This window comes from Palaemon carinicauda, chromosome 1 (genome assembly GCF_036898095.1).
Source record: "Palaemon carinicauda isolate YSFRI2023 chromosome 1, ASM3689809v2, whole genome shotgun sequence".
NCBI classification, from domain to species: Eukaryota; Metazoa; Arthropoda; class Malacostraca; order Decapoda; family Palaemonidae; genus Palaemon; species Palaemon carinicauda.
Genome location: NC_090725.1, coordinates 172892513 through 173036691, shown reverse-complemented (window position 1 = coordinate 173036691; position 144179 = coordinate 172892513). Strand labels below are relative to the sequence as shown.

Genomic DNA, 144179 nt, shown 5'->3' with positions numbered 1-144179 from the left:
GCTGAGAAATAATTACTAAGGATTATACATCTCTGTTCCAGGTAATTATTATGGTTAATAGAACTTCCTACCTAATCATACAAACATCATATTTTGGCGACGAGGATGGGATCAGCTGAGAAATAATTACTAATGATTATACATCTCTGTTCCAGGTAATTATTATGGTTAATAGAACTTCCTACCTAATCATACAAACATCATATTTTGGCGACCGACGTTTGAGGACGACGGACAAGCAGGGAGAAGCAAGCAGGGAGAAGCATTGGAGCATATGTACAAAGACGGCCAGCACAAGAGAAGTTCCGTTCTTACATTGGAAATCAAGAGTAAAATCGCCCAATGAAGATTTTACCAGCAGCAGAATAGGAATTTCATCAAATACACAAAAGGGTGAAATTTTAAGTTGGGTAGGTAGGAAGTATACTTGTGACTGCAACTTAACCTACCACAAGGTAAGCAAACAAAATGCCTTTTAACATCGAAGCACCTCAAGCTTTTAGCGTCACTACTGAGCCTAATTCTGTTGCAACACGATGGCAACAGTGGTGTGAGGAATTTAAGATTTATTTAGAAGCATTAGGGAACATGAAGGATGCACAAAAGAAGGCATTATTACTTCATACAGCAGGTAGGGAAGTTCGGGAAGTGTTTAAGACTTTGCAGCCTACAGATGACACAAGTGAAGCTGCAATTAAGGCTCTTACCACATATTTTGCTCCTCAAGTCAATAAATTTTTTGAAAGATACCAGTTTTCAGCGCAAGCTTATCAGAAAGAAAATGAAAGTTTAGATGCATTTGTGACTAGACTAAAGAATTTAGCTGTTTCATGTGAATTTCTAGAGTTAGAGAATGTTATCATAGATCAAGTAATTGCACATTGCACATCAGAAGAGCTAAGAAAGAAATTATTGCAAGATAAAGATTTAACATTAGAAAAGGTATTGATAACAGGCAGAGCTTTAGAAACATCAAATAGGCAAAGTCACATAATAGGTAGTTCTACAAGCAATAGAATGGAAAATTCTAAAATTAATACAGTAGGTTCTAAGTGGAAAACCAATGAGAATCAGAGAAGGAATATGACAAAGCCTAGTCATAGAAAAATGCCTAACACTAATGTTCATAAATATCAGAATCAGGGTTATACACAGAAACAACAGGAAAAACCCAAGTGTTTTAGGTGTGGTAAAACTGATCATCTTGCATACGAAGCAAAGAAATGCCCTGCTACTGGACAGACATGCCAGAATTGCAGAAAGCTAGGTCATTTTGCAACTGCTTGTAGATTTCCTAAACAGTACGCAAAGAAAATAAATGCTACAGTTGATACTATGGGTCAAGAGAATAATGAGGAAAATGTTCATGATAATCAGGTTAGTTCAGAAACTGATTTTGCGTTTCACATAAATTCAGTCAATAAAGGTGCAAAGAAACATATCATGGTAGAAGTAATCATAAATGGTAAACCAATTTTGATGCAAGTTGACACAGCAGCCGATGTATCAATTATGTCTGAGAAAATGGCTAAAGGCATTCCTAATTTGTTATTAGAAGGTACAAATAGAGTTTTGAAAAGTTATAATGGTTTTGATATTCAGGTAATAGGTGTTTCGAACGTAGAAGTACAGTATAAAGAACAGAAATTAGAGAGAATGCCATTAACAGTAGTAAAAGGTAATGGACAAACTTTGCTAGGTTTAGATTGGCTACAGTATTTGAAGTTAGATTGGCCTAGTATTTTGAAGGTTGCAGGTAGACAAGATGAAAACAAAAATGAAATGTCTATGAATGATATTCTATCAGAGTTTCAAGACGTATTTGAAGATAAAATAGGTACAGTAAAGAACGCAAAGGCAATTTTAGTTTTGAAACCTGACAGTTCTCCTAGATTTTTTGCTCCGAGACCAGTACCATATGCATTGAAAAGTGCAGTTGAAACAGAAATCAAGAGATTAGAAAGTGAAGGTTCTTGGGAAAAGGTCACATATTCAGATTGGGCTACACCATTAGTTCCTATTGTGAAGGAAAGTGGACAGGTTAGGTTGTGTGGAGATTACAAAGTAACGTTAAATCCACAACTGCAAGTAGCTCAACATCCCTTACCAAATCCGAAAGACATGTTTGCAACTATGTCAGGATGCAGTGTTTTTTCTAAATTAGATTTAAGACAAGCATTTCAACAGCTTCCCATGGATGAAACTTCACAAGAATTATGTACAGTAAATACATCCTTAGGTTTGTTTAGGCCAAAGAGATTACCTTATGGAGTTGCAAGTAGTCCAGCTATATGGCAACAAACTATGGATAAGATTTTTTCAGGAATGCAAGGAGTATTCATTTTTATAGATGATATTTTAATTGCGGGTAAAGACACAAGAGAACATAGAGAGAGATTGCGAACAGTTCTGAAGAAGTTGAAGGAACATAATATTAGAGTAAATAAGAACAAATGTATTTTAGAAGTTGATTCAGTGGAATACTTAGGTTTTGTAATAAATGGCAAGGGTATTCACAAAACTAAAGAGAAGATTAAAGCTGTACAATCAACAAAAGTGCCAGAAAATGTTAAGGAATTACAATCATTTCTAGGTTTAGTAACATTTTATGGGAATTTCATTCAGAATTTGTCTACAATTGCACATCCATTGTATAATCTGTTGAATAAGGGTGTAGAATGGAAGTGGACAAAAGAGTGTCAGGAATCTTTTGAAAGAATCAAGCAGGAAATAACATCACCTACATTCTTAGTACATTATCGAATGGATTTACCAGTCAAATTAGTTTGTGATGCATCAAACATAGGTCTAGGTGCAGTATTATCTCATGTAATGCCAGATGGAACAGAAAAACCAATTGCATTCACTTCTAGAGTATTGAACAAGGCAGAAAGGAATTACTCTCAAATAGAAAAGGAAGGTTTAGCATTAGTTTATGGAGTTAAAAAATTCCATATGTATCTTTATGGTAGAAAAAAGTTCACACTTGTTACAGATCATAAACCTTTATTAGCAATATTGGGTCCAAAAGCAAGTTTACCTACGTTGGTAGCTGCAAGACTACAACGTTGGGCAGTTACGTTAGCAGCGTACCACTATGATATAGAATACCGTCCAACATCAAATATGGGTAATGCAGATGCTTTATCCAGATTACCCGTAGACAAAGCTCCAGAAGAGTATGATGACAGTGTTTTATTAATTTCAGTATGTAATGTACCAATAACTGCAAAAGATGTAGCACACAGTACCAAGCAAGACCCAGTACTTAGTAAGGTTTTGGAGAGTTTAATGACAGGTAGGGACTTATGTGGAAAGGAGGAAAATTGTAAACCGTATAAGGATATATGGTATGAACTGAGTGTGACACAAGGAATAGTGATGAGAGGTTCCAGGGTAGTTATTCCTAATTCACTGAGAAATAAGGTTTTGTCTGAAATACATGCTGATCACCAAGGTATTGTAAGATCAAAGTCAATTGCGAGAACTTTTGTATGGTGGCCAGGTGTAGATAAAGATGTGGAATGTTATATAAAGAATTGTATGAATTGTGTTATGCAACAAAACAATCCTCAATTTGCTAGAATGCACCCGTGGGAGTTGCCCAGGTATCCATGGCAAAGAGTGCATATAGATTTTGCAGGTCCTTTTTTGAATTATTTGTTTTTGATAGTAGTAGATGCTTACAGTAAGTGGCCAGAAATTATCCCAATGAAGACGACAACGTCTTACGCCACAATAAAAGAGTTAATGCAAATTTTTTCAACGCATGGTATTCCAGAAAGAATTGTTACAGATAATGGTCCACAATTTACTTCACAAGAGTTTAAAGAATTTTGTAATGTCAATGGTATTAAGCATACATTTTCAGCTACATATCATCCATCTACTAATGGAGAGGCTGAAAGATTTGTCCAAACATTTAAGCACAATATGAAGTGTAGAAGAGCAAATTCAAGTAATATATTTTTGCATGTGTCAAAATTTTTATTGTCTTATAGAACAACGCCGCACAGCACAACAGGCGTGGCACCCTCAAATTTGTTAATGGGAAGGAGGATAAGGTGTAAGTTAGATTTGTTGTATCCAAGTTTGCAAAGTGATTTAGAAGATAAAGGGTATAAACAAATAGCAAAGCTTCCTAATGTAAGACATTTTTTACCTTTGTCTGATGTCATGGTAAGATCGTACAACACTCCAGAGAAGTGGGTACCAGGAGAGATTGTAAGAGAGATAGGAAATTTACATTATGATGTTCGTGTTGGTGATAATGTTGTAAAACGTCATGTTGATCAATTACAGCCGTTAAACAGAAAGACAGTAGAGCATGTGAATGTTAGAGATGAGAAACTTAAAGAAGTAGTTAGATCAAATGAGTCAAGTATTAACCAAGATGGTCCAACATCCAATGTAGATTCAGAACCAATTCATGTACCAGTACAAGATGAGGTTAAAGTGCTTCCTAATAGGATTAACAGAGGAAAGCCCCCTGAGAGATTAGATTTGTGAATATTTTTACAATGTCAAGTTAAGGGGGAGGAGACTGTTATATATTATTGTAACAATGTACTATATTATTTCAAGTGTTTCAGGTATTGCGCAACATTGCATCATGTTGCATGAATAAGACATGTTATGCTTTGATCATAAGAGTAATGATTTGTTTTGGTATTAGGATTCAAACATTTGTTGGTTACCTCAGATAAGATGTGATTCTTTATGATTTATGCTGGAGTAGGATTTAAGTCTTTTCAGAGCGATGCTCTTTTGTTTAGCAATGTTTTGGTTTGTGAGATTTGTGTAAGATGCTCCATATACACTTGAGAGTCAGCTGTCACAAAGTGAAGTTCATAATGTAGTCTTTTATACATTAAAGACGTATTTTATTAATACCAACGTATTATTATCCATCAAGCAGATAGCGACGAAGATGAGATCAGCTGAGAAATAATTACTAATGATTATACATCTCTGTTCCAGGTAATTATTATGGTTAATAGAACTTCCTACCTAATCATACAAACATCATAGTTACGCCTTCAGGGCCATTCCCTTCGGGCTCAGCGTGGCCCCACGGATCTTCACCAAGCTGGCAGACGCCATCGTTCAACAGCTCCGCCTTAGCGGCGTCCAGGTGATGGCCTACCTAGACGACTGGCTGGTCTGGGCGACATCGCCCGAAGATTGTGTACGATCCTGCAACAAAGTCACCCAGTTCCTAGAACACCTGGGATTCAAGATAAACACCAAGAAATCTCGCCTCTCTCCAGCTCAGAAGTTCCAATGGTTAGGAATCCATTGGGATCTTCAGTCACACTGCCTTTCCATCCCACAGAAGAAAAGGAAGGAAATAGCAGGGTCTGTCAAAAAACTGCTGAAATCCAAACGGATCTCAAGACGACAGCAGGAACAAGTTCTCGGCTCTCTACAGTTCGCCTCTGTGACAAACCCAGTGCTTCGAGCACAGCTAAAGGATGCTGCGGGAGTCTGGAGACGTTCTGCATCTATCGCTCGAAGAGACCTCAAGAGACGGCTCCCAAACAGACTTCGGTTACTCTTAAAGCCGTGGTCGGAAGCAAAGGCCCTGAAAAGGTCCATTCCTCTTCAACACCCACCTCCATCACTCAACATCCACACGGACGCTTCGCTGGAGGGTTGGGGAGGTCACTCCCACCAACGACAGGTTCAAGGGGCATGGTCTCCCCTATTCAAGACGTTTCACATCAACATCTTGGAGGCCATGGCGGTCCTTCTCACTCTGAAGAAACTCTCTCCGCCTCCCTCGATCCACATCCGTCTGACTCTGGACAACTCGGTGGTAGTCAGATGTCTCAATCGTCAGGGCTCGAGATCGCCCCAGATAAATCAGGTACTTCTTCCGATCTTTCGCCTGGCAGAAAAGAAGAAATGGCACCTGTCTGCAGTTCACCTACAAGGATTCCGCAACGTGACGGCGGACGCTCTATCACGGACAAACCCAATAGAGTCGGAATGGTCTGTAGACGCAAGATCCTTCTCCTTCATCTCTCGCCAAGTCCCGGAACTTCAGATCGATCTCTTCGCAACGAGCGACAACAAGCAACTTCCTCGTTATGTGGCCCCGTACGAGGACCCCAAGGCAGAAGCAGTGGACGCCATGTCACTGGATTGGAACAGATGGTCCAGGATATACCTGTTCCCTCCCACCAACCTTCTGCTGAAAGTCCTCTCCAAACTGAGAACCTTCAAAGGGACAGCGGCCCTAGTGGCTCCCAAGTGGCCCCGGAGCAATTGGTACCCTCTGGTCCTGGAGCTGCAGCCCAAGCTGATCCCCCTCCCGGGCCCAGTTCTCTCTCAGCAAGTACAGAAGTCGACTGTCTTCGCTTCATCACTGAAAGTCAGGGACCTTCATCTCAGCGAAGAAAAGGTTTGGGATCTCGAAGAAAAGTCTAGACTTCCTCGAGGAATACAAGACCGAATCCACACGACGGCAATACGAATCATCCTAGAGAAAGTGGGTCTCGTTCGTCAAAGCAAAAAACCCTACGGAAATCACCATTGATTTTTGCATGTTTTTCTTCATTCACCTTCATGGACAAGGCTTAGCAGCTAACACGATTTCTACCTGCAAATCGGCTTTGACTAGACCACTACTGTACGCCTTCCAGATTGATCTGTCCAGCGATATCTTCAATAAACTACCAAAGGCATGCGCTAGTCTACGCCCAGCACCTCCGCCAAAACCTATCTCCTGGTCCCCGGACAAGGTGCTCCATTTTGCTTCTAACTTGGACAACGATTCGTGCCCTCTCAAGGATCTGACTCAAAAAGTTATATTCCTTTTTGCTCTCGCCTCGGGAGCCCGAGTCAGCAAAATAGTGGCATTATCAAGAGACGAGGGTCATATCCTGTTCACAGATACAGGAGAACTTACCCTCTTCCCTGATCCGACGTTTCTTGCAAAAAACGAATTAACCACCAAGAGATGGGGCCCCTGGAGAATCTGCCCCCTGAAGGAAGATGCCTCTCTATGTCCAGTAGAGAGTCTCAAGGTCTATCTTCGAAGAACTTCAGACTTTGGTGGAGGCCAACTCTCCAAAGGAGAAAAATCGGGTAGCGACCTGTCACTGAAACAACTAAGAGTGAAAATCACCTATTTCATTCGCAGAGCGGATCCTGACAGTACACCCGCAGGTCACGATCCTAGAAAAGTCGCATCTTCTCTGAATTTCAATTTCTTCCAGAGTATGGATTTCGAAAGCCTCAAGAGCTTCACAGGATGGAAATCGTCGCGCGTTTTCTTCAAGCACTACGCGAAGCAAGTGCATGAAGTCAAACATTTCGTGGTAGCCGCAGGTAGTGTTATGAAACCTGCAGTTTAACTCTGCATAGAACAGCGAGTTACTTGGGACTTTAACTCTACGGGTGCCTGTGTTGACCCTTTTGTGATACATAGTGATTTCATGGACACTTAGTGTTTCTAATAGACTGTTCTTACCAAGGTGAAATGTCATAGACTTCACATGAGTGCTACATGCCTAAGGGCATGATGTGTTTTTTCCTTTGATAAAGACTGACGTTCCTCTGGAACTTGTGCTTTCTAAATTTTGAAATTTCTTTCAGATTCAAGATTGAAGTCTTCTAATATCTATGTACATTATTTATTATTGTAAATTAACTTTACATTCCTCATTGCATTTATTACTACTATAACCTGCAATTGTGAAATAAAATGTGTATTTTATTACTTGTGCGTCTCTATTCGCTCCTATTTACACTATGAAATACATGAATGTTATAGTTTCATTTATCCCTTTCCTTTGAAATGAGAAGAATAATATATTTTGTCTGTATTATATACTCACCAATGCTGTGTAATATTCCTAATTGAATACTTACCTTCGCCATACCTTTGAGACCAGATTGTTCTCTAACCATGGAATATAGTGATTAACTATCACTCATCTACTCTTGAGAATGTTCCTACATGAATATTGACCATTCTGTCTTGTCTTCGAGTCCTTCACGAACTCTCCACAGGGTGAGTAGCCCTTCGATGACCACTTTGAATTTTGGTATAACCCGTTGGGACTTCTCTGCCAGGGGGGGCAGGAAGCTGGATCCCCACGGAACCTCTACCAAGGTCACATTATATACCTCTATTCGAAGCCCTTGGCACTTACTCTAATAAGAGGAAATTTTCCACGATACATTGATTCCCTGGTACTCTTCCATCAGGACGTCATGGCTTGAGCCCAAAAAACGGATTTTGAGCGAAGCGAAAAATCTATTTTTGGGTGGGATAGCCATGACGTCCTGATGGACCCTCCCTTCTATTCTAGTCCAGCCTTTCAGGCCCCACCCGGTCCTGCTGTATCATGGAGATTAGCAAGGAGCTGGCATCAGGATGAGGACGGACGTGACGTCATTTAGCAATGGCGCCCGTTTGTTTACGTTTCGAGTACCAAAAGTAGCCACGGACGAGTGTAACTGTGGAACGGCTCCCCAGTTATTCTCCACCTTTCCATATCGAAGTGTTAACTCTATATGGGGTGCAGATAGCTATGTGGCGTGTTAATACATGCGTCCCCTGTTGATAAACGATGTCTTAAAGGGAAACCTTTAGGATACTCGCACCAGAAGTAAGAATTCTGTGATAACCTGTGGTTTAATTCGCTGGGAATATCCTTGTAGTTAATATACCCAAGGAAGCTACCGAAAGGAACCTTCCATCAGGACGTCATGGCTATCTCACCCAAAAATAAATTTTTCGCTTTGCTCAAAATCCGTTTTATATTCCTCTAAGAAGTCTAAGCTTTCTTTCGAGATCCCAAACCTCTTCTTGACCCTGCTGCTCGGCCATCGGCAAAAAGACTGAATACTCTGAGGTTCTGTCGAAAAACCAAAGCCAGCTATCTGCCGGCAAGGGTAAGAGACAGAAAACACTAGCCTAGTCAAGCCGGAGTGTCTACTCTATGGCAAGACCAAGATAGGGTTGTTTCCTATGGCGGCACTCAGAGGGAAGGAGGGATTACCCTTAAATCTCCACAGGAGACGAGTATCGAGTTATATAATAATTCTAGGAGATATCTATCTCTGCATGAATTGATAAAACAATACATGAGGGTAAACTGGGAACATGTATGAAAGTATACTAAAGAGCATAGGCTAGGTAGCCTAGCGCGAGGCGAGATTTCGGTTACCTAAATCGCCGGAACTCTAACTTATACCATCGATATAAGGAAGAGGAAATATATGCATAATTATGTATAGCTTTACAAGTATAATTGTGCCTAAATAGCCTCATAATTTATTAATGCTATTACAACTAGGAATGTCATTCTATATTATGTAGGAACGTAAACTGAAGCGCGTAGGGTAGGTAGCCTAGCGCAGGGCGAGGTTCGGACGATCAACATAATATATAACTTTCCTAGTATAATCTTGATTAAATAGCTTTCATAATTTATTCATGCTATTACAACTGGGAGTGTCGTTTAGCTAACTAAATAACGGATTTTAAGCGAAGCGAAAAATCTATTTTTGGGTGAGATAGCCATGACGTCCTGATGGAAGGTTCCTTCAGTAGCTTCCTAGGGTATATTTAACTACAGTGGATATTCCCAGAGAATTAAACTAAAGGTTATCACAGAATTCTAACTTCTGGTGCGAGTACCCTAAAGTTTTCCCTTTAGGATATCGTATATCAACAGGGGACGTATGTATTAACACGCCACATAGTTATCTGCACCCCATATAGAGTTAACACTTTGATATGGAAAAGTGGAGAATAACTGGGGAGCCGTTCCACAGTTACACTCATCCGTGGCTGCTTTTGGTACTCGAGACGTAAACAAATGGGCGCCATTGTTAAATGACGTCACCTCCGTCCTCATCCTGAGCCCAGCTTCTTGCTAATCTCCATGATACAGCAGGACAGGGCAGGGCCTGAAAGGCTGGACTAGAATAGACAGGCGGGTCCATCAGGACGTCATGGCTATCTCACCCAAAAATAGATTTTTCGCTTCGCTCAAAATCCGTTGTTTGGGCTCAAGCCATGACGTCCTGATGGAAGTGTACCAGAGAATTAATGTATCGTGGAAATTTTCCCACTTTTTATGCAAGTGCCAAGGGCTTCGAAGAGAAGTCCTGGTGGACCATACTAATATCTCGAAGCGATCATTGAAGAGCTACTCACCCTGCGGAGAGTTCGTGCAGGACTCGGAGACAAGATATAAGATTAATATTCAGGAAGGAATATTATCAAGCATAAGTAAGTATATAACATAATTACTACTCACCTGGTGGAGAGATCATGCAGGTCTCGGAGGCAGGCCAAAGGTTAATATTCATGTAGGAATATTATCAAAGCATGAGTGAGTATATAATACAATTGTATATATTATTCTTCTCTTTTAGAAGGAAAGGGGTAAATGAAACTATAACGATCGTATATATCTTAATAAAGAATAGGAGTGGAGAGAGACGCACATGTAATAAAACAGACATTTTATTTCAAAGATTGCAGATTATTGTGATAACCACTACAATAATAAATGTAAAGTTTATTTACAATAATAAAGAATAATGTACATAGAAAATAAAGACTTCAATCTTGAATCTTACTTTTAGAAACACAAGTTCCAGAGGAACGTCAGTCTTTTTCAAAGAAAACACATCATGCCCTAGAGCATGTGGCACTCATGTAAAGTCTATGACATTTCACCTTGGTAAGAACAGTCTATTAGGAACACTGAGTGTCCATGAAATCACTATGTATCACCACAGGGTCAACACAGGCACCCGGAGAGTTACAGTCCCAAGTAACTCGCTGTTCTATGCAGAGTTAAACAGCAGGTTTCATAACACTACTTCGCGTAGTGCTTGAAGAAAACGTGCGATGATTTCCATCCTGTGAAGCTCTTGAGGCTTTTGAAATCCATACTCTGGAAGAAATTTAGAGAAGACGCGACTTTTCTAGGATCATGACCTGCGGGTGTACTGTCAGGATCCGCTCTGCGAATGAAATAGGTGATTTTTGCTCTTAGTTGTTTCAGTGACAAGTCGCTACCTGATGTTTCTCCTTTGAAGAGTTGTCCTCCACCGAAGTCTGAAGTTCTTCGAAGATAGACCTTAAGACTCTCCACTGGGCATAGAGAGACATCTTCCTTCAGGGGGCAGATTCTCCAAGGGCCCCATCTCTTGGTGGGTAGTTCGTTCTCAGCGAGAAACGTCGGATTAGGGAAGAGGGTAAGTTCTCCTGTATCTGCGAATAGGATATGACCCTCTTCTCTTGATAATGCCACTATTTCACTGACTCGGGCTCCCGAGGCGAGAGCAAAAAGGAAGATAACTTTTTGAGTCAAGTCTTTTAGAGGGCACGAATCGTTGTCCAGGTTAGAGGCAAAATGGAGCACCTTGTCCAGGGACCAGGAGATAGGTTTTGGCGGAAGTGCTGGGCGTAGTCTAGCGCATGCCCTTGGCAATTTATTGAAGATATCACTGGACAGATCAATCTGGAAGGCGTACAGGAGTGGTCTAGTCAAAGCTGATTTGCAGGTGGAAATCGTGTTGACCGCTAAGCCTTGTCCATGAAGGTGAATGAAGGACACACAAAAATCAATGGTGATTTCCGTAGGATTTTTTGCCTTGACGAAAGAGACCCACTTTCTCCGGGAAGATTCGTATTGCCGTCTTGTAGATTCAGTCTTGTATTCCTCGAGGAAGTCTAAACTTTTCTTCGAGATTCCAAACCTTTTCTTTGCGGCTAAGGAGAGAAAATCATGAGATGAAGGTCCCTGACTTTCAGTGATGAAGCGAAGACAGTCGACTTCTGTACTTGTTGACAGAGAACTAGGCCCGGTAGGGGGATCAGCGTGGGCTGCAGCTCCAGGACCAGAGGGTACCAATTGCTCCGGGGCCACTTGGGAGCCACTAGGGCCGCTGTCGCTTTGAAGGTTCTCAGTTTGGAGAGGCCTTTCAGCAGAAGGTTGGGGGGAGGGAACAGGTATATCCTAGACCATCTGTTCCAATCCAGTGACATGGCATCCACTGCTTCTGCCTTGGGGTCCTCGTACGGGGCCACATATCGAGGAAGTTGCTTGTTGTCGCTCGTCGCGAAGAGATCGATCTGAAGTTCCGGGACTTGGTGAGAGATGAAGGAGAATGACCTTGCGTCTAGAGACCATTCCGACCCTATTGGGCTTGTCCTCGATAGAGCGTCCGCCGTCACGTTGCGGAATCCTTGTAGGTGAACTGCAGACAGGTGCCATTTCTTCTTTTCTGCCAAACGAAAGATCGGAAGAAGTACCTGATTCATCTGGGGCGATCTTGAGCCCTGTCGATTGAGACATCTGACTACCACCGAGTTGTCCAGAGTCAGACGAATGTGGATCGAGGGAGGCGGGGACAGTTTCTTCAGGGTGAAAAGAACCGCCATGGCCTCCAAGATACTGATGTGAAACGTCTTGAATAGGGGAGACCATGTTCCTTGAACCTGTCGTTGGTGGGCGTGACCTCCCCAACCCTCCAGTGAAGCGTCCGTGTGGATGTTGATCGATGGAGGCGGGTGTTGAAGAGGAATGGACCTTTTCAGGGCCTTTGCTTCCGACCACGGCTTTAAAAGTGAGCGAAGTCTGTTTGGAAGCTGACTCTTGAGGTCTCTTCGAGCGATGGATCCGAAACGTCTCCAGACTCCCGCGGCATCCTTTAGCTGTGCGCGAAGCACTGGGTTTGTCACAGAGGCGAACTGTAGAGAGCCGAGAACTTGTTCCTGCTGTCGTCTTGAGATCCGTTTGGATTTTAGAAGTCTTCTGACAGACCCTGCTATTTCCTTCCTTTTCTTCTGTGGGATGGAAAGGCGGTGTGACTGAAGATCCCAATGGATTCCCAACCATTGGAACTTCTGAGCTGGAGAGAGGCGAGATTTTTCGGTGTTTATTTTGAAGCCCAGATGCTCTAGGAACTGGGTGACTTTGTTGCAGGATCTTACACAATCTTCGGGCGATGTCGCCCAGACTAATTTGTCGTCTAGGTAGGCCATCACTTGGACGCCCTGAAGACGGAGCTGTTGGACGATTGTCTGCCAGCTTGGTGAAGATCCGTGGAGCCACGTTGAGCCCGAAGGGCATGGCCCTGAGGGCGTAACTTTTCCTTTGGAGTCGAAATCCTAGGTAGGAGGAAGCGTAATGATTCATTGGAATGTGCCAGTAGGCATCCGCCAGGTCTATAGAGACCGTGTAGGCCCTTTGAGGCAGAAGGGTCCTTATTTGTTGCAGAGTCAGCATCTTGAATTTGTTGTTCGCAATGAACTTGTTGAGAGGGGATAAGTCTAGAATGACTCTGAGTTTGTCGGAGTCTTTCTTGGGAACGCAAAATAGTCTCCCTTGGAACCTGGTTGACTTTACCCTCCTTATCACCTTCTTGTTCAAGAGTTCTAGGACATATTCTTCCAGGAGGGGGGTTGACTGTCGGAAGAATTGCTGGAAGGCTGAGGGTGGTTGAGTCCAGCTCCAGCCTAGTCCCTTCTTGACGGTGCTGTGTGCCCAGGGATCGAAGGTCCAACGATCCTGGAATTGGCAGAGTCTTCCTCCCACTGGAAGCACTTCATTGCTTCTGGTGTCCTGAGGGTTTGCCACCTCGGCCGGTAGCTCCCCTTCCTCCTCTGCCTCTGGAGGGACGGCGAGAAGAATCTCTGCCGGAGCCTCTGCTTGAGCCCCTACCTCTGGGACGAAAGGTAGTAGAGTGTTGCTCGTACGCAGGGGTGAAGACCGGCGACTGCGACACCACCGGTTGGGGGACCAACTGAAAGGTCTGTTGTGGCTCTGTGGCCACTTGGGGAGTAGCGGTACCCGGAAACTGTCGTCTCTGTTGATGTTGCTGGGGTTTCGGCTTCTGAGGTTTCCTCTTAGGCTGAGGGCTATCATCCTGAGAGGATTTCCTCTTGCAGGACATGCCCCACTTGTGGAGAAGGTTCCTATTCTCCGTGGCGGCTTTGTCTACAATCTTTTTCACCAGAGAAGATGGGAAGAGATACTTACCCCAGATATTGGAGGAAATCAGCCTCCGGGGTTCGTGTTTCACCGTCGCGTTGGCGAACACGAATTCACGACAGGCTCTGCGAGGCTTAGTGAAGCTATATAAGTCCTTTGTCACTGTTGCCAAATGCGCTTTGGCTAGGACCATATAAAAGTCCGGGACTCTAGTATCCCCGGCCATAAGTTCCAGCTGTACCTGGCGGGACAGCGACGCGGCAAGCTTCTCCTTCGTATCCTGTTCCCTACGAAGGAGGTGATCATTTAGCCTGGGGAGGTCCTCATTAGATTGACGACCGGCTACGTCAGGCTCTAGTTTCCCTACCGTGAAGGTTGACTGGATGTCTTTCCAGTGCCTTTCATCGGGAGGAACAGTAATGGAGAAGAGTCTGCACTCCTCCAGTGCAGGGCAAGGTTTCCCTTCCTCCATGGCTTTTAAGACCGCTGTGAAGGCCTTTTCGATGAAGGGGAAGGTCGAAGCATTTGGCGCAACGAAGGTTGGATGGTTCTTGCTAAGCGCCGGCATCTTGGAGTTGGTGAAACCCCTACTCTTCACCGCCTGGGCTAACATAGCTTGGGCCTTCGCGAGATCGAACACGATATCCTCCTTCAGTTCGGTCTCCTCCTTTGAGGCTGGTTCGGACCTGAGCCGGACGTAACAGTCCGGATAAGCCTCGAAATTTGGGAAGAATTCCACTTCTTCCAGCAAGATAGAGCCAACCCTTTCACTGATATAGATTTTGCCAGTTGTAATTGGCATATGCTCGGCGTATCTCCATGGGTTAGCTTCCGAGCAAGTGGGGAGGTCCTTAACCGAAATCCGTTTCGGTTGTTTAAGACTAACGAGAGTCGTCCGGAATTGCTCCTGGGTTTCTCGTAGCTTTCTTTCCATGAGGGCTTCAAGCATCTTGAAGACCTCCTGAGTGGCCGATGGAAGAGGGTCCAGGGTGGCAGAAGTCGAAGGAACAGGTTCCTCGGACGGTGCAGGAGTTGCTGCGGGAGTAGGAGCAGGAGCGACCTCGGTCTCCGAATCAGGGTATTCCACCTGATCTTCCTCGTAGTCGAGTTCCTCGCCCATGAGATTCTTCTCCGTCTCTTCTGACACTTCCGACATATGTTCCACGTTATCGGAATCTAGATGGCACTCATGCATGGACTGGGCCATGACAACATCAGGTTCCACCACGATCTGGACGGTGGGGATCTGATCACGGGGGACCACAGAGTCTTTGGATGCCTTTGGGAAAAGCAAGGCCCTCAAGTCTTCGTTGGGAAGATACAGTCCGGTGGCGTTCTTCTGGAAGCCACGCACCCATTTGCGTAGCTTCTCTGTAGCGTTGTCCTTTGCCTCCGCAGAAGGAAGATCGTCGAACGCCTCGACCAAACGACTCTTGCAGACTGTGCAGTTCTGCGGGTCCCAATACTTCAGGTCGCCTTTCCTGGTGGCGCAGGGGGCGTGGGTCCGGCATGCCTTGTGCCCGTAGAAGTCCGGGCGCTTCACCCCGCAGAAGTTACTCTCACACTTCATATATTCCTCCTGTAAAAGAAAGAGATCATGAGTACATGGAAGGCATAAGAATGACTTACATTACTCTAAAATTAAGATATCTTAATCTAAATTTTTTAACATTAAATTAATTACAAGGCATTTAATGCTTGAGAAGAGAAAGGAAGTAGATAGACACATACTTGTGAATCCCGCCCAGTTGGTTACTGTAACCTTATCTGTAGGCAATTTCTTTTGTGGCCGAAGGTCACAATGAGGGAATCCATATGGATAAGCCAAGCTAGGCTTCTAACAGAAATTGCCCGCAGAGTGTAGCAGAGTCTGAGACCACTCAGGTCCCTGGAGGAGAAGGGGTATAGGAGAAACCCCTTATTAAATGTAGGTTCCGGCAATCGACTGCACTAAGACACACAGAGTATGCTGGAATATTGTAATGTGCAATCAAACAGCATAGCCACAACCTTGGATGGTAAGACAATACCTATATATAGAAGTGGCCAAGCCATCTGGTTGCAGTATTTTGACTGTCGGCATGTTGCCGGCAGGCATGGAAGGGGTGCATGTCCCTTAACGTCTCCGGAGGGTGCCGGCAGACCGACGGCACGCCGGAGGCTGGTCCTGCAGGGTGGAAGGCATCAAGACAGACACACTGAGTATCTAAAGTATAATACCATCGTGGCGACCGCCGGCACAGCGGCGGGTCGTCGGCAGGGGGTGGCGGCTCCGGCAGCCGAAGGCTGGCGGCATGGTGAGCTTTGGATCAATTCATAAGATAGGTATGTATATGGTTGTATACCTAGACCACCAGCAATCAATGCCGGCATGCCGGTGGCCGACTCCGAAGGTCGGCCGGCTGTTACTAGGTAAGACGAGGGGTGGGACGTCGGCTGTATGTCGACGGAAGGCGGCAGCCTCCGGCACACGGAAGGCTGACGTCTTAGAGGGGGGAGGCATCTTATGAAAGAATGTCACCTGAGGTGGCTATCGGCAAGGGACCGGCACCAGGATATAAAGAGAGAAAGGTAAGGTGGGATGGAAGGGGTAAGATCCCATAGCCCTCCGGCATCCCTCCGGAGAGAGTACACTCATGATAGGAGTGGATACTCCTAGCATCCGGCGGCAGGGAGCCGGCAGTCGGCCGGGTTCCTGGGGTAACCCAAGGGAGGGTTAGAGGGCGCTCAAGAGGGAGGAATCCCCCGCCGGCCGGACCGCTGCCGGCAACCACCCCCATAGAACGCTATGAAGGGTATGTGTACCAGAACGGCCAGCTCAGCAGGAGAACAATGTTAGCCCTACCACTCCACCCAAGGGAGGAGTTGTAGGACTAAGGACAGATGTGTGTAGGCAAGCCTACACCAAAGGGATAGGTGGGGAGGGGGAAGAAAAGGGGCTTTCTATAGAGGAGACTCTGTATGAGAACGGCCACCAAGGTAAGGGAGAACGCTCCCTAACCTAGGATAGGTAGCCCAGATCGAGAACGGTACTAATGTACCGTCTCAAACTATAATAGGGCAGAGTCAACCCCCAGAGCTTAACCTAGAGAAGGAGGGCTAACTCCTAGGCTAGGAAAGCTTGAAAGACACATCGCAAGTTGCAGGGAGGAAGGAGTAACTCAACCAGGTGAAACTGAGGAAGAGCAGAGCCCTTCCTTAATTCTCGGTCACGACCCTAAGGGAGGGTCATTCCCTTAGGGTAGGCAGGGAAGCGATAATTACTCTGTTTGTAGACAAAATTCCCCTATATAGAAGGGGAAGCAAGACTACACAGAGGGAATGCCCGCAGGCAGGGTGATAGGGAGCATATAGGGGTTCCTACATTAGGTTAGGATAGAATGATACACGATCAACACAGTCCCCTACATATATGGTCCCCGAAGGCGAAAACACTTACATCACAGTTAATAGTATGTTTAATAATGCTACAATCTTCATAACTTAACTTAGGAACACTGGTATATATCATGCATGAAAACAAGCACTAGGCTATCCAGCCTAGGGGCTAAGCTAGCGATCTAGTATGGGGTCGAACGGCGACCGAGACTGATGAGCGCTAAAACACGATATAAGTATTTCCTAGCTATGAAGACTAAATAACTTATAATATTAATTAGTTAAATGACCGGAGAGGGCTGTTCTGGCTAACTAAATAAAGCATGCAACATGAACAGCGACGCCAAAAAAAGGGCGCGTCCGGTATCGGCACAGCTCTGCCACAAAACAATATTTTACGAAAAGTAGAAGTTACTTCATGGCTAGAGTTTATTTAAACAATACTGGGACCTGGTACTCAACTTTCCAGAAGAAGGCGAGGCTGAAGGTAGCGACATAACGGCGATGTAAGCTGATGAAAAAAGCACTTAGGGAAAATCCGACTTAAGCAAGGAGCTACAGGCGAAAGGATGGGGACGGACGTGACGTCATTTAACAATGGCGCCCGTTTGTTTACGTCTCGAGTACCAAAAGCAGCCACGGATGAGTGCAACTGTGGAACGGCTCCCCAGTTATTCTCCACCTTTCCATATCGAAGTGTTAACTCTATATGGGGTGCAGATAGCTATGTGGCGTGGTAATACATGCGTACCCTGTTGATATACGATATCCTAGAGGGAAACCTTTAGGGTACTCGCACCAGAAGTTAGAATTCTGTGATAACCTTTAGTTTAATTCTCTGTGAATATCCACTGTAGTTAAATATACCCTAGGAAGCTACTGAAGGAACCTTCCATCAGGACGTCATGGCTTGAGCCCAAAAAACACATGCGTCATGAATGACAGCGCCCATGGCGCATCCGGTGATCGGCTAAGCTCCGAACACTTAAAATTACTCTAATTTCTCCGTGAAGCAGGAGCTAAAAATTATACACTGTAGAGAATAAATACTCACCTTTCCAGATGCAGAAGAAGTTGGAGATTGCATGATTAATCCTCAGATAATCGAACATAAACGTTAGAGCAACAGGGAATACCACCATGCGAATTCGCTACGAAAATAGGAATGAGCGCCATCTTGGATACTCGTAATAGTACGGGAGGAAAGGGTAACCTTGATAATGGCTCCCCTTCTGTTTTCGCCACTCTTCCCCCTCGAAACGAAAACGCTATTCGGGGTGAAGATTGCTATGTGTCGTATCAAGATATATGTCTCCTGATATTATGCGATAACCTTAGGAGAAATTTTAAGGATATTCGCGCCAGGAGTTAGAATTCTGGCGACCTAAAGGTTAATTCTCTGGGAATATCACTGTAGCCAAATATCCCTTAGAAAGCTACCAATAGGAACCTTCCATCAGGATGACATGGCCTGAGCCCAAAAAGCAAATGTTATACACAAAATTTGTACATCAAATCCCACGCACTCAGCCCGAAATATGTCAGAGCCAGTTAAACTTAAATCAAGTAAAAATGAATCTAAGCTAATCTATGAATGGGGAAAAACTATGTGAGCACGTGATGTACCTGCACTCCTTACTTGAAATACACCCCTTGTCCTTGAATGGCTGTTACAGCTTGTTTGCTACACCTTTTATCTTCTGGCCCACCCCTGGAATCCTCACTTCTTGGCAGATCTGGTATTGCTGGCACAGTTCCCAGGATCGTCTTCTTCCCTCTCTCCAGCCAACAGGATACCAGTGCTCCTATGTACTCTGTTTGGTGGAAGTCGAGTAGGGGTGAGCCAGAGCAATGCAAATTGACTGATCAGGTCGATCAGCCGGTCACAACAGCTGCTCATGCATGAATGGGGCAACCCTTACGTTGCGTGGGCTCACCTGGGTTCAGCTTCCAAACAGGGGAGGGTCATTAGGCTTAGGATAAGCCAGTTAAGGTGCCATATTGGGACTTTAGGGCAGGGCAATGTAGCATTGTAAGGGGTGAGTAGGAGGTAGGATTTTGTGCAAAATACAAAGAGAAATCTTGCAGCTCTAAGGGAATATACATACATAATAATCCTACCTTTTCTGGCTTACTAAAAATTAATTATTTAAATGAGCAACTAGCAATGGGCTGGTGCTATAGGCATACATCTTGAAATTAATCAGACCTGAATAGGTACTGAGAGATAAAATAAATTGCTTTCAAGTCAACAGTACTAACGTTAGATTCAAAACCAGTGTAATGATTTATCTTGACATGAGTAGTTTAAGGAAAGAACCATCGTACACCCGCGTAAGGCTTCTGTTTTGCTTTCCTACGCTGTGATGTCACGCACGTGACTTACGATATTGTCAACTATTTAAATTAGCGCAATATACCTGTGTTACGGTAATGACAACGAGAAGTATGGGAATGAAAGTTTCAGGGGTAACCATAATTTTTGGAGCTAGACCAAAATACTTAAAGAAAGAAGAAGAGTGAAAAAAAATATCTTGGAGTACAAAATCCTACCTCTCAGTCATTGCTTATAATCTTATTAATTATTATTTTGTCAGTATGAGAGAGAGAGAGAGAGAGAGATAGAGAGAGAGAGAGAGAGAGAGAGAGAGAGAGAGAGAGAGCACCAGGCTGAACTGCTAGTATGAAGGGTTTGCCTGCTGGCTGCTGGATACAAAATGGTGCCCTGTTTTGATGTTGGTGCCACACTTGTCTTGTATAGGTACTCTACACTTAAGGTTTGTTGGTGCAGCCAAAGACAACATAAAACTTCGGCAAACTAACAATAAAAAATGTTGCGAACTGGATTTCTACCGAGCGATTTGTATAAGTTACCTGGGCAAGATGGATGCCGTCTACACACGTGCGGGCTTGGTCCATGCGGCATCTGTTGTAGGATATCTATGGCTAGCTACCATCCATCCATGCCCCTTCAAGATGGCGGCAGTCTTGACGTAGCCTGTGCGCTACCATTGGTCGATATTTCTCTCGTGGCATTTAGTGGTGGGATATCTATGATATGAACAATGAAGTGTGGCTATTGACATCACGTGACTGATTTCGTGCTAGCATCGCTAGCAGTTGCCCGTAAACGCACCCCCCTCCCTCCCCCGCAAAAAAAAAAAAAAAAAAAACTTTACACGGACCCTTGTCACAGACCGATTCGCATGTTTATGCTTGTAAACCGAAATGTAGCAATGTTAACATACTTTCCTTCTTGAGTCTTTTATTTCTTATTTTTCTACTTATATATTCGAATTTTATTTTTACTACATAAACTGCATTTGCCAGTGACAAGTCGAACTTTGTTATAGTTTTAGCATTCATGCTTGTTTTGGGCTCAAGCTATGACATCCTAATGGAAGGTTCCTTCAGTAGCTTCCTTGGGTATATTTAACTACAGTGGATATTCCCAGAGAATTAAACTAAAGGTTATCACAGAATTCTAACTTCTGGTGCGAGTACCCTAAAGGTTTCCCTCTAGGATATCGTATATCAACAGGGGACGCATGTATTAACACGCCACATAGCTATCTGCACCCCATATAGAGTTAACACTTCGATATGGAAAGGTGGCTGAGTAACTGAGGAGCCGTTCCACAGTTACACTCATCCGTGGCTGTTTTTGGTACTCGAGACGTAAACAAACGGGCGCCATTGCTAAATGACGTCACGTCCGTCCTGATCCTTTCGCTTGTAGCTTCTTTGCTAAGTCGGATTTTTCCAAGTGCTTTCTTTATCAGCTTACATCGCCGTTATGTCGCTACCTCCAGCCTCGCCTTCTTCTGGAAAGTTGAGTACCAGGTCCCAGTATTGTTTAAATAAGCTCTAGCCGTAAAGTAACTTCTACTTTTCGTAAAATATTGTGTTTTGTGGCAGAGCTGTGCCGATACCGGACGCGCCATTTTATGGCACCGCTGTTCATGTTGCTTGCTTTATTTAGTTAGCCAGAACAGCCCTCTCTGGTCATTTAACTAATTAATATTATTAGTTATTTACTCTTCATAGCTAGGGAATCTTTATATCGTGTTTTAGCGCTCATCAGACTCAGTCGCTGTTCGACCCCATACTAGATCGCTAGCTTAGCCCCTAGGCTGGACAGCCTAGTGCTTGTTTTCATGCATGATATATACCAGTGTTCCTAAGTTAAGTTATGAAGATTGTGGCATTATTAAACTTACTTTTTACTGTGATGTAAGTGTTTTTGCCTTCGGGGACCATATAAGGGACAGTGTTGATTGTGTATCATCCCCTCCTAACCTAATGTAGGAACCCTTATATGCTCCCTATTCCCCCTGCCTGCGGGCATTCCCTCTGGGTAGACTTGCTTCCCCTTCTATATAGCGGAATCTCGTCTACAACCAGAGTGATTATTGCTTCTCTGCCTACCCTAAGGGTCGTGCCTGAGATTAGGAAGGGCCCTGCCCTTTCTCAGTTGCACCTGGTTAGGTTACTCCTTCCTCCCTGCAACTAGCGATGTGTCTTTCAAGCTTTCCTAGCCTAGGAGTTAGTCCTCCTACTCTAGGTTAAGCTCTGGGGGTTGACTCTGCCTTATTATAGTTTGAGACAGTACATTAGTACCGTTCTCGATTTGGCTACCTAGCCTAGGTTAGGGAGCGTTCTCCCTTGCCGTGGTGGCCGTTCTCATGCAGAGTCTCCTCTTTAGAAAGACCCATTCTTCTCCCTCCCCACCTATCCCTTTGGTGTAGGCTTGCCTACACACCTCTGTCCTTAGTCCTACAACTCCTCCCTTGGGTGGAGTGGTAGGGCTAACATTGTTCTCCTGCTGAGCTGGCCGCTCTGGTACACATACCCTTCATAGCGTTCTATGGAGGTGGTTGCCGGCGGCGGTCCTGCTGGCGGGGGATTCCCCCGCTATTTGAGTGCCCTCTATCCCTCCCTTGGGTTACCACAGGCACCCGGCCACCTGCCGGCTCCCTTCCGCCGGATGTTAGGAGTATCCACTCCTATCATGAGTGCGCTCTCTCTGGAGGAATACCGGAGGAGTATAGGATCTTACCCCTTCCATCCCTCCTTACCATTCTCTCTTTCTATCCTGGTGCCGGTCCCTTGCCGTCTCTACTGCCGGCGATAACCGCCACTACCTCAGGTGATATTCTTTCATAAGATGCCTTCCCCCTTTAAGACGTCAGCCTTCCGTGTGCCGGAGGCTGCCGCCTTCCGTCGGCTTACCGCCGACGTCCCACCCTTCGTTTTACCTAGTAACAGCCGGCCGACTTTCGGAGTAGGCCACCCACATGCCGGCATTGATTGCCGGCAATCTAGGTATACGACAATATACATATATATCTTATGAATTGATCCAAGGCTCACCATGCCGTCAGCCTTCGGCTGCCGGAGCTGCCGCCCCCTGCCGACGACCCGCCGCTGTGCCGGCGGTTGCCACTATGGTATTACCCTTATAGATACTCAGTGTGTCTGCCTTGATGCCTTCCACCCTGCAGGACCGGCCTCCGGTGTGCCGTCGGTCTGCCGGGACCCTCTTGAGATGTTAAGGGACATGCACCCCTTCCATGGCTGCCGGCAATACTGCAGCCAGATGGCTTGGCCACTTACATATAGGTATTGTCTTACCATCCAAGGTTGTGGCTATGCTGTTTGTTTGCACATTACAATATTCCAGCATACTCTGTGTATCTTAGTGCAGTCGATTGCTGGAACCTACATTTAATAAGGGGTTTCTCCTATACCCCCTCTCCCCCAGGGATCTGAGTAGTCTCAGACCCTATTACACTCTGCGGACAATTTCTGTTAGAAGCCTAGCTTGGCTCATCCATATGGATTTCCCTCATTGTGGCCTTCGGGCACAAAGGAATTGTCTACAGATAAGGTTACGGTAACCGGCTGGGCGGGATTCACAAGTATGTGTCTATCTACTTCCTTTCCCGCTCATTATTCTGAAGCATTAAAACGTTTTTATAATTGAGTTATTCTTAATTTTAGATTAAGTTATCTTTAATTTTAGAGTAATGTAAGTCATTCTTATGCCTTCCATGTACTCATGATCTATTTCTTTTACAGGAGGAGTATATGAAGTGTGAGAGTAACTTCTGCGGGGTGAAGCGCCAGGACTTCTACGGGCACAAGGCGTGCCGGACCCACGCCCCCTGCGCCGCCAAGATAGGCGACTTGAAGTATTGGGACCCGCAGGATTGTACAGTCTGCAAAAGTCTTCTCGTCGAGGCGTTCGACGATCCTCCTTCTGCGGAGGCAAGGGACATTGCTAGGGAGAAGCTACGCAAATGGGTGCGTGGCTTCCAGAAGAATGCCATTGGACCGTATCTTCCCAACGAAGACTTGAGGGCCGTGCTTTTCCCAAAAACACCGAAAGACTCAGTGGCCCCCGTGATCAGATCCCCACCATCCAGATCGTGGTGGAACCTGATGTCGTCATGGCTCAGTCCATGCGTGAGTGCCATCTCGATTCCGACAATGTGGAACGTATGTCGGAAGTGTCGGAAGAGACGGAGAGGAACCTCATGGGCGAGGAACTCGACTACGAGGAAGATCAGGTGGAATACCCTGATTCGGAGAACGAGGTCGCTCCTGCTCCCCAGCAACTCCTGCACCATCCGAGGAACCTGTTCCTTCGACTTCTGCCACCCCGGACCCTCTTCCACCGGCCACTCAAGAGGTCTTCAAGATGCTTGAAGCCCTCATGGAAAAGAAGCTACGAGAATCTCAGGAACAATTCCGGACGACTCTCGTCAGCTTCAAGCAACCGAAAAGGATTTCGGTTAAAGACCTCCCTACCTGCTCGGAAGCTAACCCATGGCGATACGCCGAGCATATGCCAATTACAACTGGCAAAATTTACATTACTGAAAGGGTTGGCTCTATCTTGCTGGAAGAAGTGGAGTTCTTCCCGAATTTCGAGGCTTATCCGGACTGTTACGTCCGGCTCAGGCCCGAACCAGCCTCAAAGGAGGAGACCGAACCAAAGGAAGTTATTGTGTTCGATCTCGCGAAGGCCCAAGCTATGTTAGCTCAGGCGGTGAAGAGTAGGGGTTTCACCAACTCCATTCAGGCGGTGAAGAGTAGGGGTTTCACCAACTCCCTTCTCCATTACTCTTCCCCCCAATGATAGGCACTGGAAAGACATCCAGTCGACCTTCACGGTAGGGAAACTAGAGCCTGACGTAGCCGGTCGTCAATTTAATGAGGACCTCCCAAGACTGAACAATCACCTCCTTCATAGGGAACAGGATACGAAGGAGAGACTTGCCGCGTCGCTGTCCCACCAGGTACAACTTGAGCTCATGGCCGGGGATAATAGAGTCCTGGACTTTTATATGGTCCTAGCTAAGTCGCACTTGGCGACTGTAACCAAGGACCTATATAGCTTCACTAGGGCTCGCAGAGCCTGTCGTGAATTTGTGTATGCTAACGCGACAGTGAAACACGAACCCCGGAGGCTGATTTCCTCCAATATCTGGGGCAAGTATCTCTTCCCATCTACCTTGGTGAAAGAGATAGTGGACAAAGCTGCCACGGAGAATAGGAACCTTCTCCATAAGTGGGGCATGTCCCCCAAGAGGAAGTCCTCTCAGGATGATGGCCCTCAGCCTAAGAGGAAGGCCTCAAAGCCCAAACCCCAGCAACGTCAACAGAGACGACAGTTTCCGGGTACCGCTACTCCCCAAGTGGCTACGCAGCTGCAACAGACCTTTCAGTTGGTCCCCCAACCGGTGGTGTCGTAGTCGCCGGTCTTCACCCCTGCATACGAGCAACACTCGACTACCTTTCGTCCCAGAGGTAGGGGCTCAGGCAGAGGCTCCGGCAGAGATTCTTCTCGCCGTCCCTCCAGAGGCAGAGGAGGAAGGGGAGCTAGTGGCCGAGGTGGCAAACCCTCGGGACACCAGAAGCAATGATGTGCTTTCGGTGGGAGGAAGACTCCGCCAATTCCAGGATTGTTGGACCTTCGATCCCTGGGCACACAGCATCGTTAAGAAGGGACTGGGCTGGAGCTGGACTCAACCATCCCCAGCCTTCCAGCAATTCTTCCAACAGTCAACCCCCCTCCTGGAAGAATATGTCCTGGAACTCTTGAACAAGAAGGTGATCAGGAGGGTAAAGTCAACCAGGTTCCAAGGGAGACTATTTTGCGTTCCCAAGAAAGGCTCCGACAAACTCAGAGTCATTCTAGACTTATCCCCTCTCAACAAGTTCATTGCGAACAACAAATTCAAGATGCTGACTCTGTAACAAATAAGGAGCCTTTTGCCTCAAATGGCCTACACGGTCTCCATAGACCTGGCGGATGCCTACTGGCACATTCCAATGAATCATTACGCTTCCTCCTACCTAGGATTTCGACTCCAAAGGAAAAGGTACGCCTTCAAGGATATGCCCTTCGGGCTCAACGTGGCTCCACGGATCCTCACCAAGCTGGCAGACACAATCGTCCAACAGCTCCGTCCTCAGGGCGTCCAAGTGATGGCCTACCTAGACGTCTGGTTAGTCTGGGCGACATCGCTTGAAGATTGTCTGAGAGCCTGCAACAAAGTCACCCAGTTCCTAGAGCATCTGGGCTTCAAAATAAACACCGAGAAATCTCGCCTCTCTCCAGGTCAGAAGTTCCAATGGTTGGGAATCCATTGGGATCTTCAGTCACACCGCCTTTCCACCCCACAGAAGAAAAGGAAGGAAATAGCAAGGTCTGTCAGATGGCTTCTAAAATCCAAACGGATCTCAAGACGACAGCAGGAACAAGTTCTCGGCTCTCTACAGTTCGCTTCTGTGACAAACCCAGTGCTTCGCGTACAGCTAAAGGATGCCGCGGGAGTCTGGAGACGTTTCGCATCCATCGCTCGAAGAGACCTCAAGAGACGGCTTCCAAACAGACTTCGCTTACTCTTAAAGCCGTGGTCAGAAGCAAAGGCCCTGAAAAGGTCCATTCCTCTTCAACACCCGCCTCCATCGCTTCACTGGAAGGTTGGGGAGGTCACTCCCACCAACGACTGGTTCAAGGAACATGGTCTACCCTATTCAAGACGTTTCACATCAACATCTTGGAGGCCATGGCGGTTCTTCTCACCCTGAAGAAACTCTCCCCGCCTCCCTCGATCCACATTCGTCTGACTCTGGACAATTCGGTGGTAGTCAGATGTCTCAATCGTCAGGGCTCGAGATCGCCCCAGATAAATCAGGTACTTCTTCCGATCTTTCGTTTGGCAGAAAAGAAGAAATGGCACCTGTCTGCAGTTCACCTACAAGGATCCCGCAATGTGACGGCAGACGCTCTATCAAGGACAAGCCCAATAGAGTCGGAATGGTCTCTAGACGCAAGGTCATTCTCCGTCATCTCTCACCAAGTCCCGGAACTTCAGATCGATCTCTTCGCGACGAGCGACAACAATCAACTTCCTCGATATGTGGCCCCGTACGAGGACCCCAAGGCAGAAGCAGTGGATGCTATGTCACTGGATTGGAACAGATAGTCCAGGATATACCTGTTCCCTCCTCCCAACCTTCTGCTGAAAGTCCTCTCCAAACTGAGAACCTTCAAAGGGACAGCGGCCCTAGTGGCTCCCAAGTGGCCCCGGAGCAATTGGTACCCTCTGGTCCTGGAGCTGCAGCCCACGCTGATCCCCCTACCGGGCCCAGTTCTCTCTCAACAAGTACAGAAGTCGACTGTCTTCGCTTCATCACTGAAAGTCAGGGACCTTCATCTCATGATTTTCTCTCCTTAGCCGCAAAGAAAAGGTTTGGAATCTCGAAGAAAATCTTAGACTTCTTCGAGGAATACAAGACTGAGTCTACCAGACGGCAGTACGAATCTCCCTGGAAAAAGTGGGTCTCTTTCGTCAAGGCAAAAAAATCCTACGGAAATCACCATTGATTTTTGTATGTCCTTCTTCATTCACCTTCATGGACAAGGCTTAGCGGCCAACACGATTTCCACCTGCAAATCGGCTTTGACTAGACCACTCCTGTACGCCTTCCAGATTGATTTGTCCAGTGATATCTTTAATAAATTCCAAAGGCATGCGCTAGACTACGCCCAGCACCTCCACCAAAACCTATCTCCTGGTCCCTGGACAAGGTGCTCTATTTTGCCTCTAACCTGGACAACGATTCGTGCCCTCTGAAAGACTTGACTCAAAAAGTTATATTCCTTTTTGCTCTCGCTTCGGGAGCCCGAGTCAGTGAAATAGTGGCATTATCAAGAGAAGAGGGTCATATTCTGTTCGCAGATACAGGAGAGCTTACCCTCTTCCCTGATCCGACGTTTCTCGCTGAGAATGAACTACCCACCAAGAGATGGGGCCCTTGGAGAATCTGCCCCCTGAAGGAAGATGTCTCTCTATGCCCAGTGGAGAGTCTTAAGGTCTATCTTCGAAGAACTTCAGACTTCGGTGGAGGACAACTCTCCAAAGGAGAAATATCGGGTAGCGACCTGTCACTGAAACAACTAAGAGTGAAAATCACCTACTTCATTCGCAGAGCGGATCCTGACAGTACACCCGCAGGTCATGATCCTAGAAAAGTCGCGTCTTCTCTGAACTTCTTCCAGAGTATGGATTTCGAAAGCCTCAGGAGCTTCACAGGCTGGAAATCATCGCGCGTTTTCTTCAAGCACTACGCAAAACAAGTGCACGAAGTTAAGCATTTCGTGGTAGCCGCAGGTAGTGTTATGAAACCTGCTGTTTAACTCTGCATAAAACAGTGAGTTAATTGGGACTTTAACTCTACGGGTGCCTGTGTTGACCCTTTTGTGATACATAGTGATTTCATGGACACTTAGTGTTTCTAATAGACTGTTCTTACCAAGGTGAAATGTCATAGACTTTACATGAGTGCCACATGCCCTAGGGCATGATGTGTTTTCTTTGAAAAAGACTGACGTTCCTCCGGAACTTGTGTTTCTAAAAAGTAAAATTTCTTTTCAGATTCAAGATTGAAGTCTTTATTTTCTATGTACATTATTCTTTTATTATTGTAAATAAACTCTATATTCATTATTGTAATTACTACCATAATGATCTGCAATCTTTGAAATAAAATGTCTATTTTATTCCATGTGCGTCTCTCTCCGCTCCTATTCTTTATTAAGAAATATACGATTGTTATAGTTTCATTTACCCCTTTTTTCTCTTGATAATGAGAAGAATAATATATGTAATTATCTTATATGCTCACTCATGCCTTGATAATATTCCTATTCGAATATTAACCTTTGTCCTGCCTCCGAGACCAGATTGATCTCTCCTCCAGGGAGAGTAGTAAATGTTATTTACTTACCTATGCTTGATAATATTCCTACTTGAATATTAACTTTAGTCTTGTCTACGAGTCCGGCATGAACTCTCCGCAGGGTGAGTAGCTCTTCAATGATCGCTTCGAGATGTTCCTATTGTCCACCAGGACTTCCCTGCCAGGGGGGCAGGAAGCTAGTTCATCATAGAATCTCTGGTAAGGACATGTTCTATACTTCTGTTCGAAGCCCTTGGCCCTTGCATTAAAAGGGGATTCCACGATACATTAATTCTCTGATACACTTCCATCAGGACGTCATGGCTTGAGCTCAAAAAACGGATTTTGAGCGAAGCGAAAAATCCATTTTTGGGTGAGATAGCCATGACGTCCTGATGGACCCTCCCGTCTATTCTAGTTCAGCCTTTCAGGCCCCGCCCTGACCTGCTGTATCACGGAGATTAGCAGAAGCTGAGCTCAGGATGAGGAAGGACGTGACGTCATTTAGCAATGGCGCCCGTTTGTTTACGTCTCGAGTACCAAAAGCAGCCACGAATGAGTGTAACTGTGGAACGGCTCCTCAGTTACTCAGCCACCTTTCCATATCGAAGTTTTAACTCTATATGGGGTGCAGATAGCTATGCGTCCCCTGTTGATATACGATATCCTAGCGGGAAACCTTTAGGGTACTCGCACCAGAAGTTAGAATTCTGTGATAACCTTTAGTTTAATTCTCTGGGAATATCCAATGTAGTTAAATATACCCAAGGAAGCTACTGAAGGAACCTTCCATCAGGACGTCATGGCTATCTCACCCAAAAATAGATTTTTCGCTTCGCTCAAAATCCGTTTATTTGACTCTGATCTACTTCCATCTTACTAGAAAATTTCTATATCTCAATTTATCTATCTTTGGAAGCATAATCACAGATATACTGTATATATCTAAAATTTAAGCTGTTTTGTCCACAGTAATGAGGAAAACTAGTAGTGAATTTATTGGAGGTTTTTAGTAATGAGCCATTAAACAAATCCTAATAAAAGCAATTTTCAAGAAAGGTGATGATTTTGCCTTTCCAAAGGGCCTATGAGCATTTTTTTTTCTTTTCTTTTCTTTTTTTTTCTGGTATTTTTCTTGAAAATTAATAGCTATTTGGTCGAAGATGAGCTATAATTATTCACTTTGCATTCTAATTTCATTTTTTGGGCTCAAGCCATGTCGTCCTGATGGAAGGTTCCTTCAGTAGCTTCCTTGGATATATATGACTACCATAATATTCCCAGAGAATTAAACTAAAGGTTTTCACAGAATTCTAACTTCTGGAGCGAGTACTCTAAGGGTTTTCCCTTTAGAATATCGTATATCAACAGGGGACGCATGCATTAACACATCACATGGCCATCTGCACCCCACCTAGTGTTTACGCTTCGAGGGGGAAATGTGGCGAGGTAACTGAGGTGCCGTTCCAAAGTTACCCTACCTTCGTCACTGTTACGATACTCGCAACGTAATCAAACCGGCGCCATACTTGAGTGACGTCACGTCCGCCCTCATTCCGTTCATGGTTGCTCTCCTAGCCGTTTGTTTGTTACCAGTGATCGGATATTTTCTTGTGCATCCTTCAACCATGTCCCTACCTTCTGCTTCACCTTCTTCTGGAAAGTTGAGTACCAGGTTCTTGTGTTGTTTAAATAAGCTCTGGCCGTAGAGTAACGAATTTTTACGCTAAAATCTTGTGTTTTGTGGCCGAGCTGTGCCTTACCTGGAGGCGCCATTATACGGCGCTGCTGTTCGCATTGCATGCGTTATTTAGCTAGCCAGAACAGCCTTATCCGGCCTTATAACTAAGTAAAATCTTTAGTTATTTAGTCTTCTTTATTAGGAATAAGTTATATTATGCCGATAGTAGTCTTTAACGCTCTTAGTTAGTCGACCCCATACTAGCCTTTCAGCCTAGCATAGGCCGCAGCCTAGTGTTCATGTTTACTTCTGCATGATATAATAGTGTTCCTAGTGTTATATTAATGAAGGTATAGACAATTTTAAACATACAAGACTCAATGTTGCACATATAATTCGCCTTCGAGGGACCATACAAGGGACTGTTCCTTGTCCATCCAGGTCACACCTAACCCAACGTTGGGACCCTTGTATGCTTCCTTATCTTCCCTATTACCTTAGGGTAACCTCCCTCTGGGTAGCCTTGCTATTCCTAGCCCCTTACCCGAAAAATTTCGGGTAGGTTAGGCAAGGTAGTTCTTCCCTCTTCCCTTCCATAGTGTATGGGGGGATTTCAGACAGAACCCCAGAGTACCTATCGTTCATCCCAGTCCACCCCTAGGGAACGCCTTTCCCTTGGGGTATCGACTGAGACTGAAGGTGGAGGGGCCTAGCCCTTCCCCCTAGACTGCTCTTGGTTGGGACACGTCCCTTCCTCCTATGGCCTAGCGATATGCATCCCCACCCTTACCTAATCTAGGAGGAGATCTCCTGGTTTAGGTTAGGCCTTGGGGGTTTCTGTTTTATTATAGTTTAGGACAGTACACCAGTTCTGTTCCTACTCTGAGCTAACCTACCCTAGGGTTGGAGAGCGCTTCTCTCCTGCCTGGGTAGTATAGAAAACAGATTCCCCCACCCTTTGGGAGCTTTAGGGTCACGATCCCTTCTGCCCCCTCACCCCCCCTAACCCGACTCTATCCCTTTGTGTCGGCTTGCCTTCACACCCCTTTCCGCTGTCCTACAATTCCCCCTCAGGGAGAATTCTAGGTTAAGCTGTGCTCTCTTGCCTGGATGGCCGCTCTGCTACAGTTCCCCCTCATAGTTGAACTATGGGGTAGTGTTAGCGACCGCCCTGCCGGCAGAAGATCACCCTCCCCCATCCTGTTTAGAGTGTTCTCCGATCCTCCCTTGGATTACCATAGGCACCCAACCGTCTGCCGGCTCCCTGCTGTCGGATGATAGGTTGTCCCTCCCCCCTCCCCCCCCCCTATCATGAGTACACTTCTTCCGGAGGGAAGCCGGTTGGGTATCGGACATTACCCTTCCTCCTTCCCGCCTTATCTTTCTCTCTTCTATCATGGTGCCGGTCCACTGCCGCCTCCGCCTGCCGGCGACCACTGCCGGCACGCCAGGTGACTCCCTACATCATAGGACGTTCCTATCTGAGGATTACCTAAGGCAACAACCTGCCGGCTGCCAGGGGCCGCCGCCCCTTGCTGCCGCTAGCCGCCAGCACCCCAGGTGACCTTCCTACTTCATAGGACTTCCTGTCTGAGGACCAACTATAGCGTCAGCCTGCCGGCTGCTGGGGGCCGCCGCCCCTTGCCGCCGCTGCCGGGGGCCGCCACCGCTGCCGTCGGCTACTCAGACACCCTCCATCTTATGTACCCAGCTAGGTTCACCAACGCCGACAGCCTGCCGGCTGCCGGAGGCCACCGCCCTGCCGGCGACCTGCCGCCGTGCCGGCGGTTGCCCCTATAGGTGTTTCCTACCTCTCTGTTGCTCAGTGTGTAGCCTTGATGGATTCAACCCGCTGGACCAGGCCTCCGACTTGCTGCCAGCTTGCAGGCGATGCTCTGCGGTTTCCAGGGACAAGCACCCCTTCCCCCCGGCTGCCGGCCCCATGCCGGCAGTCGACCTATACATCCATATAGCCAGACTGATCTTCTTTGTTGTTTCATACCCTGTAGACAGTGTGTGAGCTGTATGATTGTACAATACAATGTTTCCACCATACTCTGTGCTTCTCAGTGCAGTCTCTTACCGGGACCTTCCCAAATATTGAGGGATTTATCCTATTTTCCCCTCTTTTATCTAGGTTCTGAGCGATTTCAGACCCTCTCTACTCTATAGACAATTCCTTTATAAGGAAGCCTAGTCTGGCTTCCCCATAGGGATACCATTCCCTCTCCTAGAACCTCAGGTCCTAAGGAATTGCCGGCAGAAAAGGTCGCGGTACCTGGCTGGACGGTTTTCACAAGTATGTGTCTTCCTACTTCTTTTCTAGCTCACCTATCCGGAGCTCACATAACACAAATCCTAAGTTTAAGAATTAGATTAAGGAATCTTAAGTTAAGAGTAATGTAAGACATGACTCTATTTTCCATGTACTCATGTTCTCTTTCTTTTACAGGAGGAGTACCTGAAGTGTGAGAGCCCCTTCTGCTCGGTTCGCTGCCCGGACTTTTGCGGGCACGGAGCGTGTCGGACCCACGCCCCCTGTACTGCAAAGAAGGGCAACCTAAAGTATTGGGATCCAGTGTCCTGCCCAGTCTGCAAAGGCCTCCTCGACGAGTGGTTCGACAACCCCCCGTCCTTAGAAGCCAGGGACAATGCTCGAGAGAAACTGCGCAGGTGGGTGCGCCGTATCTCCCCAGCGAGAAGATGAGGGCCATCCTTTTCCCGAAAGCATCGGCAGATTCTGTGATCCCCAGGATCAGATCCCCTTAGTTCAGGTGACCGTCGAACCAGACATCGAGACTACGCTTAGCAAGTGTAGTCTAGACGAGGTGGAGAAGATGCCGGACGTGTCCGACAACACCGAGAAGACCCTCATGGGCGAGGATCCGGAGGAAGAAGAGGATCAGGTGGAATACCCTGATTCGGAGGGCGAGGTCGCCCCTCCACCTCCGGCAGCTCCCGTAGTGGTCGAGGAGCCAGTCCCCTCTACCTCCGCCGCATCGCAGCCCTTGCAGCCCGCCACCGAAGATGCCATCCGGGTATTGGTGGCTTTAATGGACGAGAACCTTAACAAGCATTCTGCGGAGATTACAAGTCGTTTGATGGGATGGAAGCAACCTAAGAAGATCTCGGTTAAGGACCTTCCTTCCAGCTCGGAGTCTAACCCCTGGAGGTACAACTGGCAAAATATTCATCAACGACAAGTTAGGGTCTATCCTTCTGGAAGAAGTGGAATTCTTCCCTAACTTCGAGGCTTACCCGGACTGTTATGTCCGACTTAGGTACGAACCGGCCTCCAAGGAGGAGACTGAGCCCAAAGAGGTGATCGTTTTCGATCACTCAAAGGCCCAAGCCTTACTGGCAGAATGCCTGAAGAGCCGTGATTTTACTAACTCAAAAATGCTGGCTCTGAGCAAGAAGCACCCGTCCTTTCCTGCTTCCCCTTCCGCATCCTTCCCTTTCGTGGAAAAGGCTTTCCATGCGGTCATGAAGGCGGTGGAGGAAGGAAAACCCTGTCCTACCCTGGAGGAGTATAGGCCTCTCTCCCTCACCCTTCCCCCCCGACGACAAGTTCTGGAAAGATATCCAGTTTACCTTTACGGTTGGGAAGCTGGACCCTGACGTAGCTGGACGTCAGTTCAACGAGGACCTCCCGAAACTGAATGACTACCTTCTTTGTCGGGAGCAAGAGACCAAGGAGAGACTAGCTGCCTCCCTGTCTCACCAGATTCAGCTCGAGGTCATGGCCGGGGACGTTAGAGTCCAAGACTTCTATATGGTTCTTGCCAAAACCCACCTAGTGACTGTGATGAAGGACCTGTACAGCTTCATCAGAGCCAGAAGAACCTGCAAAGAGTAAAACACGAACCCCGGAAACTAATCTCCTCCAACATCTGGGGTAAGCATCTCTTTCCCTCTGCTCTGGTGAAAGAGATCGTCGACAAAGCCGCCTCTGAGAATCGGAACCTTCTCAACAAGTGGGGCATGTCATGCAAGAGGAAATCCTCTCAGGAAGAAGGCCCTCAGCCTAAGAGGAAATCCTCTCAGGAAGAAGGCCCTCAGCCTAAGAGGAAATCCTCCAAACCAAGACCCCAGCAGCATCAACAAAAACGCCAGTTTCCGGCTCCCGCTACTCCCCAAGTGGTCGCTCAGCTGCAACAGACCTTTCAGTTGGTCCCCCAACCGGTGGTGTCACAATCATCGGTCTTTACCCCTGCCTATGAACGTCAGTCCTCTACCTTTCGTCCCAGAGGTAGAGGCTCAGGCAGAGACTCCTCGCGCCGCCCATCCAGGGGCAGAGGAGGAAGGGGAACTAGCCGCCGAGGTGGCAAGCCCTCGGGAAACCAGAAGCAATAAAGTGCTTCCGGTGGGAGGAAGACTCCGCCACTTTCAGGATCGCTGGACCTTCGATCCTTGGGCACACAGCATCATCAAGAAGGGACTGGGTTGGAGCTGGACACAACCACTCCCAACCTTCCACTAATTCTTCCAGCCATCAACCCCCCTCTTGGAAGAATATGTCCTAGAACTGTTGAACAAGAAGGTGATCAAGAGGGTAAAGTCCACCAGGTTCTAGGGAAGACTGTTTTGTGTTCCCAAGAAGGACTCAGACAAACTCAGAGTCATTCTCGACTTATCACCCCTCATCAAGTTCATTGCGAACAACAAGTTCAAGATGCTGACTCTTCAACAAATAAGAGCCCTACTGCCTCACAAGGCCTACACGGTCTCAATAGACCTGGCGGGTGCCTACTGGCACATCCCAATGAACCACCACGCTTCCTCCTACCTAGGATTCCGGCTCCATCGAAGAAGCTAAGCCTTCAGAGCCATGCCCTTCGGGCTCAACGTGGCTCCGAGAATCTTCACCAAGCTAGCAGACACGATCGTCCACCAGCTACGCCTTCAGGGCGTCCAAGTGATGGCCTACCTCGACGACTGGCTGGTCTGGTCGACTTTGCCAGAAAAATGTTTGAAAGCTTGCAGCAAAGTAACCCAGTTCCTGGAACATCTGGGTTTCAAAATAAACACCAAGAAGTCTCGCCTCGCTCCAGCTCAGAAGTTCCAATGGTTAGGAATCCATCGTGATCTTCAGTCACACCGCCTTTCCATTCCACTAAAGAAAAGGAAAGAAATAGTAGGGTCTGTCAGAAGACTTCTCAAATCCAAACGGATCTCAAGACGACAGCAAGAGCAAGTTCTCGGCTTACTACAGTTCGCCTCAGTGACAAACCCAGTGCTACGAGCACAGCTAAAGGATGCATCAGGAGTCTGGAGACGAAACGCATCCGTCGCTCGAAGAGACCTCAAGAGACCCCTGCCAAACAGGCTTCGCTCCCTGCTAAGCCCGTGATCAGAAGCAAGGACCTTGAAAAGATCCATCCCTCTCCAACCTCCACCTCCATCGCTCAACATCCACACAGACGCTTCTCTGGAGGGTTGGGGGGGCCACTCACATCAACGACAAGTTCAAGGAACATGCTCTCCCCTATTCAAGACGTTTCACATCAACATCGTTGAGGCCATGGCGGTTCTTTTCACTCTGAAGAAATTATCCCCGCGTCCTTCAATACACATCCGTCTAACTCTGGACAGCTCGGTAGTAGTCAGATGTCTCAATCGTCAGGGCTCGAGATCGCCCCAGATAAATCAGGTGCTATTACCCATCTTCCGCCTAGCGGACAGGAAGAAGTGGCACCTGTCTGCAGTTCACCAACAAGGATTCCGCAACGTGACGGCGGACGCTCTAACGAGGACAAACCCCATAGAGTCGGAATGGTCCGTAGACGCAAGATCATTCTCCTTCATCTCTCGTCAAGTCCCAGAACTACGGATCGACCTGGTCGCGACGAGCGACAACAAGCAACTTCCTCGATATGTGGCTCCTTACGAGGACCCCAAAGTGGAAGCAGTGGACGCCATGTCCTTGGACTGGAACAGATGGTCCAAGATTTACCTGTTCCCTCCACCCAACCTTCTGCTGAAAGTCCTCTTCAAACTGAGAACCTTCAAGGGGACAGCAGCCCTAGTGGCTCCCAAGTGGCCCCGGAGCAATTGGTTCCCCCTAGTCCTGGAGCTACAGCCCAAGCTGATCCCTCTGCCGGGCCCAGTTCTCTCCCAACAGGTGCAGAAGTCGACTGTCTTCGCTTCATCAAAGAAAGTCAAGGATCTTCATCTCATGATTTTCTCTCCCTAGCCGTGAAGAAAAGGTTTGGGATCTCGAAGAAAAGTTTAGACTTCCTAGAGGAATTCAAAACAAAGTCTACCAGAAGGCAATATGAATCATCCTGGAAAAAGTGGGTATCCTTCATCAGGGCAAAAAATCCTACGGAAATCTCCATAGATTTTTGCATGTCCTTTATTCACCTTCATGGACAAGGCTTGGCAGCCAATACGATTTCCACTTGCAAATCGGCCTTGACCAGACCACATCTATACGCCTTCCAAATAGATTTATCCAACGAAATCTTCAATAAACTCCCGAAGGCGTGTGCTAGACTCCGTCCAGCACCTCCACCGAAACCCATCACCTGGTCCCTGGATAAGGTGCTTCATTTTGCCTCTAGCCTGGACAATGATTCTTGCCCTCTGAAAGACTTGACTCAGAAAGTAATATCCTTTTTGCTCTCGCCTCGGGAGCCAGAGTCAGTGAAATAGTGGCATTATCAAGAGAAGAGGGCCAGATACAGTTCGCCGACACGGGGGAACTTACCCTCTTCCCCGACCCCACGTTTCTCGCTAAAAATGAACTTCCCACCAAAAGATGGGGCCCTTGGAGAATCTGCCCCCTGAAGGAAGATGTCTCTCTATGCCCAGTGGAGAGTCTTAAGGTCTATCTTCGAAGAACTTCTGACTTTGGTGGAGGACAGCTTTTCAAAGGAGAAACGTCGGGCAGCGCCCTGTCACTAAAACAACTTAGAGCAAAAATCACCTACTTTATTCACAGAGCGGATCCTGACAGTACACCCGCAGGTCACGATCCCAGGAAAGTCGCCTCTTCCCTAAATTTCTTCCAAGGAATGGACTTCGAAAGCCTCCGATCCTTCACAGGCTGGAAGTCCCCTAGAGTGTTCTTCAAACACTATTCGAAGCAGGTGCAAGAAGTCAAGCGATTCGTGGTGGCAGCAGGTAGCAGGATGAAACCTGCTGTTTAGTGCTGCGTAGGACAGTGAGTTTTTTGGGACTTTAACTCAAACGGGTGCCTGTGTTGACCCTAGTGCGATACATAGTGATTTCAAGGGACACTTAGTGTCACTAATGGACTGTCCTTTACCAAGGTGAAACGACATAGATTTGTACACGTGTGCCACATGTTCTCGGACATGAAGTGTATTATGATTTAAAAGACTGGCGTTCCTCAGGAACGAGTGATTACAGAAAAGATTGTTTCCCTTTCAGATTCTGCATCACCATCCTTTTACCATATCTATGTCTATTATTGTATTTTATTATTGTACACAATTTTCCATATTTCCATGCAAATTTCAAATAAAATAATTATCTTATTTACCGTATGCATCTCTTTTCACTCCTATTTTTTACATGAAAATATATTGCTGTTCTTGTTTTATTGAACCTACTCTAGAGTCTATTATGATTAATATACCTACTATCTTATATACACTCACCTAATGGTATAAATTGGTTCCTACACAAATATTTACCCTTCTGATCTGTCTTGAGACTGGCACGATTTCTTATCCAGGTGAGTCTTTCCTCGTCAGATTACTTTGAGATATTCCTCTTGTCCTACTAGGACCTTCCTTGCCAGGGGGGCGGGATGCCAGGTCAGTGTAATGCCCTTGGTAGTGACATTTAACGGAGATGTCACGGTCTCTTTGGTCACCAGACCACGGGAATGTTTATTCGGAGTACCAGGCACTTGAAATGGGAACAAATCCACGATACATTAATTCTCTAGTACACTTCCATCAGGACGACATGGCTTGAGCCCAAAAAGCGGATTTTGAGCGAAGCGAAAAATCTATTTTTGGGTGAGATGACCATGTCGTCCTGATGGACCCGCCCAACTGTTCCAGTTCAGCCTGCTAGGCCCCTCCCTGCTGTATTGCATCGCGGAGGCTGATAGTGAGCTAGAACGGAATGAGGGCGGACGTGACGTCACTCAAGTATGGCGCCGGTTTGTTTACGTTGCGAGTATTGTAACAGTGGCGAAGGTAGGGTAACTCAGTTACCTCGCCATATTTCCCCCTCGAAGCGTAAACGCTAGGTGGGGTGCAGATGGCCATGTGTCATGTTAATGCATGCGTCCCCTGTTGATGTACGATATTCTAAAGGGAAAACCCTTAGAGTACTCGCTCCAGAAGTTAGAATTCTGTGAAAACCTTTAGTTTAATTCTCTGGGAATATTATGGTAGTCATATATATCCAAGGAAGCTACTGAAGGAACCTTCCATCAGGACGACATGGCCATCTCACCCAAAAATAGATTTTTAGCTTCGCTCAAAATCCGTTTAGTAGTGGTATAGCCTACATTGGTTTACAGTAGGACAAAGTTATATATATATATATATATATATATATATATATATATATATATATATATATATATATATTAAAATTTCATGTAAATCATTGTTTCATAGTGGCGTCACTAGTGTTGACCTATTCCTCATTGGGCTTATGTTTTATTATTATTATTATTATTATTATTATTATTATTATTATTACTTGCTAAGCTACAACCCTAGTTGAAAAAGCAGAATGCTATAAGCGCAGGGGCTCCAACAGGGAAAATAGCCCAGTGAGAAAATGAAACAAGGAAAAATAGAATATTTTAGGAACAGTAAAAACATTAAAATAAATATTTCATTTATAAACTATGAAAACTTAAACAAAAAGGAGGAAGAGAAATAAGATAGAATAGTGTGCCTGAGTGTACCGTCAAGTAAGAGAACCCTAATCCAGGACAGTGGAAGACCAAGGTACAGAGGTTATGGCACTACCCAAGACTAGAGAACAATGGTTTTATTTTGGAGTGTCCTTCTAGAAGAGCTGTTTACCATAGCTAAAGATCCTCTTTTACCCTTAATAAGAGGAAAGTAGCCCCTGAACAATTACAGTGCAGTAGTTAACCCCTTGAGAGACGAAGAATTGTTAGGTATCATCAAGTGTTGTCCTGTGTATGAGGACAGAGGAGAATATATAATGAATATGGTGTATATGGAGGCAAATGGAAAATGAACCGTAACTAGAGAGAATGATCCAATGTGGTACTGTCTGGCCAGTCTAAAGACCCCATAACTCTCTCGCGGTAGTATCTCAAGGGGTCGCTGGTGCCCTGGCCAACCTACTCCCTTCAATAGTTGTTTATCTATTTACCTGTTCGTAGTCAGATCTGTAATACGTGGGGCCTAGTGTCTGCTTGCTTGGTGCCAGAAAATTATTTACCTTTTGTAACCTACCATTCCAAGCTGTGGGAATTTTTTCCCCTGACGAGAATTTCACAGCAATGTCTTTGTATTCAGTCATACTTCCCTTAAGATTTCTGAATAGTTACAGTTGACAACAATATAATTTCTTTCTAATACCAGAATTGTTCTTCCAGCTTTGCAGCGGGAGAAGACCCTTTAAACGGATTTGTTGGAAGTGGCTCTCCAAAGTTTATCAATTTGTATCTTTTTAGTTTCATTAATATTACCAATGGTTTTGTACTGAATTGAAATAGAAATTTTAATGCTAAGCCAAAGGAAGCATAATGTCACAAAAAAATACCAATATGTCTCTAAAAACCAGAAAAGTATGAAAATATAAATCATGTAACTAGAGTTGCAGGTTGCTGGGGCGAATTTGGGGATAAACCTGTAATTGCATGAACGTCTGATTCAAATCGGTGCACTACAACCACACGGTAATAAAAGTTGCCTTCTGATATTGTCATATATGTTCACCTTTCTCAATTGAAACAGAAAATTCATCAGAGCTATGCAGACTGCCAACCTTAATTCCGACCCATTTCAGACATTTTTTTTTCTTTTACCATATCTTTTTTTTACACATCTTCACAAAATCAAATTCATTGCCATCGTTTATACAATGGGTGTGATGGCAAGCAGACGAGTTAGATTCGCATTTTAATTATTTATTTTCTTTTTTTTCATAAAACTTATTCATCCGACATAAAATCTTAATGGAAATTATATCCTTGTTTCATTAATCACCTTAATTATCTTTATATCAGTGTAGACCGATCTCTCTTTTTTTCTAACTGGAGATTATAGTTTTCTTTACAACCTATAGGTTAAGACTTTAAGGTTGGTCTCCAAACGAATAGAGTCTGAGCATTCAAAGATGTTCAATCAAATGCACTATTACGTATGCGATTCACCGTTCTTTATTTTAATTCATTCCAATACAAACAATGTTTCTCGGACATTTTTTTTTTCAAAATAATTATCGATAATCTTGGTTTACTTTAAAATCTACGAGTCAACTTAAAATCAAGGTAATACAATTTAGTTATCAATTTCTCTTAATTAAGGTAACTGAACTTTCATGATGATGCAGCACACATTAATTTCTGTCATAATGAGATGAAAGATTAGGTCTACGAAAAATTTTTGAAACAACTATTTGATATAAACAATGAATATTTAAACGCTAGGAGATAAGAAATATTTCATATTATTTACTTATTAAAACCCGAATAGAAAATATTCCTCCAGATACTTTCATTATTGTTTCTAATTTTTGACATCCTACGCATCTAAATATTAAAAAGGTGATTACTAAGAATGTTTCGAATGACCTAGATAGAAGGTTATATAATTTTTGTGTAGGCTACTTTACTCCTTGTTTATAGTCATAGGAAAGTAAATCAGATTTGCTGTTGAACGTTTAATGAAAGCTTTGGTTTTATTTTCAATATATATTCTCTTTAGGGGGTGATGAGTAGGCCTACCATACATGCCTCCAGGTGCAGAAAAGAGAGTGATAAGAAACGTCCTACCCCTTCAGGCATTTTTCCTCCTAACGACTTTTCTGTGATATATTCGATTGGTTTTGGAACCAAGTAGCTCGCTCATGGTAACGCGTGCCCCTGACTTGGCTGAGGACAGGGGATCACTCTCAGATAGTTACTTCTTCTTTAATGCCTTCTCAGCAGCTTTTGTGGTCTTGCCAGCGGCTTCCTTCTTTGACACTTCTTTGATGACACCGACAGCAACTGTTTGCTTCATGTCACGAACGGCAAAGCGTCCCAAGGGTGGGTACTGCTGGAAAGTCTCTACACACATGGGCTTACTAGGAACCATTTTAACAATGCAGGAGTCGCCTGACTTCACAGCTTTGGGACTTGCTTCAAGTTCCTTGCCAGTACGTCTGTCGATCTTGGTCAAAAGTTCTGCAAACTTGCAAGCAATGTGAGCTGTGTGGCAGTCAAGCACAGGGGAATAACCAGCTTGGATCTGGCCAGGGTGGTTGAGCACGATCACCTGAGCTGTGAAGTCCTGGGCTGCCTTAGCTGGATCATTCTTTGAATCGGAGGCAACAAAACCACGTTTCAAATCCTTAACCGAGACATTCTTGACATTAAAGCCGACGTTGTCACCTGGCACAGCCTCTATCAGGGCTTCATGGTGCATTTCGACAGACTTGACCTCTGTGGTAAGGCCGGTTGGGGCAAAAGTGACAACCATGCCAGGTTTAAGGATACCAGTCTCAACGCGACCAACGGGCACTGTTCCGATGCCACCAATCTTGTAAACATCCTGAGCCATGAAAAGAAAATAATTGAATCATTCATTACATAAATCCATTGGAGAAAAGATTAAAGATCAATTCTAATTCATCCAGACCAATCAATTATCAGAAAATGGAACTAAAATTAAGTTTTTCCTTTATCATTATTACAAAGCTCTGAGAAAGATTTGCGAAACTTTGGTCAGAAACAACCATAACTATTTGTCAGTACAGGTTTCATAAGACTTCAGTAATAACATTGATAATAGGAAAGTGATAAGTTATTTGTCTGTCTGTTAAGTAACATACAATAGAAACCAGCATCACAGAACCTAAATCTGCAACCATTAAAATCCACACAGTTTCACTAAAATGACAAGGGCACTTAAGGATGAATAAACATCACCCTATCCTCGAAACTCATTTACAGTTTTACTTGATAAACTATATGAAATATTTCTACAACAAATGAGGAGGGAGAGAGATGGTTGGGGGGGGGGCGGATATTCACATCTACAAGGATAATGACACTTGCTTAGGCATAGTGCAGCTTTGACTTTGGGTAATCAAAAAATAAACATCACCAGATAGTACCTTGGGACCTCAATAACAATATCAGTCGTGCTGCCCTTTTCTATTGATCAATACGCTATGATGGCAGCTTTTAGGATATCATCACTACAGGCAGCTTGATTAGAATTAGAATTATTTCCAAAGTTTCCAATTTTGTCATCTTTGACAGTGAATTTGACTGTGACTTTTAAAAATGAGCTGACTAATGATTTGGATACACGGTTAACATAAAGCTCATATTCATAGATCAAAATTACTTCACTGAGATACTTCTTATTTGCAGATTTAGATTATTATGATTCTCTATAAGGCACTGATGATTGTGCATATGTAATGAAACTAGTTCACCAGAGTAACTTAAATAGTTGAATTAAAAGCAGAATCTTAGGAAGCAGCTTTTTTCCTCCACTAATTAGTTTCAAAGAAAATTTCAGAACACAAATTCATTGATACAAAGATACTTAGAAAAAAAATTGTCAAAAATACTCCATAAGGTTTTCCTAATACATACATACATACATACATACATACATAGGCCTATCTATCTATCTATCTATCTATCTATCTATCTATATATATATATATATATATATATATATATATATATATATATATATATATATATATATGTATACACACACACACACACACACACACACACACACATATATATATATATATATATATATATATATATATATATATATATATATATATATATATATATATAGTGTTGAAGCAAATGTTAAGATAGCAGAAAGTTTCTGCTGGAGAAAAAGAGGTGTTTTGTAATTGCTCTGCTTATGAAGACTTGGTAGTTTGATAAGAGGGCAGCCTGTAAGAATGAAGAAACGAAAAAGGATTAAGGCTGAAAACAAAGGTTGAACCAGCATATGAAGAGCATGCAAAATCCTAGGTCAGTGTCATAAAACTAGTGCTGAGGATTCTTTTACTGTAGGAGGGTGGAATGAGGGAATTAAAAATTGCGATTGATGGGCTAAAAAAAAAAGAAGTTTAGTGAAGAAAACGAGATATTATTTGAAGTATAATAGAGGGAAATAAAGAAAGTTCAATGGATAAAGTAACAAGAAGATCAGGAATGCAATAAAACAAAAACAGATATTGTAAACAAGGACAGTAAGAAATATAGTGTTCAAAAATAAAGTGTGCAAAGAAGTCTAATAATCATTAATACTAGCTAAGCTATAACCCAAGTTGGAAAAGTAGGATGCTACAAGCCTTAGATATCAAACAAAGAAAATAGCCCAATGAGGAAATTTAACAAAGAAATAGAAAAACTATATATGGAAAGTAATAAAACCTTTTAAGATCAGTAGCCTAACCATGTTAAAATTGATCTTTCATATATAAATTTTAAAGAAAGTGGCATCATCTATATATGCAATAAGCTTTTTCTAGCCCAAACAACATTTAATATACTGTATATATATATATATATATATATATATATATATATATATATATATATATATATATATATATATGAAAAGTAGAGGGCCAAGAATGCTAACCTGAAGAAACCCCCATATTTCGTTCCTATAGTCAAGGTGACCATCAAGTACTCTTTGCACCATATTACTTAAAAATTTGAAAAATTATGCTAAGAAAAGACCCATATACTCCCATCTGCTTATGTTTGAAAACAAGGGCCTAATCATTAACACGGCCAACAGCTTCACTAAAATTAAGGCCAATCACATGAACTTCCTAGCCACAGTCAGGAGATTTTAGTACAGCATTGGAGATTGTAAGAAGGGCATCACATGTTCCAAGCCTCTTGCAAAACCCAAACTGCAAACTAGGAAACAGATCATGACCTTCAGCCTACCTATTTAGAGGTTTTGCCAGAATATGTTCGAAATTTTTAGATAATACGGAAGTTATGGAAAATTGGTGGTAATCAGTAGGGCTAGAGTAACAACAAACACATTTACCAAATGAAGTAACAATTTCAATTCTCGAAGGAGTACAAAAAAGTCTCTTCTTGCCAACTTGCACAAAATAAAACAACTTAAGAGCTAAGAAATCAGCGGTATTTATATAAAAAAAAAATATATATCATTTGTGTACAGCTCCATAAGCATCAAGGTCCATTTTTTATTTCACAAAACTAAAAAGCTAGTTTCAGGAAAGCAGGAATGAGGAAGATCAAGTTCCTCATTACTCTGCTTACTCTCAAAAACATCAGCAATAAAGGTTGCCTTTTGATTAGGACAGTGAGTTAAGTCTACATCATAGAGAGAATATTTAAGGGTAGCCCACCATTTATGTTCCTGGGTTGTACCATAAAGGGTCTATCCTATGATCACATTGCATTCCTAATGAAGAAATGGAGCTCAAAATATAAGATGCAAATGGAGAGATAATTTGTTGAAGGTGGAAGATAGAAAAAAAGGCTGAGTTAAATGAAACAAGAACATAAAGGTTTTAATGTAGGTTAATATCCCGGAGAAAGTGACTTAGGTCCATAAGGATGGTAATAAGTGATTGATGCATGGTACGACACTAAAGTGAAAATTTAGAAAGAAAAATGAAGACAGCAAATAGGCCTAGCTGAATCAACTTCATCAAACCCTGGAATAAACCCAGGCTAGAAATTTTGGTGTGCTTCAAAGAAGCAGGACCTCTCAGGAAAATATTACCAGATGTATAGGGAGGCCAAAGCATCAGAGAATCCGTGGAGCAGGATAGTGACCCTTAAAATTGAATAGATGTAGCTATGTAACAATAAGCAAAATAAATGAGAGGATTAGAGAAAACTTGATTTTAATTTTTTCATAAAGTTCAAAAAAATTTTTGCTTTGAAGGGTGGAAGTACTTTAAATGAAGCATTTCCAAAGGTGACCTAAGAAGCAGAAGTAGAAACCAGGAGTGACTGTTGCTCCTCCAAAAATCGGATGTCAGCGGGGAACGCTTACTTAAATCAAGGGTAAGTAGGTTTATATATATTTGTGACAGGTTCAGGGTGTAGTCTTGGTAGTGTGAGATACTGATAGCCCCATGTTAAGGGTAGAAAAACCACCCTCTGGCCCTTGTGTCATTTCTTCGGGAGACTGGAAAAATCCAAATGAAGGAAATGTTATGGCCAAATAACCTTCAATGAAAATCTTTTTAAGAACTTGTTGAAGGTATTAAAGACAGGAAAGTAAGTAGCTTGGATTTTTTTCCATTAAGACTAGTCTAGTGTGAAGTTGGTGCTTGTGAATTGCTCCTTTTTTATTACATTAACGTCAAAATAATTTGATAAGGGTAGTGGTGGTCTATTGAAAACATCCCTGCCTGGTGATTTGCCGGACAGAGTTTCGAGTCCTGCTCAAGCTCAATAGTTTCTTGTAGTGATTGCCTCCTTACCATGTCTGTGAGCTGAGGATTAAGGGGGGGTTAGGGGGAACCTATAGGTCTACCTGCTGATGACATTGTCTGGTCCTCCAGGGTCCTAGCTTGGGTGGAGGGGACTTGGGCACTGGGTACAGTATATATGGTCAGTCTCTAGGGGATTGTCATTGTCCTTTGCCTCTACCATTCATGAGTAGCCTTTCAAACTTTTAAACGATACATAGCCTACTTGTGGTTATGTAAATTAACGGTTCTGTGGCCTAGATAATCGATGGACAAGAAGAATAATAGAATGGATCCCTAGAGATTACAAACAAAGCAAGGAAATGTAAAAAAGCGATGGATTGACGAGCTAAGAACATTTGCGGGTATAGACTGGCGTAAAAAGACGGGAGTGGAAGGACGCGTCTGCGGTGAACTAGGATCGGTTAATGATGGTAATGATGTATGTATGTATAATGTATACATACATATATTGTTTATATACATACAGTGTACTGTATATATATATATATATATATATATATATATATATATATATATATATATATATATATATACTTATTATTACTAGCTAAGCTACAACCCTTCTAGGAAAAGCAAGATCCTATAAGCCCAAGGGCTCCAACAAAGAAAACTAGCCCAGCGAGGAAAGGAAATAATGAAATAAATAAACGATATGAGAAATAATTAACAATTAGAATAAAATATTTTAAAAACAAACATCAAAACATGTATTTCATATATAAAGTATAAAAAAGCTTATGTCAGCCTGCTCCACATAATTGATAGGTGTATCCCTTCTCGTGTGCTAAGGTACCAAGTGAAGGACAAACCGTGGTTCAATGATGATTGTAGACGTGCTTATTTGAAGAAGCAGGAGGCCTATCATCTTAGGAAGGGTAATGTATAAGATTTGACTTGGAATGATTATACTCAACTTAGAGTTTGTGCTTCAACTGAAAAAGAATACAATTTGATAATAAAAGAAAGCTTTTCTGGAAAAACCTAGGAACATAAGTGGTGGACTACCCTTAAATCTGCAATCTTTGGCGTAGATTCAGCAGTTCCTCCTTTACTTAAACTAGATGGCTCTGTCACTCACTGTCCAAAGGAAAAGGTTGACAGTATCAACACTTTTATACAATTGTGATAAATTAAAGCCCAAAAAGCACTCAAAATCCCATTCCAGTCTGCTTGAGATTTCATATAAATCTTACATAAGTATGATACATCAGGGACAGACTGCTAAGTTTTCACTAAAGATGAAATCAGGACATGATCAGATGTCCCAAATGAAGAACCAACGTTTCTTGATATAACTCCAGGGGAGTTGGTGTTTACGAGGGCCTAGCAGTTACCATACCTGTGAGTAGCTTCACTTTGATTTGCTCACAGCTTGATTCACAGGCAAAGTCGTAAGTAGAAGATACAGAAATTAACCACTCCCTGTGGTGAGCATTGAAATCACCAATAAAGACGAAAGAGGCTTTTCTATCATCTTCTTGTATCTCAGCTATAATGGTAAGAAGATAATCGAAGATAGAATTATCCATGTCTGGATTCATGTAGATCGAACATTGTTATGCCTACCACAAACTTTTATCACCTGAATCTCATGACATTCACATTCATAGCAGGACCTATGAGAAGCAGGGTACTCAGACCTAATATACATCGCCATTCCCCTGGCCTTACGAATGGCATCCAGTTTCAAAATTATTGGCTTCTTAAAACCAGTTTTAAGTAGCTCAGATGAGTACCCTTATATTAGAAACCAAAGTTTCTGAGCACGAAAGAATATCTTACTGTCGGGAGACAACTGTAAGGTCATTAATATTTGCATGAAGACCACGAATATTAATATACAGTAGACGACATTGATGATCTAGGATTTACTGGTCCCGGATTTCACTCGTTGTCTCCCGATAGCATAAGATTTAATGGTAATAAAAAGATACATCATACTTAAAAGCTAATTTAACAAGAATGATATATATATATATATATATATATATATATATATATATATATATATATATATATGTATATATATATATATATATATATATATATATATATATTGTTATATTGTGTGTGTAATATATAAAAAATTAAAAAACAGTAAGTGCATTTATATATATATATATATATATATATATATATATATATATATATATATATATATATATATAAGCAACAAATACCTTTTAATATCAAATTCTCACAGCCTTGGGATCAGAAACCCAAGGGGGAATAAATTTAATGACAATAGCTTCTGGTTGGCCGTGGATTTGATCTCGGTCCAAAGAAACTGAAGTTCAAGTGACTTTCCAGTGGCCGTGGATTCGATCTCGGTCCAAAGAAACAGAGGTTCAAGTGACTTGCCACCGGGCCACTGGAAAGTCACTTGAACCTCAGTTTCTTTGGACCGAGATCGAATCCACGGCCAACCAGAAGCTATTGTCATTAAATTAATTCCCCCTTGGGTTTCTGATCCCAAGGCTGTAATCCCGAGGCAGATAGAATTCGGTATTAAAGGGATTTATGGCTTAGCCTCTATGAATATATGCATAAACACGTTTAAATGTGCAAAATTATCACATACACACACACACACATATATAATATATATATATATATATATATATATATATATATATATATATATATATATATATATATATATATATATATATATATATATATATATATATATATATATATATATATATATATATATATATATATATATATATATATATATTGTATCCAGTAGATTGATGAAAATGATTCTGTATTGTATAATTTTGTCTTTTCACTGATAACATTTATTTGTGTAGAAGTTTATGTTATCCAATATTTAATAGAATTTATGTTACTGGTATTCATGAATTAACATATCTGGTATTCATGGGAACTGTATTTAAGACCTGCCTCTGAATAAGAGAGAGAGAGAGAGAGAGAGAGAGAGAGAGAGAGAGAGAGAGAGAGAGAGAGAGAGAGAGAGAGAGATTCATCATCTCACCTGGAGAGGAAGACGAAGAGCCTTGTCAACAGGTCTGGATGGAGGTTCAATATTGTCCAGTGCATCAAACAACGTTTCATATTCATATGAGCCAGACTTCCGGTCGATCTTCCTCTTTTTCCACCATTGCATATTATCAGATTTCTCCAACATGTTGTCACCATTGAAGCCAGATATTGGCAGAATGGGAACAATAGCTGGATTATAACCGACCTTCTTAATGTAGGCGGAAACTTCCTTGTGAATTTCCTCAAATCGGGCCTCAGAATATTTAGGTTCAGTGCTGTCCATCTTGTTGACGGCAACAATGAGTTGCTTGACACCTAATGTGAAACACAGCAGAACATGTTCACGAGTCTGTCCATTCTTAGAGATACCAGCTTCAAACTCTCCAGTACCTGCAGCTACTATCAACACAGCACAGTCAGCCTGGGATGTTCCTGTGATCATGTTCTTGATGAAATCACGATGGCCTGGGGCATCGATGATTGTGACATAGAACTTGGTGGTCTCAAACTTCCAAAGAGCAATATCAATGGTGATACCACGTTCCCGCTCGGCTTTAAGCTTATCCAATACCCAGGCATACTTGAAAGAACCTTTACCCATTTCACTAGATTCCTTCTCGAATTTCTCAATGGTTCTCTTGTCAATTCCTCCACACTTGTAGATGAGATGGCCAGTAGTAGTAGATTTGCCGGAATCAACGTGGCCGACAACCACAATGTTGATGTGAACCTTTTCCTTTCCCATAGCTGGTGTTTTGTCACTGAAAAAAAAAAAAAAAAAAAGTAAAACTTCAGTTATTGTAACATGATAATCATTGAATGATATATTTTACAGTATATTGTTAAGACTGTAATTCTGTAGGCTAAACTTCACGAATCTACTTTTTGGACCGGTTTACTATTTAGTTTATGCAGAATGTGTAGTATTTTAATGAGACATTTATTTGGTAATATTCTCTTATTATGTGTAAAATGATCGGATTATTATTTTTATAATAATTAGAATTATCAATTTTGTTTGCATGGAAATGATACTGGATATTTGTTAAAATTTTTACCAGAATTTTCTATACTATGTTGCATATTTGTGTGATTATGTAATATATTCCTGTTTAAACATTATTAGTTTTTAGCTTTTGTGTCAGTGACTCTTTTAGGCTTCGGACACATTGCATGCGATGAGCGTTGAGGTAGAGGCATGGCTTGGGCGACAGGCCAGCAACAAAATGACACTGGAACCCCTGCACCTCTCTTGTCTCCTCACTCCCAGCTGTTGAAGACAGCCTTCCTCGCAAACAGGATGATGGTGCTTGAGTAGGAAATTACTTCTGATTAAAAATCTGTGTTTTAAACTGCATAATAGATTATACAAGAGTTTGGATCCACTATTTTGATAAACAGAGAAGGGAAAATAAGTTAAATTTACAATCAATATTACCAGCCTTGTTTGTGTGACGACAGATTTAATAAATATCTATATTTTACACACGATTTTGATTCTTTGTTGGCAACATCCTTCTTGGATTCAGGATCACAAAACAAACGTCGAACTATAGACAACCTCAATCTCTCTCTTATCAGCCCTCAGTCTCTCTATTACCAGCCATTATAATTGTTTCAAAATATCATTGTCCCTTTTATTCCAGAAATAACTAGTATTTGCATAAGATATATTGTTTAAAGGTACATACGATTCATTTTACATTTGAAAATTTTCTACTTCATTTTTAGAATGTTTATGATATATATATATATATATATATATATATATATATATATATATATATATATATATATATATATATATATGGTTATCAAATAGATTGCAAACCACAAAAAGGCACAGGCCTACCCACCATCTTATTACCCTCCATTTGCAGTTGATTGCCATACCTTCCATTTATTTAACTTATTTTTGCTCTCCGAAACACCTCCCAATAGATTGATTAGCCATGGCTGGAAACGGACATCTGAGCTCGTACCCATTCAGAAACTGATGAAAAATTGTGTAATCATGGGTAAAGACACTCGAAACTTGGCGGCAGTTGCAGCAGTTGGAGGCTTCTTGCTCCTCCAATGTGGCCACCCGCATATGATACCTTACGTTTCAATTTGGCGTGGGAACCTCTTACCTCTAACCTTGCCGCTAGTCGCGCCAGCTGTGGCCAAAGCCTTACAGTTAGTCAACAGTGGAGACCTCTCCGGTGGATTTTAAGATGAATGTTTTATACTAGTATGCTCCAAAGGTTATTGAAGTGTTTTGTAATTGGAAAAGATAACTATATAATAGAAATTAAAGTATAAATGTCTAGAGTGCTCATGGTCTCTCTAATCTGTCACCATTTAATTACTCAAATATACATAGTATTTAATATATAAGTGAATTTAATCACACTACCAAAACCTATTGGCAACTACCACTTCGAGACTTCCTTACACAATTTATATATGACATAAACTGATCAGATATTAATTATACTGATTAAAAGTAGCCATGGCATATATTTAGGCAAAATATTTCAATAAGTATTATATTTTCACATGAATCCTGGGGTTAATTGCATGAAAGGGAGAGGTGATTACAATTTCAATTTTTATGCGATAGAAGTCAGTTATCAGAAAAATAGGTTATTCTGTTTGTAGCTATTTAATACGAAATTTAACTACATATTTTGTTAGCATGTGAGAATAAAAGAAATAATTGAACAATCAATGAGTAATTCATATAATTTTGTTCGCTGTAAAATAGGTAGAGAAGCCATTGAATTAATGACAGGATATTCCAGCTGCTTCAAATATTATAGTTTCGTTTTTGTGAACAATTGACTTGACTGTAGCACTTTGAAGGATATCTTCTCTTCTAGATACAAGCTAGATCAGCACAGTTTGCAATTAGTTGCTTATTTTCATAACAATATGGCAACAAGCAAGTAATTGATCAATAATATTCCGCAACTTTCTTTGACTTTTAGTCCCCTTGCTTTGGGCTACACATTTCACTGCTTTCCCTACTTTCTTCAGATTACTTATTCTTATATGACTAAGGCTATTTGTTACTGTGTATATATATATATATATATATATATATATATATATATATATATATATATATATATATATATATATATCTTTTGACTGGCCAGACAGTATTACATTGGATCCTTCTCTCTGGTTACAGTTCATTTTCCCTTTGCCTACACACTCACACACCGAATAGTCTGGCCTATTCTTTACACATTCTCCTCTGTCCTCATACACTTGATAAAACTGAGATTACCAAACAATTCCTCTTAATGCGCTGTATTTGTTCAGTGGCGTCTTTCCTCTTTGTTAGGGTAGAAGAGACTCTTAAGATATGGTAAGCACCTCTTCTACGAGAAGGACACTCCAAAAACAAACCATTGTTCTCTAATCTTGGGTAGTGCCATAGCCTCTGTCCCATGGTCTTCCACCGTCTTGGGTTAGAGTTCTCTTGCTTGAGGATAAACTTGGAACACTGTTTTATATCGTATTTCTCTTCCTCTTGTTTTGTTAAAGTTTTTATTGTGTATAAAGTGATATTTATTTTAAAATTGTTGCTCTTCTTAAAATATTTTATTTTTTCTTGTTTCCTTTCCTCACTGAGCTACTTTCCCTGTTGGAGCCCCTGGGCTTATAGCATCCTGCTTTTCCAACTAGGGTTGTGGCTTAGCAAGTAATAATAATAATAATAATAATAATAATAATAATAATAATAATAATAGCTCACGACCAGAATGAATGATTCATTATTGGAACAGAAATAATAAAATGAAATTTCATACTAGTAAAATAATGTATAAAAGCAATAATAGTTAGAAAATTTGCAGAGCTGTGTTGTAAGGGCTTTAGTGATCTCAGTGATATGGTGCTGGGAGGGAACAATACTGCATTAGCTAGAACAGGATCAGCACGAATGTCCTACTGATTTTAATTCTAACAATAGATTCCTGAATTCGACAGGAATACGGTATGTAGGCCTACAGTAGAATTGTGATGAAAATCATATCTTTCTTGACGCTCGATTGGTAAGAGTCCCTGCTGGCGTTGTTTCAACAAAGAGGCATAGGTTCAAAACATTGCCTACCCAGAAGCATTTATCATAAATTAATTTGCAGGGGATATGGATATACACTCCCAAAGTTAGAATTCGATATTGAATGCCATTGAGGTTGATATTTACATTGATAAAAATCACTAGTGTTAGTGATAGATATTCACACGCATACAGTATACATACTGCACATGCACACACACACACACACACACACACACACATATATATATATATAAATATTTATATATATATATATATATATATATATATATATATATATATATATATATATACACATTTGTCAGTGAACGTTGTCTTCTTGTTATAATTATTTTATATAATTTCTTATAATCAGTGCAAGATCTAAATTCATAATTTCAAGGCCATCCTAGTCCCAAAAGCAGTCGAGATAAGAGATGAAAATATATGGCTGTCTGCAACAGGGTCTATACTAGAGTAACCTCGTTTTTAGGAAGGAAAGGTATACACTTCAAGAGTTATATGCTAATTGTCTAAATTGATATCTGTTGTCATTTACATTACTATTTGATTTTTAAGCTGTTGCAAACCCATTTTTCCACTCGAAATTATGGTTTATTAATTCTTCTAAATTACTACTCTTATTTGTAATCCCAGTTTAAAAGAGTGCTCTTGCTGGAGCTGTTGTAGACGTTTCAGATGACTTCCCCTAAATGTAACTCCTGGAGTCACTTGAAATTAGTTTGAGCGCACTCTCCAGTCACTTAGAACTAGTTTTCAGTATTACTGTCACTTGAAACTAATTTCACAGTACTGCCCAGTCACTTGAAACTATTTTCACAGCACTCCCCATCAGGTTGAAATGACTTCCATTTTTGAATGCTCAAAACACAAACAATACATGAGTAATTACATTTTTAATACAAAATTTCAACTCTCAGTAAACGACATTGAAATTAAAATTTGACTTGCTCTCAAAATTAAACACAATCTCATTTTTGTTTATGTATGTGCCATGTATAAATTGGACTGAACTTGTCCCACACAAACACATTCACATTAACAGCTGCTACTATCTCTGTTGTAGTTCCCCAGACTTTAATATTTGGTCTTTTCAGTTATGCTAGCATACTAAGTTCCTGATGACAGCTCGTTGGTTCTCTTCTTTGGTGATGTCATATGCCAAGGAGTGAAAGGGAAAGTTTCTTGTCTCCTTCAATGTCCTTAACTGCTGTAGAAGACATTCACTGGTGTTCTTGAAATTTGTCTTAAGTTTTCCGGATGAATCTAACTTCTTTTCAAATTTCAAGCATTCACCATAGTTGTAGAGGATGTCTGACTTGGATGACGAAAGACCGACACTTTCTCTTGAAATTTACTTTTTTTCCTGTGCCATTTCCTTAATGTTCAATATGTATTTGACACACACAAAAAAGAAACTTTCATTTCCTTCATTTCATTGAAGAATATCACTGCAATCAACCCAAGGCACATTCGTCAGTTTAGTAATTTCAAACTAGGTTCACTCGACAGAGGAGTCATTTCAAACTAGCGAGGAGTCGTCTTGTACAGACACATTCCGACATGTGTGTTTCTATGTCTATAAACCCTTTGTATGTATTTTACCCATTTGTATTTAAATTCGAGATATTTTGTTCAGTATCAGTAAAAGCGGAATTCTCCGCTCTTTCTTCTGATGTAATAATCAAATATGTACATTTTATATTAAGATTATTATTCCATGATTTTTGTAACAAAAGAAACACAAATTTAAACCTAAGCCTGGCTAACCCTCCTTAGGCATTTTTCCGGGCTACTTATACGTCCGCACGTCTCTATGTAGTCCGACTCTCTCATCAATAAATTTATTCGGATCACCGGGACCACGGACTACGTTCATCGCCTGGGAAATCCTGCAACACCTTCGCTCTCGGGGCTGCTCTCAATAAAATTCTCATTGCGGTCCCCATAGAGTTTCGCCACCATGTCAGTCCACTATCTTGGAGACTGGGCATGGGCTTTGTATCCAGAAGGAGACCGTTACTGCAAGGACCGCTACAATTCTCTCGACTGCGAGTGTGATTGCTGCAAGTCATACCACAAGCAACGTGCCCACATTTTCACCTCTGTAGGCCTTCGCACCTCCGACGTTGATGATGTAATCATGGTACATCATCATATCAGATACAGCTGCAAGGGGTGCAAAATTGCCTCTACCAAGGTTCTTAAATACTACAGAGCCTCTAAAACAGCTACCAGGGCAGAGACTACACCCCCTCCCAAGAGAGGGAAGAGTCCTGAACGACGTCCTCCAGAGCCAGTACCAGCTCCACCATCGCCACTTGCGACTCCAAGGACTGAGAGCACAGACTCGTCCTTGTCTGTCCCCACAACTCCTCAGCAATCGTTTGCAGCAGCAGTCAACCCTTCTACCACCGTGCCTGAGCACTCCAATGCCATGGAGACCGAACAGGGGCCCACTCCACGGACTGTAATTGCACAGATTGCCTCACAACACTCCTGCAAGAAGCTTCTACTATTGCAGGGAACATCCCAGCTGCGAAGACTAAGAAACCTCTGCCGAAGTTTTGGCTTTCACACATGGACAGCGAACTTTCCTATGCCTCTGTTGCTGCATGGCTAATAAGCCAGGCATGCAAATCACTGCCAGACCCAACAGGAAAGGGGATCTTATCATCTACCCCAAGGACATTGAGACAGCCAGATTCCTCCAGGAAGACCCATTTTTAATGCTACTGGATCCTGCTTTTATCAGGAAGAAAGCTGTCATTACCAGGTATCCTGTCACGATGCCTATCACCATTGCATCCTCATGCAGCAACATTGACTGTGCTGTTCGCTGCATGAGCAAAGACAACGTTCCAGTTTGACGCCTCATTGCCACCTTCATCGGTCCAGTTCCCTCCAAACTGGATCTAGGAGTCTGGGGAACTTTCCCCACCGAAGAATATACTCCTGAGCCCCTTCGATGTTAAAGATGCCAACGTTTTGGCCATCACAAGGAAGAATGCAGAGGCCTCATCATCTGCGGCGTCTGCAGCCAGCAACATTGCACAGAAGTGTGCATAAAAGCCCGCAAAGAAGGACGACACACCACATCCAATTGCCCCAACTGTTCCAGGCCACACCATGCTTGGAATAAGCGCTGCCCAGAACGTCTCAAGAGGATTGCAGCTATGAAGAATACATCCTCTCCAAACCCAAAAGAAACCAGCTCCAATCCAACCACCTAAAGACCAACGACCTCCTCGCCAGAGAAGACAGCACCAGCTAACCACTGTTCCTGCGCCTGCACCTGCAACTGCTCCTCATAAGGACCAGCAATGACCTGGAACTGCTCCTCATAAGGACCAGCAACGACCTGCAACTGCTCCTCATAAGGACCAGCACTGACTTGCAACTGTTCCTCCTAAGGATCAGCAACAACCTGCAACTGCTCCTCATAAGGACCAGCAACGACCCTCATCCTCAATCCCATCCCAAACCTTGGCTCAAGAAATTGAGTCTATCACCTTACAAGACCTCATACCTATCGCCTTCCAGATCCTCACCAGAGTCCTTTCCTTATCCTCGACCCCCCACCCCCTTCCTGCAGCTCCTGCAACAATTCCAGTTTCCAGCCACAGAGCAGGGATAAGCCTCTTTGCTTAAACCTACTCCTTTTCCCTCCTACTGCAGAATACTTCTCTCCTCTCCCAGTCTCTCCTACTTACTGGGACTTGCTGCTATCAATACTTTTTCTCTAACTAAAACTTTTCATTTCGTGGACCTAAAAAGGAGTCTCCTTTTCGGGTTGCTCCCCCCCCCTCCCCTTTCCATGTCTTGTCAAATCTCACCTTTAATCACTCATCCTTCATCCTTTTCCTGTTCTAGTACCCTTTTTATCCAACCTCTCCTTTTTAATATACCAATCCTTGCTCCTTTTGGAGTTATCCTATTTCCAAATAATATCCTCTTACGGGCTGTGCATTGACAAGAGCCCGTGTCATGCTACAGGCATGGCAATCTTAACCAACCAACCAACCATCAATAAATTATCAGTGTAGGAAACTGTCTCTCTCTACCCTCACAGTCTGAAACTAGTTTCAATGACTGGAGGAGTCTTCTGAAATGGGGAGTCAGTCATTTGAAGAGGTTACACAGGCCGTTTATCAATACTGTAGTGTTTTTAGATTAATTTCGCTTATTTCCTATGGCCTCTAAATGTTATGTGGAAAAAACAGGTCACAAAACAAAGCTTGAAGATAAACAGAAAATTTCAAGAATACGGACAGACAAATATTTCTTTGTGGAAAATAGGGAAAAATAATTCTTTGCCAGAATAGTATGACTGTTTGTGGGAAATATGGAATTTACAAAGACATTATTCTGTCAAAGCACAAGTCATGAAAATCTCGTTGGTGAACTAAGCTGAAAATTAAATCACTAATGTAAGGTTTTGATGTTCTGAAAATATGTTTATTCGGACAAATAAGGAGGCACAAGACGTAACAGAAGTGAGCTACAAAATTACAAACGTTCTAAGGCTTTTTGATATTTGATTTTTCAAACATTTGGGAGCATGTGTGACAAAAAGTGCAACAGAAAAGTGAAGGGAGAATGTACCTTTAGACCTGAATGGCAAAATGACATTGATTTAAAGCAATGGATCGTCTCTCAAAATAACAACAAAGGTAGAGCATACTGCAAAATATGTTAGACGAATTTTAGCATTACACATGGTGGACTGAGTGATGTGCGACAGCATGGATTAACATTGCAGCACAAATCAAATAAACAAGCAGCTTCAGCTGTATAATTTTTTCCCAGCAAAATATTTTAGAGGCAGAAAAGACAGCGAATGTTTTCATGGTGAACAGGCTGACATGAGTCTCTTTTTATAGTGTAAATATGAGAGTTCTATTTTAACGTTGTTGCTGTTCTTAAAATATTTTATTTTAATTGTTCATTACTTCTCATGTAGTTTATATCCTTTCCTCACTGGGATATTTTCTCCTGTTGGGACCCTTGGACTTATAGCATCCTGCTTTTCCAATGGGTTGTAGCTTAACTAGTATTAATATATATATATATATATATATATATATATATATATATATATATATATATATATATATATGTATATATGTATATATATATATATATATATATATATATATATATATATATATATATATATATATATACATATAGACATATATATATATATATATATATATATATATATATATATATATACATATATATATATATATATATATATATATATATATATATATATACATATATATATATATATATATATATATATATATTTATATATATATATATGTATATATATATATATATATATATATATATATATATATATATATATATATATATGTTTGTACTTGGGATATTTCTGTGAGTGATATACCAGAGAAATTTCACCTTAGAGATATCAATGGAGTTCTAACCTCCGGAACGAATATCCCGAGAGATATCGTGTATATAACAGGGACGTGTTAATAACAAGCCATGGTTATCCTTCCCCGAATAGTTAAGGGATAGGGTAGGATACATGGACAAGAGCTGTTACAACTACCGATCTCAATGTTCTACAACTAACACGTTTTCTGTTGTCCCATTCCTTTTTGCCATCACCATCTGTGATAATCGCGTGGAGTTTTTCTTATCCTTTTGAGTGATTTTTGATCGTGGATGCTTCAGCTTCTTCCTGATAGACTAAGTTGAGTAACCCAATTTTTGTGTGTTGAAGAATTTTGCGTCTCCACCTCGTTTATTTCTCGATTTGCATCCTTTATTGTTATGTGGCCGGCATGCGGTTGGTACCATTACATCATGTTACCAAATCACTCAGAAATGCTTAGTTATTTAGTCATATCATTGTAGGAATATGTTTTACATTATTCTTTTTAAAGTGTGGTATAATTATTGCTATCCCAACCCCTTTTTGGGTGTTTCTTGTGTGTTTTTTTTATCAGCATTGACTTAGGGTAGCTCCACCCTGGGTGGTGGCCATGCCTGGTAAATTTTCACTTGTGCACCATCCCCTTCTTTCACATAACTTTAATGGTTAGGCGAGACTGTCTATCCTCCCATTCTCTCGACTCGTCAAAGCAGGGAGCTGCAGTCTTGAGGGTTCCTCTGAGAGTTGGATAGTGTTTTCAGTTGTCTTAGGGCGATTGTTTTCTCTTTCCACTTAGCCTTTATGTTTGTCAGGGCGGCACAGGTTTTGGGAACATTTCATTTCTGTGTCTACTTCTTGTTTATTTATTGGAATGCATTAGCCCCTGTTCTAATGCTGAAAGGTAGACCCCCTTGTGTTTCCTTACCCATTCTTAGGCTTCCCTCTAAGTTTTTGGTAGGCTATGCCTGATTGTTAGGACTTGTCCTCTGTACCCTATCACTGCAGACCCCTAGGAACAATATTCCTGTTCTAATGTCACAGTTAGGCCTTCCTGTCATGCCACCTCACCAATTTCTGAGTCTCACATCACCACCCCTTTTTTCCTTTACCCTTGTGCCTTTTAATGTGTCTACCTGCTGTGGAACTTTGTTCTCATCCCTGTCTAGTCCCAAGGCAGCTGAAGTACGCTTCGTCTCCATCCTTGGACAGGATAACTTGTAGGCTATCTTTCCTGGCCTTAGGTATGCGGGATTTTCTCCTTCCTTGGACTAAATCTCTCTGCCGCCTTAGAGACCACCCTTGGGTGTTTTTTCTGACCCTCCCCCATCCTAGTTAGGCCACAACCTGACTATACTGGGAACTATTTCTCTTAGCCTGGCTTTTGAGTTTGCCCTCATCTGCTAGGTAGGCTAAGCTAACCTGCACAGTTCTCCCTATGGGATCCTCCTCTGCTGCCTTCGCAGTTGCCTGTTCTGTGTCTGCAACTTCCCTTCCTGTGCTATGTCCTTCTTGCTGTGGAGTCTTGACTCCTTGCCTGGTTAGCCTATCTTGGCAAAAGTGTCGCCTTCTGTCTTTGCTTCCGGTCTTGTCAGCTTGAGTTCTTCTAGCACTGGCCGTGTGTTGGTTATGGATCAGTCCTCTGCTGCCTTAGCTGCAGCCTTAGACTAGTCATCTGCTCTTTCTTATCCCCTCCCATATCCGAGAAACATTGTCCTCTGGAACTGGTCAGTTGGATTCATTTGGTTGTCAGGACATCCTTTGAATTTCCAATTCTTAGCGTCCTGGCCGGCTTGTAAGGCTCTCATTGTCTTATGGGCTATTCCCCCACTTTTCAAAAGTTAACGATAATGATCAAGTCTTAGCAGGTTCCTTTATTAGCTGTCTTTCATTCCTGTACTTCCCCTGAGTGTGGACCTTTCCCAATGGAATTGTTCACTCTCTCCCTGTCGACTTTACAATGCCTCTGCTGTTTTGTGTTGACATGCCTGGCGGTATTCGCAGTTCAGTCTTTATCTTGGCTACTAAAAATAGTTGCTGCCTTAACCCAGCTGCTGCTGCTTAGGGGCAGTTATTGCTGGTCTAGGCAGTATGAGTGAACATGCCTTTTCAGGTTGTTCCAATAGACCTAGTCTGGAGGGTTTGATGTGAACTTTTCCTCCATATCCCTACTGCACTATGTCTAATAGTTTGCTTCATAAATCTCCATTTATTTCTGAGCTGTTTGGCATATGTCTTGATTATATGATAATCTTTAGCCATATTTAGGGGATAGGTTTATTTAGGTTAGGATTTATCTTAACATTATTTTATGCATACATTTTATATGTTTACTTAATTTTAAGAAGATGTAGTTTTTAATGATGTGTACTCATTGGAATGTTTTCTTCTTTAGAGGTCGTTGATGATATGGAGTGTTCAACAGTCACCTGTACCAGGTGGGTCAAGTTGCCCCGTGGCCACAAGACCTGCCAGAAACATGCGGATTGCCATGTTTCCAAGAGATCCGTTGCAATCTGGGATCCTACAATCTGTAAGGTTTGCACGGATCTCCTTCAAACCGGCTTCTATGCCACTAATGTCTCCTTAGATGAACAAGAACAGAGTTGGAAGACGGTCTTTCATTGGGTAAGAGGCTTCCAGAAGACCTCTCAATAAGGTGTCCCTTATCTTCCTTCTCTGGAACTGAAGGACCTCCTCTTTTCCAAGGCTGAGTGGACCTCTGTGTTTGGTCACCAGATACTGACAGTTCCTCTCCCACCGGTACTAGCACATCATGTGGATGATGAAGTTCTGGATACTCTGAAAGTCATGAGCCTGGACGCCGACAACATATTGACAACTTCTTCTGTGTCGTTTAGAGAGGGAGAGGATCCTGCTGACCATGGAAGCCTCTGAAGAGTCATTGGATGCACATCGGGTGAGTACAGTTCCCAGTGCCTCTTTAGTTTGTTCCACCATCCCTGCTTCTCAAGCCCCAGCTTCCACTTCAACACCTGTTCCTACGTTCCTACTTGGACCTTATCGCGTCCATGAAAGCTTTCATGAAAAACCTAATCGTCGAACATGAATGTTCTCTAGCAGACCTCATAGCAAGGATAGAAGCTTTACAAAAGGCACCTGTTTCTAAGGCTCCCCCAACTTTGAGCCTACCAGAATGCACAGTTAAAAACCTTGGCGTTATGCTGAACTTATGGCCTTAACTGAAGGGTACCTCCATAATGGAGAAGGTTTGGGTTCAAAGCCAGTCTCGGACTTGGAATTCTTCCCATCGATCATTAGCTATCATTATTTGCTACATAAGGCTTAACTCAGAAGCGTTTATTAGGGATGATACGATCCCTAGGGAAACCATCATTCTGGACCATGGCAAGGCTCAATCCCGTTTGGTTAGGGAGTTGAAGACGGCCGAATTCACCAATACCCAACTTACTGCCTTTGGCAGGAAGCAGGTCGCCTTTGTAGCTCCCGAGGATACTGTCTTCCCTTTTGCCTCTAAAATCTTAGAGGCTGTAAAGAAATCAGTAGTGGTGGGCAGACCATTTCCAGTGCTAGAGGAGTGCAAATCTGTCTCTCTAGCCCTTCCTTATGATTCGGACAGTTGGGAGGATGGCTAACATACCTTCACTGTTGGAAAACTAAATAAAGACACTGGAGGCAAGCAGTTTAATGAGAAACTTCCTAGAATTCCTGAATCCATATTAAAAGGAGAATTGGAAGCTAAAGAGACTATCTGTCTCTTTATCCTTCCAATCCTATCTAGAGATGCTTATTGGAAACTATTCAAAATCTGATCTCTTCCCTGTCTTGGCGAAGACTCACCTGAATAGGTTTCATCGAGATCTCCATGCTGTCTTCCTAGCCAAGAGAGCATGTAGAGAGCCCGTCCTAGCCACTGCTATGATCAGGCATGAACCTAGAAAACTGATAGACTCCCATATTTGGGGAAAAGACCTCTTCCCTAAGAAATTGGTTAAGGAAGTCATGGAAAAAGTGGCTCAGGAGAATAAGAGCCTTATAGACAAGTGGAATATGTCCTCTAAATGGAAATTTATCCCTCACTGAAGGACCTCAACCCAAGGGCCAGAACCCCAGAAGTCACTTTAAGGGAAGGAAATCCTTTCCTGTCGCAACAGCCTGAGTTACCGCCATCCCCCAGACTGTACACACGGTTCCTCAGCAGTATGTTTGTCTCAAGCCTTCAACCCGGTGTATGAGAGAGTTACCACCACATTCCACACTGCCAGAGCTCGAAAGAAGGGCTTTGGTAACAGGGGAAGGTCTGAAAGAGGCGGTCAATCTAGAGGCCGAAGAAGTAAAGGTAAGGCGATTAAAGAGGCAGGGCATTCACAACGCCAATGAGGAGCTTCCAGTAGGGGGATGATTTCACCTGTTCAGGGATCAATGGGAGTTCAATCCCTAGGCTCACAGCATAGTCCCAGAAGGGTTAGGCTGGAAATGGATACAGAAACCACCCTGGCTCAAAAGGTTCTTTTCACCCACAACCCCCTTTTGGGAGAATTATGTGCAGGATCTTCTCCGGAAGGGAGTCATCCGTTGCACAAAATCCATGAACTTTCAAGGGCGCTATTCTGCGTGCCCAAGAAAGACTTGAACACTCTTTAAACTATTCTGGACTTGTTCCCACTAAATGAATTCATTCTGAACGACAAGTTCCAGATGCTGACCATCTTGCAAATACGGACCCTACTATCACATCCACCATCTCCATAGATCTTAGAGACGCATATTGGCATCTTCCAATAGGCCGTTTTCAGACTGGCAAGAAAGGCCTACATATTTAAAGCTATGCCCTTCGGGCTCAGTATAGTTCCAAGGATTTTCATGAAACTAGTTGAGGCCATCGTCGAACAACTTTGGAATAGAGGCCTACAGGTGATGGTGTACCTGGACGACAGCTAGTCTGGGCTGCAATGAAATCGGAATGTCTTCAGACAGCCCAAGAAGTCAGGATATCCCTACGGTCTCTGGGCTTCCAAATCATCCTCAAGAAGTCCAGGCCGTCTCCGGCTCAGAAATTTCAGTGGCTAGGACTTTATTGGAATCTAAAGTCACACGCCCTCTCTCTACTGCAGGGCAAGAGAAAGGAAATCGCAAACTCGGTCGGGTGCCTACTTCATTCAAAAGTACTCACCTGGCAGAGAGTGAAGTCCAGTCGCAATTGACACTTAGTCAGCAGTGCAACTAAGCAGCTCTTTCTAGGAACGTCTACTCACAACCAAGGCTAGGAAAAGACTGAATAACACATAAACCCATTTTCTATACTTATACGGCGTGTGCGTCCGTTAGAGCAAAATAGTGGGTGTGTTTCTTAGTGGTGTCATATTTCATAAGTTCTTGGGTTCACTTAAGTTCGCTGCCATGACAAACTGAATCCTGGAAGCAAGACTCAAAGATGCCAACAGAGTCTAGAGAACAAAGGCTTACAATAATCGAAGAGATCTTCGCCACAAAAACCTGGTCTTACTGCGAAAGCTGTGGTCCACTGCCAAGAGTCTATCAAAACACGTCCCTCTGCTGTATCCTCTTTCTTTCGTGACTATTCACACGGACGCCTCGGAACAAGGTTGGGGAGGACACTACTCTTCCAGGAAAGTGCAGGGTCAGTGGTCGATTGCATTTCAGATAGCAGTGTTTCTGACTCTGAAGAGATTAAACCCAAAGATGAAATCAATCATCAAATTAGTCATTGACAACAGTACGATAGTACACTGTGTCAACAGACAGAGCTCCTTATCTCCTCAGATCAACCATGTGATTGATCGCTTATGCTTTTGATATTGAACTCAATAGCAAGCTGTTCAATAAGATCCTGAAAGCTTGCACTAAAGTGAAAGCTAATGCTCTTCCCAAGGCTATTTCATGGTCGTCGGATAAAGCAAACTTCCCAGGAAATGCTCGGTGCCATGGAAGATTGTTCCACTACAGCAGGACCATTCTCTGTGCCCCGTGGAATGCCTTAAGGCCTACCTGTCCAAGAGCCACGCTTTAAAGACAGTCAACTTTTTAAAGGGGAGATGACAGGATCTAATCTTTCTCTGAAACAGCGATGGTCCAAACTCACCTATTTCATCAGAAGGGCTGACCCGGAAATTATCCCAGCGGGCCATGACCCTAGAAAAGTTGCCTGTGTCCTTTGCAGGCTTACACAGGATGGAAATCCTCAAGAGTGTTCTTCAAGGAGGTTAAATGGCTGGAGATGCCCCCGAGTGGAATAAGTGAAGTCGGCCGTCTCGGCCTAGTGTAGGCAAAAAGGTCGTGACCTGATAGCTGGGACCTATATATACTGTATATATATATATATATATATATATATATATATATATATATATATATATATATATATACTGTACGTTCATCGTCTGCATCAACATGCTACAAACTATTCCTGCTCTTCAGTTGATAATGCCGACCTCGTGTAATGCTTAGGAATGTAATCATAGATCCGATAAAAATCCTCGAACTATATCAAAATGGTACCAGCAAGTCGATGGAAAACCGGAATTCACCAGTCTTTCATTTTCAACATTGAAGATGAAACCTGATGCAACACTGAAAACTAGTAAACCCTTATTATGTTCATTGATAATGGATGAAATAGCAATTAAGCAACAAACTCACCTATTTCATCAGAAGGGCTGACCCGGAAATTATCCCAGCGGGCCATGACCCTAGAAAAGTTGCCTGTGTCCTTTGCAGGCTTACACAGGATGGAAATCCTCAAGAGTGTTCTTCAAGGAGGTTAAATGGCTGGAGATGCCCCCGAGCGGAATAAGTGAAGTCGGCCGTCTCGGCCTAGTGTAGGCAAAAATGTCGTGACCTGATAACTGGGACCTATATATACTGTATATATATATATATATATATATATATATATATATATATATATATATATATATATATATACTGTACGTTCATCGTCTGCATCAACATGCTACAAACTATTCCTGCTCTTCAGTTGATAATGCCGACCTCGTGTAATGCTTAGGAATGTAATCATAGATCCGATAAAAATCCTCGAACTATATCAAAATGGTACCAGCAAGTCGATGGAAAACCGGAATTCACCAGTCTTTCATTTTCAACATTGAAGATGAAACCTGATGCAACACTGAAAACTAGTAAACCCTTATTATGTTCATTGATAATGGATGAAATAGCAATTAAGCAACAAATCAAGTGGGGTGGCACGAGATCTAACGGTTTTGTTAACATAGGTACTGAACTGGATGATGATAGTATTCCAGTTGCAAGAGAAGCACTTGCACTTATGGTGAACTCAGGGAATGGCTGTTGGAAATTACCAATAGGCTATTTTTATGATAAATGGACAAGGTGCAGTTGATTTGTTAAGGCAATTTTTGGCTAAACTGCATTCATGGGGGTCAAAATTATCTCTTTGACTTTTGATGGACTGTCAACGAATACTGCTATGGATAAAGAGCTTGGTTGCAGTCAAGATTTTGAAAATGTAAAAACTCAATTTCTTCATGCAATTACGCAAGAACATGTATATATATACAGTATATATATATTCATATATATATATATATATATATATATATATATATATATATATATATATATATATATATATTTATATTTATATTACCCATACCATGTTTGAATATAATTTAGGAATTCATTAAGGAAAAAATATTTTGTTCATGGGGAGGGAAACTTTGTCAAGTGTGATTTCACTGAAGAATTACATAAGCTTCAAGAATGCGAGAATTGGTATTTTGGGAATAAATTAGGATCACAACATCTGGCATGGATTAAAAAGAAATAAAATATTAAACTTGCAGTACAATTACTTGGTGAATCTATTGCAAAATCACTGCAGTTTTGTCTTCATAACAATTTCGTAGAGTTCAAGGGATGTTAAGCTACAATCAGTTTCATTACCATTATAAATACTATTTTGATTTGTTGAATTTAAGGAATTTGTGCGGGTGGGATTTTAAAAGACCAATACAAAAGTATAATAAAAGATTCTTTAAAGATTTTTTAGGTCATGCTGAATTATATCTAAGACAACTCAAACTTACTTGTGGTAAACCTTTGTTGAATTCCAATCACAAAACTGGCTTTCTTAGATTCATAATTGGTATATGGAGTTTGATTAGAATATATGATAATTCAATAGGTTATCCTGTACTCCAATTAGAATTTTTGTTGATGTGTAAGATGAGCTAAAATCAGCTAGAACTCTTTTTTGGTCAAGTTAGATCCATGGGATCTAACTTAGCTGCCTGCCAGTTTTCTACAGCTTACAAATGATTTTTAGTTCAAGCAGCATTGTTGCCTATATTGCGGGATTCGTTGTCTTTAAACTGAAATAAATAATTGAAGGGTCAAACCTGTATTAATGCTTTTATTGGTACTGATATAACAGCTCTTTGCATTCTTTAATCAGATTGAAAAATAAAGGTATTTCATGCACCCATCTGATGACGTGATAAATATATGCATGTGCTGTGAAAAGAAATTGGCAGTAATACGCATATGGAATTGGATAAAATTGTTATGCAAATTTTTTTAATCTCTATTAGATTATTATACTTTTATAAATATATTTTCAAAATCATGTAAGCATATATACGGAACTGAACCAGACAATAATAATATTGCTTTACTTATTAAGGCAGTTACAGAAAAATACCTGCAGATCAGAAATTTTCATGCTGTTTAAAAAGTTCTCAGCAAGATTAGGCTACTGGCAAAAAATAGAATAATAAGTTGGTGTCTTGAAATCCTCTTGTGATGGATTAGTCTCTTGACAGATCCCCCTATCTCTCTCCTCTTCTTGGATGGAATGGAGAGGTGGTGTGACTTTAAGTCCCATTGGATTCCTAGCCATTGGAACTTCTGAGCTGGAGGAAGGCGAGATTTCTTACGATTGATGTTGAAGCCCAGGTGTTCCAGGAACTGGATCACCTTGTTTGCTGCCTGCAGACAAGTAGTCTTGGATGCTGCCCATACCAGTCAATCGTCTAGATATGCTAGTACTTGAATTCCTTCGGAATGTAGCTGCTGGACGATTGTGTCTGCCGGCTTCGTGAATATCCTTGGGGCTGTATTCAGTCCGAAGGGCATTGCTCTTCTGTAGCATGAATCCTAGGTAGGAGGAAAAAGGGCAGCTCAATAAAAGATGCCAGTGAGCATCTGTTGGGTCTATTGAGACTGTGTTTGCTCATTTTGGTAAAATGGTCCTTGTGTGTTGCCAAGTAAGCTTCCGGAACTTGTTCTCAATGAACTTGTTGAGTAGAGACAAGTCTAGAATGACTTTGAGTTTATCTGAGTCTTTCTTGGGAACACAAAACAGCCTTCCCTGGAATTCACTTTCCTTATTACCTTCTTGTTCAAGAGTTCTGAGGTATATTCTTCTAACGAGGGGGTGGAGTGTTGGAAGAATTCTGGAAAACGGGGTGGAGTTCTGTTCCATTTCCACCCGAGTTCATTCATTAATAGGCTGTCAGCCTAGGGATCGAAGATCCAGCGATCCCGAAAGTGATACAGTCTGCCCCCTACCTGGAACACCTCTTTGGATGGGGGGTCCTGTGGATTTGTTTCCGTGACCAAGTCCTACTTGGCCCCAGAAGGAGTCACCTCCGAGCAAACTTCTCTTAGGGCCATTTCCTTTCTGACTAAGTTGAAAGGAAGTCGACTGCCTCTCAAAGTTGGGGATAAACACTGGCGACTGGGCTACCAGCTGTTGAGGGACCATCTGGAAAGTAGTCTGAGGCATCGTGGTCATAGTCACGGCAGAAAGTTGTGCAGGTCTGCGTGGTCTCCTTGCCTTTTTATTCTTGGGCTGGGGACCTCCGTCCGAGGAAGATTTCCTCTTTGAGCTCATGCCCCACTTTTGGAGAAGGTTCCAGATCTCCGTGGTTGTTCTGGCTATGATCTCTTGGACCAGTTCCTGTGGGAAAAGGTCTTTACCCCAGATGTTCCAGGTAATCAGTTTCCTTGGTTTGTGTCTTATGGTCGCTGAGGCCAAAACAAACTCTCTGCAGGCTCTCCTCACTCTGAGGAAAGCATATAAGTCTTTCACAAGGGTACCCATGTGGGACTTAGCCAGGAAAATGAACATTTCTGGGGCGTTCTGTAGACCTGCACTCATTTCCAGGCAGTTCTGATGAGAAAGGGAGGCCGCAAGTCTCTCCTTCGTCTCCTGTTCCCTCCTCAGAAGATGGTCTGGCAGCTTCAGAAGGTTCTCATTGAACTGCTGGCCTGCTATTTCTGGATCCAACTTAGAGACGGAGAAGGTTAGGTGGACATCCTTCCACTTCTCCTCGCAGGTAGGCAGTGCTAGAGAGAATGGTTTGCATTCCTCTAGGGTTGGACAGGGTTTGCCCTTGTCAACTGCCTTGACGGAAAAGTCTAGTGCTTTCTCTGAAAAGGGGAAAGAGATGGAGGAAGGAGCAAGAAAGGTGGGATGTCTCTTGCTCATTGCTGAGACTTTGGAGTTGGTGTACTCGGCTCCTTTCAAGGTTTTCAGGAGTATGGTATGCGCCTTGTCATGCTGGAAGACAATGACCTTTTTAGGTACAGTTTCCTCATGGGTTGCATGTTCATCCCGCAGTCTCATGTAACATTCTGGGTAAGTTGGAAAGTTAGGCCAGAACTCAAGATCTTCAATCAGTTTGGTCCCCAACTTCTCCGAGACGAATAGTTTCCCATTCATCATGGGCATATGCTCCGCATACCTCTCTGAGTGAGTGTTACTGTATGCTAGTGAGTCTCATTTTGTGATTCGAGAAAATCAGATGATTTAACGTGAATAACAAAAGCCTATCGAGTGCAATATAGATACAAGTTTTTGTAAATAGTCAGTGATTAGTTTGAGGTCGGAAGAGTGGGATAAAACGTCAGCATAGGATAGTTATCTTGTGAAATGCTAAAAATCTGAACAAGATGGCAGACTCTAACACTAACAAGACTTGAAGGGATATTGCTGCAATCAGCAAGAGCAAGAGTAAATTCCATGAGTTGGCACAACAAAAACTAGATCTACTGGTAACAGGTCACAAATAGCTCCAAGCAGTGGGACGGAAAAATATTCTCAAACATATTGAAACAATATGATCCAACAAACTGGAGCAAGTCTGCAGAAAACATCATTAAAATAATAGAAGAAATTCCAAAGAAGATCTAGGTGATATAGAGACTTATAAAGAAAGTTTACATCAATCAGCACATTCCATTCAAGAACAATAAAAAGTCCAATATGGTGAATATGCTGATTGATGCATTAGGAAAAAGAATGCCAAAATGGTGCAATACATGTAAGATGTGGTCCAGTATTCTTAACCCGCAACAATTATTAAGGAAATGCAATGTATTCCATGTACCAACACACCCTACTTGCCCTGAAGTGCAACAAAAAATAAATACTAAAGACACAAAGGTATTCTGCTCAACATGCTTAGTCTGGATAGAAAATATAATTAAGGCGAAACTAAATCTGAAAATAATTGAAGAAGAAGAAGAAGAAGAAGAAGAAGAAGAAGAAGAAGAAGAAGAAGAAGAAGAAGAAGAAGAAGAAGAGACAAATGAACAGGATATGTATAAGGATGCAGAGGAAATCATTGATACAACATATGATGCCATTCAACAACATACGAAAAAATAATTATCAGATGGAAACAAATAATAGACCCAAGAGATTGTACCCGGACCTACATACTTTTAGGGAAGAGCAAGAACAAGAAAAAAAAAAAAAGAAAGATATAGTCTGTAATTCACTGAAAAGAGGGAATTGCAGATTTGGCAAAAGATGCTACTACAAGCATCCAAAGATATCCCATTATTATGAAATATATGGTAAATGTGCGTACTTTGACGGATATGGAGACGAATGCAGAGATCTCCATCCAAAAATATGCAAAAACCTGAAAGAAGGAAAAGGATGCAAATTCAACAAAGATTGTTGATATATGCATCCTGCAACCATGAATGAAAGTCAGAAAACTCAGCAAACAGAAAAGAAAAATGAAAGCAAAAATGAAACAAAAAAAGAAACAAAAAAACAAGTCGAGTATATACCGCGCTATGCACAAAAGGCTCCAAGATATGATGCCTTTCAACCAAAATATGCACAATAGAGCCCAACTACAAAGAATGCATCTATAATGCCAGGGGTTGGTGCATATATGGGGATAATGGCAGGTATACACACAAAAATAAATATGAAGGTGAAAGAGCAAATATAATAGAAAAGTTGGATTTCTTAATGGCAGAATTCCTGGAAATAAAGAAAAGAATATCATATCAGAACAGGAAGGAAGCATGGGAGAATCCATATTATTACCTATATTAAATGATGGGGATGAAACACAGAATATACTAGTGATGAATGCACAGGGTTTAGTCACAAGTAACTCTAAAAGGAAAATAGAGTTCTTAGAAGAACTAACCCAAATTGAAAAAATAGATGTATTAAATATAAGTGAAACATGGTATTCCCAAGAGACTGGCAGTGATGACCAGATAAAGGGTTTCCAAACATATAGATCAGACAGAACAAATAGGAATCAAGGGGGAACTGCAATATATGGAAGAGACATAAATCAAGGAAAAGTCTGTGAAAAATACAGCAACACAGAATGTGAATTGATTGCGGTAGAATATGAATATGAAAAATTAGTGAATACTGTAGTTTACAGACCCCCAAATACTAAGGAGTTTGACATGATAATAGAAAAAATAGATGATATATGTAGAAACCATAAAGACTGGAATATACTGCTATCCGGAGATTTTAACTTTCCTTTCGTGGATTGGAAAGAACGTATAGAAGAAAGTGGTTGCATATATACATATAAAAAAGAGAGTAATAGTAGCGCAGAAGATAAGAGACAGTTTGAAAAGCTTCGAGATATGCTATTAGAACATAATATGCAACAAATAAACCACATTCCAACAAGAAAGGATAGTGTCCTAGATTTAGTATTTGTGAATGAGGTGAATTATGTTAAAGAAATAATAGTGGATAACACGGGAATTTCAGACCACAATGTCATAGAATTAATAGTCCATTCCAAAGCAAGTGAACGTAGAGATAAACAAAGCACAAAACGATGAAGAGGATATGGAAAATATAATTTCTATGGTTAGAATATAAAATGGTCAGAATCAAATGAAGAATTGAACAAAGATTGGAAAAATGTATTAGTAACTGATAATATACAGGTAAATACGGATATACTGTACAAAATACTGGATAAAAAAGGTTGAAAAATATGTACCCCCCCCCCCCAAAAAAAAATAAACATTGGACATGCATACCAAGAGACAAAAGGGTCTTATTTCAGAAAATAAGAAAGTGGAAGAAAAATCTTGCAAAAGAAAAAATGTATGGAAATTGATGGAAATAAAAAGTAAGATAGAAAATGCAGAAAAAAAGACCATACAATCAAAAGAAAATGAAAAAAAGGACTTAGAAGAAATATCAAAATATCAAGAAAAACCCCAAAGTACTTACTCCTATGCAAAAAAGATGAATAAAGGGAGATTAGAAATATGCCCTCTAAGAATTGAAGGACGGTTAACGAACAAAAACAGGAAATATGCAACATGTTAGCAGAAAAATATAATAGTGAATTCACGCCAAGAATTCTGAATAAGAATAATGAAACAGAAATGAGAGAAGAAAATATTGAATATCTAACGGATATAGATATTAATGAAGCAGATATTGTGCAGGCTATAAGCGAAATTGAAAATGGATCAGCAGCCGAGCCAGATGGAGTTCCAGCGATTTTGTTAAAAAAACTGCACACACTATTGCGAAGCCGCTTGCAATACTGCTAAGACAAAGTGTAGATATGAGCGAGAGATATGTTAAGCATAAATTAGCATATATAACCCCTATTTTCAAAAGTGGATCAAGACAAGAGGCAAGCAATTATAGACCTGTTAATCTAACATCACATATTATGAAAGTGTATGAAAGGGTAATAAAAAAAGAAAATAATGAATCATTTGGGTAAAAAATAATTTATTCAATATAGTTCAGCATGGTTTCATGCCCGGAAAAAGTACACAAACTCAACTGATAGCACAATATGAAAACATAAAAATATGATAAATGAAAAAGACACAGATGTGGTATATCTAGATTTTGCAAAAGCCTTTGACAAGGTAGACCATAATATATTAGAGAAAAAATTGGGAACTCCTAATATTAAGGGGCCGAGGTAAATTAATAGTGCCTAAAATTATACCAGGAAAACTAAGGAAGGCACACAGGACATTAATCCACTACGCACCAGCAACGATAATGCAGCGACTATTTAATGCGCTGCCAGCTCATCTAAGAAACATATCAGGAGTGAGCATAGATGTGTTTAAGAATAAGCTCGATAAACACCTAAGATGCATCCCAGACCATCCAAGACTGAAAGATGCAAAATACACCGGAAGATGCATAAGCAACTCTTGGGTGGATATACGAGGTGCCTCGCACTGAGGGACCTGGGGGAACCCAAAGGCAATAAGGGGTTGGTTTCAAAGCTGTGAGAGAGATTCAACACTTTAAAGGGCTTCTTAGTGGAGCCCTTGGTAGGTCCGGGGCGGTCCGCCCTCTCTTGCAATAGTATCTGTTGCTGCCTGAGTGATTCTCTCATCGTCTCTTGTACCTTTTGGAACAACTCCATCATCCATTGAATTGAAGTGAGGATCTCTTCGTTCTTGTTGGCATGTGCCACTGTTTGTGAAGTTGGAATTGAAGAGGTTGACGGCATAGGTTGGTATGCCCTCACAGCGAACTGAGGGTCTTCGGTTGCCATTGAAACGGATCCTTCTTCCTCCGCTTGTGGATGTTCCACGTCTTCTTTGGGGCCTCCTTGTAGTAGGTCCTTCTCAGTGTCAATGGACACTTCTGACGTCCTTTCTTGGTGGATGTCCCTGCCTTCCAGTGCCTTGTCTATGTCCACGTCAATCTTCAGTTGTATGAGGGAATACTGGACCTGTTCCTGGGGCACCACCGCATTTGGTAGAGCCTTTGGGAACAGTAGGCACCTTAGGGAGTCGTTGGGTAGGTACGGTCCCTGAAAGTTCTTTTGGAATCTACTTACCCGTTTGCGAAGGGTCTCCCTCGCTGTATCTCTAGTCTCTATGTTGACTGAGGGAGCTTCTCCAAAGCCGTTGGCCAGCAAGATAGAACAGGTGGGGCAACCCTTCGGGTCTCAATACTTGAGGACTCCCGACACGATGCAGCAGGGGGCATGAATCCTGCACTTCATGTGGCCACAAAAGTCTTTGCCTTTGTGGTTGCAGAACAAAGCTGCACACTTCTCCATTGGCTCCTCCTGTAAAGGAAAAGGGGCTCAATGAGTATATAGTTTTTTTTATATCAGTGATATAAACGCATACAATTTCTATCAACAATAGTACTATCGTTTATGGTAGCTTAGGATAGTAAGCTTTAAAGGAAGTAGAAAAGACACATATCTGTGTTTCCCCTCCCAGGCCATTGCTGAGATCTCGTCAGTAATTGATATTTAGTTTCCCTGATAGGGAGAATACAAGGTATGAGTAAACTCTAGGGGCTAGAGTTAGAGTTAGTAAGCGCTATACTAACATTATCTACCTGTCGTATATATTAACAGTGATCAGTGATTTTTTAAGGTCCTGATGATCGAAATAAACCATCTGGGTGTTGAGGGAGTACTCAGCCTCAACACAAAATCGTGGTCCAAACAAGAGACTGCGACAGGAAACAGAGTATGTTAGAAAATATGTGTACTACTGTATAGCTGTATACTGTAGTTAGCCAGCGGCACTGCCGAGTTCAGGTTAGTACCTGGCGGCACTAACTGATAGAAAGAGGGAAAGCATTGAGGAAGGACAGATTCCTATTATTATGGTTAACATAACAATTGGAAGTGTAGGAGGACTATCAGGCCGCCTACTGTCTCCTTGCTAGAATGAGAGTTCCAATGGAAGGGATAAGAATCTGTCTGATTCTGGCTTCCACCCATCCACAAAAGGTCTGCCGGCGGCGGCAACAATTGTGTATGGCAGTCCAAGGGAGGGCTGAGGGCTTCTCAAAGTATGTTAGGTTCCCACCGGCAGCCGTCAGGGCCGGCTCAATCTTCCCCCCAATGATATTCACTTCCTATGAAGGAAGGAAGTAAGCGGGAAGGTGGCTGAGGCGGCTCAACTAACTGCCCCTGGCAGGGTACCAACCGGTAACGCAGTCAACCTAGTAAGCCGGGATGACTGTCAGAATACCAGCAAAAGAGAATTGTGATGGCTATGACGTCACTAAAGGACAGAAGGGGAAGGGTAAGGGTCTTGTAGTTCACTGAAATGAGAGGTGGCGGCAGGTATGCCGCCTACCTTCAACAGTGAACTGAGGAAGCATGGCTTCCTGTGCTGACGACGTTGTCGGCGGCAGGGGAAACATGGTTCCTCTGCTGGCGACATCATCGGCGGCAAGACAAGGGCACCCTGAGTTCGTCACTATCTAAATCAAAGCCAGAGCTCGACGGCAATGAAGAAGACAGTGGTTGCCGCCTGTAGCGGCGGCGTCACTCAGGGAGTGAGGAAGGGTTTAGCCTCTTTTCTCTGAGAGAGAATGTATATCATACCTTATCCATAGATTCTAGAGAATGTAAGTTCTCATCCGAATCAATAAGGAATGATGGGGTGAGGCTAAACATGGGGAATTACTTTACTAATGTATAAATGAGCGAGAGTAGTCTCGCTCTGGTAGGATCACCGGCCAAGGTTTGGTACCGCCGAGGCTCCCTCCGCATACGATCAGTAAAGTCACATAATAGGAAGAGGAAAAAATTCATGTATGCAAGATCACCACTTGTATAATTTGCCTAAATAGCTAACATTATAGCTTAATACCGGGAAATGTCGCCCTACTGACTAACTAAAATGCAATAGTAACGGGCGACTGCAGATGTAAAATGGCTGCCTCCGGTCTGGGCAAGGTTCACCTAAACACACTTAAATTATCGAAATTTAACTGAGAAAAGGGGGACTAAAATTATACATTGGAAAGAATTAATACTCAACTTTCCAAAGGATGAAAATGCTGGAGATTGCATGATGAATATTCCAAAAACTTGTAACACAACACCGGGTTAATGGGAGCATAACTCGCTTAGAGAGCTACAAGAAAAGGAATAGCGTCATAGTAGTAATGGGGAAGGAGGTCCACCGGGTACCTAGATCGGCAACCCCTTCTTTCGCCACTCTTCCCCCTTTCATCAAAGAGATAAATCTATTTAGGGTGAAGATTGCTATGTGTCGTATCTAAAAATAAGTCCCCTGATATTATGCGATATCCTTTTTTGGGCTCAGGCCATGTCGTCCTGATGGAAGGTTCCTATTGGTAGCTTTCTAAGGGATATTTGGCTACAGTGATATTCCCAGAGAATTGACCTTTAGGTCTCCAGAATTCTAACTCCTGGCGTGAATATCCTTAAAATTTCTCTTAAAGATATCGCATAATATTAGGGGACGTATATCTTGATACGACACATAGCAATCTTCACCCCGAATTATGTTTTCGTTTCGAGAGGGAAGAGTGGCGAAAACAGAAGGGGAGCCGTTATCAAAGTTACCCTTTCTCCTGTACTATTACGAGTATCCAAGATGGCGCTCATTCATATTTTCGTAGCGATTTCGCAGTGGTTTTCCCTGTTGATCTAACATTTGTGATCGTTAATTTGAGGATTTATAATGCAATCTCCAGCTTCTTCTTCCTCTGGAAAGTTGAGTATTTATTCTTTACAGGGTATAATTTTTAGCTCCTGCTTCAAAGAGAAATTAGAGTAATTTTATGTGTTCGGAGCTTGGCCGATCACCGGAGGCGCCATGGGCGCTGTCATTCATGACGCATGTGTTATTTAGTTAGCAGAACGAGATTCCCGGTTGTAATAGCATCAATAAATCATAAAAGCTATTTAGGCACAATTATACTAGTAAAGATATATATAATTATGGATATATTTTCCTCTTCCTTTTGCCAATCATATACATTAGCGTTTCAACGATTTAGGTAACCCAAATCTCCCCCCGCGCTAGGCTACCTAGCCTACGTGCTTTAGTATACTTTCATACATGATCCCAGTTTACTCTCTTGTATCGTTTTATCAATTCAATAGGAGATAAATATCTCCTAGAATTATTTATATAACTCGATACTCGTCTCCTGTGGAGATTTAAGGGTAATCCCTCTTCCCTCTGAGTGCCGCCATAGGTGATAATCCTATCTTGGTCTTGCCATAGAGTAGTCACTCCGGCTTGAATAAGCTAGTGTTTTCTGTCACCCACCCTTGCCGGCGAGTATCCCGGCTTTGGTTTTCGACAGAACCTCAGAGTATTCAGTCTTTCTGCCGGCGGCCGAGCAGCAGGGTGAGTAGTCACTCCCCTGCCAGCTTACAGCTGCCGACATAGGAGGCTATGCCTCCCTAGGCCGCACCTGAAGTGGTAGTATGATGCCGCCACCTTCTCCCCTGCGGTCTAGAAGACTAGTCCTGTTTCAGCAGATCCTAGGCTGAAGAATAGATATTCGTCTGCCGCCTAGAATGGCGCCGATACTGAGACAAAGTTTCTACCTTGTGTGGTAGTGGTGGCAATCCTGCCGCCTTCTCCCACACTTGATACAAGACCCTTTCCCTGCCCTTCTCTGTCCTTTAGCGATGGCCTAGCCATCGCAACCCTGTGGCCGTCGTCCTACAATCTCACCGCTTGCTGGGTAGGTTGTGGTGCCGGCCGGGCTCCTACATAAGCAGCTGTATAGTCCCTCAGTCTTTCCCTTATGGACGCAAGGCTCCGGGAAAGGTTGTGCCGGCAGTGACGGCTGCCGGTGGGAGACCCCTCTACTGTCAAGTGTTCTTCAGTCCTCTCTTGGATTGCCATCCATATCCCCGAAGCCGGCAGTGACCGGCAACGGATTTTGTGGCTGGATGGAAGCTTGAATGATGCATTCTCCCCTTCTATTTGAACCCTCATTCTGGAGGAAGGCAGTAAGTTTAAGTACTTACACCCTTATTTATTGTTAATAAACATTTAATAAGGTAGCCCTTCACTCCATGCTTTCTCTCTCTCTGTCAGCTAGTGCTGCCAGGTAGTAACCCAGCCGGTAACATGCCGACTGGACCGGTGCCATCAGGTACTAACCCAGACGGCGACATGCCGGCTGGGCCTGATGTCGCCGGCTGGACCGTGCCGCCAGGTGCTAGCCTAGCCGGCAAAATGCCGGCTGAACTACTGTATATGATTATACAGTAGCCAGTATATTTACAGTATAGTATAAACTGCAGACAGAAAACTATAGTATATATTATACAATAGTTATTTTCCAACATACCATGTGCATCCTGGCACAGTCTATTGTTGAGACCAACCCTATATTGAAAGGAAAGATTTCCTTCAGTATACTGATAGTTAATCAGTTAACAATTTACCCCATAATATTAAAGAACCTAAGAAGGGTCAGTGTTAAGATACACTTATCTACCCCTAAGGGTTAGAACCCTTCTCTTGAGTTTGCCTGAGTAGGGAAACTCTAAGGCTTTAATTTTGGGGGAGGTCACAGCAATTGGCTGGACAGGAAACACAAGTATGTGTCTTTCCTAGTTCCTTTCTAGCTTGACTATCCTAAGCCATAATGGTTAAAATATTAATATTAATATTTTGCATAATCTTCTTATCATGTGAGATAAACAACCGCATACTCATTTGATTTTCCTCTCTTTACAAGAGGACCAAATGAAGTGCAATGTCATCTTCTGCAACCACAGGAGTAAGGACTTCTGTGGCCACAAAGCATGCAGGTCTCATGCCCCCTGCACCAAACTGACCAAAACCCTGCGGTACTGGGACCCCCGAGACTGCAACATATGCTGGACCTTAGTGACCGAAGGTTTCGACGACCCCAAGTCAGCAGAGTCGAGGGATGCAGCACGAGCAAAGCTGAACATATGGGTACGAGAGTTCCAAAAGAACTCTACGGGACCGTGCCTTCCTAATGAAAGGATGAGCGACTTGCTGTTCCCGAAAGCGGGTATTGAAGCTGTCGTGCCCCAGGCATGACCTGAACTCCCCTGCGTCCAGATTGCCATCGAGACGGATGTCTGAAGTGTCCATGGGCACTGAAAAGGATCTTCTCAAGGATGATCCCGAGGAGGAGTCTACGCTACCTCCCGATGAAGATGATGAAGTCGAGTCGGAGTCCCTTCCGTTGGTGCCGGCACCTGAGCCATTACCTTCAACATCTTCTGCCCCTCAATCAGATGACATGAGACCAGCACTGGCCAATCTTACGGCTCTAATGGAGAGCATTCGCAAGCAAGGCAAAGCTAGGGAAGCGAAACTTGAGAGAGAGCTCCGTGAAGCTCGACTCTCCGCCTCCCATAGGTCACACAAGAGACTCAGAGTCCAAGACCTCCCAACCTGCTCCGAAACTAATCCCTGGAGGTATGCGGAGTTTATGCCGATCACCAACGGCAAACTCTACATATCGGAGAAGATGGGAGCCATCCCCCTAGATGACATTCAGTTCTGGCCAAGCTTCAATGCTTACCCATACTGCTTCATTCGACTGAAGCAGGAGCCAGCGTCGAAGGAAGAGACGGAACCCAAGGAGGTCATGGTATTCGTCCACGACAAGGCACAGGCTCTCTTGTTGAGCAGCCTAAAGAAGGTGGGCTACACGAACTCTAAGGTGTGTGCCCTGAGCAAGAAACATCCTACCTTTCTTGCTCCAGCTTCAATAGCCTTCCCCTTTATATCAAAGGCTTTTAAAGCCGTTGCCAAGGCAGTAGAGGCAGGCAAACCTTGTCCTACACTGGGAGAGTTTAGACCCCAGTCGTTAGCCCTGCCCATGGAGGATAAGGATTGGAAAGAAGACCACCTAACCTTCTCGGTAGGGAAGCTGGATGCAGATATCACTGGACGTCAGTTCAACGAGAATCTCCCAAAGCTGTCAGACATTCTCTTGCATAGGGAGCAAGAGACGAACGAGTGACTAGCGGCATCCCTATCCCTACAGAACTGTATGGAGATGTGCGCAGGCTTAAAGAACACCCCAGACATGAACATGGTCATGGCCAAAATGCACATGGCCACTTTAGTAAAGGACCTGTACGGCTTTATGAAAGCAAGGAGAGCATGCAGAGAGTTCGTATTTGCTACAGCAACTGTTAAACACGAACCCAGGAAGCTGATAGCTTCCAATATCTGGAGTAAAGACCTCTTCCCAAATGAAGTGGTCAAGGAGGTAGTTGACAAAGCCACCACGGAGAATAGAAATCTTCTCCAGAAGTGGGGCATGTCAACCAAACGAGAGTCTTCCTCGGATGCAGGTCCCCAAACCTAAGAGGATGACCAAGAGACCTAGACTACCCTCTTGGCCTGCCCAGCAACAACATCCCACAGTCACCATGACCGCGGTGCCCCAAGTGGTGGCTCAACCGCATACCACATTCCAGATGGTGCCTCAACAGCTGGTTGCCCAGTCACCAGCATTCAACACTGAGTTTGAGAGGCAGACCACTACCTTTCGTCCCAAAGGTAGAGGATCCAGACGGGGCTCCTCAAAACACCCCTCACAAAGTAAGGGAGGACGCGGTCAGGGAGGTAAATCCTCCAGACAACCGAAGCAATGAGATGCTTCAGGTAGGAGGGAGGATCCAACAATTTCAGGATCGTTGGACCTTCAATTCTTGGGCCCACAGCCTAATCAAGAACGGACTTGGATGGAGCTGGAGCAGGGCTCCACCATCATTTCCTCAATTCTTCCAACACTCCACCCACTCACTGAAAGAATATACCCTAGAAGTATTGAGCAAGGGAAAGTATTAAGTATTAAGAAGGGAAAAGTCCATTAAATTCCAGGTAAGGCTGTTTTGTGTTCCCAAGAAGGACTCAGACAAACTCAGAGTCATTTTGGACTTGTCGCCACTCAACAAGTTCATCGAGAACAGCAAGTTCAAGATGTTAACCCTTCAGCACATAAGGACCCCGTTACCAAAAGGGGCGTACACAGTCTCAATAGATCTGGCAGATGCTTATTGTCATATTCCAGTCAACCGGCCCCTCTCCTCCTACCTAGGATTCAAGCTACAGAAGAAAAAGTATGTCTTTAGAGCCCTGCCCCTCAGACTAAACATAGCCCCAAGGATCTTCACGAAACTTGCAGACGCAGTCGTTCAACAACTATGCCTAGAAGGCGTTCAGGTAGCAGCGTACCTGGACGACTGGCTGGTGTGGGCAGCATCCAGGACGGCTTGTCTGCATGCATCCAAGAAGGTGATCCAGTTCCTGGAACATCTGGGATTCAAGATCAACCTCAGGAAGTCTCAACTTCCTCCAGCTCAGGAGTTTCAATGGCTGGGAATCCATTGGAACTTGAAGTCACACCGCCTCTCCATTCCCCCAGGGAAGAGGAGAGAGATTGTAGGATCTGTCAAGAGACTACTGAAATCCGATAGGATCTCAAGACGCCAACAGGAAAGAGTACTGGGCTCTCTCCAGTTCACAGCAGTAACAGACCCAGTGCTAAGAGCACAGCTGAAAGATGTGTCAGGAGTCTGGAGAATATACGCATCAAACGTTCGAAGAGATAAAAAATGACCGATACCGACCTACTACGATCACTTCTCAAGCCATGGTCGAAGGCCAAAAACCTAAAGAGGATTGTGCCCTTAAAACCACCTCTGCCATCCATAACCATCCACATGGATGCTTCCACGGAAGGATGGGGAGGTCTCTCCCATCAAAGGAAAGTCCAAGGGACTTGGTCTTCTCTGCTCAAGACCTTTCACATCAACATTTTTGAGGCCATGGCAGTCCTTTGGGTGTTGAAAAAACTCTCTCCTCGCAGATCAGCCCACGTCAGGCTGATCTTGGACAGCGAAGTGATAATGAGATGTCTGAACCAACAAGGCTCAAGATTGCTCCATATCAACCATGTGATATTAGCCATCTTCCGTCTGGCGGAAAAGAAGAGATGGCACCTATCAGCAGTTCACCTTCAAGGGTTCCGTAATGTGACGGCGAATGCTCTATCCAGGCTCAAGCTGATGGAGTCAGAATGGTCCCTAGACGCAGACTCATTCTCCTTCATCTTACAACAAGTCCTGGAACTGCAGATCGACCTGTTCGCTACGAGCGACAACAAGAAACTACCTCGATATGTAGCCCCATACGAGGACCCTCTAGCGGAGGGGACGGATGCCATGTCCCTCATTTGGAACAAATAGAACCGGATTTATCTGTTCCCTCCGACCAATCTCCTACTGAAGGTCCTCAACAGGCTGAGATCTTTCCGAGGAACGGATGCTCTAGTGGCTCCCAAGTGGCCCAAGAGCAACCGGTTCCCTCTGATAATAGAACTGAAGCTGAGGCTGGTCCCTCTACCGAACCCAGCACTATCTAAACGGGTTCAGAAGTCGACTGTCTTCACTTCATCACAGAGAACCCAAAACCTTCATCTCATGATTTTCTCGCCCTAGCGGTTAAGAAAAGATTTGGGATTTCAAAAGGTAGTATAGACTTCTTTGAAGAATACAAGTCCAAGCCAACCAGAAGATAATATGAATCATCTTGGAAAAAGTGGGTTGCTTTCGTCAAAGCAAAAGGACCGAAATAAATCTCAAAAGACTTTTGTCTGTCCTTCTTTATCCATCTTCATGAACAAGGCCTGGCAGCCAACACGACAACTACGTGTAAGTCGGCGCTGACTAGACCTCTTCTATACGCCTTCCAAGTAGACCTGTCGAACGAAATCTTTAACAAGATCCCAAAGGCATGTGCTAGACTCAGGCCTGCAGCTCCGAAGCACATTTCATGGTCCTTGGACAAGGTCCTACATTATGCTTCAACAGTGAACAATGAAGATTGTTCTCTCAAGGATCTAACTCAAAAAGTTATTTTCCTGTTCGCTATAGTCTCGGGGGCTAGAGTTAGTGAAATAGTGGCCCTATCCAGAAACGAGGGCCATATTCAGTTCATAGAAGTAGGAAAACTGAATCTCTTTCATGATCCAACCTTTCTCACCAAAAACGAGCTACCCACTAAGAAATGGGGTCCCTGGAGAATCTGCCCTCTGAAGGAAGATGTCTCTCTGTGTCCAATAGAATGTCTAAAGGTCTATCTTCGAAGAACTTCAGGCTTCAGGGGAGGAGAGCTCTTTAAAGGAGAAACTTCAGGATCAAACTTATCCCTAAAATAACTGAGGGCAAAGCTCACCTACTTTATTCGCAGAGCGGATCCTGACAGTACACCCGCAGGTCATGATCCAAGAAAAATTGCTTCATCACTGAACTTTTTTCAGTATATGGACTTTGAGCGTCTTCGCTCATACACTGGATAGAAATCATCCAGAGTGTTCTACAAACATTATGCAAAGCAAGTGCATGAGTTGAAGCATTATGTATTATGTGGTGGCGGCAGGTAGTGTATTAAAACCTGTCGTCTAGTGCTGCGATGAACAGTGAATTGATTGGGACTCTCAATTACGGTGAAAAGGTGTTAACACCTTCTTGTGCAATACTTTTTATGTGAGTGTCACTATGGTGACACAAAAGACTGTTTAAAAATCTCAGGTGTAGAATTATACAAATAACACTTGTGCCATGTGTACTTTACACAGTGTTGATAATATCCAACAATTACAGAAAACTATATTAGAAAATTTGATTAAATTTTCAAATTTCATATTGGCATTAATCATTTCTTCCCTTTCAGGTAGAAAATTTTCCTGTATTAAAGTTGTATATATGTATGATTCTCCTAATATATATTAATATATATTACACATTTTATGCTATCTTTAGTCATTTTTTCGTGAATAAATGTCTATTGATGTGTAATTGCATCTTATTTCGCCTCACAATTAACACGAATAAAGTATAGCCAGAGTTTTCTTACTTACTTACCTAAGTAAACCTCATATTACTGTATGTTTACGGACAATAAATATAGTTGATACTTTTGTTCCAACAAGTATAAACAAACCACGAGACTCTTGTATATCTAGTTGATACTATGTTTTTTCATACAGTATATGCAAACTTTGACACCCCTTTTCTACTGTCAAGTATGACTCTTCCCTGCAGGGGGCAGGAAGCCCTAACATTGCTTATGATTAGTGGTAATGACGTATAATGGTAACGTCATATGTCTCAATGGTCCGGATGACCACAGAAAAATCTGTCCCAAGGTTTAGGCACTTATGAAAATCCACAGATACAGTACTTTCTAGTAATTCTTTGGTAAATTTCCATCAGGACGACATGGCCTGAGCCCAAAAAACGGATTTTGAGCAAAACGAAAAATTTATTTTTGGGTGAGATAGCCATGTCGTCCTGATGGACCCGCCCTCTTTTTCCATAGAAAAGGCCTAGGCAAGATCCCTCCCGAAACTACTATACCAGTAGCAACATGCTCAATGCTACAAGGAATAAGCACCATCTTGGATACTCGTAATAGTATGGGAGGAAGGGTAACCTTGATAACAGCTCCCCTTCAGTTTAGCCACTTTCCCCCTCGAAGTGAAAACGCTATTCGGGGTGAAGATTGCCATGTGTCGTATCAAGATATACGCCCCTGATATTATGCGATATCCTTAAGAGAAATTTTAAGGATATTCGCGCCAGGAGTTAGAATTCTGGAGACCTAAAGGTCAAGTCTCTGGGAATATCACTGTAGCCAAATATCCCGTAGAAAGCTACCAATAGGAACCTTCCATTAGGACGACATGGCTATCTCATCCAAAAATAGATTTTTCGCTTAGGTCAAAATCCGTTAATTGGATACTCGTGCCAGGAGTTAGAATCCTGGAGACCTTCGTTTTATTTCTCTGGGAGTATCGCTGTAGCAATTATCCCTTAGAAGGCTACCTAAAGGAACCCTTCCATCAGGACGACATGGCCTGAAACCAAAAAAGTCATTAATGTTTTCTAGCCAAAATGTAACAATAGAGAATGTAGCCCAAACAATTTGATATACTGATCCAATGAAATAATGTGTTCAACAAATACATTATTCATTCCTATATTTGATTTTTAGTCTTAATGGTAGGTTCTATGATGCTGCAGATTTAAAGGAGTCCTTGAATGCTGCTTCAATCCCAGATCCACTTTGAGTTTTTTGCAGTTTTGTTTAATTTTCAAAAAATGTGAGTTCAGAGCAAGCAATGATGAACAAGAAGAGTATGATGTTCCTGGGTCATTAAGCCTCCCGGTATCAAGAAAACATGAATGTAAGATGCAATATATATTTCAGATAATGCACTATAATGTTCACATTATAAGAAAAAGAAAACCATTGCACATTATGAACAGTGAAGCTAAAGAGCAATACTCATTACAAGTTTCAGTCATCTTGGTTTATAAGTAAGCTACCAGGAGCTCATGCATCATCAAACTGATATGGCAGCATACTCTGTAGAATCCAGGTATTCATGGAAGAAAAATTTGTAATAAAGCAAACTCCTGGATATTTCAAAGCAATTGGAACTGATTTGGTCTTAAAGGAAACAATTAATTGGTTTCAGAAGAGCCCTGCAGGAATCATTGGTAGTTCAAGACAAAAGAAAAAAAAACCTGATGTAAACCAATCTTTAACAGCCTCAAAAATTCTGGGAGGGAAATATTCAAGCAATTCCATCTCATAGAAAGAAATAAAAACCCATTTTTAATAACTGCAGATGAAGGTTAACTTCACAACATCATGACAAATGAAGTAGCAACCGAAGATATCAGGAAATATTTGTTAAACGCTGAAAGCATTGTTAAGACTAGGCTTACATATGAGATTTCCTGCAAAGAAAGGTACAGCACTAAAGAAGTCTGTAACTTTGCCACAATTCACACGACCAACCTGAAAACACTTGCTTCACTCTATCAGTCAAGCAAATCATCGGGAAAATACCAACACAAATCAACTCAACATAAAGATGCTCACTTGTATTGAATGCTTGATATCACTAAGGAATGAGGACACTCTTGAGAAATTACTTCATTATGATATTCCCTGCCCTTCCTATTTGTTTGATGAGGATGGCCTAATGACTACAACAACACAAACAGCCATAGTTCATGAGCTGGAGAAACAATTGAAAACTGGGGATAAAGCATTTTTAACCACCATGAAGACTGGATTTATTGTAGATGTAACTGCCAATGTTGATAAAATGGAGACAACCAAATATAAAAACATTTGTGTGCTTCAAAAATGTATTTTGTCTCCGATTCATATGTTGAAATGTCATTAAAAGATTCAGTGTTAGAAAAGGGAAATGAAGCTTCTAATAAATTACAATAGAACTGCAATACAGTTTTAGCTATCAATTGCAAATAAGACAAAGCTGGAGTCCCTTCATCAAATGGCTTTATAACATCCATGGAAGGATACAGCACTAGAGATTTATCCAAGGAATTTCAGAGGTCCAGACGAATATAATCTCACCCCATGAATGTTGGCTGCTGGTTTGGTAACTAAATTTTTATGTAGAAGAAGCAGACCTACGATGCATATTTTATACATTTCATGAGGTTCAACAAGGATGCAACCAACTTTTAATGTTTTTATCTGATACTGAAGTCTTAATTCTATTATTGCGTTACTGGAATGAGCTTCATTATCAATGATGCAGTGAACTTTGGATTAAAATTGGATCTGGGGATTCAGTCAGGTATATTGCCATTCAAATGTTGACTGCTCAGCTAGGGAGGGAACTATGCCAAGTGTTGCTTGCAGAATATTTCCTGACTGGCTGTGACTACTCAAGTAAATTTGGGACTAAACTTGCTACTCTAAAGGCACTGCCAGAAATGCATTTAAATGACTTTGGAACTATACCACGTGATTTTTGTTTTATCTAAACCTAAATGGGAGTCCCTTATCTACATTATATGGTTATAAAGTAGCTGATGATAATTTAGTGCCAACTGGTGGAAAGAACCCAATGCCTGAAGAATTCACAAAGTGTGGAACATATCACTGTTCCGGTAGCAGCAATCATTTTCCTTACTGCAGCTTTTGTAAATGGCAAAGTGACCTGGTTGTAAGTGATGTAACATGTAGAAATTCTTTGGGTGTAGTATGGGATGGTGAATCTTATGCACAATCATGAGAAACAAATCCTTTCATTTGTCCTTTAGAACATGTTTAAATTTGACTCATTATGAATGTAATTTCAAAATTTAGAATATTTAGCTATGAAAATAGATAAACCATATATATTTTAATCATAGATATAACACATGTCTTTACGTTACTAAATATATACTTGCTTTGAATTTATCATTTGATTTTAAGGAATGTAAGCTCAATTTTACACAGAAATGTCATTTTATACTTCTAATGATGGAGGGAGAAACCTGATGTATGTCTCAATACTAATATATGTGTTGAAGTACCTAAATAGCTCTCTGATTTTCCTACTGAGTCTGAAGAGATTAATTGTACCTAAAATTAATGTTATAGATCTTTGAATTTGTTTAATTCAACCAATAGGACTTCTTGATTTGCCATGTAGTCGTAAACTTTCAATACTAAAACTACATCATAGGTTAATAAATTTTCTTGCTATAGTTGGAATTTATAAAATCAATAATTATGTGAAAAAATGGTGTAACCTATAATCTTTTATGATTTTACTCTTGAGAATTTTTTAAACTACATATTATTCATCAAATATTACTGTACATACCCTGGTAGAGAGCCACATGGTAAAGATCAATAAACGTAGACTGCCATTGTGAAAACAAAATTTTTACGAAGAAACATACAAAAGTTATTGTATGTTCCTATGTGCATAACATGTTAAAAATGCTCATAATTTTAATAATAGTGTTTCTCTGTTGATTATTGTCAATATAAGCCATAAATTCTTTAATATTGTTTGATTCTGACCATTTTTCCTTCATGAGGTAAATCATTAGTTTTTATCGATTTCTGGCAATGTAGCCCTAAAAGTTAATTATATATCATTGTGTTGGATCTAAGGTTAGGCGGAATCACGAAATGATAATCAGCGTGGTTTCATATCTTCATTGCAACTGATTCTCAGTGGAAGGAAGCACAGATAGCCTGTGATGTGGACGATGACGTCACTTATGTGGGCGGCGCTCAGGTGCTACAAGCAGCCTCATCTTAACATATCATACATCTTCCTCTCAAAATATTACGAGGAGGGTAATATTTTCCAAACTTATAAATAACAAAAGCAGACATGATGAATGAAATGCTCAACACTTAAAGAAAAACATCAGACAGGTATGGTAAATCATAATCGTAATAATTAATAACATTAGGATGACTGAAAAGGAGAGAGAGAGAGAGAGAGAGAGAGAGAGAGAGAGAGAGAGAGAGAGAGAGAGAGAGAGAGAGAGAAGCGAAACAATGATTACATCAGCATTGCAAGATAGGCACTAAAAATGAGTTGTGAATGCAACATCAACATAAAATATCATACAGAATATAATTTTGCAAATATGAAATCAATGCACGTCTAAGAGCAGTAATACATAAAAGAAATACCTTCATTTTATAGATGCAAAATCAAAGCAAAGGTAATAATACATAATCGTTCATCCGCACAGGGGCCTTTCTCTTCCTTGGAGGCCGTACCTCTGGTGCTGATGGAGGAGACTTAGGCTCATGAGCCACTTCGTCGTCAGTAGAAGTGGGTCCTGTTGTCTCACTGACAAGCAGTTCCATAATCTTGAAGTGTCTTCTGTTTCTTATCGACGGATGCCCACTACTATATAATCTTACAATGTACTATCCATGAGGCCGTTACTCAACTATGATTCCCAGCCTGTCCCAGGGCTTAGTCATTTGGTTTTGAACCCCAACGTGTGTACCTGGCTGTAGTAGCCTCCTGACGGTGCCGCTTTCAATTATCTTCTCATTTTTCTATGCTACTCAAAGTTCTCTTTCTCTAATGGATTTCCTCCATTGGTGGTTTATCATATAGTTGAATTTTGCGGTCCGTACACCATTGTGTGGCTGTCTCACAGTTGCCAATTGTGCTGGAGATTTATTTGAACCTTTTAAGGTCGTGTTCAGGTACTGTAGCGTGGCCAATGATACCTTGTCATTATCGAGGCTTCCAGTCCTTTGTTCTAATTATCCTCTTTGCGGACTTAACTGCGGCCTCAGCTCTCCCATTTGACAGCAGGTAGTGAGCCGATGATAGACGTATGTCAACTCTCCATCTCCTGTAAAAGGCCATCATTTCTTCGCTCCCTAGGTTGGTGCTGCCATCCATAGACAATTGTTCAGGTGCTCTCCATTGAGTGAAATAATACCTAAGTTTTGTCATGACCTCTGCTGCAGATGAGGTGCCATTAGGGAAGTGGTCTATTTCTAGCCAGCCTGTAAGCTTGTCACAATATTCCATATACATGTGCCCTTCAAGCTGAAATGGGTCCATGACAGTCTGTTGGAATGGATATTCTGGGGAAGGGGTTATTTTCATGACTTCGGCAGGCAATGATGGTGAGTGGGTGTCACACGATGTACACCATGAAAGATGATGCTGGAGGTCATCCTCGATGCCAAGCCAATAGACCGAATGTCTTACTCTTCTCAACATTGTATCTAGGCCTTGATGTCCAGCATGAAAGTTGGCGGTTATCTGATGGCAGAGCCCTTCGGGAATGACAAGGCGGATTCAGTTGTCATTGAAGCAATATGTAACCAGGTTGCCAGAAATAGATAAATATTCTCTGATGCCGTAGAAGGGCCTTAAACATGCAATTTCCTGAGATTTCTTCGGGTTCCAGGGCATCCAGGGCAGCCTCTTCAACAGTTTTCTCATCTATGGTGCACTGCTCCTGTAGATTTTCTGTGATTGCTGATACCATAGTAATCGTTAATTCTTCTTAGAAGGTTGCATCCTGTCTATCTGGCGCTTCTTCAGGGCAGGAAATCGAGAGGAAGTCAGCAGCATGATTTCTCTTGCCTAGTACGTATTTAACGTTGAAATTATACAATAATGTTTTCTCTTTCAATCTAAATAGTCTGGATTTGGTAATATTGCTGAGACTTCTACTGTCTAGTAACCTTACTAAAAGGGAGTGGTCCGAGACAATGGTCAAGTTCGGGCAGCCCAATAAGAATAATCAAGCTATATCTAAGCACCAGGCCACCGCAAGGGCTTCCCCCTCCACAGCTGCATACCCAGACTCGGTGGGCGTGAGAAAATGACTTCCACAAAGCGCTATTCTCCAAACATATCTACAGCAGAAGGGGGTTTCATCGAAGGTACAACTGCAATAATGTTGGAGGATGACGAAGCCCAGGCCCTCCTTACTCCAGTCAGTGACTGCAACAGTCAGCCGCAGCTTGTCATAGTAGGTGAGGCTGTCCTTGGCCAACTTGCAGATGATTTCTTGCACTTGACGAAATTTCTCCTGAAGGCGCTCATCCCAATAGACCGGTTTGCCTGAGAGCTTCTTCAGTAGGTCTCTAAAGTGGGTCATGATGGGTGCTGTTGTCACGAAGGGGGCCAGCTGATTGAGGAAACCCTACCATGACCTGATGTCAGATATTGTGGGCTTTTTGGGGCATAGAAAAACTTTTAATGGCAGATAAACAATCTTCTGAAGACTTGTAGGGGGTCCAACCGACGTCAAGCCCAATGAATTCCACTTCTTTCTGGCAGAACTTGAATTTTTTTGGTTTCAAAGTGATGCCTTTATATGCACAGACTGCGAGGAAGTCATACACAAGCCAAAAGACCCCTTCCATGCTCGAATCATAGTGAAGTGTGTTACCCACAAACTTTAACTTCCTGGGTACTTCTTCAATGGCATCATCAAAATGGTGTATATATGCATCAGAGGCAGAACTATGTCCCATTGGTGTCCTTTGGTATTGATACCTGCCCCAAGGTGTGATGAATGTAGTTGGGGTATGCTTTCCTTGTCCAGTTCTACCTCGTGAAATTCCCAATAGGCATCGGCCACAATCTTGTATGAGCAGAGGGGAATGCTAGATACCATATCGAAAGGCGTAGGGGTATGGTTGGTCTTACTTCTACAGCATGCGTTGAGTTTCAGATAGTAAACCGTTCGTCTTTGTTGCTCCGATTTCTTGGCCACAACCACCATACGTGAACACCATTTTGTGGGCTCTACAGGGGGAACTTGCTGTAAGACCCCTTTCTTGACGTCCTCCTCCAACTGGGCTTTCACCTCCTCTTCCCAGTGCTTAGGTACTGACGCAAGTGTGTGGCAGTCGTAAGAAAATGTAACAGGTAATAAGTGGATACGGTGGGGCTCCCCCATCCATTACCGGGAGGGGTTCTCTCTCGGTGTTGAAAGTCGTACTTGAAAAATTGGCTAATAACCAGTTTTCTATTCTGGTAATATTCTCCTCACTAGGGGAAAACGGATTGGTCGACTGTCTCGCAGGTTGATCGGTTACTTCGGCTAATGTATGGGTTGCACTCACTGCTGTGGGGGCGAAGTCCATAAAGGGAGCATGGTTTGGAAATGTTTCTGGAACAAGACCAAGTTTCTTGCAAGCGTCCAAGGATAAATAAGATTCAGTGGAGGACTTTACAAAGTATACTTCCTGGGTTATGTGCCTCTCCTTGTATTCTTTGGTACAAGAGATCGACTCTAAACACTTCAGATGCAGGTTGGTATAGTCTTGCAATCCTCCCTTCAACCTCAATTTAGCTGGTTTCATGTCCAACGTCGCAAAAATAGCGGGTACCACAACACAAACCTGAGCACCAGTGTCTGGCACCACTCATACACAGAACCCCTTTCCCAAGTTGGCCAAGCATACATCAACACAAATAGTAATTTGCGGGGACGGCCCATTCCGTTACCTTGCCTCTGTCGTAGCAACAACTGCGATCACTGCACTTGCTATGTCCGACTCTGCTGCCAGACCACTAACGTTATTCCTGGTGCTCCGCCCTCTGCAACACTTCTTCAAGTGTCCGGTTTTACCGCACCCATGACATGTCCTTTTTCTCGCGAGACATGAGGAATATCCGGGGTATGATGAGTGCCACAATTACCACCGAGGCGTGATTGTACTTTTACAGGGGTGCGCCTGTCACAATTACTAAGGGCGGCTACCACCTCGGGTTCCTCCTCAAACACACCAGCAGCAGATGCTTTGGGGAAGCTGCTATGAGATGCACTATTACGAAGGACGTCGTCACGGGCAGCCTTGAATGCACTGCACGACTCTGAGGGAGTCGATATCATGAATATCATTGCATGATTGAAATACTTGCATTTTGAGCACTTTATCACTTAGGCCTACCATGAGCTTACGGACAAGCATATATTCAGATAAATCATGATTAAAATCAGGACATGTGAATGCACAATCGGTAGCCTTTTGCATACACTTAATAAAATAATTATTAAAGGACTCACTAGGCTCTTGGGCCAAATAAAACACTCTAGCCACTGCACTGCTTGATTAGAAGCTTTTACTACTATTTGCTTAACCGCATTGAATGCCTCTTGAGTAGACAGGGCACTCCACTGGGCATCAGTATATCTAGAATCAAGGGCATGATGCAATATCAGGAAACAATGCAGCCTTATGTGATGAACTGCCTCGTTATGCTTCAACTTGCATAGCTGCAACCAACACTCCATTGACCGTTTCCAAGACCTAAAGGCTACAGGGGACACCTCAGATTCGCACTTTTCCAGAGCCAATGGGTCCTTGGTTGGAGGACATTGCTACCCCAGAGTGACAACACTGTTATCTCAACCTGATGATTCTGGATGGCTTGTTCCTGGGTTTGTAACACACCAAGAGCCTGCAGCAAGGAAGCCGGCAATATCCTTATGCTGGTTCCTGAGGTTCCTGTCCTTGTGATCCTACCCCTAGGGGAAACAAATGAGGGTCGTCTCGGCGGTGGTGCCATGCTGTGCCATGGATATTACTTTTTTTTTTTTGTTCACTGCACCATGCTGGATCTAAGGTTAGGTGGGATCAGGAAATGATTGTCAATATGGTGTTGTACCTTCATTGCAACTGATTCTCAGCGGAAGCAAGTACAGATAGCCTGTGACGTTGACAATGACGTCTCTTATGTGGGTGGCACTCAGGTGCTACAAGGAGCCTCATCTTAATACATCTTACACATTTAAAGGTTTAAAGGCCACTCATGAATGGCAGAGGCAAGGGACAGTGACATTGCTCTAAAGACTGGCCATATATTCATTCAATTGATCAGTGCAAAAGCTAGGACTAAGGAGGGCCAGGAAATGGCTGCTTATGATTCAGTAGATAGACCTGTAGGCTCCCCCAAACCCGCATCCTTAGCTCACAAGGATGGTGAGGTTGCGGCAACCAAAGGAACTAACGTATTTGAGCGGGACTCGAACCCCAGGCTGTCATTCACCAGTCAGGACGTTACCACAACAGCCACCACTACCCTAAAGAACATATTAAAAGAAACACTTTAAGTGGTAAATGGTCCTTTTATGTTAATTTTCAAGGGAGATATGGGCACTTCTAGTTCAGATACTTAGAGTTTATGGGTCGCAATTATCACCCGATTTAATGAAATTAAGCCAAAATTTCTCACTTGTTGCCAGATTTTAAACTGTCCACCCTGAATTTTCTGATAATTCAAGGTGTCTACTATAAAACCAAAGAGGGCGAATTAGGGTAAATCTCATGCACATGGGAATCCACCACCAGACCATGCATTACACATGGATATGAGATCAAACAAGTAGATGTTCTAACATGTAAGCAAAAGAAATGGATGTGGGCAGGACATATAATGAGATTGACAGATAGTAGATGGACATTAAGAATGACCAATTGGGTCCCTGGAGATTCCAAAAGAAGCAGGGGAAGGAAGAGAAGACGCTGGATTGACGAACTTGCTGAGTTTGCGCATAGAAATACCATAAGACACGACTGGAAGGATATGTCTGAACCTTTGTCCAGCTGATGATTATAATATATATATATATATATATATATATATATATATATATATATATATATATATATATATATATATATATATATATATATATATATATATATATATATATATATATATATATATATATACATATATATATATATATATATATATATATATATATATATATATATATATACCTAATCTTATAGGTCACTTTCATTGAGGTTGACAGTGTGTACCATACTGTGAAACATGAAGAATCCTACCAGGCAATGGGCTGTGCCATGAAGATTGCACCCCAACTGTATGCAGATTCTTCACTGGCCAAAACAAGTATCATGTGGCAGAACAAAAGCAGAATGTATTACAAGGAATGTTTTTAGCAATCCGAGTGTGAAAGATCTGGTGAAAGGATTTGAAACATATAATAGCAGTCCCATTTCCTTCTTCGTTGAACTGATACTTCTAACAAAGGAAACAGGAAAATGTATCCTATTTGTGTATAGGATTACTCTCCACAGAATAGGTGTGTGCCTAAACTTCCTGAGTTCATGGAACATGCCTTTGAATCTGTAGAAGCCATTGCTCAACAGGTTCTTGCTGCTCTTGAAAGAGAAGGACTGGATTTTAAGTATGTGTCAGCTTTCTTTGCAGATAATATAAATGCAGACTTTGGTCCTCCTCATTTTGCCTATCAAAAATACAGAAAAAAAATCCAAGGCTGTTAAAAGTAGCCTGCCTTGCTCACATTGTCAATAACACTTTCAATGTAGGATTACGTGAACTTGACATTGATACTCATGTTGTAGTGATGAAGGCATATGTGCATTTATCTTCTTCTGCAGTCAGGTGGAAGAATCTCAAGAAATTTGTTGATTTTGGAGAGCTGGAATGGGCTGAACTTCAGAAGCATGTGCCCACACATTAGCTTTCAATGGGAAAGGCAGTAGACTCTATACCGAGGGTGTGGCCTGCAAACTTCAGCAGCACAGATGTTTGCAAGCATATCAGAAAGCTATTGAAGATAGATGAGGAGAAAGGTCAGGCTGAGGAAAACATACCAGATACATACATTGTTGCTCTTTATTACATATTTTGTGAAAACTTGTTCTTTGCTTATGAAGAGGCAAGCCTCAAGTTCCAGTCAGCTTCTACAGCTTTCCATGAGCTGTTCAATATTGTAAAGCATCTTTATGACAAGCTAAATAGGAAGCCTACTGGTGGCTTCTTTGGATATCAAACACACCATGCTCTTGCTAATCTGTGTGGCAAAGAGGAGGAAAATTCCTACAGTTGCCTCAAAAGAGCTACTACCTTCCTGGAAAAGTGGGTTGATCTTAAGAACTTCTTCACCCCGGTGTCATTTGTATTGAACATTCCCCCTTCAAACACTCAAGTGGAGCAAGTGTTCTCTCTAATGGACCAACAATGGGTGGGTGTAGGAACCAGTGAAGCGTAGAGCTGATCAAGTAAGAGCTACAAATAAAGTGCAATATTACACTGTCCTGTTCTGAGTTCATCACATATGCTCAAACCAAACACCATCTCATGAGAGTAGTTGGATCAGGTGAAAAATAACATACTAACAACAATGAGGAAAATAATTTTATAAGGAATATGGAAAGGATTTCATCTTATTTCATTATCTGCAATTTATTCAATATATTACAGCAAGTCCCTTTCGTTATAATATCCTTTAAAGCAGCTAAAATGGCTTTATTTCAATAATTCAGTACTTTGAGACATGTAATGAACAGCCATTTGTAATAAAACCTACAATGAATGCATTTTACAACAAAAGAAAAGTCAGTGAAGTAGGTCTTGGACAATCTGGACTCAGCTAAGAGGGACTATGTGCTGTGTCATTGTGTGCATAACTTTGAGCAAGTCGTCTATATTGTTCAACTACCTCTCCAATTTAGGTGTCCATTATTTCAATTTTCTAAATCTGGTCACCCTGAATACAGAAATGCAATATCAAGGAATAAGAGAAAAGCAAAGACATAAAAAGATTTGGCATTTGCTTGTAGGTTGGTCAAGGCATCAGACACCCATTAAGATACTACCACTAAAGTTATTGGGTCCTTTGACTGTTCAGAAGGTGACCCATAAATTCCTCCTCGAAATTTCCCCCCAAGAAAATTCCACCCCACGAAATCTTCTCCCCACCAATTTTCACCCCACTATTCTATGAAATAGCAAATAAAACTGTTGTTTTGGTGAACAAAAAGAACAAATTAAAGTAAACAAACGATTATTACTTAATTTTATGGTTCTTTGCTGCAAAACAGAAAAAAGTAAAGAAAAATAAACACCGTCTAAATTTAAGTTCTATTTTCTATTGACTCTAGTTGGTTCATTACTGTTGTCATAGCAAGTTTCTTGTTTTGGAAAGTAAATATATTATTCTTTTGCACCCATATCCCTCTCATACATCTCTTTGTCAAAAGGAAAGAGGAAAGTGGTTGACACTAAAAATTTCATATATGAAAGGCATAAAGACAATGTTACAAAACAAGAACTTATTGGAGGTGTGAAAAATTTTACAGTGGTTGTCTTGCCCGTTTTCACATGGACCATAATGCTGTTAAATACTTCAAACGGTTGGTAGCGATATACATTCTTCATCGAATGCGGAAGCTGAGTGCCGAAGAGCAATTAATGCCATGCACGATAAAGTGAAGAACTCTGGTCCAACAGTGTCGACACGTGAAGTTATTGCATCGACTCTACAGACAGCTGATGAAGGAGTTGTAAACAGATTACCGACTCTTGATTTAATTTCACGGAATATTCAGAATTGGAGAAAAAAAAGGCGTCGGGAATCCCCGCTCTCCCACAAGGGCGCACTGGTTATGGTCTTCCAGAATCTTTGAAAGTTTTATCCGATGGTTCTAATTTCTTGGCATAAGACAGCAGCATTGACGACCCTTCACGAATTCTAATGTTTTCATCAGATAGTGGTTTGGATGCCATTATGAACAGTACCTTGTGGATGTGTGATGGCACATTTAAGGCTGCCCCACAATACTGGACTCAGCTTTTTATTGTACATGCTGTACTAGAAAATAATTCTTGCCCACAATTATTTGTGCTATTACCTGACAAATGTCAGCATACTGTACATATGAAAGACTTTTTTCTGCCATCAAGAACTTGCATCCAGATTGTGAACTGTTGTACTGCATGATGGATTACGAAAAATCTATTCACAACGCATTCGTATCTGTGTTTGAAAATTCTCAGATTTCTGGATGTCTTTTTCATTTTGGGCAATAAAGCTGGCGCAAAATTATCGACATTTGTGAACGTGTTAGATACAATACTGATGACGACTTTTCGCTGAAAATCAAACGCTTTACAGCTTTAGCATTTCCTACCAACTGAAGATGTTATTGAGGCGTTTGGAAACCTATCTGATGACGATGACATTCCTGACGTGTTTATATTGTACTTTGAAACAAACTACATTGGAGTTAATCGTAGTAGGGGTTCTCGTCAGAGAAGTGAGCCCCTCTTTCCCAACAGGATCTGGAATGTGAGAGAAAAATTTTTAGTTAATATCCCCCCGATCTAGCAATGCCGTTGAAGGGTACCACAATGCTATTAGTCCTCTGTAAATTCAGTACACCCTAATCTATGGAAATTATGTGTAGCTTTGGCCAAGGATGAAGCAATGGCACAAGCAGAAATTGCCCATTTTAGGCGTGGGGACTCTGCAAAAGGAAGAAAAAAATATAAAGTTATTGATAAAAGGCTTAAAAAGTTGGTGGAAAATTATAAAAAAAGAGGGTTTAAATCTTTTGAATAGTGTTGCTTATAACCTTTATTCCTTTTAGTTTTTTGCATTAAACAATCCTTTCATTCTGTACATTTGTTTATTAAACTTGTATGCCCTATACTAAATATTCTATTGCTGTACTTGAAAAAAAAATGCATTTTCATCTTGTTAGTCAATGGATATAATATATACATATATACATTTATGTTTACAATGAAGTAACCAACATCTAACAATAATAAAAAAAAAACCTTGAAATGGAAAACAAAAGTTTAAGTTGTGTGATTTTCACTTTAAACATCCAGTTAATTATTTGGAGTAACAAATTATGAGAAAGTTTCATTTAAGAAAAAGAAAAAAAAAAGCAATTACATGAAAAAAAAATCTAAACATTTAGGTATTCAAAGTTTCATTTGCTTATTTGGTGGGGTGAAAAATTCGTGGGGTGAGAATTGCTGGGGAGAAAATTTCGTGGGGTGGAAGTGCCGTGGGATCGAATATTCTTGGGGGAAGTTTCAGGGTGGAATTTACAGGGGTGGAATTTACGTGAAACCGGTTAGAAAGGACTACATTGAACCCCTCTCTCTGGTTATGGCTTATTTTTCCTTTGCCTACACATACACTGAGTAGTTTGGCCTATTCTTTCCACATTCTCCTGTCATACACCTGACAACACTGACATTACCAAACAATTCTTCTTCCCTCAAGGGGTTAACTACTACATTGTAATAGTTCAGCGGCTACTTTCCTTCTGGTAAGGTTAGAAGAGACTCTTTACTTATGGTAAGCAGCTCTTGTAGGAAAAGGACACTCCAAAATCAAACCATTGTTCTCTAGTCTTGGGTAGTGCCATAGCCTTTGTATCATGGCCTTCCACTGTCTTGAATTACAGGGCTCTTGCTTGAGGGTACACTCAGCCATACTGTTCCATCTTATTTATCTTCCTTATGTCTTGTGGAAGTTTTTATAGTTAATATATGAAAGATCCATTCTAATGTTGTTACTGTTCTTAAAATTTATTTTGAATGTTTATTACTTTTCTTGTAGATTATTTCCTTTCCTCACTAGGCTACTTTTCCCTGTTGGAGGCCTTGAACTTATAGCATCATCTTGTTTTTCCAACTAGGGTTATAGCTGAGCTTGTTATGATAACAATAACGTATTAGCTATGAGAAGAGTGTACTGCATAGATACACCAATGACACTACCCTACGGTTAGTCAGTTAGATGAATCAACGAACTCTTACGGATGTAAGCTTTATATTTTATACCTTTCTCCGACCCTGCTGTGATCCATAGCGGTTGAATAACAGGTGGGTACCCAATTTTCATCTTAATTTGTTGGACAGAAACTTATGGTCTATTAAATTTCTTATTCCTGGTCTAGATATTTATCTTTGGCACCGTCGTTCAATTAGTTCATTATGCATGTTGCATAAGATTTTTCATAACTCTGACCATCCTTTACATTCAGATCTCCCTGGACAATTCTATCCTGTTCGTAATACTAGGCAGGCTGTTAATTCTAATAGCCAGGCCTTCTCCATCATGAGGCTCAATACTACACAGTATTCTAGAAGTTTTATTCCAGCTGTTACCAAGCTGTGGAATGATCTTCCCAATCGGGTAGTTGAATCAGTGGAACTTCAAAAGTTCAAAGTTGTAGCAAATGTTTTTATGTTGACCAGGCTGACATGAGTCTTTTTATAGTTTATATATGACGTATCTGTTTTTGACGTTGTTAATAGTTTATATAGGACATATCTGTTTTGACACTGTTACTGTTTTTAGAATGATATATTGTTAATTTATTCTCATCGTTTATTTATTTCCTTATTCCCTTTCCTCACTGGGCTACTTTTCCCTGATGGAGCCCTTGGGCTTATAACATCTTGTTTTTCCAACTAGGGTTGTAGCTTGGTTAGTCATAATAATAATAATAATAATAATAATTGATGATGATTTAGGTCAAACAACATGAATTGGATTTTATGGAATTAGTACCATTAATTCATGCCTTTTCATCTTATTTGAAAATTGAATTCCGTTCACTTGTGATATATATATATATATATATATATATATATATATATATATATATATATATATATATATATATATATATATATATATATATATACATATATATACACACATTATGCCTTTTCATCTCATTTGAAAATTGAACTCTGTTCACTTGCGTGTGTACATAATCAATATATATATATTTTTGGGCTCAAGCCATGGCGTCCTGATGGAAGGTTCCTGTTTGGTAGCTTCCTTGGGTATAAGACTACTAAGATATTCCCAGAGAATTTAACCACAGGTTATCACAGAATTCTAACTTCTGGAGCGAGTATCTCAAAGGTTTCCCTTTAAGACATCGTAATACAACAGGGGACACGCATGTCTGGTCGTGCCACATAGCTATCTCCACCCCGAACAGAGTTAACGCTTCGGTGTGTAAGGGCTGAGAATAGCTGGGAGCCGTTCCACAGCTAATCTCACTCGTGGCTACTACTGATACTCGAGACGTAAACAAACGGACGCCATTGCTCTAATGACGTCACGCGCGTCTTTATCCTTTGTTTAGTAGCTGCCCTACTGAGACGGATTTTCCCTTGTGTGAACTTTATCGTTTTGCATCTTCGCTATGTCGTTACCTTCAGCCTCGCCTTCTTCTGGAAAGTTGAGTACAAGGTTCCAGTATTGTTTAATTAAGCTCTGGCCGTAAAGTAAATATTATTTCGCGAAATAATTGATGTTTTGTGGCAGAGCTGTGCCTCTACCGGACCCGCCATTTTATGGCGTCGTTGTTGTTTTGCATGTCTTATTTAGTTAGCCACAACAACGCTTCCGGCATTATATACTAATCGAATACATTAGTTTATTTAGTCTTCATAGCTAGGAACTTTTATATCGTGTTTAGACGCTTTTTATCGGTCATCGATTGACCTCATACCAGTCGGCTACTATAGCCCCCAGGCCAGGAGCCTATATACAAGTGTTCATGCATGATTTATCAGTGATCCTAGACTAAGTTATGAAGATAGTGGCATTATTATTTTACAATACTTTTGACTAGTGATGCAAATGTTTTCGCCTTCAGGGACCATATAGGGGATAGGCTAGTCAGTGATTCTTTCTAGCCTAACCTAACCTTAGGACCCCTATATGCTTCCTTCATCCCCTGCCTTGGCACTCCCTCTATTTAGCCTTGATCCCTTTTCTGAGTAAAGGGATTTATTGTCTAATAGAGTATTTTATCGCCTCTCAGTCCTCCCTAAAGGAATGAACCCCCTTTAGGATTGCGTCTGAGAGTGAGGTTAGGCTAGCCTACCTCTATGGCTAGGATAGTCTACGACTTTCCTGCGATAGCGATACGTCTTCTTCCTTGCCTAGTTCAGGACTTTTAGCCCTGATCTAGGCCGGGTTTGGAAGGTTTCTCTGTTCCATGCTGAAACTGTACTCTTGCACCGTTTTAGCCGATCAGCCTATTCTTAGGTTAGGGAGTGTCCTCCCTTCCCTTTGTGGCCGCTCTGGTACAGAAACCCTTCCTGGGAAGACCCCTCTCTTCTCCCTCCCCACCTATCTCTTGTATAGCCTAGCCTATGCTTAGGTTAGTTTATACTCATCTGTCCCCTGTCCTACAAATCCTCCTTAGGGTGGAAGAGTAGGGCTACCCGAGCTTCCCTGTGCTGTCCGCTCTGGTACATATACCTTCATAGTGTCCTATAAGGTTAGTTACTAGTGTAGCTCTGCATAGGGGAGTCTCCCCCCCCCCCCCTCTTGGGTGTTCCCTAGTCCTCCCTTGGGCTACCTGCTCCCGGTCCCTAGTGACCCCTGCTTATGGATGCTAGAGCCTGTCTCTATCATGGGTACACCCCCTCAGGGAGGGGGAGGGATGTCTGGAACCCTGACGGTACTTCCTGCATCCCTTCCTCCCTCCCCCTGTCTCTCTATCTATCCGGGTGCCGGTCTCTTGCCGTCTCTACTGCCGGCAATACCTGCCTCCCTCTTGGTGACTTCCCTACCCTTGCCGCCAGCCCCCCGTGTACCGAGGGACTGCCGGCTGCCGCCGGCTACTACCGGCGGCTCTCCTACTCCTATCTATTCGTCCGCTTGCCGGTCGATCTCCGGAGTGCCGGCATATACTGCCGGCAACCCGATACTACCTGTACCATCCTTACCCCAGTCACCAATCCGGCATCCTCCGGCTGCCGGAGCCGCCGCTCCCTGCCGGCGTGCCGCCGTTGTGCCGGCGGCCGCCATCCTGGTATCTAACTGACTTTGAAAATTGTCTGTTCTAGTGCCAGAATCTATGCTGGAGCGAGCTCCGGCGTGCCGGCGGCTTGCCGGATGCCCCGGAGGCGTCAAGAATACTTGCACCCCCTCTCTGTAGCTATCATAAGACTAAGATAGCCCTACCTTGCAAATAGATAAGCTGCTTTGCTTCTAAGATCAGTACCTAGTACTGCTCTATTAGTGATCATGCTGTCTCTTTGCATTCTTCTATTTCCAGCATGCTATGTGCATCTTAGCGCGGCTGGTTGCCAGAAGCAGTTACCCTTAATGAGGCCTTCTGGCTCTTATCTGGGAACCGAATGAATTCGATCCCAACCTTGTCCTTGGCTTTCCATGGAGTTCCAATATAATGGGAATCCTAGGAAACTATATCCAATGATCTCGGTCATTTGGATTATCCCAGGACCAAGCCTATGGTAACCAGCCGGGCGAGATGCATGGAGCGTGTTCTCCTTTACTGTTTCATTCTCTATGCATCACACCTTCCTTAAGTTAAAATTAATGATTAATATTAACTTAATTTAAGAGCCATTCCTATGACTCCCCCATACTCATTTTCTCTTTCTTCCACAGGAGGAGCAGATGAAGTGCGATTTCGCCTACTGTGCTGTGAAACGCTCGCAGTTTTACGGACATACGGCGTGCAGGACTCACGCCCCTTGCTCAGACAAGAAAGGGGATTGGAAGTTCTGGAATCCACTGGAATGTACGGTCTGCCAGGCCTACCTAGTTGAGGCCTTCCATAACCCTCCCTCAGCGGAGGTTAGAGACATTGCTCGTGAGAAACTGCGCAAGTGGGTGCGTGGTTTTCAGAGAAATGCTACTGGACCGTACCTGGCCACCGAAGAACTGAGGTCCCTGTTGTTCCCTAAGGCCTCCCCTGACTCAGTGGTTCCAAAGGAAGCAATCCCCACTGTCCAAATTACGGTGGAACCTGATGTGGTCATGGCTCAGTCCATGCACGAGTGTCGTTTGGATTCCGAGGATGATGAACAGATCTCTGACGTCTCGGAAGACACGGAGAAGACGCTTATGGCTCAAGGAGCCGAAGAGGACGAAGACAAGGTGGAATACACCGAGTCGGAGATTGGAGCTACTCCCTCGTCCATCCCTCCGCCTACTCCTACACCGACGGAATTGTCCCTTCCGTCTACCTCCTCGACCCCGGATCCTTCCTCTTCTACCCAAGAACTGATCCGACTGATTAGAGCTGTCATGGACGACAGACTGAAGGAGAACCAGGAGTCCATCAGGTCTATGATTGGATCCAGAGACACGAAGAAGATCTCGGTCAAGGATCTCCCAGCTTGCTCTCATGCCAACCCGTGGAGGTATGCAGAGCATATGGTTATTGCGACCGGCAGGATCTTTGTTAGTGACAAGATCGGCACGGTCCCGTTGGAAGATGTGGAGTTCTTCCCAAGCTTCGAGGCCTACCCGGACTGTTACGTCCGACTTCGTTCCGAACCTGCCTCGAAGGAGGAGACCGAACCTAAAGAAGAGATAGTGTTCGATCTCGCAAAGGCCCAGGCTATGCTAGCCTCCGCATTTAAGAGCAGGGGCTTTACCTGCTCTAAGCTTCCTGCCTTGAGCAAGAAGCATCCTACTTATGTCGCACCTGACACTGCGATTCTTCCATTTTTGGAAAAGGCCTTAGCTGCATGCCTTAAAGCGGCGGAAGAAGGAAAACCCTGCCCTGCACTGGAGGAGTGCAGACCCTTCTCCATCGTGACACCCCCTGACACTAGGCAATGGAAAGATGTCCAACATACTTTCGTCGTGGGTAGGCTCGATCCTGACGTCGCCGGACGTCAGTTTAATGAAGACCTCCCTAAGCTCAACGATCACCTCCTTCGCCGGGAACAAGACACGAAGGAGAGGCTTGCAGCATCGCTTTCTCATCAAGTCCAACTTGAAGTAATGGCCTGTGACACAGCAGTACCTGATCACTACATGGTACTGGCCAAATCCCACTTACTCACGGTAATGAAGGACTTGTACCATTTCATAAAGGCTCGTAGAGCCTGTCGTGAATTCGTGTTTGTCGGTGCCACCGTGAAACACGAACCCCGGAGGCTGATTTCCTCCAACATCTGGGGAAAGCACCTGTTTCCTTCTGACCTTGTCAAGGAAATAACTGACAGAGCCGCCACGGAGAATAGGAACCTTCTCCACAAGTGGGGCATGTCCAGAAAAAGGAAAACCTCTCAGGACGATGGACCTCAGCCTAAGAGGAAACCTCAGAAGCCGAAACCCCAGCAACGTCAACAACGACGTCAGTTTCCGGGACCCGCTACCTCCCAAGTGGTTGCCCAACCACAACAGACCTTTCAATTGGTCCCCCAACCGGTGTTGTCACAGTCACCGGTCTTCACCCCTGCCTTTGAGCAGCCATCCACTACCTTTCATGCCAGAGGTAGAGGCTCGTCCAGGGGTGCAAGCAGAGACGCCTCTCGTCGTCCCTCCAGAGGTAGAGGAGGAAAGGGAGCTAGCGGCCGAGGCAACAAGTCCTCGGGACACCAGAAGCAATGAAGTGCTTCCGGTGGGAGGAAGACTCCGCCAATTCCAGGATCGTTGGACCTTCGATCCTTGGGCACACAGCATCATCAAGAACGGTCTAGGCTGGAGTTGGGTGCAACCACCCCCAATCTTCCAGCGGTTCTTTCAACCATCAACCCCCATTCTGGAAGAATATGTTCTAGACCTCTTGAACAAGAAGGTGATAAGGAAGGTAAAGTCCACCAGGTTCCAAGGGAGACTGTTTTGCGTTCCCAAGAAGGACTCAGACAAGCTCAGAGTCATTCTGGACTTATCCCCCCTCAACAAGTTCATAGAGAACAACAAATTCAAGATGCTGACGCTTCAACAAATAAGGACCCTTCTGCCTCAAGGTTCCTACACGGTCTCTATAGACCTGGCGGATGCCTATTGGCACATTCCAATGAACCATCACGCTTCCTCCTACCTAGGATTTCGACTCCAAAGGAAAAGCTACGCCTTCCGGGCCATGCCATTCGGCCTCAATGTGGCCCCTCGGATCTTCACAAAGCTGGCGGATGCCATAGTACAACAGCTCCGCCTAAGAAACGTCCAGGTGATGGCCTACCTCGACGACTGGCTAGTCTGGGCTCCATCGCCCGAAGAGTGTACAAAGTCTTGCGACGAAGTTACCCAGTACCTAGAACACCTGGGATTCAAGATCAACGAGAAGAAATCTCGCCTCTCTCCAGCTCAGAAGTTTCAGTGGCTGGGAATCCACTGGAATCTTCAGTCACACCGCCTTTCCATCCCCCAGAAGAAAAGGAAGGAAATAGCAGGGTCTGTCAAGCGACTACTGAAATCCAAACGCATTTCAAGACGACAGCAGGAACGAGTTCTAGGCTCTCTACAATTCGCCTCAGTGACAAACCCAGTGCTTCGTGCACAGCTAAAGGATGCCGCGGGAGTCTGGAGACGATCGGCATCCATCGCTCGAAGAGACCTCAAGAGACGGCTTCCAAACAGACTTCGACGCCTCCTAAAGCCGTGGTCGGAAGCAATGGCCCTGAAAAGGTCCATTCCTCTCCAACACCCTCCTCCATCACTCAACATCCACACGGATGCCTCACTGGAGGGCTGGGGAGGTCACTCCCACCTGAAACAAGCTCAAGGGACCTGGTCTCCACTATTCAAGACGTTCCACATAAACATCTTGGAGGCCATGGCGGTCCTTCTTACTCTGAAGAAGCTATCCCCGCCGCCCTCGATCCACATCCGTCTAACCCTAGACAACTCGGTGGTAGTTCGTTGTCTCAATCGCCAGGGCTCAAGATCGCCCCAGATAAATCAGGTGCTTCTCCCAATCTTCCGTCTGGCGGAGAAGAAGAAGTGGCACCTGTCTGCAGTTCACCTACAAGGATTCCGCAACGTGACAGCGGATGCTCTATCTCGGACAAACCCGATAGAGTCGGAATGGTCTCTAGACGCAAGATCATTCTCCTTCATCTCTCATCAAGTCCCAGAACTTCAGATAGATCTCTTTGCAACGAGCGACAACAATCAACTTCCTCTGTACGTAGCCCCGTACGAGGACCCCAAAGCAGAAGCGGTGGACGCCATGTCACTGGACTGGAACAGATGGTCGAAGATATACCTGTTCCCTCCCACCAACCTTCTGTTGAAAGTCCTCTCCAAACTGAGAACCTTCAAAGGGACAGCGGCCCTAGTGGCTCCCAAGTGGCCCCGGAGCAACTGGTACCCCCTGGTCCTGGAGCTGCAGCCCAAGCTGATCCCTCTCCCGGGCCCAGTTCTCTCTCAACAAGTACAGAAGTCGACTGTCTTCGCTTCATCATCGAAAATCAAGGACCTTCATCTCATGATTTTCTCTCCCTTGCCGCAAAGAAGAGGTTTGGGATCTCGAAGAAAAGTCTAGACTTCCTAGAGGAATACAAGACCGAATCCACGAGACGGCAATACGAATCATCCTGGAGGAAATGGGTCTCCTTTGTTAAAGCAAAAAATCCTAAAGAAATCACCATTGATTTCTGTATGTCCTTCTTCATTCACCTTCATGGACAAGGATTAGCAGCCAATACGATTTCAACCTGCAAATCGGCTTTGACTAGACCAATTCTATATGCTTTCCAAATTGATCTGTCCAACGACATCTTTAACAAACTGCCGAAAGCATGTGCTCGCCTACGCCCAGCACCCCCTCCGAAACCGATCTCCTGGTCACTAGACAAGGTGCTCCATTTCGCCTCCAACTTGGACAATGATTCATGCCCCCTCAAGGATCTGACTCAGAAAGTTATATTTTTATTTGCTCTCGCCTCGGGAGCTCGAGTCAGCGAAATAGTGGCATTATCAAGAGAAGAGGGACACATCCTGTTTGCTGATTCAGGAGAAGTGACCCTCTCCCCCGATCCGACGTTTCTCGCCAAAAATGAATTACCCACCAAAAGATGGGGCCCTTGGAGAATATGCCCCCTGAAGGAGGATGTCTCTCTATGTCCAGTAGAGAGTCTCAAGGTCTATCTTCGCAGAACTTCAAACTTTGGTGGAGGCCAACTCTTCAAAGGAGAAACATCGGGCAGCGACCTGTCACTGAAACAATTAAGAGCGAAAATCACCTACTTCATTCGCAGAGCGGATCCGAACAGTACACCCGCTGGTCATGATCCTAGAAAAGTGGCATCTTCTCTGAACTTCTTTCAGAGCATGGACTTCGAGAGCCTTAAGAACTTTACGGGCTGGAAGTCCTCGCGAGTTTTCTTTAAACATTATGCGAAACAAGTGCACGAAATCAAACATTTTGTGGTAGCCGCAGGTAGTGTTATGAAACCTGCACCTAACTCTGCGTAGAACAGTGAGTTACTTGGGACTCTAACTCTTCGGGTGCCTATGTTGACCCTCGAGTGATTCATAGTGATGTCTAAAAACACTTAGTGCTTTTATAACTGTTCTTATCCCAGGTGAAATGTCATAGTGTCACACAAGTGCCGCATGCCTTGAGCATGATGTGTTATTTAAAGACTTGCGTTCCTCGAGAACGAGTACCTACTAATCCTGAAATTCCCTTTCAGATTCAAGAGCAAGCCTTTATTTCTATGTACATTATTATTACTGTAAATGAACTTTACTTTTGCTGTAAATTATTTAATTTCTGCATTGTGAAATAAAATTTCTATTTTATTACTTATGCGTCTCTTTCAGCTCCTACTTACTATGAAATACATACTGTCATAGTTTTATTTATTCCTCCTTTCTTATGGTCATGAAGAATTTAAGATGTCTATTCCTAAATTATATTCACCTTGTCTCAGTAAGGTTCCTACACGAATACTTACTTCTGATAATCAGGAGATGAACTCTACACACAGTGCCCAACCACCACTGGCCTACTTCAGAATGTTCCTATACAAATATCAAACGTTCTGCTTCATCTCTAAGCTCTTAAAAGCTCTTCTGTCAAGATGAATAGCCCTTCAATACCACTTTGACGTCGGCATAGCCCATGGGAACTTCCTACCAATGGGGGGCAGGATACTTCGTTCCTATGGTTCTTACCTAAGATTACTTTGCTGTTTTGTCAATGCCTAGGCACTTAACTCTGGGGGAAAATCTACCACGATACATTGATTCTCTGGTACTCTTCCATCAGGACGCCATGGCTTGAGCCCAAAAAACGGATTTTGAGCGAAGCGAAAAATCTATTTTTGGGTGAGATAGCCATGGCGTCCTGATGGACCCTCCCTACTACTTCGTTCAGTTTGTTCCCACCCTACACAATTGTATCATGGTGATGGGCAGCAACTGGCGCCAGGATAAAGACGCGCGTGACGTCATTAGAGCAATGGCGTCCGTTTGTTTACGTCTCGAGTATCAGTAGTAGCCACGAGTGAGATTAGCTGTGGAACGGCTCCCAGCTATTCTCAGCCCTTACACACCGAAGCGTTAACTCTGTTCGGGGTGGAGATAGCTATGTGGCACGACCAGACATGCGTGTCCCCTGTTGTATTACGATGTCTTAAAGGGAAACCTTTGAGATACTCGCTCCAGAAGTTAGAATTCTGTGATAACCTGTGGTTAAATTCTCTGGGAATATCTTAGTAGTCTTATACCCAAGGAAGCTACCAAACAGGAACCTTCCATCAGGACGCCATGGCTATCTCACCCAAAAATAGATTTTTCGCTTCGCTCAAAATCCGTTATATATATATATATATATATATATATATATATATATATATATATATATATATATATATATATATATGTGTGTGTGTGTGTGTGTGTGTGCGTGAAATAATACCTGTTACTGAACATAATGTATGGAAACAATCTTTTAAAGGTTAAATGTTAAAGGTGTCTGGTTTCAGTTCCAATTTCATCATGATAGATGCTCATCAGAACGTCTGCCGGGCAAGCCCAAACCCCCACTATAGTGCGCAACCTCAGCAGTGGCCTTCCCAGTAAACAGCTTAAACTCACGGCCCCAGGCGGGGATCGATCTGCTGCCATGAGTATGCGAGGTGAACACTTTACCACTGTACTAGCCAGGATAATGATTCTATTTCTGCATTTGAACTGATAAAAAGAAAATCCTAATTTTAACTGGGACTCTTTCAGGACGTTGTGCCCACAATTATGAAAAGTCTCTCTCATTTTTTTTACAGTGCATCCATACTAATTGTTTTTATACCTTCCTCGCGAATACCTCCACCTCATCCCTAGACATTTCTTTTGAAAATTGAAGTCTCACCACTCAGTTTATGAGAGAGAGAGAGAGAGAGAGAGAGAGAGAGAGAGAGAGAGAGAGAGAGAGAAAGAGAGAGAGAGAGAGAGAGAGAGAGAGAGAGAGAGATGGAAATTGGAATGTGCTCACTCAGCTTATGAGCGGGTATGAGAGTTACAATGATTTTGGATGTCTGTAAGATTTGTTAGTCCATTCGGGGATACTACATTTGCTCCTGGGTAGAGCGATATAAACATTTAGAGTATGTATGATCTTGTCTAACTTACTCTTGAACTCATCTACCGTGTTACTGTTTACTACATCTGCTGGACGTCTGTTCCATGAATTTGCTATTCTGCATGTAAAGAAATTACCACATTGAGTGGTGTTGTATCTTTTCAATTTCAGATTTGTGAACCGCGTGAATAGATTGTTGTAATCTACTTGTTATTCCTTGAGAATTTGAAAGCCTTTATTAACTCTCCCCTTAGTCGTTGAGTTTGTAGATCAAAGAAGTTCAAACGTTCCATTCTCTGTTTATATCCAAATAGCCTTAGTGTTGGAACTAGTTTGGTGGCCATAGCTTGTACTGCTTCCAGTCTATCTATATACTTCTGAATACTTGGAGCCCAGAAATGGACTCCGTATTCTAGATGGGGTCTTACTTTGATCCATTCAGCTGGCTCGTCAATGATGCCTATTGCTCTAATTTTAACCATTATCTTTTATGAGAAACTCTGCCATAGGCCTTTTGAAAATCTAGGTAGATGATGTCTATTGCCATGCTTTTGCTGTAAAATTACAACAGATTTGTCACACATGATCTCTTTTGTCTAAAACCATGTTGGCTGTCTATCAGAAGGTTGATTTTCTCTATACATTCTACTATTGAATCTTCTTCATTGTAGTACAATCCTTGTATATGGATTTGAATGGTCTTTTTAAGTAGCCTATTAGTATTTGTGCTTTCTTTTCAGCTTTTATGCACTGTTTGGTGAGCTCAAAATCTTTGCTAATAACAATTCTGAGATCTTCCTCCGGATTCAACTTTCCTATTTCATTACCCAGCATTGAGTAATCTGTTTATGGGCTATTATAACCTGTGTGCACGACTATGCATTTCCCACAGTTGAAAGGCATTTGCCATTTTCTGGACCATTCTTCTAACTTAATTAGATCCTCTCTTAAGGCTTCTACGTCTTCTGAGTTTGCCGCATTTATGCCTAGTTTAGTATTGTCAGCAAATATGGCTATTCTACTAGGTATCCTAAATCTATATTAATGTAAATCAGTAATAGTAATAGGCCAAGAACGGATCCTCGAGGTACTCCGCTTGTAACAGCAGCCCACTCTGAGGCTTCTTCATTGATTACAACTCTCTGTTATCTGTTTGCCAGCCAATCGTTGATCCATTCAGCTGGCTCGTCAATGATGCCTAGTGCTCTAATTTTAACTATTATTTTTTATGAGAAACTCTGTCATAGGCCTTTTGAAAATCTAGGTAGATGATGTCTATTGCCATGCTTTTGCTGTAAATGCTAAACGTGGAAAAATTACAACAGATTTGTCACACATGATCTCTTTTGTCTAAAACCATGTTGGCTGTCTATCAGAAGGTTGATTTTCTCTATACATTCTACTATTGAATCTTAATGATTAAAAAATTTTGCAAGGCACTAAAGTTAGACACATAGGTCTGTAGTTGCCAGGTTCTTTTGTTCCCTTCTTGGAGACTGGAGGAACATTGTCTAATTTCATCCTCGTGGTGCCTTTCTTTTTTTGACAGTTATTCAGAACATTTTGTAGAATTGTGGGGTTATCCCTTCTTCTAGTTCTATAATCTCTCTTGGATGAATATCATCTGGACCTGATACCTTAGACTTACTAAGTCCCTTTATTTTCTATTTGACATCTTCCAATGTAAAGGGGATTGTCTAGTGGTTATGACACTTCCTATTTGATAGCTAGTTTGGGAAGGGTCTTCGATTCTTTCCTAATGAATACAGTTGTGAAATATGAATTCATCAGTTCAGCTTTTTCCAAAACCTTTGTTATGAAATTACCCTCAGAGTCTCTCACCGGGCTAATGTTTTTTATTGGTTTTCTACTATTTACATATGAAAAATTCTTTGGATTTTCTTGACTGTAACCTGTCTCTAAATGCCCAAATAAATAATGTAATAAAAACTGCTGGTTATCATCTAAGAAATATTGTTTATAAAAAAAGTACCTGGACGAAAATTCTGTAAAGAAACTTGTGATAAACTGTGTTATTACCAGGATTGACTACTGCAACTCTGTCTACTACAATTTACCAAAACTGCAACTTAAGAAATTACAAAACATAATAAAAAGGTATCCCACCTAGAGAAAGGATCACCCCTATACTAATCGATTTACACTGGCTGCCGATTAAAGCGAGAAATGAATTTAAAATATGTACAATAACCCACCAAGTTATCAGAACTGAGCATCCAAAATACTTAAGAGAATTGCTACACATTGCGCAGCCAACAAATCGTGTCGACACGAGAATAGTTACAGATGGCTTCAAACTGTTGGAACCTAGATATATGTCTACTTTAGGCTCCACATCCTTTAAATATGCGGCCCCAAGACTATATAATAAGCTCCCACGAAACATTCGAATGATTGAAGATATTAAAGCTTTCAAGAAGAAACTGAAGACTTTCTTATTTCATGAGTTTTTTGACAGCGACGATTTTACAGTAAATGAACAATATGTGATATGAAATGTTAAATACTCTGAACGAACAAGGTAAAACGGCAGTGGAGGTCCTGTAGAGAGTGGGGTTCCCTTGCTGTATGGGACCGGAAAAGCTGCCATCAAAGTAAGTAATGTAAGTAACTGAAGCCGCTCTCCTCTCTTCATTGATCTTGGCATTTCTATCTTGTTTATTTACATTTCTGCTTACCCTTTAGTGCTTGGAAATTCATGAATTGAATGTTATGGATCCAATATTTTATGTTTCCTGTCTCTGCTTCTTATTGTATTGGCTATTTCTCTGTTGAACCATTTGGGTTGTGGAGTTCCAATTGATAAAAGTTTGCTATTTGGTATACATTTCGCCCTTTTTTCTTTACATATTTCTACAATGGAGTCGCATTGTGTGTCTATGTTCCCTGTTTTGTCCTATTCTAAATTCTAGGTGTATTCCTTCAGATGTAGGATATTCAGTTACCTCGACTGTAGTCTAGCTTTTTTATAATTTTCCTTCTTTTAGATGAGGAATATTTACCTGGAACCTAACTATTCCGTGGTCACTTTTGTCATTTTTTTGCTTACTGAGATACCTGATTTCTTTCTGTTGTTAAGCAAAATACCTAGTATGTTATCGACCCACTACCGAGGGCATTCATTGTTGACAAATTCTAGTAGCCTGTGTCTCTCTGTGTATGACGTAGAATTCATAGTGTCCCAGTTTACTGCTGCATTGAAGTCTCCCATTAGCACAGCTAGCCTATTGTTAACTTCTTGACCAAGATGTCTGTAGGCCTACAGCTCTTTGTCCTGTTCTTGCAATTGATGCAGTGGTTTGTATATTACTAGTATGGACATGTTATTTCCTACGGTGTTAATATTTGCACCTGTCATTTCATATTTGCCATCTAATTCAATTTATATTGGGTTAATGTGTTTTTTAACATAGAATATTACCCCTCCTCATTGGGGTAAGGTATTCCTTCTTGAAAAGATAGAAACCTGGGATTTTATATTCTCCAATAAAAAAAAATCCCTTGAATCTATGTCTCTGTAATGACTATGACATCAAGTTCCTCGATAGCTATCATTACCCTGAAGTTTTCCTTTTTTTTTCTTTTTTTTCTTTTTGCAAACTGCCTGAGCATTGAATTTAATCACTGAGAAAATTTTCTTTTTTCTCTTCCTCTGTGGTTTTGCTCGTTTCATTTGTTCACTAGTGTTTTAGTTTTACTTTTATCTGCGCTATCTATATTTTCTGTCAAATTTCCTTTATTTATTGTTGTAGGGTTTTCCAAAGGTCGAGTTTGTCCTTGGTTTACCTTTTCCTTAATTAATTGCACAATTTGAGATGAAGTTGGTTTCCGTATAATCTCTTGCCTTCTTTAATAAAGTGTATTCCATCTCTTGAATAATTTTATCCTGTTTTTGAAATTGTCCCAAGAATCTATAATTTTTAACTTTCTTTTTCTGGCATATGGAATTAAGCCTTTCATTTATCTCAATGGCCTTACTCAGGGTGAAGTGGCTGGCATTGAGTCTTGGGAGAATACCTATAACTATTGTGTTATTGGTCTTGATTCTAGCTGCTTCAACAGTTTTTTTTTTTCTTTTTAACTGTCTAATTAAGGGTTCTGTTTGGCCAGCAGCATCCTTTCTTAGGAATAGACTGTTTCCAGTTGCTTGAGCAATAATAGTGGTCTTCTTGTTCTCTGTTGTAGTTCTACCAACTACTATTTTCTGTGCATTGGCACCTAGATAGGACCTGACATTTCTCCTCTTTTTGAGACCGAAGTGCTCACCTTCGTCCTTTACTAGGTAGCCTCCAATTAACACAGCATCATCTTTCTCTTCCTATGCTAGGAGAGAGAATCTTTTTTATGGCAGTTAAATTTCTAGGCTGTGGTTTTGTCTTGGCCTTTGCTATCCTTCTTCTAGTGGGTTTCATGAATTCTGTTTTTGTTGGTAATTATTTCTTCTCTAGGCTCTGTCCTTGATTTTACCTTATTTCGTATTTCCCAGATACTAATCCCATTTTCTACAACACCGTCTATAGATTCTTTGTTTCTTATTTCTAACTGTTGTAACTCAGACATAATCTCTGTTATTTGTTTTCTTAGGTCTTGGTTTTTATTTTTCAACTTTCCTATTTCCTGTTCCTCCTGGCAGAACAGGCAAACACTATTAGCCTACAGTACAGGTTTGTAGCGCACCCTACTTTAAAATCAACACACCATTTGCTTATCTGGCACTTTGCACATTTGTGCTTTAACTTCAGCTTCTCACTCATCTTCAATTCTTCTATGATATTGTCTAATGAGTAGGCTATCTGTTTGGAAATCTCAGCTAGTAACTTCTACAATTACTAGCTTTGTGACCACTACGTCTGCCAGATGGAATTCAAACGCGTGACCACTTTCTTAATGTAAAGGGAATTATATTACTGAAATGTTGTCAGATGTAATCACCTAGCAGAAGTCGGTGTATGAAAGGTATTTTGGCAGTGAAGAGATAAAGTTAACCCTTGTCGACCGGCAGCTAAAAATACACAAGCAGCTCCAAGCCTCGAGCTGTACTTACCAACACAGCTGGTTTAGAAGTTCTCACAAAGTACAAACGATTTGCAACGTTTGGATGACCATTAATGTAACAGCAAATAAAGATAATGACTGAAGTTAGGCGTCTGGTAAGGAAGGAATAAGGCTTTGGCGTCTGGTGCTCCACCTTAAAGGGGCAGGCTTCAAACGCTGTTCAAAGATGGATGATCGATTCAATTGAAGATACCCTTATTCTTGTTAAAAATGTAAAACAGTCGATAACTGTACATTATTTTACATTGATATTAGTACTGGATTAAACTATTCATTAACCGCCCAAAGCACAAATAATGTTTTCAATTCTCAACTAGTCGCGAAGCATAAAAATTCTTGATATTAGGACGAATTTATCATACATATTTGACATAGGATATTGAGACTTCTTTTACTTTGCCATTACCAAATGTTTACTAACTGCTAATAACTTATATATTTGAAGCTCGGTTATGTAAAAAATAAATCTCACTTTGATCAGCCATCACCACTGAATTAGTGAGAATAAACACATTTGTCCATACCAGTTAACACATAATAAAATTCAACTATATATATATATATGTATATCTATCTATCTATCTATCTATCTATATATATATATATATATATATATATATATATATATATATATATATATATATATATATATATATATATATATATATATACAGTATATGTGAGTTAAAGAGCTCGATCTGATGAAGTAAAATTCTCCCCGTTATTCTACGAAGTTGTGCATAATTTTCAAAATATCGCTTGCCACGCGTTTGACTTTCACTTTCGCGTAACACAGATATATTCACATCACCAATACACATTAGCCCTTTTACAATTTCCTTATTTAAGTGTGGTGGGCCAAGGTAGTCAGTGGTACCTGAACGCCGGCTTGGCAGAGAGAGAAGGATGACAGGTCTCGACCAAGGAATACTGGGCACCTATCCTAAAATAAGAATTCCCTAGAGAATGAACAATACATATATATATACACACACACATATATATATATAGATAGATACCAAGAACTCTTTCTATTGGTCGATATACTTTGTTTAACCAATCAAAGAGAAGCGTTACTATTCTAACATTCACCAAAACGAGTAGAAGAACATACTTCAATTGAGCGTTAGAGGGGAGTCTCTAATTCTTACCCTCAACCTCCCCATCGTAAATATGATTATACAGAGGAGTAATAGTCAAAATATATATATTAAAATACAAATATTTCACGTTAGGTAAGACTTAAATGTTGCAGATTTAACCAAATGGCCATCACATAGAACAGAACAAATGTATGTTCATTTAAGGGGAATCATTATTTTGGGGAGGAGAGATAAAGAATGGAATGGCTGCTGCAGCGCTGTTGACCCCTTGTGATAACATGGCTGGCTCATTGAATCGTTTGTTTACCTCTACATGCCTTAAATCCCCGTATACAAATTTCTCTTTACCTCCGGTAAGAAATATGTTATGTTTAGTTATAAACACTGCAGTAATTTATTAAAAAAAAAATGAAGTAACTGTCAGACCAGAACCTTAGAGACACGATAGGATGACTGTTGACTGGCTAATCTAAGGACATCGCTACCGAAGGGCAGCTAATCCAACTTCTTCAGTTATGAGTATATTATCGTGGTTAGGATGAGAATCTACCCATCTGAATTCCGTTTGCATGCTCTATTATAAATTGTACACCATAAAGTAATTTAATCGGCTAAAGAAATCTTAATCATATTTGCCTTTTCTTAACTTAGCAAACTAATACACCTTATCATGAATGTCTTGACTATTCACACCTTATTGTAAGCTCGTTAGAATACCACCCAGCAATTTCGGGAGCCTTCGTATAACGACGGACATGAACACTCGCGGGGAACACCACCTGGTTTTATTATAGTTATAGACAGGAAAACTTACACATACAGGATTTTCTTGGGTAAAGTTGTACTGTATTACAGATTCTCATTTCAAACAGAAAGTACATGTTTTCATGTAGGAAATGACGTGATCTATCCGAATTTGACCTTCATTTCAACCGCAAACAAACAGAACAACCAGTTGACTAATTTCAAGTAGCCGAACTGGTTGCTGTTGTTGCGGATGAAATGAATGTGAAAACCGGTTAAATCACGTTATTTTCTACAGGCAAACATATATTGTTTGTTAAAATGTTTAAATATAATGGCTCTTGTTCAAATTCCATCCTCACTTCACTCATCAAGAACGTAATTACTGCGCACTTTAACATTAGCAATGTTACGCTAACGTTAGCAATGCTACGCTAATATTAGCATGAGTATTTTAAAGCATTTTTCCATGTACCTTTTACACAATGTGTAAAAGGGTACAGAACCTAACAAACCCACTTAACCTAACATAGTAGTTCCCAGGTCACAACCCCCTAGCTGGAGGCAACCCCCCGTACCCTCTTCCCAGGTCACAAACCCTACCTGGGGCAAGCCCCCGGACCCCTTCCCAGGTCACAAACTTATACTGGCAAGCGGTAATGATGAGCTGCGCACGCTAAAAAAATGGGTAATTTTGTATTGTAGTACAGGGTGAGATTTCGAACAGAAAATATATGTTTTCCTATAGTAAATAACGTGAATTAACCGAATGTGATGTTCATTTCACTCGGAAACAAACAGATCAACCAATTCGGCTAACTTTGAGTTGCACGGTGTCACTTCTCTTACGAATGTACTGCGATCGATAACATTAGCAACGATACCAATAATACACAGTGTTACCAACGTTGATGGATGGTACACAGAGTTACCAACGGCACGCTGACATTACTAACGATAGTAATGATAGATATTTCCATACGTAATTTAAATAATTTCTCCATATAAGTTTTACTCTATATAAAAAGTACAAAAAGGGCACAGAACCTAACAAACCCACCTAACCTAGCCTAGTAGTATGACAGGTCACAAAATAACATTTGATCTACTTCGGACGTTGGCAGCACTGGTTACTGTATTTTTTCATGACACAATCTTTGCAACGGCGCCTCCAAAGTTTATCCAGATATACTGTTTTGAATTTTCCTCCGGTTATAATAATTTCAAGAAGGTAATGTATAGAGAAGAAAAGGCTTATTTTACGTTTATATATCGATTCCCCAGTATGTTTTCCCCACCCAAAACGCCGAGTTCCCACTGGGGGTCCCCCATTATCGGTGGATATAGATGTATATATATTTCTGAAACTATTCATTTGCGATGGGAACGAGTGTCATTTTCGAAGAGAGAGTAATTTTTTCTATAAGAAAAAGTAGTTGTTTTCCTAGGTTACATTGCCCTGTAATACACTACAATGAAACCAAAAAATGTAAATTAAAGAAATTAACGACTTAGTTTTATGACCCGGACAACGAAACTTGTGGGTCACCGGGGTGTTGAGACTGTGACATCTCAACTTCTATGAACGGCACTTGGGACACTGTAAACGTTGTGGTATTACATTATGTGATTTAAGGAAATTATCAACACTGGATGACGTATCAAAAATTCCCCATGAAATTTAGCAAATGCTTGTTTTCTATAACTTCCATCGTAAAATACGAAAAAAAAACCTCACTTGAAATAACAAAGTACTGACTAGGACAAAGGTTTCCACAGAAAAGGATTTGTTTGAAGGGGTATGAAGAGACCACTTGAAGAGATAAGGGAAGTGGGTAGGGAAATATTAACCCCCACCCCTGTGCAAACTTTCCATATGTATGGGTTCATGAATGGTTAACAGAAAAATAACGGAGTCTAGAGTGTAAACATGAATGAACTAGAATGGGAAACTTGTCCAGAGCAAGTACTGTATTTATGTGAAATTGGGGCATGACAAGGTAATAAAATGTATAAAAGTAATATAGAAAGATGAAATGGAGTGTATGATAAATAATTTGTTCCGTAACTGAAATACAAACCACGCTTTGTTCCGTAACTGAAATACAAACCACGCCTTGTTCCGTAACTGAAGTAACTGAAGTAATTACATGGGGTAATTACTTCGGCGTAGCTGAATGACGAGCTATAAAAGATTTAACGAGGGTTTCCTACCCCGCCGCTAGTTAGCGGTGGTTAGGGAGGGGTAGATAGCTCCCCCCCCCCTCACACACACACCGGTGAAAGGCTCACTTTACTTTTGGCTCAGGTAGAGAACAGACCTGTCTGTGCTCTCCCTCGCTTTGACTGCCATAGTTAATCTTTGTTCCGTAACCGAAATACAAACCACGCTATTTACATAGGGTTTACTTTCGGCGTAGCTGAAATGACGAGCCATTAAATTTTTAACGAGGGTTAACTAACCCCCGCTAGTTAGCAGGGGGTAGGGAACCTACCCCTCCCCCCCACACACCTGTGAGTTGTCTCACTTGACTTTTTGGCTCGGACGAAGACAGACGTTGCTGTTTTTCGTCCTCGTTAATGACAGCCTTAATTTGTTTTTTGACTTTTTCTAGTTCTGTGTACTTGGAAGTTGGCCTCGACCATTGTCATCGTTATGTGCAAGTGCCCTGGACTCGCTGGCCGCCCTTGTGGGACCTTCATGTCAGCGGAGGACACCGATCCTCACACCCTTTGCCCGCAGTGCCGAGGCCGACGGTGTGATAGGGAGAATACGTGTAGTGAGTGTAGGGAGTGGTCTGCCTCCCAGTGGGAGAAGTTCGGCCGCCGGCGTAAGAAGAAGTCTAAGAGAGACCGTTCTCCTTCAGGGGCAACCTTGAAGAAGGAAGGCTCCAAGGACTCCTCTTCCGCCGCCCGAACCTCCTCCGAAGCTCCCACTCGATCGGTCTCTCGTGAGAGGCTGCCGAGTGGTAGCACAGGCCCTAGTGGTGTTTCCCGACCTCGGGGTGCGGGAGAGGGCGTTGCCTCCCTTAGCGTGGCAGCTCCCTCCTCTCCTCCGGGGGAGGATAATTTGGTTTTTGAGGAATTTGATCAAATTGTTGCTAATAATGATTTGTTTCAGCTTTGGGCTTCCTTGGGGCTTAAGGGCACACCCTCCAAGGAAGCCCTGTTTGACCTGATCCAGTTGGGGGCTGTGGTCAAACAGTCGTCGGTAATACCGGAGGTATTCCCTTCGGATTTTGTCGACACTGTTTTGGCCGAGCCTTCCGACGGGTCTGGTCAAACCCTTGATACTGCTCCTGTTGCGGACGTTGCTGATGGCTCTCCTCCTACCTCCGAAGATCCTCCGAGGGGGGAGGGGAGTCCCACGGTCTCTCCTGCGGGCGGGTCTTCCCCTCGGGGGAGCGCGCTGACAGAGACTCCTCTTCGGAGGACTGATGACCCAGACGCCCTTCCTCGTGGTCGTATTTGAAGTAAGGCCCGTCGGCCTCTTCGCAGCAGAGGCCTTCCTTCTCCCTATAAAGGAGTTAGGAGGCGCCTCTTTGGGTCGTCATCTCCTGATCCTCCCCGTAAGGAGGAGGCCCCCCCGTCAGGAGCAGCCCGTCACAGCAGCGCCCCTTGACCTCTCCGCGGATCGTTCGCGATCCCCTACGCCTGCCAGACCTTCTGACCTGCCTTCTCCGTTCCTGGTTGCAGATGCGGTTTGACCGCCTTCTCACCCTGTTATCCAACAGGCACCGATCCCTTCGGGGTTAAGGGACTCTACTCACGGTGTGGGTAAGTCCCTTGCGCGTCAGGGTTCCCCCGCGCGCCCACCTGCGCGTTCGCGTGCAGTAGCGCTCAAGCGCTCCCCAGAGTTAAAGTCTTCGGACTTAACTCGCCAGCACTCTCCTGTTCGGCAGCGATCACCTGCTCGCCAGCGCTCCCCTGCGCGGCAGCGATAACCTGCTCGCCAGCGCTCTCCTTCTCGCAGGTCTCCTGCGAAGCAGCGCCCTCATGTTCCTGATGTACGCATTGCACGCCCACGTTCTCCTGAGCGCCATCGATCTCCTGTGCGCAGCCGCGCTATTGCTTAACCTGTGCCTGATGTGCGCCTTGCGCGCCAACGATCATCATCTCGTCCACGATCGCCTGATCTGGACTTAGGCAAGGGTACTAACCCGTCGCCTCGCCCACGCGCCCCTGCGCGCTCTTCTGCTCCGGCGCAACAGCGAGCTAAAGCTCCTGTTCGCGAGCGTTCGCCTGCGCGTTCGTCCACCTCTTCAGATGTGTTCAGTAATCTTACTGCGCGCCAACGTTCTCCTGCGCGTTCACGCGATCACTCGCCTGTGCGCAAGCGCTCTCCGGAGCGCCCTCGCCCTCTTCAGTCTGATCGCCCTAGGTCTCCGACTCGCCAGCGCGATAAATCGCCTGCGTGCAGTCGTTTGCCTGTTCGTGGTACGCGCCATCGTTCTCCGAAACGCATGCGACATCTCTCGCTATCGCGCCAGCGTTCTCCAACGCGCCAGCGCTCTCCGCCTGGCAAACGCTCGCCAAGTCGCTCGCGATTTTTTTCGCCTGACCATCGCCGTTCTCCTACGCGCCGCCGTCGATCGCCTAGTGCTCAGCGCTCACCTTCACCCGCGTGGTCTCGTGCTCCTTCACGTGCTCGCCAACGTGTTCCCTCGCCAAAGCGATCGCTCGCCAACGCGCCATCGTGTCCTTTCGCCTGCGCGCACGCGCCACCTCGCCCGCGAGCGAACGCACCCACGCGCATTCTTCCACACGCGGCAATGCGCCAACGCTTCGGAAATCGCCCGCGTGCGATTCCTTGAAAGCCTTTTCGCGTGAGAACCGCCGCGATTCCCATTCCCGCAGGGAACATCAGCGCGGCCAACCGACATGGACACACGCTTCCAGATCAGCCTCTGGATCGCCTCTGCGCAAGCGTAGGATTACCCACCAGGACCAGGAACAGGAAGGATCTATGGAGAGGTCCATGCAACACTCTTTTTCCTCTTCTTTTCAGGCAGGCCCCGTGGTGTCCACTCCGAAGGATCAGGAGATCCCCTTCCCTCCAGCGGGGATAACTGACACTGCGTCAGTTACCCGTCAGCCTTGGTTCCATCACATTATGAACGCAGTGGTTCAGGCTGTGAAGCCCGCCCTCGTTGATATGGGACTTAAACCAACGGCAGGCTCACCCCCGCTGAAGAGAAGGAGAGGAGTGGACTTCGTGGTGACTTCTCCTCGGGAGAAGTTGGCTCCCAAGAGGTCGGTTAGGAGGACTCCTACGCCTTCTACGCGTGCTGTTTCTCCTTCTCCTGTGGACGAGTTATCTCCTTCCTCAGGAAAGTCCAGCGAGGCAGGGTTGTCTCCCACGGCACCAATGGGAGGAACCCCTCCTCTTCGGAGAGAAGCTGCTCGCGAGGAAGCCCTCTTCCAGACCTCTTTGCTGGAGTCCTGTATTCCTCCTAGGAGGGAGCCCAAGGACTCCAGGACGATTCCTAAATCGTCATCCAGGATACGTCCAGAGCCAACTAAACCCCGGGAGGACGTCCACGTATCTCCCCAAGATGAGCCTTTGGTGACCGGAGACTTAGCTGCCAGTCCGCAAGGAGGAGACCAGTTCGAGTCGGAACACGCTTTCTGGCAGGTCCTAGGCTTGATGAGGCAGTTCAACAAGTTTAAGGACCCGGAGACTGCCCCTCGTGAGGGCAAGGACACGGTGCTAGACGAAGTCTACGGCACCCAGAAACCCCCTAAGTCCAGCACAGCTTTGCCTTGGTCCAAAGGGGTGAAAGGGGCCAGGGACAGAGTCGAAGCCCAGCTCTCCGAGCTCGCCTCCACCGGTCGTTCTTCTGCCGGGTTCAAACTCCTCCCACCTCCTCGAGTACATCAGAGGAGGTACTTTGAGATCATGGGGGAGTCCAGTATGGCCCTTCCGCTCCACCATTCCGTGGAAGAGCTGACCAGGGGAACTCCTCTCGAGAAGCTCTCCGCCCGGCAGGTGACGTTCTCGGCGTCGGAGATCCTGAACCTTGAGAAGGTCGCGAAGAGTGCCATGCAGGCAACTTCGTGGCTGGACGTTTGGCTGGGATCTCTGGGCATCCTATTGCGCTCTGAGGATCTGTCCAAGGAGAGCAATAGGACGGCTTTGGAGACCTTCCTCCTCTCGGGCACGCGTTCGATCGAGTTCCTCGCTCACCAGGTTGCTAACCTGTGGGCTAACTCGATCCTCAAGCGTCGCGACGCAGTGGCTGAGAGGTTCCATCCGAAGGTCCCTGCCGTGGACGTCTGCAGGCTCAGGCACTCGTCCATTACTGGGAGGGATCTGCTCGAGCCCAAAGACATAGAACGAACAGCCGAGAGATTGGAGGAGATCGAATCAAGATTCTCTAATCCAGAGGCCCCTGACATCTCGGCCCTACAAGCCCCCGGCACCTCAACAGCAACAGCAGCCTTGCAAGACACCGAAGCAGGCTCTGGCAGCTAAGACAGGGGTGTCTAAGCCGCAGCCCTTTCAGACCAAGGACAGAAGGCGCGGCAAGTCCTCTAGGGGAAGTAAGAATCCTAGAGGCAGCAAGCGCTAGGATTGACAATCCCCCCGCGTGTCCACCTGTGGGGGGATGCCTGAAAAGTTGCGTGCACAGGTGGCAGCAACTTGGGGCCGATTCTTGGACGGTCTCTGTGATCGGCCAAGGTTATCGCGTCCCATTCACGACATCTCCACCTCCCCTGACAGCGAATCCAGTGCCGCTGAACTCCTATGCCATGGGATCGGCAAAGGGGTTAGCCCTTCGGGCGGAAGTCGAGACCATGCTCAAGAAGGATACTCTCCAGGAGGTCGACGACGGCTCCCCAGGCTTCTTCAGTCGACTCTTTCTTGTAAAGAAGGCATCTGGAGGCTGGAGACCGGTCATCGACCTCTCAGCCCTGAACAAGTTTGTCAAGCAAACTTCGTTCAGCATGGAGACAGCAGACACGGTCAGACTTGCAGTGAGACCGCAAGACTTCATGTGCACACTGGATCTGAAGGACGCGTACTTCCAGATCCCAATCCATCCGTCTTCCAGGAAGTACCTAAGATTCAGCCTAGACAGCAAGATCTACCAGTTCAAGGTGCTGTGTTTCGGTCTCTCCACAACTCCTCAGATGTTCACCAGAGTGTTTGCTCTGATTTCGTCTTGGGCGCACAGGAACGGCATACGTTATCTGGACGACTGGCTGGTCCTGGCAGACTCGGCGTCGACCCTTCTTCGACACCGAGACAGGCTTCTGGAGGTTTGCCGAGACCGGGGGGTCATGGTGAACCTCGAGAAGTCCTCTCTGCTTCCGACGAAACGACTGGTATATCTAGGCATGATATTAGACACCGATCTCCATAAAGCCTTTCCATCAGACGACAGGATAGCAAGGCTGAGGAGGGTCGCAGAACCTTTCCTCAGGCGGGAAGAGCTTCCGGCCCATTCGTGGTTGCATCTTCTAGGTCACCTTTCCTCCCTGGTACGTCTAGTTCCAAACGGCCGCCTCAGAATAAGATCCCTGCAATGGCGGCTAAAGTCCCGGTGGAATCAAGGCTCCGATTCTCCGGACTTTCTGGTTCCTATAGGATCCACGGAACTGACGGACCTTCGGTGGTGGCTGAACGACGTGAACCTTCGGAAGGGAGTGGATCTTCTCATCCTCCCCCCAGAATTGTCTCTGTTTTCGGACGCGTCAAAAGAAGGGTGGGGGCCCCACATTCTGAACCAAAGGATCTCAGGCCTCTGGTCAGAATCAGAAAAGTACCTCCACATCAACCTGCTAGAAATGAAGGCCATTTTCCTGGCTCTTCAACAGTTCCAACGGACCCTGGCGGGCCACTCCGTAGTGGTGATGAGCGACAACACTACGGTAGTGGCTTACATCAACAAGCAGGGAGGTACCTTTTCAGAGCAGCTATCCCATCTTGCAGTAGAGATTCTGAGGTGGTCCGAAGCCCACTCGGTCACACTTTCGGCTCGCTTCATTCCAGGCAAAAGGAATGTGGTCGCCGACAGTCTGAGCAGAGCGACGCAGATAGTGAGTACCGAGTGGTCTTTGGATCCTCAGATAGCCAACAAAGTCCTGACTTTGTGGGGTTCCCCGACAGTAGATCTGTTCGCGACAGCCTTGAACTCCAAGCTGCCCCTGTACTGCTCTCCAGTCCCTGACCCCAAGGCTCTCTGGCAAGATGCTTTTCAGCAGAGGTGGGACAACATCGACGTTTACGCCTTCCCACCATTCTGTCTGATGAAAAGGGTACTCAATAAGACCAGACTATCGGTCAATCTCTCCATGACTGTTGTAGCTCGTTCCCGGACCTTCTGCAGCTCCTGACGGAGCTTCCGAGGGAACTCCCCCCACGACACGAGCTACTCAGACAACCACACTGCAACATCTTCCACAAGGCCGTAGCGTCGCTTTGGCTTCACGCCTGGAGACTATCCAGCGTCTCCTCACGGAGAGAGGATTTTCGCAGCAGGTTGCGGACAGGATGTCTCGCCACCTACGCAAGTCCTCTATCAGAGTCTACCAGGCGAAGTAGAAAGTTTTCTGTGGTTGGTGTCGTGGGAGGGGTATCTCTCCACTCGATGCCACTATTCCAGCAATAGCGGAGTTTCTTGTGTACAGTATTTACGAGAGGAAATGCGCCTTTCAGTTCCAGCGGTGAAAGGCTATTGCTCAGCCTTAAGCCTGTCGTTTAGGCTGAAAGGAGTGGACATTTCCTCTTCGTTAGAACTTTCTTTACTCTTACGCAGCTATGAGCTTACCTGCCCTCAGTCAGAAGTAAGACCTCCTCCTTGGAACGTGGTTCAGGTCCTCAGGGCTCTGAAGAGAGCTCCGTTTGAACCATTACGCCAGGCGTCTGATCGCCACCTGTCTTGGAAGACGGCTTTCCTGCTCGCTTTGGCCTCGGCCAAGCAGGTCAGTGAACTTCATGATCTTTCTTACGACGTCGCCCATTCTAGGGGATGGGGGGAGGTAACGTTCAGGTTTGTCCCTGAGTTTGTTGCCAAGACTCAGAACCCTGGGGTGTCAGACCCTAGGTTCGACTCCTTCAGGGTAACGAGTCTTCGTTCTGTAACAAGTGACCCAGACCATCTGTTACTTTGCCCAGTGAGGTGTCTGAGGCATTACTTGAAGAAAACAGTTGCAGTCCGTCCTCAGGTGCAAGTGTTATTCGTAAGCACAGGAAGGACAAAGAGGAGGGTCACCAAAAACACCATCTCGGCCTGGATCCGGAAGGTTATTCAACATACCTTGGATCCTGACCCTCCTCCGTCACGCCGCCCTAGAGCGCACGATGTCAGGGGCATCGCTACGTCCCTGGCATTCAATAGAAATTTCTCTGTGACGCAGTTTTTGCAAGCTGGGGTGTGGAAGCGCCAGACTACCTTCACAGCCCACTACCTGCAGGATGTGACCCACAGGAGCTTCGATACATTCTCTATTGGCCCTATGGTGGCTGCACAACAGTTGGTCTAACCTCAGGCTCCTTATTGGACAGGTAGCAGAAGGTTGGGGGCATTATTACCCGGTTTTAGTCTGCATGATTGAAAGAGTATGTCTGGCCCTTATTTCTTTCTTCATTCTCCCCTCCCTTGAGGAAAGCAGCATCCTGGTCTGCATAGCTGACCTCAACCTCTGCAGGTAAACCATGCTCCCTTGTGCTCCTAGTATTAACTATAATACTGTTTGCGTCCCCCATACCCTGACGAGGTGGTATTGGGAACGTCCTAGCCTAGATTTCTATCTAAAGAACTCCAGGTCAACTTCCTTGGACGAGTCACAACTTCCTCCACACACAACTTATGTAGGCCGCACGTCCGTAGCAAGCTTCGGAAAGTGCGAGGTGCAGGGATCCCCTTTCTCGAGTACTGCTCACTCGGTTTTCGGGTCCCCGGGTAAAGCCAAAAGCCAGTAAGGCTGGGGACTTTCCGCCCTTCTTAAGGGGTAAGTCACCCTATGTAAGTAGCGTGGTTTGTATTTCGGTTACGGAACAGATGACAAATTCGGAGATAATTTGTATTTTTCCTAACCATACAAACCTTAGCTATTTACACATATTTGCCCGCCAGGCCTGTCCCCCAAGTCAAGTCCTATCTCTAAGTGAAGTGAGACAACTCACAGGTGTGGGGGGGGGAGGGGTAGCAAGCTACTCCTTCCCTACCCCCTGCTAACTAGCGGGGGGTAGTTAACCCTCGTTAAAAATTTAATGGCTCGTCATTTCAGCTACGCCGAAAGTAAACCCTATGTAAATAGCTAAGGTTTGTATGGTTAGGAAAAATACAAATTATCTCCGAATTTGTCATGTCTTTTTGCTTTTTCTTTTTCGCAGTGTGACTGAAGTTGGCCTCTGTCGTTATGCGTACTTGCCCTGGACTTCCTGGCTGCCCTTGTGGGACCTTTATGTCAGCTTTCGACACTGATCCCCACACCTTGTGTCCTCACTGTAGGGGCCAACGGTGTGATAGTGGTAATGTATGTATTGAATGTAGGGAGTGGTCTACCTCCCAGTGGGAGAGGTTTGCCCGGCGCCGTAAGAAGGCCAAAAGGGATCTTTCTCCTTCAGAGTCTTTTCTGAAGAGAGAAAATTCCAGGACTTCTTCCTCCGTTGCCCTTTCCTCCTCCGAAGCTCCCCCTCGAGCGGCCTCTTCCGAGAGGCCGGCGAGTGGTAGCGTAGACCGCTGTGCTATTGACCGATCCCGGGGTGCGGGAGAGGTAGTTGCCTCCCATAGCGAGGCAGCTGCCCCTCCTCCCCCGGAGGAGGATTTTGGGTCTAACAATGATTTATTGCAGCTTTGGGCTTCCTTGGGGCTGCAGGGTTTGCCCTCCAAGGAAGCCCTGTTTGACATGATCAAACTGGGTCCAGCCGTCAAACAATCGCCAACTACAGCGGAGATAGATCCTCCGTCTGTGGTTGATGTTGTTGTGGCGGAGACATCCCGTGGGTCTAGCCAAACTCCCGTTCCTGTGGCTGAGGTAGCGGAAGGCTTAGACTCTCCCTCCGAACATCCTTCGAGGGAGGATCCTTAGTAAGTCCCACGGTCTCTCCTGCCGGCGATTCTCCCCCTCGGGGGAGTTCGCTTACAGCGACTCCTCTTTGGAGGCCCATCGATGGTCAGCTTGCTGATCCCACGACCCCTCGTGGGCGTATAAGGCGGAAGGCTCGTCCTCCCCCTCGCCGTAGAGGCCTTCCTTCTCCATACAAGGGAGCTAAGAGGCGCCTCTTCGGCTCGTCGTCACCACAGTCCTCTGCGGAGGAGACGACTCGCCGTTCTCTAGTCCTGCCAGCTACCAACCTAGACCTCTCCGGGGATCGTTCGCGATCCCCTTCGGAGGATGGTCGTCCTTCGGAACATTGTGACCTGTCGCCCAGACCATCCTCTTCCAGAGTTCCTGATGCGCGTGACGCGCCACCTGATACTGCCACTGCTCAGTCTCCGGGCCCTTCGGGGCTGAAGGGTCTTGAGCGCAAAACTGCGCCTCTTGCCCTCAAGCGCTAGGCACCGCCTGAGCGCTCGCCTGCTGCTGACGCTGCTGTTCCTGACTTAGCGCCTCGACGCTCACCCTCAGGCGTTCGCGCCACTGTTCCTGTTACGCGCCAGGGTCCCCCTGCGCGCCCACGCCCTTTGGCGCCCCAGCGCCCTCCAGCAGTTCCTGAGATGGCGCGCCAGCGCTCACCTGCGCATACGCGCCCACCAGCAGTTCCTGATACGGCGCTCCAGCGCTCACCTGCGCATACGCGCCCACCGGTGCCCCAGCGGCCACCTGCGTTAACGCGCCCACCAGCAGTTCCTGATACGGCGCTCCTGCGCTCACCTGCGCATACGCTTCCACCGGTGCCCCAGCGGCCACCTGCGCTCACGCGCCCACCAGCGCCTCGGCGCCCACAGGTTTCTAAGGACTCGTCGCGTCCACGCACGGTTCCAGCTCCAGCGCCCACGTGCTCACCAACGCGCCAACGCGCTACGACATCTCAGCGCGTCGCCCAGGAGGCTCCCAAGTTAGCGCACGGGCGCTCACGGCCGCCTCTGGGCTCTCCCTCCAGACCGCGCGAGCTTGCATATAATACAACCGCACACGACGCTCCGGTGACGCGCCCTGTTCCTGCTGCACGCCCCGTTCCTGCTACACGCCCCGTTCCTGTATTCAAGGCGACCAAGGTAGCCCTTCAGCGTACACCAGAGTGCCCGCATCCAGCGGTGCGCCCTGCGCGGCCGCCACAACAACGCACTCGGGTGCGACTGCATCCTGATGCGCGCCCACGACCGCTGGCGCGGCCAACGCACCCACAGGCGAGCATGCCGGTCTTATCCGACCAGCGCCAGCCAACGCGCCATCCAGGTCGCTCGCCACTCTGCTCCAGCGCTAACGTGCCCTCGGCCGGTTCTTCCGGACACGCGCTCAGGTGCCCCCGTTATCTCGCACCCTTCGGGGCCGCACCAGGTCGCTGCGCGCCCGCGTGTTCGGCCGCCTCCTGCGCCGGCTCCTGCTCGCCACACGCCTTCGCCTTCGCCTATGCGCTCTCGCGACCATGTTCCCGCTCCAGCTGCTGCGCGCTCACGCGCCATCGCTCCTGAATCCACGCCTGTGCGCCATCGCGCCCGCCTGCGCGCTCGCGAGATTCCAGTATCGCGCCAGCCATTCACGCATGACCCTGACCAGGGCCCGGCACGCGAGCGCCGCCAGGCAAACACTTCTTCGTCGCGTTCCCCTGGTCAGGGTCATGCGTGAATGGCTGGCGCGATACTGGAATCTCGCGAGCGCAGACCAGCGCGCTTGCCGGAGGAGGGGTGCTTCCCGGACAGGTCTAGGGACTCTTCTCTTTCAGCCCTGCAGGCGAACCCTCGTTTGTCGACTCCTCCTAGGGATCCCTCGATCCCCTTCCCTCCAGAGGGGGTGTCTGACAGCGCGACTGTCAGACAGCAGCCCTGGTTTGGCACCCTAGTCAGAGCCCTTGTGCAGGCTATTAAGCCCACCCTCTCTGATTCGGGCCACAAACCAGCGGCAGCTTCCTCCCCCCTGAAGAGGAAGAGAGGAGTCTCTCCCTTGGAACCTCCTCCGAGGCCTATTCTGTCTCCGCGCAGATCCTTGCGCAAGGCTCCTTCTCCCCTCCAGACCTTCTCTCCCTCCCCTGTGGAGGAGGATTACCCCTCCTCAGGAGAGTCGGATGAGCCGGACCACTCCCCCATTACACCAATGGGGGAGGCTCCGCCTCTCCCTGAGAGGTCTTCTCGTCCAGAGGTGGAGAAGAGCCTGCCCCCTTCGCTGCTCGAGTCCAGGAGGGAGCCTAAGGACTCTAAGACGATTCCCAAATCGTCAGCGAGGATCAGGCAGGAACCGTCTAGAGACGTCGAGGAAATCCACGCGTCTCCCCAGGAAGAGCCACTGGGGACAGGAGACTTCGCTGCCAGTCCTTTGGGAGGAGAGCACCTGGAGTCAGAACACGCGTTCTGGCAAGTCCTGACCCTCATTAGGAACCTCAATGGGATCCCAGACCCTGAAGTCCCACCATGTGAAGGGAAGGACACAGTCCTGGACCGCGTCTACGGCACCCAGAAACCCTCTAGGGCCAGTGCAGCTTTGCCCTGGTCTCAGGGGATGAAGAGTGCCAGGGACAAGGTCGAGGGCCAGCTCTCTGAGCTTGCTTCCTCCAGCAGATCGAGTGCCGGTAACAAGCTCCTCCCTCCTCCTCGAGTCCACCAGAGGAGGTACTTCGAGATCCTCGAGGAGTCTTGTCTGAGTCTTCCCTTACACCACTCCGTGGAAGAACTCACAGGGGGAGTCCCTCTTGAGAGACTCTCCAACCGGCACGTGTCCTTCTCAGCCACTGAGATCCTAAGCCAGGAGAAGGTCACCAAGTGTGCCATGCAGGCAACTTCGTGGCTCGACATCTGGCTGGGGTCTCTGGGCATCCTGGTGCAGTCCGAGGACCTCTCCAAAGAAAGCACCAGGAAAGCGCTGGAAACCTTTCTACTTTCGGGCACACGGACCATTGAGTTTCTGGCCCACCAAGTTTCGAGCTTGTGGGCCAATACGATCCTCAAGCGTCGGGACGCCGTGGCCGAGAGGTTCCATCATAAGGTCCCCAGTGCAGAGGCTAGCAGGCTCAGACACTCTTCCGTTCTCGGTAAGAGCCTGTTTGAGCCTAAGGACGTGGAGCTCACTGCTGAGAGGTGGAGGAAACCCAACCAGGATTCCCTCATCCACAGGGCCCTGACATCGAGGCCCTACAAACCTCCAGCAGCCCCGTCCGGCTAAGGACACAAAGAAGACGACCACAGCGAAGCCCAAGGTGTCTTAAGCCCTTTTCTGCCAAGAGCAGAAGAGGCAAGAAGTCCTCCAGGGGAGGCAAAAACCCTAGAGGTACCAGCCGAGGCCGGAAGCGCTAGGGTTGGCAATCCCCCTGCATGTCCACCAGTGGGGGGATGCCTACAGAGTTGCACGACAAGGTGGCAGCAACTCTACCTCCCCTGACAGCGAATCCAATGTCGTTGAGCTATTTTGCCATGGGATCGGCAAAATGGCAGGCCCTCCGGGCCGAAGTCCAGACCATGTTGGCGAAGAACGCTCTCCAGGAGGTTGTAGAAGGGTCCCCAGGCTTCTACAGTTGACTCTTTCTTGTGAGAAAGGCGTCGGGAGGCTGGAAACCAGTCATCGACCTCTCGACCCTGAACGGGTTTGTCAAGCAGACTCCGTTCAGCATGGAGACGGCAGACACGGTCAGACTTGCGGTGAGACCACTAGACTTCATGTGTACACTGGACCTGAAGGACGCGTACTTCCAGATCCCAATCCATCCGTCTTCAAGGAAGTACCTGAGATTTTCCCTAGACAACAAGATCTACCAGTTCAAGGTGCTGTGTTTCGATCTCTCCACAGCTCCTCAGGTGTTCACCAGAGTATTCACCATCATCTCTTCGTGGGCACACAGGATCGGCATCCGTCTCCTTCGTTATCTGGACGATTGGCTGATCCTAGCGGACTCGGAGGCAACCCTTCTTCGCCACCGAGACAGACTCCTCGAAGTTTGCCAGGATCTTGGGATCGTGGTAAATCTCGAGAAGTCCTCCCTGCAGCCCTCTCAGAAACTGGTATATCTAGGCATGGTCATAGACACCAATCTCCACAAAGCCTTCCCATCAGACGAAAGGATAGCAGGGCTGAGGAAGGTTGCGAGACCTTTCCTCAATCGAGAAGAACTCCCAGGACAATCGTGGCTTCGTCTCCTCAGCCACCTCTCCTCCCTGACCCGTCTCATTCCCAACAGTCGCCTCAGGATGAGATCCCTCCAGTGGCGACTCAAGTCTCGGGGGAGTCAAGGACACGACTCCCCGGACACCTTGATCCCTATGGGACCTGCGGAACGGGCGGACCTCAGTTGGTGGGTGGCAGACGAGAATCTACAAAAGGGAGTGGATCTTCTCGTCCCTTCCCCAGATTTGATGCTGTTTTCGGACTCATCAAACAAAGGGTGGGGGGCCCACGTTCTGAGCCACAGGACCTCAGGCCTGTGGTAAGAATCAGAAAAGTACCTTCATATAAACCTGCTAGAAATGAAGGCCGTGTTCCTGGCACTTCAGAAGTTTCACCAAGTCCTGGCAGGCCACTCTGTGGTGGTGATGAGCGACAACACCACAGTGGTGGCTTATATCAACAAGAAGGGAGGTACCTTTTCGGAACAGCTATCCCATCTTGCAGTAGAGATCCCGAGATGGTCCGAAGTCCACTCGATTTCACTAGCGGCTCGCTTCATTCCAGGCAAAAGGAATGTGCTCGCCGACAGTCTGAGCAGAGCGACGTAGATAGTGAGTACCGAGTGGTCTTTGGATCCTCAGATAGCCAACAAAGTCCTGACTTTGTGGGGTTCCCCGACGGTGGATCTGTTCGCTACGGCGCTGAACACCAAGCTCCCGCTGTACTGCTCCCCAGTCCCGGACCCCAAGGCTCTCTGGCAGGATGCCTTCCAACAACGGTGGGATAACGTCGATGTGTACGCCTTTCCCCTGTTCTGTCTGATGAGGAGGGTACTCAACAAGACCAGAACATCGGTCAATCTCTCAATGACCTTGATAGCTCCGCTATGGCATCATGCAGAGTGGTTTCCGGACCTTCTGCAACTCCTCACGGAGATTCCGAGGGAGCTCCCTCCACGTCGCGAGGTACTCAAACAACCACACTCCAACATCTACCACAAAGCCGTAGCTTCGCTTCGACTTCACGCCTGGAGACTATCCCGCATCTCCTCACAGAGAGAGGATTTTCACAACCAGTTGCGAACAGGATGTCTGGCCACCTGCGCAAGTCATCCGCAGGAGTCTACCAGGCGAAGTGGTGAGTTTTCTGTGGTTGGTGCCATGGAAGGGGTATCTCTCCCCTCGATGCCACTTTACCAGCAATAGCGGGGTTCCTCGTTTATCTGCGGGAGGAAATGCGCCTTTCAGTCTCGGCAGTGAAAGGCTATCGCTCAGCCTTAATTCTTGCCTTCAGGCTTAAAGGAATGGACATTTCCTCCTCGCTGGAACTTTCTCTCCTCATACAGAGTTACGAACTTACCTGTCCTCAGTCGGAAGTGAGACCTCCTCCTTGGAACGTGGTTCGAGTTCTCAGGTCTCTAAAGAGACCTCCCTTCGAACCATTTCGCCAGGCTTCTGATCGCCACCTTACCTGGAAGACGGTGTTCCTGCTAGCTTTGGCCTCGGCCAAGCGAGTCAGTGAGCTTCATGGTCTCTTGTACGACGTCGCCCATTCCAGGGGATGGGGGGAGGTAACGTTCAGCTTCGTCCCTGAGTTTGTTGCCAAGACTCAGAACCCGGGAGTGCCGGACCCTCCGTTCGACTCCTTCCGGGTTTCGAGTCTCCGTACTGTAACAGATGACCCAGACCATCTCCTACTGTGCCCAGTCAGGAGTCTGAGGTTGTATCTTAAAAGAACAGCTGCAGTTCGCCCCCAGGTGCGAGCTTTGTTCGTGAGCACCGGGGAGACGAAGAGGAGGGTCACCAGGAATACCATCTCGGCCTGGATTCGCAAGGTAATACATCTGGCCTTGAATCCTGACCCTCCTCTGTCACGTCGCCCTAGAGCGCATGACGTCAGTGGCGTGGCTACGTCCCTGGCCTTCAAGAAGAACTTTTCAGTGATGCAGGTCCTGCAAGCTCGGGTGTGGAGGCGTCAGACCACCTTCACGGCCCACTACCTGCAAGACGTGACACACAGGAGGCTCGATACGTTCTCTATCGGCCCTGTGGTGGCTGCACAACAGCTGGTCTAACCTCAGGCTCCTTATTGGACAAGTAGCAGAAGGTTGAGGGCATTGTTACCCGGTTTTAGTCTGCGTGAATGAAAAGATCTGTCTGGCCCTTTTCTTTTCTTCATCCTCTCCTCCCTTGGAGAAAGCAGCATCCTGGGTCCTTTGCACAGCTGACCTTGAACTTCTGCTGGTAAGCCATGCTTCCTTGTGTTCCTAGTATTAAGATGTAATACTGTCATGTCCCCATACCCTGATGAGGTGGTATTGGGAGTTTCCTAGCCTAGATTTCCATGTGAAGAACTCCAGGTCAACTTCCTAGGACGAGTCACTGCTCACCTTCACACACAGCTTACGTAGGCCGCAGCAGTCTCACAACTGCCAGCGAGGAGCAGGGACCCCCTCACCCCTTGAGTTCGTACAAACTCGGGTTCGGGGTCCCCAGGCAAGCCAAAGCCAGTATGGCAGGGTACTTACCACCCTTCCTAAGGGTTAAGTCACCCCATGTAAATAGCGTGGTTTGTATTTCAGTTACAGAACAAATGACAAATTCGTAGATAATTTGTATTTTTCCTAACTATACAAACCTTAGCTATTTACACATATGTGCCCGCCAGCCCTGTCCCCCAAGATAAGTCCTACCTCTAAGTAAAGTGAGCCTTTCACCGGTGTGTGTGTGGGGGGGGGGGGGGGTAGCTAGCTATCCCTCCCTACCCCCCGCTAACTAGTGGCGGGGTAGGAAACCCTCGTTAAAACTTTTATGGCTCGTCATTCAGCTACGCCGAAATAATTACCCCATGTAAATAGCTAAGGTTTGTATAGTTAGGAAAAATACAAATTATCTACGAATTTGTCATATTTAAAGTGGGTAATTACTTTCGGCGCAGCTGAAAGGACGAGCCATTAGAATTTTAACGAGGGTTTACTACCCCACTGCTAGTTAGCGGGGGGTAGGGAGGGTAGTTTGCTACCCTCCCCCCCCTCACACACCTGTGTGGTAAGTTCACTGCTATTGGCTCGGGTGCTAGTTGGATGTGTTCGCTGTCACCTTCGCCTACACGACAGCCATTTAATCTATGCTTTTTGCTTCTTCTTTTCTAGAGTGTTGTGAAGTTGGCCTCTACAATGCGGAAGTGCCCTGGGTTACCTTAACGCCCTTGTGGGACCTTCATGTCATCAATAGACACGGATCTGCACACCTTATGCCCTTATTGTAGGGGTCAACGGTGTGATAGTGGTAACGTATGTATTGAATGTAGGGAGTGGTCTACCTCCCAGTGGGAGAGGTTTTCCTGGCGCCGGAAGAAGAAGTCCAAACGGGATATTTCTCATTCAAAGGTTTCTTTGAAGAAGGAGAATCCTAAGGGCTCATATTCCGTGGCTCAAACCTCCTCCGAAGCTCCCACTCGGTCGGCTTCTCGCAAGAGGCCGTCGAGTGGTAGCATAGGCCGTACTGTTGTTGACCGATCTCGGGGTTTGGGAGAGGGAGTTGCCTCCCATAGCGAGGCAGCTCCTCCCCCGGGGGATTTAATTATTTTTCCTTCTGGTAATGTAAATAATGATGATCTTTTGCAGCTTTGGGCTTCCTTGGGGCTTCAGGGCTCACCCTCCAAGGAAGCCCTGTTTGACATGATCAGGTTGGGAGCAGCTGTCAAACAGTCACCGGCGGTAAGCAAAGGTTGACCCTCTGTCTATTGTCGAGGCTGTTGTGGCAGAGGCTTCCAATGAGTGTTCAAACCCCTGCTCCTGTTGTAGCTGAAGGCTTAGCTCCCTCCTCCGAACATCCTTCGAGGGAGGAACTAAGTCCAACGGTCTCTCCTGCGGGTGATTGTCCCCCCCGGGGGAGTTCACTGACAGAGACTCCTCTTCGGAGGACTGCCGATGGTTTGCCTGCTGCTCCCAGAGGACGTATAAGACGTAAGGCTCGCCTTCCTCATCGTCGCCAAGGTCTTCCTTCTCCTCACAAGGGTGTTAAGAGGCGCCTCTTCGTATCTTCATCCTCGCAGTCCCCCGCAGAGGAACCTCGTCCTTCAGCGACCGTTCCTGCTACTTCTTTGGACCTGGACCTCTCCACAGATCGTTCGCAATCTCCTTCTCCTGCCAGACCTGCTGACCTGCCCTCCCCCTTCCTGGGTGCAGATGCGCTGTGGGCGCCCACCCATCCCGTTTTCCAACGGGCACCGGTCCCTTCAGGGCAAAAGGGGCTTTCTCACATTGTGTGTAAGTCCCTTAAGCGTCAGGTTTCCCCTGTGCGCCAACGTTCTCCTGCGCTACTGCGCGCAAGAGCCCTCCAGTTGCAGACTCGTCTCGCCAGCGCTCACCTGCACGCCCACGATCTCCTGTACGCCCACGATCTCCTGTTCACCTGGCAGTTCCAGAGACTACGCGCCCACGATCTCCTGCTCGCCAGCGGACCTCTGTGCGCCCTCAGCCTGATGCACACCATGGACGCCCTCGGTCTCCTGCTCGTCAGCGATCTCCTGTGTGCCAGCGCTCTCCTGCTCGCCAGCGCTTGCCTGCACGCCATCGCTCGCCTGCTCGTCCTCGATCTTCGGATCAGGGCTCCAGAGGGAAGTCTTCTTCCTCCCCTGCTCGCTAGCGCTCTCATCTACACCACCGATCGCCGACTCACCAGTGGATCTCGCCTGCTCGCCATCCCTCGCCTACGCACCATCGCCCGCAGTCTCCATCGGGCGCCCACTGCCAGAACTACGGTTCCAGATGAGCGCCCTCCTGCGCATCCGTGCGCTAGGGATATTTCCCTTCACGCGCGCGCCCAACGGCTTCGCCCTTACGGGCCCTTCAGGATCCTGTGGCTGCACACCATATGAGGTCTCCGGAACGCGCCCCTTCACCTTCGCGCACACGCGCCCTGTCACCTACGCGCCCACGAGTTCCTTCTCTTGCGCGACATCGTTCGCCCACGCGACAACGCGCGCCCTCTCCCACGCGTCAACGCGCACCCTCGCCTACGCGCCATCGCCTCGCCTGCACATCATCGCTCGCCTGCGCCATCGCCAACGCGCGCTCGAGCGATCGCCCGCCCCTGAGCTAGGCAATAGCTAGTGCTATCCACAGCGCGTTCCCACACGAGATCCTGCAGTACAACGCGCAGTCAGGTCATCCTCATCGCGTCCCCCCCCCCCCCCCGTAAGAGCAGGACAGCGCGTTCAATGGAGGGAGGGAAATCTCCGGACAGGTCCAGAAACATTTCTTCCACAGCTTCTTCCTTTCAGGCAGACCCTGTTGCAGTTTCCACTCCTAGGGATCTTACGATCCCCTTCCCTCCAGTGGGTGTCTCTGACAGCGCTGCTGTCAGTCGGCAGCCCTGGTTTGGGCCCTTGATCAGAGCGGTTGCGCAGGCTTTCTCTGAACTAGGCCTCAAATCAGCGGCAATCTCGGCCCCCCTGAAGAGGAAGAGAGGAGTGGACGACGTGGTTACTTCTCCAAGGGCGACACTGGCTCCTCGGAAGTCGTCGAGGAAGGCTCCCTCCCCTCCCCAGACTTTCTCTCCATCCCCTGTGGACGAGGATTTTCCGTCCTCAGGGGATTCACGTGAGGTGAGGCGTTCTCCCATCGCACCAATCGGAGAAACCCCACCTCGCGCTGAGAAGTCTCCTCGGGTGGAGGTGGAGAAGAGCCCCCACCATCTTTGTTGGAATCCTGCATTCCTCCCAGGAGGGAGTCAAAGGACTTCAAGACGATTCCAAAATCTTCTTCGAGGATCAGACCAGAACTAGCTAAACCCCGCGGAGAACGTCCACGAGTCCCCCCAAGAAGAGCCTTTGGGGACTGGAGACCTTGCTGCTAGTCCATCAGGAGGAGAGCTGCAGGAGTCGGAGCATGCCTTTTGGCAAGTTCTGACTCTGATGAGGAACCTTAACGGATTCTCGGATCCAGAGATTCCTCCTCGAGAGGGCAAGGACACGGTTCTGGACCGAGTCTTTGGTACCCAGAAGCCCCCTAAAGCCAGCGTGGCTTTGCCTTGGTCCCAGGGGGTCAAGAGTGCCAGAGATAAGGTCGAGAGCCAGCTCTCCGAGCTAGCCTCCTCCAGCCGTTCCAGTTTCGGAAACAAGCTCCTCCCACCTCCTGGTGTCCACCAGAGGAGACACTTCGAGATCATGGAAGAGTCCTATTTAGCTCTTCCCCTCCACCACTCGGTGGAAGAGCTCTCCAGGGGAGTCCCTTTCGAGAAACTCTCCAACCGGCCAGTGTCGTTCTCGGCCTCGGAGATCCTCTGCCAGGAGAAGATAGCGAAGTGTGCCATGCAGGCCACTTCGTGGCTGGATATCTGGCTAGGGTCTCTTGGCATCCTGATACGATCCGAAGACTTGTCTAAGGAGAGTACCAGGAAGGCCTTGGAGACCTTCCTTCTTTCAGGCACTCGTACCATCGAGTTTCTGGCCCACCAAGTCTCGAACTTGTGGGCTAATACTATCCTGAAACGCCGAGATACGGTGTCTGAAAGATTTAACTCGAAGGTCCCCAACACCGAGGTCAGTAAGTTCAGACATTCCTCCCTTTTGGGGAGTAGTCTGTTTGAGCCGAAAGATGTAGAGCAAGCCGCTGAGAGGTGGAGGAACTCCAACCAGGACTCCCTCCTCCAGAGGGCTTTAACATCAAAGCCCTATAAGACTCCAGCACCTCAACTACCTCGCCCTGCAAAACAGTAGCAGCAAAGGCAACGGTGTCCAAACAGCCCATTCCCATCAAAGACAGGAAAGGCAAGAAGTCCTCAAGGGGAGGCAAAAATCCTAGGGGGAGTGGCCGAGGCCGCAAACGCTAGGATTGGCAATCCCCCTGCTCGTCCACCAGTGGGGGGATGCCTTCAAAGTTGCGCGGACAGGTGGTAGCAACTCGGGGCCGATTCCTGGACAGTCTCCGTGATCAGCCAAGGATATTGCGTCCCGTTCATAACATCTCTACCTCCCCTGACAGCGAATCCAGTGTCGTTGAGCTCTCTTGCCATGGGATCGGCAAGAGGGCAAGCCCTTTGGGCAGAAGTCGAGACCATGTTGAAGAAGGGCTCTCTCCAAGAGGTCGTCGACGGGTCCCCAGGCTTCTACAGTCGACTCTTTCTTGTAAAGAAGGCGTCTGGAGGCTGGAGACCAGTCATCGACCTCTCATCTCTGAACAGGTTTGTCAAGCAGACCCCGTTCAGCATGGAGACGGCAGACACGGTCAGACTCACAGTGAGACCGCGAGACTTCATTTGCACACTGGATCTGAAGGACGCGTACTTCCAGATCCCAATCCATCCGTCTTCAAGGAAGTACTTAAGATTCAGCCTAGACAACAAGATCTACCAGTTCAAGGTGCTGTTTGTTCCTACACTAAATATAAACCCTCATTCTTCACTATAGGAGATATTCTAGCGCGAGCTGGAAAATACGGCAGAAAATCTTAACAAGGTCGTTAACGACCGGGCCGGTAGTTATCCCTCTGATGGGGGTGGGGGACTGCCGGCCGGTAGCTACAGAGTACCTTCAATCGAATTCTAGCCGTCGCAGTGGTAACACCTCTGCTCCCGGTTTTGTTTGACTGGCAGACTAGCCTTTCTTTAATTGTGTTTTTTTTCATTAACTTTTTCTTTTACTCCTTAAATTAGATGTGATGTCCTCTAATATGAGAAAGTGTCCCGGGATTCTCCCAAAATCTTGTGGCACATTTATGTCACCACCGGAGGTAGACCATCATTCCCTATGCCCTTCATGCAGAGGTCATAGGTGTGCTGAAGGCTCCCCCTGCCAAGTATGTAAGGAATGGTCGCCTACACAGTGGGATAAGTTCATGAAGAGGAAGAAGAAGAAATCCAAGAAGGATTCATTACCTCCAGGTTCGCCGTCGAAAGGTAAGGAGTCTCGGGCCTCTTCTTCGGCCTCTCGATCTCTTCCTTCAGACTCTTCCTTGCCTCCTTCCTCCGGGGGGAAGTCAAGGAAGAGCGGCACCATTGACTTAACACCCATTCCCCCGGGGCAGGAGTATCAAGTCCCCCCCCCCCAGTGGGATAGTTTCTTCCGTCATCGAAAATAATTCTATTACCGCTTCTCTTCCAGATAACGTGCGATCAGTATTGCCTGCCTTTGGACTTCTTGGTTCTCCCTCGGTGGAGGTGTGGAACCAGTTCCTCGCAGGCACAGTTTTACCTCAGGTCCCTTCTGTTTTGAAACCCTCGGGAGTTCCGGACTTCACCGATATCCCGTCAGCTCAATCGGCGGCCGCTGAAGTGTCAGCGGAGGTAATAACGTCAGCTCCTGCAGAGCCTACTTCGCCCCTCGCTTGCGTTACTACGAAACAAAGTCGCAAGCGTGCTCATCACGATACCTCCTCCTTCTCCTCCTCCTCCTCCTCCTCCTTGTCCTCGTCGTCTTCGTCCTTAGAGGATAGGAGAGAGAGAGAGAAGAGGAAAAGGAGAGCTCGCTCTCCCTCGCCAAGACGTTCTCGTCGGAGAGAGAGGCGACATAGGAAGAGACGTCATCGTTCTCATTCTTCCTCGCCTTCTATCTCGTCATGAAATGTCTCGCCGAGAAGTGATAAGCGCTCTCGTCACAAACATAAGAGGAATGCTTCCTCGCGCTATCGCTCTGCTTCGCGATCGTCTTCCTCTTGCGGGGAATCATCTAGGCGCTATAAGAAGAAGAGCTCTACAAGACGTTCGCGCTCTTCTTCACGAGAGAGTTCTCTCAAGCGCAATAAGCGCTCCCGTCGGGGCGAGGTTAAATCTGATCGTCCCCAGAGTGCAACCAAGCAAAGAGAACTCTCTGAGCGCGATTCCTCTCCTTCACATTTATTCACGAGGAGCTCAGTTCGCGCTGGGGAAGCGAGAGAGAACACTTCTTCTCGCCGTTGCTTAGTATCATCAGAGAGAGAGCACTCCCGTGCGTCAAACTTCCGAGCGCGCAAGTCTCCGGACATTTCCGCGCGAGGTTATTCACCGCGCCCTCACGTTTTAGACAGAACAGCACCCATTCCCATACTTTTTAATGAATTACGAAATATGGGCTTCGTGAGAACTTCGGAAGAAGACACAGGGGTTCAGCCCTTCTCCTCTTCGGCTGAGAACAGAGGAGAAAGGCTAGGCCGCTGATCAACACATTCTCTTATTGAGACAGTACCGTTAGTTCGGTTGCCTTCGCCTAAACCTGCAACTTCCAGGCAGGATCCTGTGCGCGCGGTGCCATCAACCAGCGCTCAGCCTTCCTCTGGATTGTCGGCAATGGAGTATGTTACCTCGCCATTACCTTCAGACATTCGGGCTTCGACCGCCCTCCCTCACGAGGAATTAGCGCGACCTGAGGATTCCTCGGAATAACAACCATCAAAAGATTTAGAGTCCGCCTATCTGAGGGCTCTAAGAACGATATGTAATATCTCAGGTCTCGGAGATTTACACCTGTCGCCTCGTCATACCGACGCTCCAGCTTTAGACAGACTATGTCGTCCTCCACCAAACCCTAAGACCAGAATTGAACTTTCCTGGTCTATTCACACTGCAGGCCATCTGAGGAAGGTCTCGCAGGCGGTCTCGGGGGAAACGAATTCCTTGAAGTCTCAAGGATCCCGCAAACTGCTGCAGTTTCCTTTCTCGAGGCAAGGGTGCTTTTACAAGGTCAGAGACGCTAATCCTTCTCCTCTGACACTAGACCTCCTCACAGCAAGGCTTACTCCTGGCTGCTCTGCAGAGAGACTCTCTTCCCTTCTAGTCTCCTTTACCGCAGCAAAAGCCTCGACAATGGAAGCAGCGTCAATGTCTCTTCTAGAGGCACTTTCCTGGTTTGACACATGGTCTGGCACAGTGGGCTACCTTGCAAGTCATGAGGACCTCTCAAACCAGAATTCCATGTAGTCCCTGCAGTAAGTCTTGGCTGCTGGGGCCAAGACAATGGAATTTCTTACGGCTACAGCCGCAACGATGTGGGGCAACTGGATTCTCAAAAGAAGGGAATCAGTAGTCTCCAGACTGCATAGGAGCATTGGTAAATCTGAGAAATCGGTTTTGAGGAACTCTGATCTTCTACAACCTCTCCTCTTCTCTAGACAAGCAGTCTCCTCTACCCTAGAGACTTGGAGGAAGGAGACGCAGGACACAGCAATGCAAAAGGCTGCTTCCTTTCGTCCAATGCAACACCAGCCAACTCCACAACCCAAGGCAACAATCGCAACTCCACTGCCAGCCAAGAACCTCAGCCGCCCCTCTTTTACACCCAAACCTATGGGCAGAGGAAAGTCGGCTCCTCCCAAGGCTAAAGGCATAGGGAGGAACCCTAGACAAAAATAGGGTCTCGTCTCCCCCCTCGCAGTGCGTAGGGGGTTGCCTGCAGGGGAGTTGGAGGAGGTGGAAAGCTATGGGGGCCATGCAATGGACCATAAGGGTGCTTCATTGGGGATATCGCATTCCCTTCATAGACTCTCCTCCTCCTCTAATTCCTACCCCGATCTCGTCCTCCCAGGTCCCTTGGGATCCAGGGAAACAGCAAGCCCTAGCTCGGGAGATACAAAGCATGCTTCTAAAAGATGCCATTTAAGAGGTCTCCAACTCTTCCCCGGGGTTTTTCAGTCGCCTCTTTCTGGTAGAGAAAGCCTCGGGGGGTTGGAGACCAGTGATAGATCTTTCGACTCTGAACCAGTTCGTGAAGCAGACTCCATTCAAAATGGAGACAGCGGCCTCCGTGACCCAAGCAGTACGTCCAGGAGACTTCATGGCATCTGTAGACTTGAGAGATGCTTATTTCCAAGTGCCAATCCATCGCACTTCTCGGAAATTCCTACGCTTCCTGGCTCAGGGTCGAATCTTCGAGTTCAAAGTCCTGTGCTTCGGCCTCTCGACCGCCCCACAGGTCTTTATGAAGATCTTCGAACTCGTATCTTCGTGGGCGCACAAACATGGAATTCGTCTGCTAAGATATCTGGACGATTGGCTTCTCCTGGCCTCGTCCAAGGAGCTAGGTCTGGATCATCTGAGAAGACTTCTGAATCTTTGCAAGGATCTGGGGATCCTTGTAAATGCAGAGAAGTCTTGCTTAACTCCGACTCAAGTCTTAAACTATCTGGGTATGTCCATCAACACCCAGGCAGGGAGAGTGTTTCCGTCGGAAGACAGGCTTCGGAGACTGGATCAGTCCATCGCCCATCTCTTATCTCCACTACCACCTTCAGCCAAGTCGTGGCAGTGTCTTCTGGGCCATCTTGCCTCTCTGGAAAAACTGGTTCCAGGCGGGAGATCGAGAATGAGAAGTCTCCAATGGCATCTGAAGACCCATTGGTCTCAAAAGTCAGACTCCCCATTCTTGGCAGTGGAGGTTCCAAGTCTGGTGCTACAAGATCTTCATTGGTGGTCGACCAGAGAAAACACCCAAAAGGGCATTCCCCTCCAAAACCCGAGTCCGAAGTTAAAACTTTTCGGACGCGTCGCTACGGGGATGGGGTTCCCACCTAGGCCCCAAATTAGCATCAGGAGTTTGGTCTCTAATAGAGAGGTCTCTCCATATAAACCACCTAGAATTATTAGCTGCCTGGAAAGGCCTAAAATTCTTTGTAGAAGATCTACATGGACGAGAGGTGGTTCTGATGAGCGACAACTCCACAGCTGTCTCGTACATCAACAAGCAAGAGACCTCTGTCTGTTGGCAGTCCAGATCTGCCTGTGGGCAGAAAGCCACAACATTTCCCTTTCAGCCAGGTTTATTCTGGGCTGGAGAAACATCGTGGCAGATCAGCTGAGCAGGCATCACCAAGTGCTGAGTGGAGAATGGTCTTTGGATTCTCGAGTAGCGAAGACAGTAATAGCTTTGTGAGGTTTACCCACAATAGATCTGTTCGCCATCTCTCTGAATGCGAAGCTTCTCCGCTACGGGTCCCCAGTTCCAGACCATCAGGCAGCGATCCAGGACGCCCTCCAACACTCCTGGGACAACCTGGATGCCTATGCCTTCCCTCCCTTTTGCCTGCTCAGAAAGGTGATCAACAAACTCAGGATTTCACGGGACTGCAAGCTAACACTAATAGCTCCGGCTTGGCCAAGCAGAGAGTGGTACGGAGATCTTCTTTCCCTGCTGGTTCAAGTGCCGAGGTTCCTGCCTCCAGGACCCCGTCTGTTGACGCAGCCACACACTGGTATCCCCCACGGGAGAATTCCCTTCCTGAAACTTCACGCCTGGAGGCTGTCCAGTCTCTCCTCAGAAGCAGAGGCTTTTCAGGAAAAGTGGCGGAACACATGTCCAGGCACCTGCGCAAATCTTCCACAAACCTCTACCAAGCAAAATGGAGTGTGTTTGCAGCTTGGTGTAGAGGGCGAGATGTGTCTCCACTCGATCCCTCTCTTCCTTTAGTCGCAGACTTCCTAGTTTACCTCAGGGAGGAGAAACTCCTGTCAATCTCGGCAATTAAGGGCTATCGTTCAGCCTTAAACCTCATCTGCCGACTGAGAGGAATTGACCTTTCCACCTCAGAAGAGATCTCCTTGTTGATTCGTGGTTTTGAGAGATCTTGCCCCCCAGTGGAGATTAGACCACCACCCTGGGACGTGTCCCTGGTCTTACGCTCCTTAAAGGGACCTCCGTATGATCCCTTAAATATGGCCTCTGATTTCTTCCTTACCCTTAAGTCCGTCTTCCTAGTAGCGCTGGCCTCGGCAAAAAGGGTTAGTGAACTTCACGGTCTATCCTACAAAGTCACCCATACTAGAGGATGGTGGGAAGTCTCTCTCAGCTTTGTGCCAGGCTTTGTGGCCAAAACCCAGAATCCTTCATCTGCCTATGAGAGGTTTAGAGAATTTTAATTTTCCAGCCTCAAATAGAGCAACTCAGGATACTGACAAATTGCTACTGTGCCCGGTCAGGGCGTTAAGGAAATACCTGAAACGCACCAGACCTTTCAGACCACGTCTCCGTCATCTCTTCCTCAGTACCCACAAGGTTAAGAAGAGAATCTCTCACAACACCATCTCTTTCTGGCTCAAGAAAATTATTGCGAGAGCCATTCACGGAGACTCTGAGGCAGCTCAACCCAAAGCCCGTCAAGTTAGGGGAGTGGCTGCCTCGCTGGCGTTTAAGAAGAATTTTTCAGTCTCCCAAGTCCTAAGAGCTGGAGTCT

The 144179-nt window shown here is 44.6% G+C and overlaps 1 protein-coding gene across 1 annotated transcript; it reads right to left on the bottom strand.

Moving 5' to 3' along the window:
• Positions 1–41127: 41127 nt before the first annotated feature.
• LOC137652864 (elongation factor 1-alpha-like) lies at positions 41128–114954 on the bottom strand. Its single transcript, XM_068386259.1, has 3 exons — positions 114865–114954; positions 48944–49712; positions 41128–42014 (listed from the first exon to the last, which is right to left on the bottom strand). Exons 2-3 carry the CDS (start codon positions 49694–49696, stop codon positions 41382–41384), a joined length of 1386 nt encoding a protein of 461 aa, XP_068242360.1. The 5' UTR covers positions 49697–49712; positions 114865–114954; the 3' UTR covers positions 41128–41381.
• Positions 114955–144179: the final 29225 nt, after the last annotated feature.

Excerpts from the sequence above, each read along its gene's own strand:
- LOC137652864 (XM_068386259.1), bottom strand. The coding sequence starts at position 49,696 with ATGGGAAAGGAAAAGGTTCACATCAACATTGTGGTTGTCGGCCACGTT. Across the intron at positions 42,015-48,943 it reads CTCTTCGTCTTCCTCTCCAG|GATGTTTACAAGATTGGTGG; the intron begins GTGAGATGATGA and ends TTCATGGCTCAG.